Source organism: Dermacentor silvarum, chromosome 7 (assembly GCF_013339745.2).
Source record: "Dermacentor silvarum isolate Dsil-2018 chromosome 7, BIME_Dsil_1.4, whole genome shotgun sequence".
NCBI lineage: Eukaryota > Metazoa > Arthropoda > Arachnida > Ixodida > Ixodidae > Dermacentor > Dermacentor silvarum.
In genome coordinates, this window is record NC_051160.1 from 115,235,015 (window position 1) to 115,379,193 (window position 144,179).

The 144,179-nt window shown below is 46.6% G+C and overlaps 3 protein-coding genes across 4 annotated transcripts; 1 reads left to right on the forward strand and 2 right to left on the reverse strand.

Annotated features, from left to right (window-relative positions):
• Window positions 1–2,315: 2,315 nt before the first annotated feature.
• On the reverse strand, window positions 2,316–46,394 carry LOC119459096 (AB hydrolase superfamily protein YfhM). 2 transcript variants are annotated; one of them, XM_049671136.1, is made up of 7 exons: window positions 45,878–46,394; window positions 27,747–27,999; window positions 23,787–23,914; window positions 21,679–21,791; window positions 12,688–12,856; window positions 5,657–5,796; window positions 2,316–2,838 (listed from the first exon to the last, which is right to left on the reverse strand). In XM_049671136.1, exons 2-7 carry the CDS (start codon window positions 27,987–27,989, stop codon window positions 2,501–2,503), a joined length of 1,131 nt encoding a protein of 376 aa, XP_049527093.1. In that variant the 5' UTR covers window positions 27,990–27,999; window positions 45,878–46,394; the 3' UTR covers window positions 2,316–2,500. The 2 variants fall into 2 exon arrangements, with proteins under 2 accessions (XP_049527093.1, XP_049527092.1); XM_049671135.1 differs by lacking the exon at window positions 45,878–46,394 and having other exon boundaries at window positions 27,747–28,180.
• Window positions 46,395–55,606: 9,212 nt separating this feature from the next.
• On the reverse strand, window positions 55,607–100,861 carry LOC119458369 (DNA-directed RNA polymerase III subunit RPC2). The gene is made up of 7 exons (XM_037720201.2): window positions 100,094–100,861; window positions 86,904–87,635; window positions 85,188–86,429; window positions 80,728–81,072; window positions 79,049–79,372; window positions 68,817–69,019; window positions 55,607–56,514 (listed from the first exon to the last, which is right to left on the reverse strand). The coding sequence occupies exons 1-6, from the start codon at window positions 100,700–100,702 to the stop codon at window positions 68,819–68,821; spliced, it is 3,453 nt and encodes a 1,150-aa protein (XP_037576129.1). The 5' UTR covers window positions 100,703–100,861; the 3' UTR covers window positions 55,607–56,514; window positions 68,817–68,818.
• A 1,517-nt stretch (window positions 100,862–102,378) lies between these two features.
• Window positions 102,379–111,385, forward strand: LOC125946937 (uncharacterized). The gene is made up of 2 exons (XM_049671140.1): window positions 102,379–102,728; window positions 106,751–111,385. The coding sequence occupies exon 2, from the start codon at window positions 109,572–109,574 to the stop codon at window positions 110,487–110,489; it is 918 nt and encodes a 305-aa protein (XP_049527097.1). The 5' UTR covers window positions 102,379–102,728; window positions 106,751–109,571; the 3' UTR covers window positions 110,490–111,385.
• Window positions 111,386–144,179: the final 32,794 nt, after the last annotated feature.

Here is a 144,179-nt window from a genome sequence, read left to right on the forward strand (position 1 = left end):
AAACAGCGAAAAATAACTTCTAAGGGTATAGCAGCAAACGGAAAGGATGCTCATAAAAAAGTTGTGATGCAGCACACAGAGAAAGAACACGAACGGTGCTGTTCCTTTCTCTTGTTCATTTTTCTGTGTCATGGCTCACAAACTTTTGGGTCATCCTAGCCATTTGCTGCCATACGCTTACAAAGTATCATGTACCAACTCGCCCAGCAAGTCAGTGCTGTAAAGAATGATAGCCGCAGTTTCCAGCGAGGATTCGAATTGCGAACACACAGACTGCCAGTTCATCTTGAACTGGCATCACTTCACGTTTCACGTTGCGAGCACGTAATATAGCGTCAGCAGTTATGCATGCTGGATAGTTTCGGTGCGATAGGGCGTGCTTTAGTTGTTACATGTGTTTGTCAAATTTCTAGATGTCCGAACCAATTCTACTGTACCTGTAAGCTTCAGAGTATGGGATTCCCGTTTTACAATGTCGTGGGTGGCTATTGTCCAAGTGTAGATATATTGTAGCCGGTCTGTAGGCATTCTGTAAAGGTTTGTCGACAGTCAGTCGTTTTCCAGCGAAACAGTGGCGTCCACACAGTGAATACTAGTTTTAAAATGTTAGTGGTGAACCTGACCAATGGATGGAGCGCGCTGAACTCCGATATGAAATGAAAGAGCAATTCTTCATCGTGGTTCCACACGAGAAATATGTCATCAAGAAAACTTTTGTAATATGAAGGCTTTAGGACGCACCCTTCAACAAATACCATTTCAAGAGATGTCATGTAAATGCTCGAAAAATTCGGCACCATTTTTGTGCCCATCGTAGTCCGACTGACATGAAACAAGTGCTTGTCATTGAATTCAAAAATGGTTATGATTGAGTACGATAGTCGGTGGTGCGGACAGTACCTCGCCACCTAAATCCGGCGAGAAGACCGATTTGTCATACGCGGATACCGTCGCTATTATTATTGCTTCATAATGGCGGTCAGCGCACTACGCTTAATCAAAGGACAAAATAAAACAAGCATGTTACGAGGAGATAGCACTCTTACAGTCTCGTTTTGGTTTGCTTGTTCTTTTGCTTTTTTTATCAATTGTTTTGGATGTGCGCTGACCACCATTGTGACTGAACTGTTACAATTTGCCCATGTCTCGACTCTGTTAAGCAATTATTCCACCACTGTGAGGAATGTTTGTAAAAAGTGAGCAGAAGTCCATGGGGCACCTGAAAACTATCGTCTGGGATGCTGAGGTTAGAAATTTCGCGGATAAAGTAATTAAAGCAGATAAACTAGGGTACTATATAGAATTATAGATGCTCCGCGTTTAGACTGCCGCGGTAATAAAGTACACAATCACCGAATAGGAGTGCCTGGCTGTTGTATGGTCTGTGCAGAAATTTTGCCCATACCACTAGGTCGGCATTTCAATATTTATTTATTTATTTATTTATTTATTTATTTATTTATTTATTTATTTATTTATTTATTTATTTATTTATTTATTTATTTATTTATTTATTTATTTATTTATTTATTTATTTATATTTACAGTAAGTTCTGGCGACACAATCTCTTCATATATGTCATTAGAAGAAAGAAGAAAGTGAGAGAGTGCAGGAGGCTAAAGAGATTACTCGTTGGTTCCAGGGATATTCAGCGCGCATTCGCGGAGTCACGTCTCTAATCACTGGCACTGTTTTTCGTGTGTTCTTCCGGTTTCGTGTGTGCCGTGAAATATTGTCCTGTGTAGGTTAATTAGCGGCTATATGAAATATACATAATGCTCTTGATTTTTGGCAACAAATTAGTGCCATATTTCAGCACGTTGTAAATTGAACAGTGGTAAAGCTGATGACTTTGAAAGATGGATTATGGACAACACATTTTATAAGTCACTGTTGTGGTTTCTCTATTAAACGGGCCTTAATGCTTATATTTAGTTTCATACTGACGTTATGCCGCGTGGTAATCCAAGCGGAAAAATTTTTTTCAGCACGGTGAACACTATATCAATTTGTCAGCATTAGACGTCAAAATAGGCGTTACATCGGTGTGTGCAGCTTAGGGACAAAGTTGTAAACTTGGTGTTTCAGTGTGTTTTAATCGAGCGGCCGTTACTGTGGTAGGAGAAGCGACAGGGCCGACGCGCCATCAAACTTATGTAGGGTGTAAGCCAGAGTGACTTGAGAAGGTGTCAAGTTGGAAGGGTGGCCCTGTGTGTGTGTGGCGGCCTGTGAAGCATTTACGCTATACGGAAAGCAGTAGATCCAGCCGTATCACAAGACGAGGTCATGGCGAGAAACTTGTTTAAGAGCACGTTTATTTTCACGTAGCATAGATCATGTCCTGCGCGTTGGCCGGACAAACAGCAGAAACACTGTCACATCAGCGAATGCTCGCGGCTCCAGATGTGTTCTGATATTCCAGAACTTACGTCAGAAACGGTCCAAGGCGTTCGATCGAAGACAGAGCCCTCGATTTCAAATGAGGCCAAAAATCTCTATTCAGGCTGTTTGTGTCACAGCGATGACCGGCAGCGTTTGAGTCCAGCTTTTCTGACCAGTGTCGGCCGGGGCGCCGGCGGCCAGGAACGCTAAAAGGGCCTCGTTGACAGCCGGTGCGTTTTCCAGATGAGGCCAGTGCCCACATTCACGCAAGAAGCGCACAACAGCTTCAGGCGAATGACACCTACTCAGTTCGGCCACTTGCGGCGTCAGGTACGGGTCTCGGGAACCCCAGAGTACGAGCGTGGGGATGTCAAGGCGGCGGTACCGCGTCTTCCTCAGCTGCCACTTCTTGCAGAAGGTAGCACGGTAGTAGTTCACTGCCGCCGTCACAGCACCTGCGCGTTCACCAAACATGCGCGACATTTCGTCACTAGTGCATTCGATGTCCATTGTATCCTGCTGATGCCCTGGTAAGCAGATAACAACGGGTGTTTTGTCGTTGGCTCTTGACTGCCCACGCCTTTGATGCTCAAAATTTCATTCGCTAGAACGGAACTCCAGCTTTCCTTTCGCAATTTTTAGCGCAACACCGGAACAATGAAATTTGCCGAGCAAAGCACTGGGTTCTTGAATTTAAGCTCGTGCGCAACATCTCCTCTGTGTCTGAAAACGAGCGCTGACACCGCAGTGCGCCAAAAAGAACCATCGAAATTATGGGACGCCGCGTTATTGCAGCAGCAGAACGCTGCAATCTCGTGATCTTCGCAGCAGGAAACTCGCCAAAAACCCTCGTGTGCATAATTCAAGACATCAAGGCTGTAAACGTCGATACCCTCGTTATGGAATGAGCGAGATAAATCAGGAGTATCGAGGGGCTGCATTTTTTTAATCCGAACCTGAGATACGTACTCTGTGACGTGCCTACGGTTTAAAGGTCATTCCACATTCACTCGACATGGCCATGTGTGGCGCTGAGTAGAACATTCTTAGTGCTTTCTTTTAATAAGCGCGCAGAAATACACAATAAAGTGGAGAAGGCGAAAACCGTGGCCGTAGCTCAATTAGTGGAGCACAACACGCGTCATGCGCAAGCTACGGGTTCGGTTCCTACTGGTGGCAAAGCGTCCTTTCTTCCCGGTCATTTCTGTTTTTGTTTGTTATGAATATGAAGTTTATTGCAAAATTGGACCTTTATCTATAATAAACATTGCGATTAAAAAATAACAGGTAATTTTTCTTACTATTTCCGCAGCTTCACTATCTGTTGTCTTCGTGTGGTTGTTAATAAAAAAAGTTAGCGTAGCTTGCACTGGAGGCGCAATGCTAAAGAGACAGCGGAGCTTATGGGCACCTAGCTAGTCCTGGCTTTTGGGCTAGGTTAAGCACTACCAAGTCATCCCCAGCATTTCCTGGAATTTATCGATTATTGATCGATTATCGATATCCTATTGATTGGCTATTGATAGGCCATCGCAAGGTATTGACCACGTATTTGGGCTAAGCTAAGCACTACCAAGTCATCCCCAGCATTTTCCGGAGCTTATTGATTATTGATCGATTGTCGGTTAGCTATTGATTGGCTATCGATTGGCTATCGATGAATGACTAAGCTTAAGTAGTCCCAACCACGCTTCGCTAGACTTAGCCAGGCTCAGCTTCGCTAGTTCGTATGGATATGTGTCCATTGCGCTTGGACACTTTCTGCACTAACCGCCAGGATCGGCCCACACTTTCGGTTCGCGGTTGATACATTACGCCCGGCTTAAACAGCTCCGCTGTTAAAAACATGCTCCTTGGTCTTCCTGACATTAGGTAGGCGGAATAAGCCGTTACTCACTCCCATGTACTCACACTCGTCGGCACTCACTCGCATTCCTGCTCACACCGCCGACTCGCACTCGTGTTCAATTCCATTCAGAAAACTAGTCACTCGACGTACGCGCACACTCGCTGACAGTCGCTCAAATTCAATCTCACCTACTTTCGTTTGTACACACGTCTACTCACACCTTGTGCCAATCACTAAACCTCCATCGAACAAGTCACGCCTGTGATGTTAGCGTGGATCGACTCAGTGTACTCCCGAGTGCCGACCTGATTCTTCTCGCTCAGTGCAATAAGCTAGGCAATGTCATGTCATGAATATGTAGTTGCCTTCGCGTCAGTTTCAGCCCAGAAAAGATCACTAGCCAAAATTTTTATAAGTTAAAACGTGAGTGACGATTTTCATTTACTTGGCAAAGAATATGTTTTACAGCGCTAAACAGAGAAGAAATACAGGATCAATCTAAAAGGCGGATCTTTTCGTCTGCGCTGTGCGTCGCCACGGCGCTTTCTATGCCTTTGATCGTAATTGTTCGGTGCGAGAGTCATTGCTCGTGAACACGAGTTCTCACGTCGGTGCGGCTCCGGACAGACAGAAAGACAGGCAATGAACTTTGAGGTCCTGAGGGACTAGCCGGCAGAGACCCGTTGGGGCCCCCGGCTCGCCGCTGGCTGTGCCCATGTCGCAATCGGGAGCACCATGCTCCGTTCTTTCGTTATTATGATCAGGTAACAACTCACCTCATCAAGCAACGTGATCTCGACAAAAGTCACTTACAGAGTCGCGCAAAGCTACAGTTCATTTTAAGCACAAGAACATGGCTTGAACCAAGTTCATGTGTTTTCGTCTTGCTCTGCAGCACACTGTTCCTTATACGTGTAATGTGATAACTCGTCGCTCGAGTGAGAAAAACAGACCCCTTTTTATGAAAGGCTCAAGAGTGTCCACATTTTTTTCCTAGCTGCTTCTCCACTTCCGCAAGCACAGCGTACTTTCTTAAGTTTCTGAAAAAAAATATTCTGAGGCATAAGATACGCAAAACAAGTTCTGCGATAACGAAGGAGCTGCAAGGTGGCCTCCCAGGAAGCCTTCCTGTGTGCCTCTTGTCTGCTGCGCTTGCACAGGCAGCATGCAATCTTTAGATAAAGTCGAGTTAAAGTGTATCACGTTTGACTTTTTTTATCCAATATGCCTGGCTTCGAGAGCTTGTGCTGCAGCAGTTCAGGACGAAGGCGATATCAGCATGACTCGCATTATGTGGCAGAAAGCCATGATCATCGCGAGCGTTATATAGGTTCCCACAATATCTGTTCCCACAGTATAGGTTCCCGCAATATAGGTTCCCACAATGCGTGGGATCTGCGTAATTTCTTTACTGCGATGTATACCTGGCTTTGAGAAAGCGTACTGGAGCACGGAGGTTTCTTGTGCGTCGTCACCGCTGTTGCACAGGCTCGTCACTTTGGCGAAGTCGTCCATGGTCAGCCATGCCTCCGGTATGCGGGGACACTGGTAGGCGACCATGTAGCTACAGCGAAAAAAACAGAGCGCAATAACAAATTGTGATTCAGTGTTTTTAAAGCCTCCATAGTTAGATATTGTTTCCGGATATTTTTCCGGATATTCCGGATATAATATGGCATCAATATTTCAGTTACTTCAGGCTAGTCGTTATAATTAAACAATTTAATTGATTATGGAGATTGATATCTTATAGGTCACGCGCTATATTATGGGTAGATCTGAAATATTTGTTTGTACAGGTTAAGACTATGTGGAGGACTTTCTCAGGCTAGAAAGAACGTGAATTAGCAACTGTGGTGCAGCGCAACTCGTAGAACTTCTCATAAGAATAATAAACCCAGTAGTGCACCGTTTCAATTACTTTTATTTTGCATTATTCTTGTTACTAAAGTAGCCTATCACATAGTTTCTGTTAACAGAGTTTCTTGTCGTCGCTAGTTGGAACATGCACAAATAAGTTGCATCTATTTATGCAGACGACGTAGTCAAACGAGCATGACTCGAGTGCAAACTAGAAATACTGCGTCAACGAATTGTTTTACAGATAGAGGTAGATATTCTCCCTGCGCAAGGAGAAGTTGTAAAGAGAATCACAAACAACAAAAAATGTCAAAATACAGCAAGCAGACACATAAACACTCACGTCACAAGTGCAGACTTTATCACAAAACTTCGTAGGCACTGCTACGATTTGTCGTTGGGTCGAGTACTGACCTCTCTGTCGAAATGATGTTGCTTGCAAGCTCTGCACATCGAGATGTACGTTGATTCGGACTTTTCTGACTTTTTATTGCCTTAGACAGACAATGTCACTCAGAGCGTGACCTCGGAACTTTTGACAAGCTATATGCATACCATGAACAGCATACGTCAGCGTACCATAAACAGGTACCGTACATTGTGTGCAACGGTAATGAGTGTACATTAAACGTATAGGGTTGGGGTTATTGTTAAATCACCAATTACCATTCCGGGCGGGGCTGACTATGTGTAAACTGACCGTGTCGTTTCTTGTTTTATCCGCCGTATTAAGGCAGAGCTTCGGCAGTCGTTGTTGAAAACGCTCTCTTCACAGAGGCTGGCGGTAAATGTCAGTGACCATGCAACCAAGGTTCAAGGCAGTGCATATTACGATTAACAAGCAAGACGAGTTAGCTTGCAGTCATGTCAAGGAGTAGCGCAATAGACGTCGGAAAAGCCCGTTTTCCTGTCCTTCCGCTTTCTTTGTGCGTCGCTTGTTTTTATTCTTTTTTACGCTAGTTCTAAAAATTAGTGTGCGGATGGTGGTCCGTAGGTGGCAAAAGGGAGAGACACCCTAAGAACAGAGCACCAAGTATGATCTAGGTGTGTGATATAAGAAAATCCCTAATGAAAAGGTGCCATTCAATACAACCTCAAAGTCAAGTAGCATAAGAAATTGTCAGTTTCGCAACATTGAAAGCGACAGCAAGGCTTAGCGTTGCCCTGAAGGCGTCTAAGAGCACTGACGTGATGAGGCGCGTGCCAGTGGCGTTGCAGGTGTCGCGCCTCGATGGTTCACGAGATCAGACCAAAGGTAAACAGTCGGCGTTGGTCAACGTCCAAAGATAACATTACCTAATCTTATATATATATATATATATATATATATATATATATATATATATATATATATTGAAAGACGGAAGACGACCAGGACAGGCAGCACTGGCAGACCCGTTTATTCCACCGGCACGGCCGAGGCTCAAACACGAAGAAGAAGAGAAACAGGGATGATGATGGCTATGTACCGGTGAAGGAATTTCTCGCAAAGTCCAGGGGTTCGAACCGGCGTCCATAGGAGGACTTGGTCTCCAGGATGGAAGGCGATGTCGCGGCGTTTACTGTCGCAGCGAAGTTTTCTTTCTTCTTGGGTAGCGGCGGTGTTGCGACGAGCAATTTCACGGCAATGCGCGAGTCGAGCTGCAAACTCATCTGGGAGGGAGGTGTTAGGCGAAGCAGGAGAGATAAAGAATTCGGTGTCGAAGACGGAGGAGGCAGATCGTCCATACACCAGGAAGAAAGGGCTGTAACCGGTAGTTCGTTGTGTCGCAGTATTATAAGCGAAAGTAACACAGGGAAGGATGTTGTCCCAGTTTGTGTGGTCAGGACGTAAGTACATAGAAATCATGTCAGAGAGCGTTCGGTGGAAGCGTTCAGTAAGGCCGTTGGTTTGCGGGTGATATGTAGAAGTGGTTTTATGCTTCGTATTAGTCTGCCGCAAGACTTCTTCGAGGACGTGGGACATGAAGGTTTTGCCATTATCGGACAAAAGAACGCGAGGAGCACCATGGCGCAAGACTATGGATTGCAGGAAAAAGTCAGCAACCTCAGAAGCAGCACCAGATCGAAGAGGCGCAGTCTCGGCGTATCTTGTTAAGTGGTCTACCGCTGTGACGATCCAGCGGTGACCGGAGGGCGTCAATGGCAAGGGACCGTATAAGTCAATTCCAACGCACTCGAAAGGTTCGGTCGGACATGGCAGAGGCTGAAGAAAACCGGCAGGCGGGGATGTGGAGCGTTTGCGGTGCTGACACAGCGCACATGAGGCAACGTATTTGGCTACCGTGGTGGACAATCCAGGCCAGAAGCAGCGGGTCTTGATGCGGTCGTAGGTCTTGTGGAAGCCTAAGTGGCCGGCGGCAACGTCATCATGAAATGCTTCTAAAACTCGAAGACGAAGGCAGCGAGGTATGACTGGGACCCACTTGTTACCCGTAGGATGATAAATATAACGATGAAGCGCCCCATCTTGAAGGCGAAATTGCTGAAGCTGGCGTCGCAAGCGGCTGTTGGGTGGTTTAGTTAGGCCGCGAAGGCGATCAATGAGAGTTCGACAGTAGGAGTCTGCGTGCTGAAGGGAAGCTAAATCGGAGCGTGAAGAAAGCTGAGCTTGATCCAGTGACATTAGCGTGAGCTGGTGGGCGGCAGGCGTAGCGCCAGAGTGACGTGGTAGAGACGGGGAGTGCGCACGATCGATAGAAGGCGAAAGCGGGCATCGAGACAGTGCGTCTGCATCATGATGACATTTGCCAGACCGGTACGTTATCGTGAAATCATATTCTTGTAAGCGCAGTATCCAGCGTCCCAGGCGTCCTGACATGTTCTTCATAGATGACAGCCAACACAGAGCATGATGGTCGGTGACGATGGTGAAGTGGCGACCATAGAGATACGGGCGAAACTTCTGAATGGACCAAACAATAGCCAGGCATTCCTGCTCTGTGATCGTGTAGTTCCGTTCAGATGGCGAGAGGGTCCGGCTAGCATACGCCACAACCTGCTCTTTAGACGCGGGACCCCGTTGCAGGAGCACTGCTCCGATGCCTTGCGCACTTGCGTCAGTGTGGAGTATAGTGGGTGCCCTCTCATCAAAATGGCGAAGCACCGGTCCGGAAGTGAGATGTTTCTTAAGGGCTTGAAATGCCGACTCACAGTCTTCGGACCATGTGAAAGAGGCGCCGGTGACCAGGAGCTTATGTAGAGGAGCTGCTAGTTGTAGCAAAATTGCGTATAAAACGGCGAAAGTAAGACGCCAGGCCGAGAAAGCTGCGCAATGTTTTTTGATTTGATGGGCAAGGGAATTGAAGCACAGCAGCAATCTTCTCAGGGTCAGGTTGGACGCCGTCTTTTGAAACGACGTGACCCAGCACTTTGATGCTTCTGCTGGCGAATGTGCACTTTTTAGTATTAATCTGGAGACCAGCATCTGAAAGGCATTGGAGGACTTCGTCTAATCTCTGTAGGTGTTGGCTGAAGCTGGAAGAAAAAACAACGATGTCATCCAGATAACAGAGGCAGGTCTTCCACTTAAGGCCACGAAGAACAGTGTCGATCATACGCTCAAACGTGGCTGGAGCGTTGCACAGGCCAAATGGCATTACATTAAATTCATAAAGTCCGTCCGGCGTGGCGAAAGCGGTTTTCTCTTTGTCAGCCTCGTTCATGGGAATTTGCCAATATCCCGATCGCAGATCGAGGCTGGAAAAATATTCCGCTCCTTGTAGTGTATCTAAGGCGTCGTCAATTCGAGGCATGGGATACACATCCTTGCGTGTAATCTTATTGAGCGCTCGATAATCAACGCAAAAGCGAACGGAACCATCCTTTTTCTTCACCAGAACGACAGGAGACGCCCAGGAACTGGATGAAGGTCGTATAATATTTCGTGCTAGCATGTCATCAACTTGTTCTTCAATGATCTTCCGTTCCGACTGCGAAACACGATATGGGCGACGGCGTATAATTGCAGAACCGTCGGTTTCGATGCGGTGTGCAGCTACGGAAGTCTGGCCCAATGCGGTGGCACAGCTATCAAAGCAGGATTTCTGCTTAGCCAAAAGGGCGAGTAACGCATCCGACTGGGCAGCGGTTAGGTCAGAACCAATTAGGGCTCGGAGAGAAGAAGAATCCAAACCTGAGGTTGGTACTGGTGACGAAGAAGGGGAAAGCGCAGCGACAGAGATCAGTGGCGGGTCAGGTGAAGGTTGCCACGGTCATCCCTTTGGGCAACAATACAGGATCTGGGGTTGTGTTGCAGGCGTACAGGAGAGCTCGGCCACATGAAAACCGCACGAGACAAGGGGCGACTAGAATTCCTCGTGAAGTGCAGCGTGAAGAGGGGGTAACCAGTGCGTCTCCATCGGTTATCTGGCTGGATGTGACAGCTACAACGTGTTCGTGACCAGGGTGAAGGACGTAGTCTGCAGCGACAGCCAAGTCCAACGTGGAGGGTGACGACTCCAAAACAGGTGCATCCGTGGTATCTGTGATGTGGACGACTTTCTCCCTACATGATATAACAGCGGAGGCAGAATGCAGGAAGTCCCAACTGAGAATAAGTTCATGGATGCACGCGGGTAGCACAATCATCTCAATGTGGTGACGAATGCCGTCGATCAAAACACGAGCCGTACATTGTCCGTCGGGGTGAATGGGTACGTTATTAGCGCCGCGTAAAACGGGTCCAAGATAAGGCGGACTGACTTTACGGAGGCGTGAGCACAAATCACTACGCAGAACGGAAACAGCGGCACCAGTATCGACGAGAGCTTGCACAGGAACACCTTCGAGAGTTACAGATAGCATATTGGCCGGGCGACAAGGAGGTATTTCCGAAGTTCGACAGGACGCAGTTTTCCCTCCAAAAACTGCAATCCTTAGTTTTCCGAGTGTTGGTCAGCAAGGCGGGAGATGGGGCGAAGCGGTGATGCAGAGCGGCGGTAGTGAGAAGGAGAACGTCGTCTAGCCGAACGGGAGCCCTGAGGCAGACGTGGAGACGCTGGAGGAGATGGAGAACGACGCTGCGTAAAAGCGGACGGGCCTGGGTAGTAAGCGTCGTGTCGTCGGTTCTCGTCTCGCTCGAAATCGGCATAGCCTCGGCTTACATCCAGCTGGCGGCGACGGCAGTAACCCGATATGTGGCCCCGTATACCGCAGTAAAAGCAGACCGGACGAGGTGGACGTCACGGACTATACGAAGGTGCAGCAGGTGCTCGGGCGCCCATAGAGGCTAAAAGGCCGCAGGTGAGGTCAGGAGGCCCAGAAGGGACAGTAGCAGGTGGCATTGCAGCGACTTCTGCGTATGTGGGCATCGGGAACGCTGCTGGGGCAACAGACGTCGGTGTCGTCATGACTGCCAACTCCTCCTTCACAAGGTTGCGCAAGTCGAACGTTGGCGATGGGGCAGGAACAACAGTGGATCGCCGCTGTTGCTGCTCCTGAAGTTCTTCGCGAATAATAGAGCGGATAAGAGCACGTAAATCAGAATGAGGTGGCATTGGAAGGTCGCTGTCACGGTGAAGACGGAGGGCCTGAAGCTCGTCCAAGCGCTGGCACGTCGATGTAATATCTTGAACCGAGGTAGGATTTTGGACAGCTAAGGCGTTGAATGCGATGGAACCAATGCCTTTAAGAATATGGCGAATGCGTTCGGCTTCAGTCATTCCAACGTTGGCGCGGCGGCATAGAGCCAGGACATCTTCGATGTACGAAGTATATGACTCTTGTGGAAGTTGAACACGCGCAGCGAGCTTCTGTTTGGCGACTTCTGAACGGCCAGATGAAGACGCGAAAATTTGCCGCAAGCTGGTAGTAAACGCTGACCAGTCGGCGAAGTCAGTTTGGTGGTTAAAATACCACGTCTTCGCAACGTGGGTCAGATAGAATGCGACGTTAGTCAACTTCTGTCTATCGGTCCACCCATTGGCCGAACTCACGCGGTTGTAGTTGTCGAGCCAGTCGTCGACGTCTTCCCCGCGGAGACCCGCAAAGACTGGTGGATCACGGTGAGGGGTGGTAACGGTGCACGATGTCAGTGCAGCCGATGTCGTAGGAACAGGAGCGTTAGGGGTAGTGATAGTGCCGGCGGCCGACGCAGGGGTGGTCATAGCTGTGGGGGTGGCCGGGCGCAGGCGGCGACCGGAACGTAGCTCCAGGTAGGGCAGGAACGCAGGAGGACGTCGGGATCTTGACGCGCCTCCACCACTTTGACAGACGGAAGACGACCAGGACAGGCAGCACTGGCAGACCCGTTTATTCCACCGGCACGGCCAAGGCTCAAACACGAAGAAGAAGAAAAACAGGGATGATGATGGCTATATACAAATGAGAACGATGAAGTACGTGAAATGTGCTTACAATATATATATATATGTGGGGGGGGATCGAATAACACCTTTTCAGTTGATAGAAAGCGCCCGTCCTGTTTCATCAGTGGTTTTTGTCTCTTAACCGCTGTCCAAACCATGAATCCACAACTCGCCCAGTTCGCCATTTTGTTGAAAAGAGTCAGCAACAACGATCTCATATTCAAGCAGGACGTAGCTCTCGGGGCAACAGTATAAGTGTGCCCCTTCGATGTAGGACGTGGCCTCACCGCGACTTGAATATCTGCGTGAGGCTGGTCTCCAGCAGTTGCCTCATTGCATCCGGGTGGCCTCCGTTGATGGTAACCAGCCTGTCGACCATCTGCGGGTACCTGTTGGCGAAGCACCACGACACCACGGCACCCCAGTCGTGACCAACCAGGATCACCTTGTTCCTCCCTGCAGAAAAAACGTTAAAGGTGCGTGACGTGGAACCGCAAACTCCGGATTGTGTGTGTGTGTGTGTGTGTGTGTGTGTGTGTGTGTGTGTGTGTGTGTGTGTGTGTGTGTGTGTGTGTGCGTGTGCGTGTGTGTGTGTGTGTGTGTGTGTGTGTGTGTGTGTGTGTGTGTGTGTGTGTCTGTGTGTGTGTGTGTGTGTGTCCTATCGGTGCACTGTATAACGAAATGAACAAAAAATGGTGAGAGGCTGCGAGGCTGAACGCATGACCCACGAAAGAGGGTAGTGCCGAGAGCCTTCAAAAAATTGCGGCAGCACTGATCTCCCGATCACTGTCAACGGCAAGGCGTTATCATTGAATAAATATCGCGAACAACGTATTGCCACTGTCAAAACGAGCTATGCATGAGGCGTCTACTGCAACAGGACTGCTCTTTCGCGCTTCACCAAGTACAGTCAGCGCCATCTAACGCCGCCGCCGCGAAGCCTGCGCGTGGCCTCTGAAATGCATGACGCGCCGGTGCGTGCGAACGCTGAGAAACGCGTCATGCGACAGCCGAGCTCCTCTCTCGTGCTTCTGTCTATACACGCTGCGCCGAGAAGTCCACTTGTGGCCTTTAGAGACAAGAAGTGTGGCGCGCTTGTGTCTGCGAATGCTTATAATTGTTCCCTCCCTTGCCGCACTCTCAGCATCAACTTAGCATCAAAGGCGTTCATTGAAGAGCAGTACGCACCTAATGGCACATACCCGGAGACCCAAGTTGGCATGTAAGAGAGTCATTCAAGATCAGCACAAGCCAAGTGGCACACACGTATATATTTCTCCAAGTCGGAGTGAACACAAAACGAGAACTAGGTGAAAGCAAGGCTCCTGCTTTCACAATGTTCTCCTTTTGCTCCTTATTACCAGAAGAAAATTGTTTGACGCCCGTGATAAAAGGCGAGAACTTGAAATGACTTCAGACTGTCACTTGTCAGAATGCGTAAATGCAATGGCCAGTATTTAATTCTCATGTGCTACGTGGGTAACCCAGGTTAATAATTCACAGTTATACTGATTCAGAAACTGTTATGACAAGTACGTCTTTCAAAGCTGACACAGCTGTTCGGCCAAATATTTTGCGCTGGATATGCCTCTGAGACCTTACGGTTGCAGCTAACAAGAAGTTGAAGCCTCTTCATTGCTTCGGACACATGAAAGTGAAATAACTCACTGAGGTGTTCAAAATCAAAACTCATAGTAAGCTAAGTGAATGATCCTGTTTGTACCAAACCAAGATGGTTTGATACATGGATCTGCCCAAGGTACTTCAGTTTTCCTATTTAGGGCAGCACAAACTCAGCTTTACTGCCTACAGTATAACCAAGGCACTCCCAGTGGCAACTGTCGCTGTAGAGTTTTCAATTCAGCCTTGTAATAAGCGAGTAGGTTACGCGAGTAATAAGTACCTCGGCCTATGGTTTTCATAGATTATGAAAAGGTATTTGATTCAGTAGAGATACCAGCAGTCATGAAGGCATTGCGTAATCAAGGACTACAGGAGGCATACGTGAATATCTTGGAAAATATCTACAAAGATTTCACAGCTACATTGGTTCACCACAAGAAAAGTAGAAAGTTACCTGTCAAGAAAGGAGTCAGGCAAGGAGACAGAATCTCTCCAATGCTATTCACTGCATCCTTAGAAGTATTGAACCTCTTAAACTGTTAAGGCTTAGGAGTGAGGATCAACGACGAATATCTCAGCAACCTCTGGTTTGCATATGATATTGTCCTATTATGCATCACGGGGGCGAATTACAACGAATGATTGAGGACCTTAACCGAGAAAGTGTAAGAGTGGGGTTGAAGATTAATATGCAGAAGACAAAGATAATGTTCAATATTCTGGCAAGGGAACAAGAATTCAGGATCGCCAGTCAGCCTCTAGAGTCTGCAAAGGAGTATCTTCATCTAGGTCAATTACTCACAGGGGACCCTGATCACGAGAAAGAAATTTACAGAAGAATAAAATTGGGTTGGAGTGCATACGGCAGGCATTGCCAAATCCTGACTGGAAGCTTACCACTGTCGTTGAAAAGAAAAGTGTACAATCATTGTATTCTACCGGTGCTAACATAAGGGGCAGAAACTTGGAGGTTAACAAAGAAGCTCGAGAAAAAATTAAGGACCGCACAAAAGCGATGGAACGAAAAAAAAATGTCACAGTTCTTCGGACACCCGAGAGACCGACCGAGAGGTGTACGGTTCGGAGTACTAGGTCTCGCGTATTCCCGTAGCCAAAGCAGACATGTAGGTGGTCCTGAGAAGGACCGTTTTGTGTTGCTTGCCTGACGCAAGGCTGCGCGGTGCAGACAGCGGTCGAACTTAGGCACGCTCGCCACGGATGCGGCGGGCCAGCTGGATGTCCTTGGGCATGATGGTAACGCGCTTTGCATGGATGGCGCACAGGTTGGTGTCCTCGAAGAGACCGACCAGGTAGGCCTCGCTAGCCTCCTGAAGAGCCATCACAGCCGAGCTCTGGAATCGCAGGTCGGTCTTGAAGTCCTGCGCGATTTCCCTCACCAGGCGCTGGAACGGCAGCTTGCGGATCAGCAGCTCGGTTGACTTCTGGTAACGACGGATTTCACGCAGGGCTACGGTCCCCGGCCTATAACGATGCGGCTTCTTGACACCGCCGGTGGCAGGTGCACTCTTGCGAGCAGCCTTGGTGGCAAGCTGCTTACGCGGAGCCTTCCCGCCGGTACTCTTGCGGGCGGTTTGCTTCGTTAGGGCCATGGCGGAAGAAGGAGACGGGAAGTGGCTCCTAAGGGCGAAGCAATGAATGCGATAGCAACACAGCAATGTCATACGAAGTAAGGTGAGCGCCTTTGGTAGCAATATGAATTGTAGTAAACGTGAGCTGATTAAGTAAGCAGGTGTGCTGCGGCGTAAGTAGACCGACATGAAGAGAGACTCGATGACCACGAGAAGGCGCGTGTGAAACGGTGGTGTTGATGAGAAGCTCTTCCCGTGGGCAGCGCGTGCGAACTTGAAATTTTTGTTTTTAATTATTCATAACCAGGTTAAAATAAATTTATCTGAATACTGCATAATTTCACCGGATCAACGCTTCAGACACAGGCACAGCTTATACATACAGCCGCCAGTTACACGAAATGATACATTCAAGTACAGCTTTTTTCCCAGGGTGATTAAGGAATGGAATGAATTACCAAATTCAGTTGTCACATCTGCCTCCGTCAGTGATTTTAGTGCTGGTTTAGAGAATGTCATCTTCTCTGGTATGAATGCGTCTTAGCATGTATTTTTGTTTCTGGTGCGCATAAAACAATGTATTTTGTCATTGTTCACTGCATGTCACTTTTTGTAGATATTGCCATTATACAGCCTTGTATATTTTTGTTTTTGCTCGAGATGGAGCAGAATTTTGTATCTTTTCTTCTATTTTTTTTCCACTCCTGTAAAGGCCCTTAATTGGGTTGACAGTATTAATAAACAACAACAACAACAACAACACCTGTAGCACTGCACTGGCGATCCGGGCAGCATTGCATGTGTAGCGTGCGTTGGAAAATGTGGCCCGACTATTACTAACTGAATGAACAAGCGTGGTGTGAGCGCGCACAAACAAACATGAATAGATCACACTGAACGACTGCAGACAACGACTGTCAAAACGCTGGCAGCAAGCGCATACGCCGCAGCGGGCGAAGGTACGTGCGGTCTATCGCTTCAACGGAAAGTGAGCGGCGAATGCACAGCGCATACAAAGGTCAGAGCCGTGTGGAGATAAGAGACGGTGCGGGCGAGCGACGAGCGCGGTTGTTGGCAGAGTAGAACTGCGCCCCCTCCCCCCGCTCCCTCCGGCGCTGGCTTCCCCCTTCCTTGCTTGCGCGTGGGAGATTGAGTGCGTTCGCTCTCCGTGATAGCGCGCGTCCCCGCACGCTTCCGTCGGGCATACGGCGCGCGACGAAGGTTTTATCTATACGGGAACCTCACGGCGACGGCGACGGCAGAAATCCGGTTGCAGTGTCCATATAATTGCTATCGCAATAAAATCTTAGGACTAACGTTAAGAGACAGGATGACAGCGGTGTGGATCAGAGAACAAACGGGGATAGCCGATATTCTAGTTGACATTAAGCGGAAGAAATGGAGCTGGGCAGGCCATGTAATGCGTAGGATGGATAACCGGTGGACCATTCGGGTTACAGAATGGATACCAAGAGAAGGGAAGCGCAGTCGAGGTCGGCAGAAAACCTGATGGGAGGATGAAGTTAGGAAATTTGCAGGCGCAAGTTGGAATACGCTAGCGCAAGACAGGGGTAATTGGGGATCACAGGGAGAGGCCTTCGTCCTGCAGTGGACATAAAATATAGGCTGATGATGATGACGTCAGAGGTCACAGTAACGCAATGCATAATTCATGAACTCTCGGAGAATTGTGATGGTGTATTTATGGAAACTTCGTCATGAAATACACTGTAAAAGAATATATTAAACTGATCAGCAACATCAAGGACATGAAGTGCAGCCCCAGACTCTTTTACAGGTAACTCATTTGCAGGTGCAGTAGGTATGACCACCTAGAATTTTTTGGATCTATTTTTATAAACTGCGCAATGTTATGGATGAAAAATTTCAATTTGGCAGCCTGAATTATTATTGTACATTGTTTAGAAAAAGGTTAATATTGCGACCAAGCTTGACCAGATTTTGTGCGCGTTGCTATTCGATAGAAATGTTTCTTTCAATTTAAAATATCGCTTAATCTCACGGGTAAACCGTCGCTTGTTTCCTGCATCTCTCCCGAAGCCTTATCAACTCGCCACGAAAAAGAATCTAGTTATCAGACAGCGGATGCGTTTGATACGTTTGTAAGAATGACATAAAATACAAAAAGTTCGCATTGAAGCTTTATGCATCAGCTTTACAATAGTCATAAATATCTTCTTTCTGCCATGGTTGCATAATATATGTGTTTTTAACGTACAATCTATAACACTATTAGCGGTGATATAGTCTAGCACTTCCACAGTAACACGTTTGCGATGTGTTGTTTGAAGCAGATGAAGAATACCATCCGCACGTGTAGGAGTTAGGATAAGTTCAGACAACTGAAATTATTCTAATAAGACAACTGAAGTTATTCTAATAGTCATCGTACATTGTGTATCGCACCGTGTCAACAGCCAGCATAAATTTACAACTGATCCATGCAAAGTATTATGCCGGCATTTTTTGCTTTGCACCTGAATCGACTGGAATCACTTTCCCGTGGATATTGTAGATGTTACTGACAACACCGCTTTTAGTGAGATTTTAGCTATCACTTTTTAATGACAAACTCTTGCATCTTACATTTTCTTTTACTTTTTTGTCTGCTGGGCATTTTAACTATTCCCTATTATAATACGGGTGCGACAATGTGGGTGCGACAAATAGCAAATATTAATAAATAGGTTTAAAACCAAATAAACATAAAAGTTAATGAATTGCATATACATATAAGGTATACGTAACACAAAACCAAACAAGGAAGAATGGTTGAAGAAATGTTCATGAAACACGTCCAGACCTATTCACTTCTATAACGCGCTAAAAGTGGGAGAGAAAAGGGTAAAGGTAAAATTTTTCACTGCGTTCGTCGAATGCCAGGTAACCAATTTAGTATTTGAGGAAGTCACTAGCGAAGGATTTGCTATCCGCCGTTCGTCATGAACCTCGGATGCGTTGGTTTTCCTTACTGTGCGCTGCTTGAAGATTTTACGGTTGGGCAAGATTCACCACTGTGGAAAAAAAATGTTGTTTTTTCATATGGTCAGATTGATATGGATGTATCAGTAACACTTTTGTACAGATGTGATGCGGTCGTGGTGGAAACGAATTTCCATCAAGCCTAATGATTTCCAGTGCATCAAAACTTTCGCGGAAAGCGACGGTGCTATTGTGTGAATGTTGGATATATTACGGACAGCTTTGTTTTGTGGCTCGTACAATTTTACTAGTTTTTAAGTGTAACTCTAGCCTTTACGCATTACTAAATATATAGGGGAGGAATAAATTATTAATTTTAAGAAGTTTATTCTTTATAATTTTTTTAACATAAAACGCATGCTAAACATAGAATCACAAAATCATGATGCAGGTATCACTCACTGGCTCGCTGAAAGCGGCTGCAGAATAGCGGTTTGAACTCTCAGTTTGAAACCTGTGAATGTGCGTTCAGTCCCAGGTACACTTGTTCTGGTACCCTTTTCCATTACGTTACGTTATACAGGGCCGTGGACCCGAGCCATGACGAACGAACTAGCTAACACGATCAACCTATTTTCTCGTTGACATGCGGGTCGCAGTAAATGTTGGAAGTTTTATAAGTACCGACCTAAAAAAAGACCGCTAGATAATACTGTCACAATAAGGGGCCAGATTCACAAAGCTTTTCTTTACTAAGTGATATTTGCCATTGGCCGGCCTCCTTAGATAATTATATGTCTTGCATCCGGATTGGCTGCAATTCTTTCTTACGAACAATTGTAACGTATGAAGTTTTTGTGAATTCGGGGCCAGACCGTAGCGTCTGGCGTTATTTCATGTCAGCAAACGCCAGAACAGGCCGACAAGGGTGGCCGCCACTACTGTGCGTGCGTTTCTCTGCAAGCCTGCAATGTACGATTGGTGATTCACTGGAACATCATGAGGACGATGAAATAGGAAAATGACTAGCCCAAAAACTGGAATGGAGGATTGGCATCGGCAGAAAGAGACATTCGTTGGTCTCATACACACTCACATTGAAGTGCTCATTTAAAGTAGTTTCATCAACAAACTTTTTCTGCCGCTAAGTTAGAGGAAAACTTTTTTCAAAGGTGCGCCTCCAGAGAGCGCTAGCCGGAAAGGATCTCAAACGCGGTTTTTCAATGACTAATCATGCACTCAAAACAAATCGAAATTGTGGCGGGAAGAACATATGCTACTCGCCAAACAACGCATCACGCCCAATGATAAGTTGACGCAATCTCCACCTCACCTCCTTCTATGCCGATCTGGGAATCTCGGATGGCTGCAAACAGCATAAATCTTCCCGCGCAAATTACTATAGCGAACTCTGGCACAGGTATATTGTTCAGTTACCGTGGGAATGAGGGGCAGTACATGGATTTCTCTGTTCTTCGTGGTGATAGCTTTAGACCTTCCCGTAACGCTACTTCTTTAGCTATATCATTCCAAATTTCCAAGAACCCCATATTCTTTCAAACCCCGAAGGCAATAACTTTCTGCACACATGGCTAATTCTGGCAAAGTGTTGGACTTATGACGCGATCTTTTGTTGAAATTGACCCGTTTGCAAATTCACAAACCCGTTTGAACCTAGATGAACCGTGTTTAGGAAAATCCATGTGCTACCAATCATTCCCATGCCGAGTGATCCACCACACTTGGAGCTCCCGTAGACACTGGCGCCATAGTGTCCTCAAGTAAAGTTTATAGAAATTTAATCATATGGTGAACAGCAACAAGTGGACTTGCGCAAGTAAAGGTATGTTCAGACTGCGGTCGTAACGTTAGCAAAGCGCGCATCTGTCATAAATACCGTATCGCGCGTTACAAGCGTTAAGATCGTTAACAATGCTGGTCATTCACATTGTCAGTTGGATACGTTACGCATCTTAAGACCGGTCAATCAAAACGTGAGCAGGCCAGTTGCGTCTCAGTGGATTTCAACATGGCGCCTGTAAACAGACTACGCACACAACTACGCACACTACTCGAACTACGCACACAAGCTACTACGCACACACGCAGCCATGTCCGTTGGGCCGTTGCTCTAACTGGGAATGCCTGTAGTCGCATCACCGGAAATTTCAAAACCGAAATTTCGGCGCTTATTGGCCACGCCGTAACTGTCGTATCTGTATGAAATGTAAAAGTAGCGGGCCTTCCAACAATTACGCTCGCGTGCGTGACGACTGTTGCGCTCTTAACACTTCGTACGATTGTAGTCTGAACAATTTAGTTGCGCTTTTCGCGTTTGCGCTTCCGTTTCTTGCGAAATATCTGCACATTACGTACGTAGTCTGAACGTACCTTAACGTGATGCGTACAGAAAAGATGGCAGGTAGTCTGATCGGGTGGCAAGTGAATTAAAACGCTGGCGAGGGCGACAGAGCGCAAGAGAGTCGAGATTAGAAATTTTGCGGATTGGAAGATTCGCGGCAGTCAACGGGCACAGGAGGGACAATGGTAATCTGGCCCGCGATTTTGTAGCGAGGCATTATCACTTATTCTACTCTATAGTCTTATCATCCACCGCTCACGGCGGGCTGATCCCGTTGATAACGCGAGCAGACCGTCGCTCCAACCACTGACAAAACGCGATAAGCGCGAAAAGGAATTATTACTGGAAAGGCATCGCTACAATATACCGGCCCTGGATTGTTGGGAGAAGCGTTCGTTCCCTCGTGGGCTTAAAATAAAGGCTGATGAATGCACTATGAATATCCATAATGCCAATATACTTCAATAAATATGGGATAAGGTGACGCGAGCCACCATAGCATGATGCAGCGAAATCTACATTTATTTTTATTCATTTTATTTATGAGTACCTTACAGCGCCCTCGTGGGACATTGTGTAAGGGGGGCAATACAGCATGTACAGAATAGAGAAATACACATTGGTGAAATATTGATTATTACAGATGTAAGTGAACACACGAACAGAGAAACGCAACATCTTTGCATACGTCCTTGTTTACCTCTAGTTGTCAGTTTAATAATAATTCTAACTATATCCAGGTCTGCCTTTTTGAGTCTTACCCAAAGACTGTAGGAGGCCCCTGACATCTTCGATCAGGTAAGACATCTGGTACTCCTCAACACTGGAGGGCTTCGTAGACTGCCCATACCCTCGCATGTCTGGTGCGACGACCCTACAGGCAAGAAAGCTATGAATCAATAATATCCTCACCAGTAAACACGTAAAACGTTATGCATTATGAAGCGCTGTGTTATTTAATCAAGTCAATTGTTCTAAGTGGGAAAGAAAGATCTATTAGTAAAACGCAAGCTGTGCATGTTAACTTAATAAATTTATTTATTTATTTATAGTACCCTCAGGACCAGAGGCATTATAGAGGGGAGTGGTACAAAAGCAAATGTGGTACATAGGAAGTAAGCAAAACGTAGTGATTAATATAACAAAACACAATGCTAGAATACAAGAGGTTTCTTTCAATATAGTGTTAGGTGCTGCGTCACAAAAAATTAACTCCTGGTTATACAAAGTTAGCTAAAGTTTCACGAAAAAGGCTGTTATCAGTAATATTTACAATATCAGCGGGAAGGCGGTTCTAATCTATACATGTTCGAGGGAAATAAGACTGGGACAATGCTTTGTGTTACATAGATACCTCCCGACTTTATGACAATGATCAACACGGTGTGATACATAATGGGGTCTTGTAAAGAACCCATTAATTAGTTACATTACAGCTCTTATTAAAATTTACGAATTGTAGCCGGGGAGCTTACAAGACGTATTCACTTGGAATTAAATTTCAGAATCATACCAGTTAGGATATATGCGCCATCAAAGTTATACACTGTTGTTCCACTTACAAAGTGTTTTTTGTGCACTGAACCACAAAAGTAACTGGAATGCCCATGTACTTTGGCCCACAATTTGGGAAATAATATATCGAAACTGGTGTAATTCTAGATAATTCATATCAAGTGAAAGCTCACCCGCTGCAATTTGTAAATTGCAATATGTGCTGTAAAATAGTTAATTAAAAAGTTTCTTACCTAATTTTTGGCAATTAGTTGAATATGTGTTTCGATTTTCCGTGCTAGTAATGTCCGCCTTTTTGAATAATCCAGCTCAAGAACAAGAATTATGCTATATGCCTCAGGCGATCTTTACAGATTCCGTAAACCACAAACATGATCACCCCGTATGTGATGCGAAGCCCTTTCGGCCAAGCGGCTAATTAAATGTTCACCTTTTGCAAACGCTCACCCTCTGCAAAGCGTTCTGTAGCATAGCGATTACGTGCTTGCCCGACAAATCAGCAAGATGCGGAAACCCCCCACCCCACAAACCACGTGATCCACGCGACCACCGGTTACGCTGTCTCCGGGATCAGCCCACTCTACTCGGCAAGAACCAGACCGAGCACACATGCGAAACCATAGAAAAAACGCATAAAGAGCCTGACTGAATTAAAGGAAACGTGCGCTTAAAGGCGTATATTTGGTGCTTTGAGGATGTTTAGTTATCGAATCAATTGTATTATGTAATTCCGTGAAGATAACAGCCGACCCCCGGCACATATGCATGGGTAGTAGAGAAGGGGCCACATATAAGCCGATTCGCTGTATGAGTGCTGCCCTATCTGTGAGCTGTTTCGCAAGACCACAGTAGTCGCGGTCAGCGAAGTCCGGGAGGGTTAACCTAGAAGACTTTGTTTCAAAGCAACGATATCAGTCGCACCGTGCAGTGAGCATGGTGCCACTGCACAGTGCTCGCTTACTCGCCTACAAAAGCACTGCTCCCGCTACGAGTGACGAATCTGCTCTTAAAGAAGCCTAATTAAGCCTAATCTGTCAATCTGATTCGATCTAATATTTTTATTCACTGTAACTTTACCATTCAGAACTACATCCTTTTCTTGCACCGGTTCCATATTAAAAAAAACAGTATTCTAGAATATTGGCGCCATTCTCGCTAAGACCAGTTCAAGTGGGAACCATTGAAACAAGTTTGTTTGTCTCAACGCACATATGAGTTCGCAAGAAGTCTGCAGCATTTTTGCAAGAAGGCTTACGCACCAAGTGCACCGCAGTAAGTTGATCGTGATAAAATACGACATACTGCGAATGCAAAGTAAGGAAATGTTTTACTAGATAGAGAAACGTATAGTTACCAGTAGTTTTTCTTGAGCTCGAGTATCTGCTTGTGCCACGTGTACCAAATGTCAGGGAATCCGTGGAGCAAAAGTACCAAGGGCTTGTCTCGGCGTCCGGCAGAAACGTAGTGCAATGTCATACCGTCCTGTAGAGGCAAAGAGAGAGAGAGAGAGAGACAGGAGGGACGCGCAATCAACACATGTACCCTACTTTACTCATTATGCTCATATCCAAATGAGTTTGTTTCCAGCGTTACTCAATGGGCAGCACTTTTTAATAAGTGCTGCCCATTAAGTAACGCTGGGGCATTGCGGTGAACTTCTACAGATGGCCGCAGGGACAGCGACCAATGTTCCTCAGTGTGTAGTGGCTTCAGCCTTCACACCGTGTTGCAGCCCGCTCGAGGCGTCGCTCTTAACGTCACAGGTCTCGGAGGCCACTCAGGCTCAGACACTCTGAATGCTCCACACCGATTGGCGACTGGCGGAAGGCCACGCCGCATGTATCTAGGCAGCCTACATGCAACGCTGTTACAGCGTTACATGTTCCCTACATGTAACTTTCTATGGGGATGCGCTGATGGGAAAGTTTTGGCATCGGATGGAATAGTAAAAGAGAGTTTTGGATTGTACAAGGTCACTCACGGGAAGTACCACCACATCAGAGCGATAGTGGTCAAGCGACGGCTACTAGTATCACGGGATGGTCGATGACAACGGCCGGAAAGGTCGTTTATCGCGGACTCGTGATTTAACTCTGGGAAGGGGCAAACAACGCTTCCTTTTCTGGCCGATTACTTCTGCCAAGGTAACATTGCGACAGTAAATTTGACTGCTACAGAAGCCATGAAGGGTGAGTGGAGTGCTGTTTACCATTTTTGCTTTAAGAAATAAGGAGAGGGTTAGCAAAGTGATATATATTGTCACGTGGTAGTGACAGTGTGTATCACGTTACGATATAAGAAGCGTACGCATTTTGGGTGGGTTGGTTCATGACTTGAGCAGAAACAGCGCAAAGGAAGAAGATGTATGAAAGGTACAGACACAACGCTGTTGTCAGCCCCTTTCGTACGTCCTGTTCCTTTGCGCTGTTTCTGTTCAAGTCATGGTATATGGCCGTTGACATTATATGAGAATCAGAATCAGAATCGGTTTATTGAAAGTGAGTAAAAAGATTACAGGCTGTTAGTATACAGAAGGACGTCCCGAAGTCAGAGACTGCAATGGGACCTCATTTACAATTTAAACATAATAAAGTACAGATTACAGCAGTTGTGACACATCGTGAACAATTTAAACATAATAAAATTCATACATAATATTTACAATTTAAACATAATAAGTTAGAGATTACAGGAGTTGTAGCACACCGTGAACAAGAACTACTTACAGATTTTAGCATAAATAGGTTAGCTAAAGAATTAAACGTTCATAGATAGGAGGAATATATATAAAAAAGCACTGTAGTATAATTTGTCGAACACTAAGTGTGTAGAGTATAAATGACTGGACGTGCATAATATAATTGTTAAACTTAAATACATGTGCATGACAAGGACATCAAACATGAATCAAATTGCACTACTATGAAAATTAAATAAGGCACACTGAAAGAATGGCTATGAGTATAAACTAATCATCAGTATTGGACAAAATGTATTCTTTGAGTTGTTTCTTGAATTCATGAATTTTAGGTGTTTTTATATCTAATGGTAGTGTGTTCCAGAATGCGACGGATGAAAAATGGACGCTTTGTTTGCCATAATTAGTATGTATTTTGGGCAAAATTAAGTTCCTGTTTATTGCAAACCTGGTTATGTTGGTATTTATTAGAGAAGATTGTGGTATCAGACTATCGCATCGTGAGTAATCGATCTGTTGGAACAAAAAGGTGCCGAGGTTATATTTAACTAATTTTGCGACTGAGAGAATGCGGTTAGTCCGTAAAAGGTATGCGGCGTTATGGTCAAAGGGGCTATATGTAATTATCCTAATAGCCTGATTCTGTAGTATTTGCAATGAGTTTAAATGGCTTGCGTATGTGTTTCCCCAAGAAGTAACACAGTAGTTAATATGTGAATGAATAAATGAGAAGTATAAGGATAGTAATATTTGATAGTTAAATATGTGTCGTGTTTTTAGAAGCACCCTAATCCCGTAGGTAATCTTATATTTTACATTAGATATGTGTTCAATAAACTTTAGATTTCTGTCAACTTCTACACCAAGATAATTACAGGAAAAAGTTGCAGGGATAGTACTGGCACCAAGGAAAATAGGAGGAATGGAATGAAGTGTTCGTTGATGGGAAGTGAATAAACCAAATTTTGTTTTTGACGGGTTTATCTGTAGCTTGTTAGTATGGCACCACTCCAGCAGGCTGTATAAATCGTCATTAAGGTTGGATATTAGAGTTGAAAGACATTTATTTGAGTTGATGATAGTAGTATCGTCTGCATAAAGTATACATTTCGAAGAGGAAAGACAGTTAGGCAGATCATTGACATATAATAAGAATAAGAGTGGACCCAGTGTGGAACCCTAGGGCACACCAGTGTTAGTGAGCATGGTTTTAGAATGAACACCTGAAATAGTTACTACCTGCATTCTGTCTGTTAAATAATTTTGCAGTAATAGTAATGCTGGGCCGGCAATTCCTAATGATTCAGGCTTATGAAATAAGGTATGATGATTTATTTTCTCAAATGCTTTCGTCAAGTCCACAAATACAGAAGCTGCGTAGTTGCCCTCATCGATAGCGAGCTTTAGTGCAGCGGTTAGCGCAACAAGAGCAAGCTCAGTCGAGTAACCCGGGCGAAAGCCGTATTGGAATGGTGAGAGAATGTTGAATTTGTTAACGTAATTAGTTAAGCGTTTTTCGATACGCTTTTCAATTAATTTGCTGAAGAAAGGTAGTACACAGATAGGGCGATAATTGGAGATTAAAGATCTGTCACCTTTCTTAAAAATTGGAGTGATCCTGCCTTGTTTAAGTTCCTGTATACCCTACAAACGCAGGTAGCGCAGCTTGCTAGTAAAAATCGCGTTATGTTGGCTTCTTGTGATGGATAAGCAAAATACACTCATAAATAGATAAATTAACGTACACATGAATCTATTCGCGTATGCATCTTGTGGAACATTTTGGTGAATTGACTATTTTCTATTTGCCGTTGTTATATTCTCATGTGGTTTTACTTATCTATTACAGATGTTTCGAACCTCCAGTATATTTTGTAGTATCTAGGCCGTTCAGTGAGAGACTATTGCTGGGTCCGTGGCCGGACATAATATCAACGAAGCGAGCCATCAAAGCTCTCTCAGAGTTCCTGGTTAGCATAGGCCTAATTTAGGGCTGCGAACGGGCCCTTTGGATACGAACCTGTATTTAACCACATCCCATTGTCCATTTCCATCATCACTCTTCGTATCCGCTTTATGCATCATATTGAGATAAGAGCAGAGCTCTGCTCTGCTGTTTCCCCCGAGCAGAGCAGCTGGCTAGAGGACTATTACTTCAGGCCAACCTCTCAGCTTCCTCAATGAATTCTTCTCTCTTTCTTGTAATTAGTGTACTTGTTTCTGTGTTTGCGCCTACAATATTGCCCATGACGGTGCTATAGCAATTTGTATAAATAAACCAACGATCTTTTTCATTTACGATAACAATGGAAATAACGCCACGAAGGACTACGCGCAACTTCATCCACACGGAAGGGTCGCTTCGCGGCGTTATCCTTGCATCACGCAATAGGTCTACCACGGTTCTTGTCTCCTTGTTTTCGTGCCCGCCACCTCGCCAGCCTGGTGAATCACCGACTTTCCCGCTTCCTGGTGGCATCCTGGCGATTCGATCGGCGCCCTGACGAGAGCAGCTACGGACCTTGCGTACAGCATGTGCCGTATTCACAGGCGCAAGCGGCGAGCGGAAGTAGTATATGTACCCTTTGTGTGGCTCGGTCACTAGAACTCACGTACATCCAAAGTGGCGAACTCGTGAGTTCCCAGGGCCGGATCCCTAAGGCACGCCGGTTCCTCCGTCCTCTCCCTGATCTCGAGCACCGAGCGGCCCTTGAGACAGACGGCTGCTGCAATGCTCAGACACATCCACAGCAGATCGCATGCACCGAAGACCAGGAACAGCGCCGTGCTCACGGCAGGTCGCAGGGCGTAGAACGCGGTCGTCGCCAGGAACCAAGTCCTCAGCAAGCTCCACAGCATGGCTGTACGGCTGCTGTCCAACCTGTATCGACTGTTCATCATATTCATCATCATTACTTTTTTTAGCTTTAAAGGCCCCAATGGCGCATTACACGAGGGCGAAGCAAAAGTTAGAAGCATAAGGCGATAAAGGCAAAAAGATGAAAATATAACGACATAGTTACAGAGCCGAATACAGAAAACGGTATACAGCATGACATATGAATATCCCATATTAACACTTGTCGTAAGTAGTAACTGGCTGGTTAACCTTTTCGGTTTTCCTTTCACTTACAATCTCATGTGCGAGTCTATTCCAGTCGTCAATGGCAGCAGGTAACAGTGACTGACTAAAGGCCGAATAGACGCTGAACACATTGGGGGTTAAACAGGCGGCGCGAGGTACGTGCTGGAGGAAAAAGAATGGTATTGCGCAGGCCGGGGAATTTGTAATTGAAGATATGAAACAGACATACACGGTCGATTTGTCGATGGTGAGCAAGAGGGAGAAGGTCCAGGGAAGATTTATTTGCACTGGCACTTTGGTTACTGTCGTACTGCGAGGCGATGAAGAGCGCTGCACTATTTTGAACGGCTAATATACTGTCGATTAAACTTTTTTTACGGTTTCCAGATCGCCGAAGTGTATTGTGCTTTTGTGAGAATATGCATCACCAGCGACAGCGGCAGCTAGCAGCTTAACGTATTTATTTTAACATAGATCGGTCTTTTTGTGTTCAAATGTCGCCCAAAGTGAGCTGCCGACCTTTACTCGTTACCACAGAATCTCGACTTTTATTCGTGAACAAAGCTAGCGATAGCACCTACCTATATATAATGGAATTCTTTTGTAAAGCCCACCGGAAATTCAGTCTGGAGATTATCTAGACCGGCTTTAAGAAATGCTGCATGTCTAACGCACACAACGGCACTGAAGAAGATGCCTGCGAAGCATCTGACGAGGATTATTTCTCTGACAGTCCCGACGAGGATGCAGCGTGTAGCATCTACTAGCGATATTTTGTAGCCGAGCTTACGGTAAATAAAGGTTTGTCATGATCAGAGTTTTTCGTTTTTCTGAGAAGTTGTGGGCCGACCCAGGTCCGAATTATTTTTTATTTCTCAGCGAGTTGAATAAATTGTCATGTTGTAGTGACGGTGAAAAGCACAGTATGGCAAAAAAAGCCGGCAGATCCCACGCGCTGTGGGAATAAATGTTATGCGAAGCAGTGTGCGGGGAGCCTACCAAGTTAACGAAACGACCATGAGAGCACCAAGACGTAGGCGACTCTTTCATGACCTACATGACACGCATGTCATGAGTCCTCAGGAGTCCCTTTGCCTACACCTAAGAGACCTTAAGGCGAAAGCCTTAGTCATACTCGTGACTATGACTTCTACTACCATCCTTTAATGTTTCCTTCACTTAGTACCCGTGTCCGATTCCGGCCATTTCAGTGTTTTTGAGTGTTAATGTTTTTTCGCTGAGTTTGCTCAGACATGCTCATGACTATGACTTCTACCACCATCCTTTAGTGTTTCCTTCACTTAGTACCGACGTCCGAACCCATTTCAGTCGTTTTTCAGTGTCAATCTTTTTTCGCTGAGTCATTGTCATTTTTGCTCAGTCACGGTCATGACTATGAGTTCGACCAACAACCTTAGCCTTTTCCTTCACCTAGTACCCCATCCGAACCCATTTCAGTGGTCTTTGAGTGATAATATTTTTTCGCTGAGTCATTGTCATTTTTGCTGAGTCATGCTCATGACTGAGTTCTACAATCATCCTTTAGTGTTTCCTTCATTTAGTGCCCACGTCCGAACCAATTCCACTGGTTTTTTAGTGTTAATCTTTTTTCGCTGAGTCACTGTCATTTTACTGAGTCATGCTCATGACTATGACTTCTACCAGCATCCTTTAGTGTTTCCTTCCCTTAGTACCCGCGTCCGAACCCATTTCAGTGGTATTTGAGTGCTATACTTTTTCCCTGATTCATTGTCATTTTTGCTGAGTTTTGCTCATGACTATGACTTCTACCATCATGCTTTAGTGTTTCCTTTACTTAGTACCCACGTCAGAACCCATTCCAATGACTTTTGAGTGTTAATCTTTCTTCGTTGAGTCATTGTCATTTTTGATGAGTCATGCTCATGACTATGATTTCTACCATCATCATTGAGTGTTTCCTTCACTTAGTACCCACGTCCATTGTAGTGGTTTTTGAGTGTTAATCTTTTTCGCTGGGTCATTGTCGTGACCTACATGACACGCAATTCATGACATTTATGTCATGATCTATCACTTATGTTCGTCATACACTCCTGTCATACTATACCAATTTTGGTACCTACCAAGTTAACGAAACGCCCATGAGAGCACCAAGACGTAGGCGGCTGTTTCATGACCTACATGACACGCATGTCATGACATATCATTTACGTTAGTCATATACTCTTGTCATAGTATGCCAATTTCGGTACATACCAAGTTAACGAAACGACCATGAGAGCACAAAGTCGTAGACGGCTAGATAGAGAGATAGGTAGATAGATACTGTCAAAGTAGCAAATGTTCGCCAAGAAATGCTTCGCATTTAAAAACTGTGAGACGCGAATCGAAGTTTTCATTGGGCATACCTGCAGTGCCCAGAAAACAGGTTACACTCAACCCCCTCCAGGCCACCTCAAGCTTCCTCCGTGTGCATTAAATAAAGTTTTTCAGACAGACAGACAGACAGACAAAGCACAACGATAGCGGCGAGCACAGTCGGCGATAGCCGAAAATGTGATCCGCGGGCCAAGCACGCCGGCTTTTGTACACGACCCGTCAAAGGCTCCAGCGTATTCGCTGGTACCTGCGTGCCTTCCAAAAAGTACTACACAATTTGCGTCACGCATTCAGTCAGATTGCACGAAGTTCGGTGACCACAGACAACCGATAGTATTATAGCATTACAGAAACTTCCGATACATGCAGGCGCGTCCTGCGCCGACCGATTCCGTTTAACATTTGTTAGCCGCTGAAAAGCGGTCACCGGAGACACGTACACAAGTACACTTGCCAATATAGGGGTCGGCCTATATTCTAATTGTCTATTTTTTATTTATCGCCCAGTTCAATGTATAGGGGTCGACCTATATTCGAGTAAATACTGTAATAGCAAAGTGCCCTCGCATTAATCTCTAGCTACTCATGTCCAGCGTCAAGCTGAGCTAGTTTCGTCACTCGATATTATTCTCTGCCGCCGTAATTTGCGCTTTTCTTTTTCACTTTGTTGCCTTGTAACCGATTTGGTTGCTCTTGTATACCTCTTACATAATACCTACAACCGTATGCGCGCATCTCGACTTTTAAGTGAGGAGGCGTAGGAAAGAAAAAGTGGAGAAGGAAAGGCAGGGAGATTAACCAGTTCAGCACAACCGGTTTGCTACCCTACACATGGGAGCGGGATGAGGGGGAATGAAAGATGGGGAGGAGAGAGAGAGAGCACACAGCACAGCACACACATCGTCAGTCACAGTCCGTCACTCTTGCGTGGTACCTGACACCACTGTCACAGCCGCTTGTCCAAGCCCGTTGCTTTTAAAAACCGAAGTAGTCCCTTCGTCGCCTTCAGCTGCGATGTCTTCTGTCGACGACATGGGAAAATCACTTCAGCTGACATTGGTCTGTTGTCAAGGTGCGCTAGAACGGACGACAGGGACTGTCTCTGAACATTATATTCAGGACAGTCGCATAGAATGTGTTCCAGTGTCTCCTCGCAAAGACAGGCATCGCAAAGAGCGTTGTCGGCCATTCCAATGAGAAATGAATAAGATTTAGTGAATGCCACCCCTAGCCATAGGCGATAAAGCATAGTGGCCTCTCTTCGGCGGAGTCCAGATGGCATACAGAGATGCATCAAAGAGGGCAGGTGGTAGTGACGATTTATCCGGTTGGTCTGGCCGCTGGGTGTGCACCATAGAGAGAGCGTGATATCCTGGGCAAGCACTCGAAGTCTGCTGGCAGCGTCGGACCGTGAGAGTGGTATGGCCTCTTCCTGTGTGTCGTCAAGAGCTGCCCGAGCGGCATTACCGGCATCTTCGTTCCCTATGACACCGCAGTGACTTGGAAGCCACTGAAATGCCACGTGGTGTCCATTCTCATGTGATGTATGGAGTAGGTGCCTAATATCGAATACGAGCTGTTCGTATGGCCCGCGACGCAGAGCTGATAGCACAGATTGTAGGGCTGCCTTAGAGTCACTGAATATTGACCATTGTCGAGGTGGTTCCCGATTGACGAAACAAAGTGCAGCGCGAAGAGCAGCTAGTTCCGCAGATGTCGATGTCGTTGGGTGGTCAGTCCTGAAGCTGATGGTAGTAGCTCTTGCTGGGACAACCACAGCACCGGACGAACATTGGAGGTTTGTGGAACCATCAGTATAAATATGTACACTGTCCGCATACCTCTCGTGTAGAAGAAGCAGAGACAGTTGTTTCAGCACAGGTGACGATAGCTCAGATTTTTTCTTGATTCCCGGTACACTGAGATGTACTGTGGGGCTAATAAGACACCAAGGGGGCATCGATGGTTTAGATGCAGCGGTGAAGCCCGAGGGAAGTTTGACGTTGTACTTGATGATAGTTTTAGAGAACGATGCTTGGCGCCTGTCTGAAGGTAGTGTTGCAAGGTGGTGATAGGGGGCACGTGCAAAATGTCTGATGTGCGTTCTCAGGGCTTCCACCGTAATGTGAGTTTGCATCGGATGGTCCCCAGCAATCGCAATAGTTGCCTCTGTTGACGTGCATCTGGGCAAACCAAGGCAAACTCTGAGTGCTTGAGCTTGTTCTGCCTGCAGAACACGAATATTTGTCTTGCAAGTGTTGTTCAGTACAGGTAGACTATATCTTAAAAAACCGAGAAAGGGAGCTCTGTAGAATTTCATCATTGCGTCTACTGACATCCCCCACGTCTTTCCTGTCAAGTATTTAAACAACTGGGAAATTGCTGTCAGGCGCCGTTTCATGTAGGCCACGTGCAGGCTCCAACAGAGGTCTCGGTCAATGATTACGCCAAGAAACCTGTGGGTTCTGACATAGGAAATGGTCCGCCTATTGATTGAGATGACATAAGGCGTCATTGGTTTACGAGTAAATGCCACTAGTGCGCATTTTTCTGGTGATATGCTGAGACCTTGTTTACACAAGTAGCTCGCTGTCAAAGTTGCTGCTCTTTGAAGCCGCGCACGTATCTGTGGACGTGTGACTGCCGAAGTCCAGACACAGATGTCGTCTGCGTATATTGAAATCTTGATGGTAGTTGGTAAGTATTCAGCAAGTCCAAGAAGAGCGAGGTTGAATAGCGTCGGGCTGAGAGCACCGCCTTGAAGAACGCCTCTGCTGGTATAGCGTCGCGTAGTCGGGCCATCGTCAGTTAACACAAAGAATGATCTTGCAGATAGGTAACTTGCAATCTACAAAAAGACTCGACCACCTAGGCCAACCATTGCAAGAGCATCGAGAATGGCCTCATGTAGTACGTTATCGTATGCGCCTTTTACATCTAAGAATAAAGCTACAGATAAACGCTTACGGGACCTTTCGTGCTGAACATATGAAACGAGATCAACTACATTGTCGATGGAAGAGCGGTCACGTCGCAAACCAGCCATGGAATTCGGATAAATCTTGTAGTGCTCAAGGTACCATTCCAGGCGGCCAAGGATCATCCGTTCCATTATCTTTCCTACACAGCTGGCCAGCGCTATTGGGCGGTAAGAGGTGAGCTCGAGTTGGGATTTGCCCCGCTTCAAGAGTGGCACCAGGCGGCTTACTTTCCATTCGTCAGGAACGTTTCCCTCCTGCCATGAGGAGTTGTAAAGACTCAACAATTCTTTCCGTGCGGATTCTCCAAGATAGCACAAGGCTCGGTATGATATACCATCTGGACCCGGAGATGAAGAGCGTCTGCAGAGAGCTAGTGCTGCCTCGAGCTCCTCCATTGTAAAAGGAAGGTCCATGCGGCAATCACGGGAATGGGGGACGTCACCTTGGGCTGGAGGATCTGGACGAGTCGCTTGGTCGGCGATCCTCGCACAAAAGTCTTCTGCGACATCGATGTCTTGCCGCCCTTGGAAGAGCGCGAGCGCCTTGAATGGAAAACGCTGCTCCGGAAGGCAACGCAGACCTTGCACCGTTTTCCAAATGTGAGACAGTGGCTTCCGGGGGTCCAGTTTCTGGCAAAACGTTGCCCAACGTTCCGATGCTAATCTATCCATGCGACGCTGAATCTTCTTTTGCATCCTCCTGGCCGCCCTAAGGTCATGGATTGATTTTGTACGCCGATATTGACGTTCCGCCCGGCGACGAAGTGCTCGTAGTCGCTCTAATTCTATGTCGAAGTCGTTTCGCGTGGAAGAGATCGTCATCATGCGAGTGGCGTTTTGCATCGTACTTTTAATTGTTTGCTCTAACCCAGATGGTAGGCCCTCGCGGCAAGCATCTTCCATATCAGATTTGAAGGTGGCCCATTGAATCGTCCGAATGGTCTTCCGTGGACCAGATCTAGACGACAAGCCTTTGATGTTAAGATAAGTGGGAATGTGATCACTCCCATGCGTCTCAATATCCGGAAACCACTTCACACATCTGGCGAGAGAGTTGGAGACGAAAGCAAGATCGAGGCAACTGCCGTATGTCACGCCTCGAAGAAAGGTGGGGCTACCATCGTTCAGGAGAGTAAGGTCATAGTTGTAGGCGATGCTTGCTAATCTTCGTCCTTTTGCATTTGTTCTTGTACTTCCCCATGCCGGATGGTGTGCATAGAAATCTCCTATGATAACCCATGGGGCAGGACACACACTCAAGATATCCGCTAATCTTTTCGTATCAAAATTGCTTGAAGGCGATATATACACGCCTATGAGAGTAAACAAGAGTTTGTTCTTTTTAACTGTGATGCATATATACTGATTGTCGTCGTGGGGTGCAATTGGTTGCAAAACATAGGTAAGTTCACGACGAACAAAAACGATGATTTTGCTGCATGCACCATTTGTTGAAGACATGATAACTTCGTACCCTGACAGTCTGATTGGTTTCGACAAGTTGGGCTCACAAATGACAATAAGTGGAAACACATTGGTGTACACAAACTGACGAAAATCTGAAAGGCGTGATTTTAGCCCTCTGGCGTTCCACTGGATGACGGACGCTGCCTTGACTTCTTTTCGGAAGGATGGGGTATGGGTAGCCATCTTTCTAGTTGAGGGATTCAAGCACTGGGCTTAAGGCGTCCAGCACTTTAAGTGCGCTTCGTGCAGATGTTGTCCCCATGTCCACCAAAAGTGCTCGGATGGCTTCCATGAGGGAACGCAGAACCGAAATGACCTGACGATCTGTTTTAGGTGCATCAGCCACGGCTGGAGAAGGCTCCAGTGGGACGACGACCTTCTGAGGTTCCTTGGCAAGGGAGCGGCTCGGTAGCGTAGGCCATTCCTCTAAAGAAAGAGTCTTATCCGCTTCCTTCGTGGAAGTGGTGGGCCCTTTCGCGGCGCTACTAAGTGGTGCCGCAGTGGAATGGGCACTATCACTTCGAGCATGCGCCTTCTTTGAAGACGTACGATGGTGCCGACGTCGACGCCGACGCCAGACTACTTCGGCTGCCTCCCTGTGGGTCGAATTGTCTCTGGACATTTGCTTGAGAACTGCATGCTTCTTCTTGATGCGGGGACAGTCTTTCGACGAGGCAGCGTGAGGGCCATTACAGTTGGCGCACTTCAGAACCGTGGCACCGCAGGTCTCTTCTGCATGAGGTTCAGCGCAACGGGGACACAGTAGCGAGTTGGGACACACGCCCTTGACGTGTCCTAGCCTGAGACACTGATGGCATTGAAGCGGCTTCTGGATGAATGGTCGAACCGGATGTCGGAAATGTCCGACTTTAACGTGGGATGGTGTACAATCCCCCTTGAAAATTACTTTTACGCAGCGCGTGTTCCCAAGGCGGCGCACTTGCGTAATGATAGTTCCCTCGTTTGCCGGCTTGATGAGGCTAGGTAAGTCATCATTCGGAATGGCAATGTCGATGTCATAAATTACACCTGCTATGGATGTATCGTCAATCGGGATAAAGGGGCGCATTTTGATGCCGCCTAGCAGGGGCGTAGCCAGAAATTTCCTTCGGGGGGGGGGGGGGGGGGGGTTCACCGGCCCGACCGGGGGGGGGGGGGGGGGCAAGCTTCTGCGTTCCTCTACGCCACGTGATCGATAATAAATATCGGTAGTTTAAGCAGACTCTATACATGTGTATCAAAGACATGGGACCGCCCCCCCCCCTCCCCCTGCGTATGCGTGTGCTTGTGAAGAAATTAAGTAAAAAGTAAAGTAAGCTCAGTAAATACAGTAAGCACGACAGGTACAGTGGGCGTTTGGAGCAACGGTCTCTCATCGCGCCGCTGAATGGATCAGTCTTCGAAAACGCATCATTGAGACGACCCGTGCGATCGGAGAAGACATCATAAATTGTTAATTTCCGTTAAGCGTAGATGGCGTCGTCCTCGTCTGGGCGAAGTGCGTTTCACAAGTCATGGACGGCTATACGCGTGAAAATGCACGTGTGACCAGGCTATACCTACTCCCATAGCAATAGCTTGTTCGCTGCGTCTTTGCGCTAGAAAACTTAAATGCGCGCAAAAACCCATAAGGTTTTTTTTTTTTTCGAAGCTTTCGTCGCCCTGCTCCCTCATACGAGAGGGTTGCATTTCCTGCGGCAAGTGCATGGACCGCTGTGTCTTCCGCTGTGTGCGAGCGTGCAGCCGTCATTTGCCTTTACGTCAACAGATTCAGAATTGTACAGAATATTTCACCGCACAGCATAGATATGGCATGTGTACGCATTTTAAGTAGTGCGTGCAACTCATTTCTGCTTCACTTACGCCGGTGCAAACAGGGAGCGGCCTTGTACCTCACAGAATCTCGACTGATTGGTGTACTAGTGATGCAGGAATGAACTCCGGTCTTGTTCAGTGCATAGTGCACATAATCAATTTCTCAGGACGCGTGAACTCCGACGAGAACTGTCAGCGCCTGCAACAAGAGTTTACTTACGCTGTACTGCGCACAGCAGTAATTCATGCTTGTCAGCTGTCTGTTTCGTGCATTCTGTTGCGACTCGGTGGAATTTCACTGCTGTCATCAACCCCTTCGTGTGTACATTGCTGGTTTGGGATTCCACAACAAAACAGCAACTACCAGCCTTCCGTAATTGCTGGTTTGGGATTCAACAACACAACAGTAATTACCAGCCTTCCGTAGGGGCGCAATCGCAAACAAGAAACGTTTCTCGCGCAGACTACGTTCGCACTTGGGAAGCGGCAAGCGGGCGGAAAGGCCAAAGCGGCCGGAAAATTTTTTCCGCGCATGTCCATGTTGTTCACATTTGTTTTGCTACCGCCGCGGCCGCCGCTGCCGTTTTCGTCCAGATCCATCTCGTTGGCGTACGTTTGTCGGCGTCGTGGCGCTCATTATCGCATTATTTCGAGCGGTATGTTCATTCTTTGACGAGTGATCATTTTACGCAACTTTGCGTGTCATCTGCGACCTTCGGTAAATTCCTCGTTGGCGTTCCGTAATTCTCCTCACACGGGCGTGGTAGCGCTGAGTCACAGGTTGGTGCCTAGGCGTGATAATATTTCTTTAATAGCTTTTATTTGCAAGTTGTAATAACATTTCATCATTTCGTATTGTCGGCGCCTCCAGGACACCAAAGGGGCAACGGGAACACCACAGCTAAAACCCGGACTGGCCCTTGTGTTGGGGCTCGCCAAAGCCTGCGCGTCCTACGTGAGACCTACGCTCCCAATCTATCGTCGCGACGAGAAAAGCACCCCGCGACTTCTGCAACATACCGTACACGTGCGAGGAGAATTATGGAGCGCCAACGAGGAATCTGCCTAACTATTGTCTGCCGTGGAAGTGGAAGAAGAAATGGCTTTTATACTTCTACCTACTTGATTTCGAGAAATGGACAATGAATAAACGGAAGACGCGGACACCTCGGAAACGTCGGTGGTGGGTTCGCCTTGCTTTGCAAAAGCGCGAGAAGTTGGGTCACGCCAAGGCTTCGTTGCCGCACCTCCGGTCGCGCGACTTTGAATACTATCGCGAGTATTGCTGACAGTACGTTTTAGTGCCACTCTTGTCGTAGAGCAAGGGCTGGTTCTTGATCGCGTCGAGCAGCATTACAGCCTACACTTTTGGTGCCATGTTCAATTTTACGACCGGTTGTTTACATGCTAGTGTAGCTTCCAGTGAAGCAGAACGACTTTCCGCCGCGTTTCCGCTTCGCCATGGCGAAAAAATCGGCCCGAGACCGATTTGGCTCGCAGCCTGTTTTTCTGCCTGTTTTGCCGCCTAGGCGGGCGGATTTTTGCAAGATTTTGCCGATTCCGACAGCTTCGAGACCAGCAAGTGTGAACGTAGCCTAAGATCCTGCGCGAGCGCGGCCTAACCGGCACCTGAAGGGAAGCGGCGGAAATGTATACCGGAGATTTCGACCACCTGGGGTCTTTAACGTGCACCTAAATCTAAGTAAACGGGCCTCGAGCGTTTTATCCTTCATCTAAAATGCGGCTGCCGCATTTGTTGCTTCATTTGTTGCGCATTTGTTGCTTCAGAATGCGGCAGCCACATTCTCGATCAAAACTTCACAGTGTCAAAGCCTTGACAAACACCTTGACAGTTTTTTTCCATATGCAGACATGATTCGCTGTAAATTACCAACCCAAACGGAAGCGCCCAGGAATGAAATTGTGATAGTAGCACCGGTTTCATGAATTATGTCAGCGCGAAGCGACGAGAACAAAAGGTGGGTAAGTGCGGCGGGGGGGAGGGGGGGTTTGAACCGCCCAACGCCCCCCCCCCCCCCCCCTGGCTACGCCCCTGCGCGCCTAGCTCCGTGATTGCTTGAAGTTTTCCAAGCGCACTCACGTTGTACACGTCTATGGCGAGTATATTCTTCCGCGGGTTTATTCTGATGTCCTTAATTTGATCTGGCACCGCACATTCCAGAAAAATGGATAGGGCTTGCCTGTTCAGCAGTGGTAGGTTGCTTGAGGGTTCTTCCGGCATAAAAACGATGACGTGCGGCCAGCGCGCAGGCCTTGACTTCACAGTCGTTGTACTCGTAGGAGTTGACGGCGATGTGTTGACGGTCTTTCTCTTCGCCCTCTTGCTCCGGACGGGTATGAAGCTGTCGTCGGATGAGTCGTCTTCCGACATACAGTATAGCTCGGTGTCTTCGGTGTGGCTGGGGTAGCCAACTCGCTTCCTTGCGGTTGACGGCCGGGATGACTGCTGGCCAGGCGGGCCTCTGGAATGCTCCGCATCCATGGCCGCAAGACGGGGAGGCGAGGCACCTCGAAAGGCGAAGATTTCACCAAAAATTCAGAGAGCACAGAGACAAGTTGTTGTTGTTGCCTCAAAACATGGCTCGTTGTTCTATCAAGAAGACACTTCGTCGTCGTTCTCCTGAGGAGGCGTAAGAACACATTACGCAAGGGGAGCTGGAGATGGCCTTGAAACGCATGGCAGGAAAACCAGCAGCTAGGCTGGATGGCATATCGCCCTTGCTGCTGAAGAAATGTGGCAAACGTGCGCGGTAGGTAATGCAGGATGTGCTTAATACAGTACTGCTAAGTGTATCTATACCTCAAAGCTGGAGGGTTTCTAGTATCAGGCTAGTGCTGAAGAAGGGCGCTGACATAAGCCTACCTGAGAGTGATAGGCCAATAGAGCTCTGGGCTCTATAGAGGCTATCTGCTCACATACTCGGGGTTCGGATCCAGCGCTGGACTGAGGAGGCTAATGTTCTGGGAGAGTTTCAGAATGGTTTTACAACTTGCCGATGTCTAGAAGGCAACCTCTTTGTTGTTTCTCAGATAATAGATATTGCTAGGGATGAGGGCACGTAGAAAGTAATAGCCTTCCCAGTCATCGCTCAGGCATATGACTTTGCACAGCACGAAGTGCTGTGGACGATCCTGCAGAAACGGGCAATACCGGAGAGCTTGCTCCACGTACTGTCAGCCATCAGCGACTTGAACCAGTTCAGTGATGTGAACATAGCCGCTTGCGTTTTTACAGTGAAGCTGTATATGCCTAGGCTGAAACACTGTGGTCCCACCACAGAAACCGTCCAGCGGAAATAAACCTACGGAAAACCTATCGAGAACTCGCGTCTCGTTCCCTTGGTATATACCGAAATTGGCATGGAAGGGTACGAATCTATGGCTAACTAGGTCATGGCATGAATAACATCACATGCTCGTCAATTACTTCATGATTAACGATAAAAATCTTGGAGTGCGCTTAAGCTTCGCCTTTAAGAGTGGAACGCGATAGCGTTATTGGACGCCGTTGACGCCGACACCCACACCGTATTTTCTGCGACGTGGGGCCCGATCAAAATTTAGAAAAAGCTCGGTTTTCAACATTCCCCTCAATGTTGCCTAGAACCAAAGTACAGCGAAACACCATCAGAATTGGAGGGCGCTTAAGCTTCGCCTTTAAGAGAGGAATGCGATTGCATTCAAAGATTCCTGGCTGCTTATGAGGCTTTTTTCTTGTATAGTATATTCAAATTACAATCCGACGCTATCACGTCGGTAGGCTGTGGTTAAGTCGTACTTTACGATTTTTGACAGATTTTACTTTGAGAAATTGAATGTTTGTTCACTAACGTCTTGCGCCACGCGAAGGGCCCGCCCGGTCGTGGTGGTTCGGCATGATTATTTCCGCCAGACGCCGATGCTTAAACCGACGCCAACGCCGACACCGACGCCGGATATTCTGCGACACGGTGCCCTTAACGGTTAAAAACGGAGTGTCTCAGTGATACGCGTCAGTGTGGTTATATATATATATATATATATATATATATATATATATATATATATATATATATGTGTGTGTGTGTGTGTGTGTGTGCGTGCGTGCGTGCGTGCGTGCGTGCGTGCGTGCGTGCGTGCGTGCGTGCGTGCGTGCGTGCGTGTATGTGTGTGTGTTCCTCGAGCCTGTGGACTCGGTGCAACCGAAGCCTCCCTAAATTCATAGGACTTATCTGAACATTCTTAAATACCATAAGTGCGCATCTTCCGTGAATTGCTAGATAAATGGCAATTTACAAATAGGGAAATATTATAGGTCTCTGACAAGCACTCATAAGGACCGCGATACGAGGTGCTACCCTACAGGGTGTAGTTCTTTTTACACCGAACGCGCGTTAACAATTTGGAGCAACGAAAGGTTGGCGTCATGTAACATTCCAAATATTGCATCGCAGGCCTCTTTACGACGACATCCTGCTGACCTATACACGACGCTTCATGGCGGCATGGATCTTCGTAGTCCATTAGAACCGAGAGGTATAGACCAAACTGACAGGTGTTGTTCGCACGAAAGTTGGTACCGACAGAGAGGATTCGTACGCTTTCCTTTAACACGATTGGCTACAAGAGGCCTCATACGACTGGTTATTCGCTCTGCTCATGATGTGTATTTTATTTTTTATTTCAAGTATCACGCTTGTTCGAGCATTCCACATGATTTTCCAATCAATGGTGGTACGTGATTTTATTCGCCATTTCTTTTTCTTTTATGTCATCGTATTGACGCCCCGCTTCATATCAATGACAGGATTTCCGTCAATCGTACGCATGCGTTCGTTCACACCGTAGGCTACAGGATGAGCAAAACCGGCACAGACGCTACGTCGCTTCGACTTGGTGCTGAATTGAAACTTTCAGCAATAGAAAGTTTTGAACTTCAGCAATAGAAACTTTCAGCAATAGACAGCGAATTGTACAACAGCAACAAGTTTTGATAATTACAAACGTTTAGGCATTTTTCATGGTTTATTCTCGCATGGAGAATTATAGCATCAAAAGCGTCGGTAAATATAATCAGCCGCAGCTCTATGAGCGATCGAAAGCTCAAAATAGAAAAAAAAAAGACAATAGCAGTGCTCAAAGCATATCAATGACAAATGTGACAGTTGTCAGGGACGGACACCGCACTTCTATCTGCTATTATCCAATAGAGTGTCATGGCCAGTATGAAAAGTCAGGCTATCGCGCGCATAGAGAAACACAGCCTATCAGACATTAAGCAGAAGTTTGCAGCATAGCACTACTGTCCCCGTTAATTCTAGCGTAAGAAGTTTTTGTGAATTCGGGCCCTGTTTCTTAGCTTAGCGTATTACTTCTGCAGAATTCTGACTTCATGGAGGTAGGGCTGGCAATATGATGATGATGATTTAGTGGCATCCCCTTTGAAACGGGGCGGTGGCAAATAGTCACCTAGCCTGCTTGATTTATTCAGGTATGCTATACATGCTTTTCATTCTAGCAGTTTACAGCGAAGCTGTTAAGGGCTCACTCTTCGATGGTCGCGTCCGGCAATGGAGAAAAAATCACATCATCTCACCCTACGGGCAACCATGGTGGGATGCGAAAGCATGCATCGCGGGGGGTGCGCATCGAGTTTCCGTTTCGTTTCACTTGGCAACACAACCCAATGAAAGTTAGAGTGAGAGAATGTATTGAGAAGAGAGGAGACGTTTGTACGGGGTTGTTGCGTCTTTATTTAGAGATCGGACGTGATTCCTAGCGTCGGTGCGCGCGGTATCTTGAAGACGATGGCTTTGGTCGGTGAAGTGTAGCGTCAATGGGCCTTGCTGCAGAGGGTCGAGTTTGAAATTTGCGAAGACGAGGTCTATGCACGTTTCCCTGGTGGTGGTGGGTTGCTTGTGATCTTGGGAAATGCATCGTAAAGAGTATGCGAGCCTTCCTCTGCTCCGCGGCGGTGGCGCTGCCGCTGCAACTAGCGCCGACGTTGACGTTCATGGCGTTTCGCAGATCGTTGCACAGAGAGAGAATGGCGGAAGAACAGCGAACGCGCGCTATAGACTTCGCCGCGACACTTGCGCCGCCTACGGGCGTACCCTTAGAGAGAGAGTGAGAGAGTTATATACAATGATTTGCTACGCCGCACCTGTGGCGGAGAGGTGTAGAGGGGAGCAGAGCGCACACCTGCGTAGGAGAGGATAATGAGGGAGAGTTGCGCATGCGCAGTATGGGTGCGGACGCCGTAGAACCGACACTGCGCCGAGCATAAGATGCTCTCGCATCTAAAAACTCTCATTGGCCGTATGCTGTATGTGCGAGTGAAAGCGCGCGAGGGCGAGGGACGCGCGCTTTCACGGGGAGCGAACGCACGGCGGAGAACAAACGCGACATCCCAGTAGAAGGGGAGCGGTGGGTGAGGAGGGCATCGAGGCACCCTAGACTGCGTGCCCGCTCTCCCACTGCGGCGCATGCGCGCAGCCCTGCCGGCCGCTTCCGCCTTAACGCGCACAACTGTTGTCGACGGCGGCGGTGTTTTGCCCTCGTTCGCACCGAACGCGCGCGGCGTTGGTGACGTGTTTATGAAGAACGTGCCAACCTTTGCCGTACACCGAACGTGCCAACCTGTACCATAGCGGCCATAAGGCCATGGTCCCTGTGGTAACTAAATAAATGAAAACCACCGGATCATATATATTTCTCATTCTTTAATAGTTCAAATAACCAATTACAGCATCACATCTTAACAGTCATAATTGGAAATATATAATTCCCACCATAGTACAGCTTCGCTAGTCTTCCATCTCCACCACAGTGGAAGGGCTGACAGTTTTTTGTATACATATCTTTAATATTATTGCGATAGCAATTATATGGACACTCAAAAGCAGATTTCTGCCGTCGGCGTCGCCGTCGCCGTCGCCGTCGCCGTGAGGTTCCGTATGACGTCATTTGGAGATGAAATCGTCGCCGCGCGCCGAACGCTGTATGTGCGAGTGAAAGGGCGCGAGGGGCGCGTCTTTCACGGGGAGTGAACGCACGGCGGAGAACAAACGCGCGTTCGGCGCCGTGCTCGCTTAAGGGCTGCAGAAGTAGGCGTCTCTTTTCTCCTTTACAATCACCATATATGTAGAGCAAACGCGCCTTCTTCGGACGCGCGAGAGGCCGTGGGGGAGGGGGAGGGAAGGGAGGCGACGTTTAGCTGCGGCACCAAGTGCCTATTTATATCAGAGGCTCCAGCAACAGTCACCAACGCCGCACGCATTTTGAGCTAACGCGGGCAAAACGCCGATGGCGTCGACAACAGTTCTGCGTGTTGTTGCTACCAAAGCCGCTCACCTTACTTCGTATGACATTGCTGTGTTGCTATCGCATTCATTGCTTCGCCCTTAGGGCGAAACTGTGACATTTTTTTTTTCTCTTCCTCAAAACTTCTCTATCTACCTTGTACCGCAATCATATGCCTATAACGGATCCGGTCATATCAATCTCTTCCATGCATTTCTTTCCACCAATGCTCTAAACGTCTGTTGCTTATCTCGACTGCTGACCGGTTGATCCTTCCGTCGACTTTAAATCTAAGCGCTCCTGGAAGGTGTACGTTACCTACGGGTCTCACCGGGTGAATCCCTTTGCATTCCACTCGGATGTGCTGAGTGGTCTCCTGATTTTTTGCTGCAGCGTCGACATGCATTATTTTCTTGCTAATATTTGCTCCAGTACGTTTTTGTCCTTAGGCAACCAGCTCGAGCCTCAAATTGCAAAGCACGGCCCTTTGTGATATAGCAACACTGGTCGAGGCACCTAGTGACGCTTTGTCTATCCACAAGGCGTTAAACGCGTTTTGTTGCGATAGCCATTATATGGACACTTCAACCGGATTTCTGCCGCCGTCGTCGCCGTCGCCGTGAGGTTCCGTATAGATAAAATCTTCGCCGCGCGCCGTATGCCCGAGCGGAAGCGTGCGGGGACGCGCGCTATCACGGAGAGCGAACGCACTCAATCTCCCACGCGCAAGCAAGGAAGCGGGAAGTCAGCGCCGGAGGGAGCGAGGGGGGGGGCGCACTTCTACTCTACCAACAACCGCGCTCGTCACTCGCCCGCACCGTCTCTTATCTCCATACGGCTCTGACCTTTGTATGCGCTGTGCATTCGCCGCTCAGTTTCCGTTGACGCGATAGACCGCACGTACTTTCGCCCGCTGCTGCGGCGTATGCGCTTGCTGCCAGCGTTTTGACAGTCGTTGTCTGCAGTCATTCAGTGTGATCTATTCATGTTTGTTTGTGCGCGCTCACACCACGCTTGTTCAATCAGTTAGTAATAGTCGGGCCACATTTTCCAACGCACGCTACACATGCAATGCTGCCCGGGTCGGCAGTGCAGCGCTACAGGTGTGTCCCTTCGCACGCGCTGCCTACGGGAAGCGCTTCTCATCAACACCACCGTTTCACACGCGCCTTCTCGTGGTCATCGAGTCTATATTCATGTCGGTCTACTTACGCCGCAGCACACCTGCTTACCTAATCAGCTCATGTTTACTACAATTCATATTGCTACCAAAGCCGCTCACCTTACTTCGTATGACATTGCTGTGTTGCTATCGCATTCATTGCTTCGCCCTTAGGGCGAAACTGTGACATTTTTTTTGTGTATTTAGCTGTTTCCGTCGTAGAGAAATAAAAAATATGGACTGGACTTGTTAACGAATGTGTCGCAGCTACACAGTGCAGCTGTTAAATATAATATGGTTGAAAGCTGCAATGAAGTTCTAATTTTCTCTGGTTATACTGTGCGTCCCAAGATGGCGCCACCGACTGGACTGTTTACGCCTACGTCCCCGGTAACCCGGTATTCCGTAAACTGGAATACCGTTACGAACAAGCTAATACTACTCTCTACTCAAAGGAATGTTCCGTATTTGACAAATAGTCAAAGCCCATCTTTCCTGCATACTTGCTGTTCTTATACCTCTGCTCAACAGTTTCAGGAAATTGCTCTCTTTTTTTTTCGCACTATTTAACTCACCTTCACGTGCCGATGGCGGAGCCTTTAACTTGAACCTTTAGTCTGCCGTTGTAGGACTTTAACTCCTAACGTGCAGCGTACATCCTTCCAAGGAATGGCGCGTGGTGGTTGGCCCTCTGCAACCCAGTTTAACCGCAGCGTCAGCCCCTAGCGGCTGCACGTCAATAGGTCGTGCAAATTGGTGACTGCTGATCAACTACACTCCTCTTTTTCAAACCAAAATGGGCTGCTACACGTAACACTTCGCACAAAGCCTGTCACAGGGCCCGCTGCCAATGCTTATGCGGGCCCGGCACAGCCGTTTCACTTCAGCTAATGGGGACGTTCCGTTTGTGCAGTGTACGCGCAGATGTTGTCGCATGTGGCACGCGCCGTATGCGGACAAGCCTGCGCGTTGCACGATATCGAACTTCTATACGCGGCTCGAAAGACTGCGGGTTGATAAGTTGCTTGGAACGCACATAGCAGCTGTGGGCCGCCGAGTTCAGAACACGGTGACCCCGCAAGCTATATATATATTTTTTTCTAACTGCTTCCTGCACTTTTTTCCACTCAGAATAATTTGCACTTGATTTTACTACAGCCAACGACCTGTTTTCCTCCGCATATATCGCACAGAGCTCGAAAATTACTGACATCGTCTGTCATCCTTAACGCATATGCGCTAAAGCTTCAGGTTTTGTTTATTGCGTACCTGTAGACTGCCCGTAGACACTATAGGACGTGCTTTCAGAACGACCTGGCCGGCCGAAACCTGCGGGCGCTAATTCTCCGTAATGCGGCACACTAAGTTTAAGCTTAGTCGACTTGAGCATCTTGTACTTAATAGGCCGAGTCCAACTGTACAGTCGCCGTGGGTGACAACACCAACACCTTCCCCCTCCCTTCTCCGCTGTCTTTGCGCCACGGACTCGAGGGTCAGAAGGGAGCGAAGATGGAGAGGGATCGCACATAATTATCGTGAGGAAACCACTTGGTCGGTCGTGTGACTGAAAGAACGGCAACCGTGTCGCTGTACTAATGTACCGTAACCAATCAAGTTTACCTTAACGCTGAAACTGTGACATGTAGTGTAGCCTGTTTTGTTACGAGGTTTGATTGAAGTGTCGTGACTAAATTTCTTCAATGTTCTTGTGCGCACAAGGTGAGTCAGCGTAAATGGGAATCCCCGTAACGTTTGGCAACGTGCTGACGGCTTCGATGACGTCGAGTAGGGATTGTTTTTTCTTTTATTTAGTTCGAGTAAAACCGAATCGCAGGGGATGCTCCATTCCCGTATCTTTTCGGCGTACAAGGGATCTATACCATTCTTCCTCGTGAAATAACCGCTGCATACACCTACAACCTTACAAAGATCAGCCGTAAAGCAGAAAGGAGATCCACCAGCCTGGTTGCCATTGATCTGGGGCAGGAAAAATGTAAATAACTATATTTTCGTATTTATATCTCTATATACAGCCATTGCAAATTTGTAATGAACCGTTTACTATAGCAACAATAGAGACTGATCAACGATGCGTTCATGTTACCTATCTGTCGTCCTGGCATAGAACGTTTCCTGGAGTACTCCTTTGAACGGAACTCTTCACGAGCTGTAGACAGTGGTGACTCATTCGTACAACTGCGGTGTTGCGAAGCTCGAAAGGAGCCTCGAAAACACCGGTCGCTGCGCTTCAACGCAGGTCAGTACTGGAAAATGCATGCGCACGTCCTCTACAGCGTACAGGATGTGCGCGTGTATTTCTCCCAACGCAGTTTGCAGTGACAGCAGTGTGGATGGAGTCTACACTGCTGACACTTCAAACTGCATTCTTGATGTTTTATCTAAAAGGCTTGAGCGATGCATCCGTGGTGGCCCCGCTTCGTCACAAAATGATCCATCCTTACTCCTTTAATGTGTCACAATGAAATGGAAGTCGACATATTTCGTATTAAGGGCATCCACCTTGACAATGTGTCAACCTTGCACTCGCAGCTGTGAACTAAGTTTGAGGGCACGAGAAGAAGAAAAAAAAGAGAGAGAAAAAGAATAGAATAAAGAATGCTGTTTTTGTAGGCGAAGAAAGTGAAAAAAAAAAACGCTTGTTCAATATAATGATGCACATTCACGTAGTGCACACAAGCATACATTGTAATATTCATGCTATACTGTTGAAATAGTATGAATGAGAATTAAGCTTAGTGGATGCGCCGTTGGCGCTGCTGAAATCGAGGTCGTGGGTGCGATTTACTTCCAGGCACGCACCTACGTAAATAGTGAAAGAGCTACGAGCGATATTCGCGTTATAGCGTACTAGACGTACCTACACTAAGCCCGATCCCCAAGGCGCATATGTGTGTATTCGCGGCGGGGTGTGCTTCCCATCCGTGCGGCAGCGCGCTACAGTTGCCGGTTGGAATGGAAAACTTTGCTCACGACTAGGGTGGCTATAGTGAGTCCTATAGCCACCCTATAGTCACGACCTACTGACTTTCATAAATACGCGACCGGGACGATAGAACACACTGTCCCAGCAGATTCCTCCATGCCCCAGCCGCCGTCCATGGGCCACTACGCAGTGAAGCTCCATGCTTTCTGTTTCCAGCAGCGTTGGTTCTGGTTTCTTCATTGTGGCAAAGGCTGGCTTCGATAGCGTCACTGGGGAAATTTCATATTAGCCGTAAGGTAAAGATACAGGTGGCAGCACCGTCGCCGCGTTAGTGTGGACACGCATTGAAATGTACACGGCGGAACTTCACCGTGGGCGATTTTGATTGCAGGGAATTCATAATTTATTGCCCTCAAGTGTCACAGTTATGCACAAAGCACGCAGATTCATTGTGCTGGATGTGAATGAAGCGTAAATTGTCATTCAATGGAGGACTGGCCTTCAGCAACACATGTAAGCTTGTGTTTCGGCTCTTTCTTGTTGTTTCTCATTTGTTTCGGCTTGAGTTCTGCCTACTAAGCAAGCTACATCGCTGTGAGTGGCAATGTGCTAGCATTCTTGCCATGTTACTGCACACGCTATTATTGTAGCGAAAGCTACACTGGCCGCATTTTCGCCGTTTCGCTGTGGCCGGTGGCAGCACTATAGGCCTAGCAGCACCGCGAGCTGAGCGCGCGAAGCTAGCGTCGGAGACTGAGGAACAGCTAGCCGTTCGGCTCGCAAAACGCTTGGACTTGTCGGCTTATATATTTATACCTAGCTTATATCGATGAGTGTATACCTAAGTATAATAATTACAGCTAAATCAAAGGCTAAGTGAAACCAAGACTTAACCAGACAAAACCAAGCTTTCGCTTTGCATATCCAGGTTTAGCTGAGCTACGCCGCATTTCGTTTTTTTTTTTTTTTTTTTCGCAGTAACCGTAACAACGTAGCATTTCGGAACAAAGCTGTCTTTGTACGCTAATGTGCACGACAACCAAAATTACTATGTTGTTTTCTTTATTTATGCAAATAATGACTGCTACCCGGATCCGTCAATCTGATAACCACACTAAATGGCGAATTATAGTAGCTGCCGGCTACTCAGCGCTATGATATCTTGCGTCTAGCGATTGTCATGCTACACATTTTTATCGTGTGATACTATATTTCTACCTTCCTCTTGTTGCACGTAATCAAAGTACCAAAGTGCCTCAATCCACTTGCGAGGCAAAATTATTATGCTGTAGTGGGACCAGAATGATATAATGGAAGGACAGCGCACGCATAGCTAAGGCTGGTTGCGTTGCGCTCCATAAAAAAATAAATGCAGAATAAACTCAAAAGGAAAAAATCAGGCAAGCTTGCACTCGGTCGCGCAAAGCTAAGGCACAGCGAAGCTTACTGGCTGCTACTGCTAGGTATGAACTTGGTTGCCTGCTGCTAGGTAACCAAGTTCATAACTTGGTTTAACTTAACTACGCATGTAGGAAGGTATTCTTGAGCGATCATTTTCGGAGGTACCTTCCCTTTCGCGACATTTCGCGTGACTAGCGCTGGACGCATCAGCGCCTACGAGCCACAGCTCTCCTGGCATGCCACAAACGCAGGCAGGCTAACCAAGGTTGGCACAGTGCCAAGAACGCTGCTGCATGCCGATGCCGAACGCGTTGGAGGCTCGCCGCTCGATATCAATCGGCCAGCTTCGCTGTGTCGTGAGCTTTGCGTGGCCTAGTGCAAGCTTTCGCCCCCCCCCCCCTTTTTTTTTATTGCGATAGCAATTATATGGACACTCCAAAGCAGATTTCTGCCGTCGGCGTCGCCGTCGCCGTGAGGTTCCGTATGACGTCGATGGAGATGAAATCGTCGCCGCGCGCCGAACGCTGTATGTGCGAGTGAAAGGGCGCGAGGGACGCGCGCTTTCACGGGGAGTGAACGCACGGCGAAGAAAAAACGCGCGTTCTGTGCCGTGCTCCTTTAAGGGCTGCAGAAGTAGGCGTCTCTTTCCTCCTTTACAATCACCATATATGTAGAGCAAACACGCCTTCTTCCGACGCGCTAGAGGCCGTGGGGGAGGGGGGGAGGGGGAGGGAAGGGAGGCGACGTTTAGCTGCGGCACCAAGTGCCTATTTATATCAGAGGCTCCGGCAACAGTCACCGACACCGCACGCATTTTGAGCGAACGCGGGCAAAACGCTGACGGCGTCGACAACAGTTCTGCGTGTTGCCAGTGCTGCTGCATGTCCAAGTTTACACAGCTGATAAAGCTAATATTATTACTCCGTATAGCTCGCTACAAATTTGCTATCGCAATTGATGCTTCGCCTTTCAGGTGAAACTGCGACAACTTTTTTTTTTTTTCCTGGCTCAGCGCGGCGCGGAGGAGAGGCAGGGGTCGGGAAGGCAGGGAGCTGGCGCGACCTCCATGGCAACCTCCTCCTGTGGGTTGCCATGGCTACCACGGCTACGCACCACAAATTATGGCTGGCTTAAACAGCTTCGCTCTTAAAACGTTAGCGGCGGTGAGTTTTGAACCTACGACCTCACGCTTGCACAAGGTGAATATATCTGAATCATATGGATGTACCGGCGGTAAAAAACAACAAATGTCAAAGGAGAACAGTTTCTGTGAAGGCTTTGTTGCAAACGATTTGGTGCTGGTGGAATAAAAGCCATCTCTAGGATCCTATGTAGAGCTGACTTTAGAACCTTGTAGACAACAGCAAAATCCGGTTTTGCCAAAATTTAATGCCAAACACGCCACGTCCCTTGATGCGTTTCGGGGTCGCGGGAAGCGCCTTCCGTTGAGGCGTACCTTCACCGACCGAAATGCCACCGATCTCTGAGGGCTCGTGCGCTTCGCGCCTAGCAATACAGACAGATAAGCAGTTAATGAGTTGATTTAAGAATGATAAAGAGTGATTGGTTATATGGGTCTCATCACGGTTGATAATGGTTCGACGCTGATGGATAAGATTCTAAAGAGAGATAAGAGCTTATAATAGACAGAGCAATTCTGATAAGGACCGATAAGGGTTGATAAGGGTTGGATCAAGTCCAAGGTTGATAAGGGTCATATCATGTCAGATAAGGTTGATAATAAATAAGGGTTGATAAGGATCGGATCGATTGCGATAACATTGATAACGAACGATAAGGGTTGATAAGGGTCGGATCGAGTCCGATAAGGTTGATGACGACCAATTAGGGTTGATAAACGTATATACAGGTCGGATAAAGTTTTATAAGATTGATAATGGCACCAGGCTGCGTGGAGTTGAGCAAGTGGCACAATGCTTATGCATACTTATACAACTCCAGAGGAATTTCTGCATAATTTTTTTCTAGTGGTGAGCGATCCTTGTGTCCTGCAGCTAGTTCATTTCGTGGTATCACAAAGATTACGGCATGATCAACAAGCAACCGCAAAGAGCAGCATGCACGTCTCACTGCGATGACGTTGCTTATTTTAAACAACGCCAAATACTATTTGTGATGTGCTTGAACCAGAAAGCGACAGCAAAACCGAATTGTGGCGAACGGAAGGTACGACTATCACTCAGGTCTAATCACTGAACGACAGGTCTAATCACTGATCTTATTGCAGCATACAGCCTACCCAGGACGAGGCTAGACGCCTTCTCAATACTGACAAAAAATTCACCGACGATTATGATATTCCCTAATGCGAAATTTGAGCACAGCTCTATATGTGTTTTCATTTCGCGATGTATTGGCTGACGTGGGCAATCTCTCTCGTACAGCACGTTGCAAACGGAGTGAAGTGTGGCGCGACTTCCTCGTTAATCGGGAGATCGTGAAAGGCAGCGCGTCAGTGACGCGTGGGCGCGATTAACAGCAGCCGCCGTAGACGGACCTCCGCTCATGCAGCGCTTTTCTACATTTGGTATGGGTAGCGCCATCGGTGAACAGACAAGCGCTACTGTGGCGCCATCTCGCAGCCATCTTTAATTAATTATGGGGTTTTACGTGCCAAAACCATGATCTGATTATGAGGAACGTCGTAGCGAGGGACTCCGCAAAAATTTGGACCACCCGGGGTTCTTTAACGTGCACCTAAATCGGGTGTTTTCGCATTTCGCCCCCATCGAAATGCAGCCGCCGTGGCCAGGATTCGATCCCGCGACCTCGTGCTAAGCTGCTAAGCCCCACACCATAGCCGCTAAGCAACAACGGTGGGTTCATAGATATCGTCGTTGAGAGCCCGTCTTGTGCGGCTCTAAGCTTTTCTTCTCACGCTTTCGCCATACCCTCCTCCTCCGCTTTTCTCCTCGCGCTCTCTTCGCTATCGCTGTCTTTCATCTCCCGCTGCGCTCCGCGTTCGCTCTAACATCCTTCGCTGCGCTCGTTCGCTCGGTTAGGCCAAGGACGCCGACGCTCGCCTAGGAACGGGCACTTAAGAGCTGCGCTCTAAAAATTCATAACGGCTGTGCTACAACCATGAAATAAACGATGTTTGGGGCATGTGCACACCGTGTGCGCACATGTAAACACATGGAGGCTAGCAGACGGCAGAAAGAGAAATCCACACTATGCGTGGTCCAGCCAATGTCCGCCAGGCGGCGGCACTGCTCAATCTCGTCAACTGCATTTGTTTTCCATGTATAGTTAATACGAGCAAATCCAGAGGAAATGCTCCCATAGCGTTAGTATACTAACTTTAGAGGCAAAGCTAGGCAGAAAATGTGGCAGCCATAAAGGCGCCGCCATGTTGCAACGTCTCCTTTTTGTAATGCTTTTTAGTGGCTGTCGTCTGCTCATTCCGGCCTGTCATGATCACTGCACATGGCAGCCGCACCGAGGTTTCTTCCATTTCTTTTTCCGAACATTTCCCGTCATAGCAGTACACAGTGTGCATCCACTCGAGATTCTCTGAATCCAGCAACAAAAATCGCAGACAGCATGAAAAGTGCAGGCAGAACATGCGATTTCACTATATAACCTAATAAGGTAATCCGATGACTAGAAATTAGTTTAAATAAAGGGCCTTTGCAGTTCCTGCTTGTGTAGAACCTGTGCTCTTATTTCAAAGGTTTTTAAGAGTTAAGTGCTGTTTGGAAGTAATTGTATAGCCAAGCTTTCTTTGCGAACCCTTCCGGACGTTCACAACTATTGGCTGTTGGCCGGGTGCTGCTACAATCTTTCCAGGTAGCTTACACACAGGAGAGTCCAACCATCTTTACTACCCTTATAGGTGCTCAGGCTGCTAGCCTTGTTTTCTACGGAATTAATCAGTGATAACACAAATGATACCTAAATACACTCATTACAACCAATATACGTCACCAAAGAACAATTCCTTTAATAAAGCAAACCTCTCTAACCTTTCTATGCCTACTCTCCCAAGCTTTCGATCAATTCATCTCACAAAATGACAACTACAACGAAAGCATAACGCAAATCAGAAACAATTTATCAATGCATTCTTTGAACACTCATCGTGATGTAGCACTTTTATCACTGTTTCAAAAGTACGTTCATGGACCAAGGCCATCACCAATAACTCTGCAAGTCTCTCCATATGGCGAAAACTCCAAACAAACACGTATCCACATTTGAGTCTTTACCACGCCATACACCCTGTGCTGTATTCCTATAAATGTCCACACTGCGATCAATGCGCAACTGCTATACCACATGGTATGGGCTTGCGCAAACACACCACAGCTCACACCCATAACACACCCCACCACACGGCAATGTGAGGCAACGCTGTCCAGCTCCGACTCGACGGACCAGCTAAACCTGGTCAACCGAGCGAGAAGGGCAGCTAAGGCCGCTGTACTCCTGGACTGAGGGGACCACCCACTGCAGAGCGGAGGAGCTACCTACGCTCGCATGCTCTTTTGATTAAAGTTTACTCTCTCTCTCTCTCCATTCCACTCCAGAAGATTACATAATCATATTTCTTTCACGCGCATCTATGGTAAACCAGCCGCTTTTAACTCGTCTGCACTTCCACGCGCCATCCGCTCGTGGGACGACCTTCCCGATATCCTGGTAGCTGAAGCTACAAGAAAATTCCGTCACGACATAAACATGCATTTCTTACTTTAAATAACTTCTTGTCTGCTTTGCTTCTAGTATGCATTTTTTTTCTTTTTTGCTCTGAGGATTTTAGACAGTGTAAACTTGATTCTTCATTGTAGTATTATTATTAACAAAGTGTTATGTTTTGTATATAATCGTATGCTGCTTATACTATGTAAAATTTTGAAGCTCCCCTTACCCAATGCCCATTCTTCAGGCCTGTAAGATATTTTGAAATAAATAAATTAGGCCACAATTTCAACTATACTTCATCGTGCCAACACCCACTACCTCTGAGATGATCGCCATGGGTTGATCATGATCTCCATACTATGGTACACTTCCACAATGACGGATTGGCCAAGATGCAGGCAGAAATTAAGAAATACAAGGCAAGGCAACATAAGAGTTGTCACATTGCGTAGCACAGGTGTACGAGAGCACATACGAGTGTGCCAGTTTCCATTACGTCAAGATGCATCAACGAAATGGGCACATTTATAGCCTTTCATTAACCGCTTCATGAAAGCTTCGCTTGACCTGAATTTCAAAATGTGCGTTGGATCTGCATAATTTTTTTTGTTAGAGCTTGCAGGGTCTGGTGTGAGAGCCAAGATTTATAGCCACTTTGTTTTTCTATTTAGCACCTGGAACATTCCCTCGGAAAGCTTTCTCCACATAGTTATCACACTCCCAACATCGCACCAACTTTCTGTGAAAAGAAGCGCGAGCATTATGCAAAAAGATACAGTACTTTGATGTCATGACGCATCCACCCCCCTATGTACCGAAACAAACTCATTCACCAGAACAAGTATTACATACTCGAGGACAACTTTCTGTGGCGGTGAAAGGAAAGCTACAGGTGCGGAGCTTCTGCCCGTGCGCCAAGTATTCTGGCAGTGTTTGACAGCCCTTTGTTTCTTGGAACAGATACTGAATCAGCATAGCTTGCACATGCGCCAGTTTCACATTTGCCCAAATGTGTAGGTAAGAGAAAAGTGGGCAAATAACTTAATTTAACACTCCGTGGTGTACACTGTCATGCGGGAGCATTTTCAGGCACACTCATACCTGCACATATTTTGCCTCCGGAGCTGCTCCTTTCTTGCATAAGAAAATTTTCAGCGAATATAGGAACAAATACACAGAAGTGCAAGACTTTACAAGATATAAGTAATCATTTATTCACACCATCATCACATTTTTTGCAACTGAAGGCACAAAACGCCCGCCAAAACCCCCAAATAATTTAGAAATCTAGAAATAGCCTTGCCTCCGTTTCTTATTGGTGTAGAAACTGCTCAAAGCTGTTCTGATGAAATTGGACAAAAGTGACAATAGAAAAATAAATGGCACTGCATTATAGCATCTCCGCTTAGTGTGCACTAATCTACATCATCTCAAACAGCTAGTTGAAAACTAATCCGAATACATCTTTCAGAAGCAAACCAAAGGCCTTTCTGGAAATAAAGAAATATATTCCAATCTGCGTATACATTATCTGAATATGCAAACAATCTGTCAGACAATTGCGTCAGGTTATACAATTGAAACAGCTGCGAGCTGCATGCACATTTGCATACTTGTGCATTACAAAACAAGAAAAACCATATTTGCAGAACAACGTTGTGGCATTACAATAGAAGCTTTAACCACCTTCAACATCAATGACAAGTTCTCATCTCGAATGTCATAGACACTAAAGTGCTTTCGCATGAACGGCTTCTCCATTAGCATCAGTAGAAACACAATTTACTCATGGACAGCTGAAGCAAAGGATTCGCCACGGTGCAAATGTAAATCACAGAGGGCACATTTTCTTGTTATTAGGTATCTCCTCATTCGTCAAACTTAAACTCCGAACCAGGTTTGCACACCACTCCTGTCCAGTCAAAAATCCACACAACAGCTCTCACAGCTGAGACGTGTTGCAATGAGCCAGGCATCTCTCGCATATTCAAGTCTCGCCAGCTCGGATCACAACAAACTTTTTGCAAGTTCCAATGTTGTTTGAAGAGCCGGCATCTTGGGTTGAAGACACAAGAGTCAGTGGAGCTCATTGAATCTGGCAGTGAACGTCCAGTGGTGGTGACAGATTCAAGCTGTTGGTGACACAACAGACCGCCAATTCCTGATGGAACATTGAACAGATGACGGCAGCACACAAGGGTCCTGCAAAAAGTTACAGGCAGTGTACAAACACTCTTTTGGTGTCATGCACCAAAGATCATTTGGTGTGCATGCAAAGTGATTGTCTAGTATTAGAATACAGAAAATCACTGCTTACAACATAATGAATTGGGATGCTTTCGCTATTGTAATGATGTAGTGATGGTGATGAAACAGACGAACCACAAGGATTAGTCAATAATAAATCTAACACCTTATTGCGCAGATTTGTGCCCACAAAGCAAGGCAATGCCGAAGTGTTCATTGTGGCGAGCATGACTGGCAGTCGTCCATTCTAATCACACAGCTCAAGTTGCCCCAGCGTTTGTACACATTCCAGAGCAATTGCTGGTGCTCACATAGATAACGTGTGACACTATTACAACACAGGCAACAGTAGTTAGACTGTTTTGCTGTCATTTTGGGAACAACGTTGACGAAGTTCCAGATACAATGAGCATGTATTGCACAGTATCTCTGGGTAGTATATGTATATATACACAGTTTATATGTGCGCCGAATGCTAGTACGAGCAAAAAGGCGTAATGGGGTGTTTTATTTTATCATTTACAGAATTTTATTAATCACCCATGACAAGTAGCTGAGTTATACTTCCTGAGGTAGATTACTCTCAGAGGCAGAGATTACTTGGACAGAAAATTAAAGTGAATATTTGACTAATTAACAAATTTTTGCTCATTAACTTTAAACGAATTTCTTTCTGCCACATAGTGAAATTTACGAATTCTAGCCAGTGACATTTAAAGTCGTATCCACTTTGAATAAATTCTGTGGATGACACCAGTTTCAAGACATGCATTCCCAATGTTTGCGATGAAATGCATTGGTGTTCCAGTAACTTCCGAGCTGCAATGCATAAAAAACTAGGCATTTTGTTAAAAAAAGTAAGTGGAACAACACTGCATTTTAATGGCAAGTTTGACTGTGCCTATACAAAACTGGTGCTAGCTTCAAAATTTGTTCCAAGTGTATGCGCCTATTGAAATCACTGCCTTCAATATGTGCACTGCAATATGTGCACTAAGTAATTAGTTGAAAAGTTAATTAGTGAAAAATTTTATCAGTCAATTATGTGCATTGATTTCCAGTGTATGTAATCTGTACTTTTTCAGATATTCCAGCGCATTATGTAGGTTTGCGCTAAATGCCACAGGCTATTTTAAAAAATCTGTTAACATTAAAATAAAACACCCAGTACTACTAAAGTCCCTATATAAGAAAAGTACCGCCATCCTTTGATCAACGCCGCTTCTCTCTTCCTGTATCTCCGATTGGACGATGATAGCATCTGCTTTCACTTGTTTATATTTTCTTATTTTCCGCCCCAGAGCCATGTTGAAAGTCACACTGCGCAGGGCGGCGGCGCACACCCGGCCTGAACGCTTCAACGTGGACTTTCTAGGTGCGCCAACGCAGACTTGCTTGTGCAAGCAAAAAGTAAAGAAGAGCTTTAGGAGAGGAGACGGCAGAAGGAAAGAGTGCAACATGTAAAAGTACATGTTGTATGGTACTTTGACTATTAGGGACTTTAAGTACTACAACCCTTGTATGCTGACCGACAAAGTAGTTGGAGTGAATGTACCTTTGTTCTGCATAATAAAAACATTAATTCCTTCATATGCATATATTGTCGGCTTATAGGCATCTGAAAAGCACACCGACCTCAATGAAATCGCACATGACATTCAAAGAGATTCCTTCATTTTAGTTGATTTTCCCATTTGGTACGTGCCACTGCGTGTGCGCCTATTCTTGGTGCAATCCTCCTCCAGAATGTGTATGTGCCACTGTTGCAAAGGAGTACGGCTGTGCAGATAGTGATTTGATAGTGATAGTGACCGAATCGAATATTAAACAGTTTTCTAATAAGGAACAGCCATTATAACAAATAATATAAAATGATGTTCACATCCTAGCATTCTTAAAGTTAGCAAGTTTCTGTAATTGCATAGCACGTTATGAAGCATTGTTTATTAAAAGCACAAATGGAGCATTAGGAGCAAAGTAGTTTCTTCGCATGCACAGGACTCTTCAGAGAGCGTGGATGATCACTGTATAGCCTGTAAAGTATGGTTACTTAAGCGCCGTAGCCTTCTCCACTACGCAAGCTCTCATGTTTTATGCCTCTACTATTCCTGCGGGAGGGGGGGGGGGTGAAAATTTACCATACTTTTGCTCCAATTGTATGTTTAATTGGGTGCAGTTGATGTCTCGAAGTATTCGGAAAGTATTAGAAAAATATTCGCATTCTTTAATAGTGACCATTCGATTCAAAGACCACATCGAATAGGACACCATTCTAACTTTCGAATGACGAATCGAATAGGACACTATTCAATTCATCATTCAAAAGTTTCGAATATTCGCACACCCCTACACAGGAGCAACATAAACCTCAACGGGCACGACATCACACCAGACAAGATACCTTCATGCTGCTTGATGTTTCAGGCCGCTATCACCTGGACTATCTGGTCATGGCTCATCGATCCAGACCACCATCCGTCAATGTGCTTGCCGCTGACTATGCCAAATTCGACACATCATGCGCCAGTTCTGGATGGAGCCTGCCCGTCCATCTGGCAACCCGGATCAACGACAGCTGCGTTCGAGGCGGCCGGCGCGCAATATAAAAAGCACCCAACAAGCCTGCACTTCGGGCACGACATCGCACCAGACAAGATGCCTTTATGCTGCTTGATGTTTCAGGCCGCTATCACCTGGACTATCTGGTCATGGCTCATCGATCCAGACCACCTTCCGTCAACGTGCTTGCCGCTGTCTACACCGAATTCGACACATCATGCGCCAGTTCTGGATGGAGCCTGCCCGTCCGTCTGGCAACCTGGATCAACGACAGCTGCGTTCGAGGCGGCCGGCGCGCAGTATAAAAAGCACCCAACAAGCCTACGCTTCGGGCATGACATCGCACCAGACAAGATGCCTTCATGCTGCTTGATGTTTCAAGTTAGTTACCTAAACAACGCGGCTTGTGTTAAGAGTAGCAACTGCTGTCTTCTCGCGGTGTCGTGCCCACATGCTCTTGAAGACATACTGAAGCGAACGCATGTTTTCTCAGCTGGCTTTTGTTCTTGCTTGTGTGACCTTTTGCCCTTGCTTGCTGGTGATGTCGAGTCAAACCCAGGTCCCATGTCAAAAAGCGAGGCTGACGTTTTTGCCGTAGTGCTAGAAACCATCTGAAAGCTTGAGGAAGCAAAAGGTTCTTTACTAAAAGAGCTAAAAAGCATAAAAAAAAGCAGGAAACCTATGAAAACACTGTTCGAATACTTAATGCTAAAGTGGCGACCTTGGAAGCAGCTGTTGCTTCTCGTAGCACAGCAGAGGATGACAAAAATGATGAAACTATGTGCGTCTCGGATCAACTGATGGCTATTGCGTCAAGATGTGAGGATGTAGAAAATAGGATGCGGCGTTCGAATCTTCTATTTTTTGGCATAGAAGATGAGTCAGGTAAAGACTGGGCAATGTCCGAACAAAAAATAGGTAAATTCTGCTCGGAAGAATTGCAGATGACCGCTAATAGCGTTCAATTTCAGCGCGTTCACCGTTTAGGACAATATAACCCAGAAAAGTGAAGGCCAATAATTGCCAAGTTGACCTATTTTAAGGACAAAGCACTCATACTGTCATCGGGGCCTAAACTTAAGGGAACAAATTTTGCGATACTCATAGATTTCTCACCTGCAACTCGCAAAGCCAGGGCAAAACTGATAAATTTCGCAAAATCGCAGAAAAAGAAGTATAAGTTGTCAGTTGACAAACTGTGCATGGACTCAAAAACCTATATTTACAATGAGACGACTGATACTGTCATGCAGTTTAATCAATAGCTCATGCACAGTGAACGTGCGCACATCTTGAAACAGCCGCAACCAGTCATCATGTCTTCCCCCTTGTCAATATCATTCACTAATATTCGAAGTATATTATCTAAGTGTGCTGAAGCCTCGTCTTTCCTCAAAGACAGTGATTCCGACATCATCGCTTCCACTGAAACGTGGCTACACCCAGACATTCGTGATTGCAAAGTTCTTTCAGTCTCCAGCTCATTTAACATATACAGGCGCGATCGCATTCATAGGCGAGGGGGAGGCGTTCTGCTTGGCATTAAGAAATCGCTAACATCATTTGCTATTAATACAGATTCTAATCTGGAAATCATATGGACGACCTGCATTACATCTTCCACCAAACTATTGATAGGCAACTGTTACCGAGCACCGAACTCCGATCACTCCTTCTCAGACAAGCTGCGTGAAAGCATTGCGAGAGCACTTGAGCTCTTCCACGCAGATGTCACTTATCTGTTCGGTGACTTCGATTTTCCGCAGATTGACTGGACACTGCTATCATCCCCATGTACTGTTTCATCAGGCCTCATTGATCTGACTTTAGATTTTAACCTACTTCAAGTAGTTACCCAACCAACCCGCGGTCCCAATATACTAGACCTCATCTTTACAACAGCTCCTGATACAGTCAGTAGCATAACTTACTTAGATGGACTGAGCGACCATAAATTACTTCAAATCACTATTAACATTCCGCTTCCTTTCACTGGTGTAACGAGAAAACAGATTCGCGACTATAATCGAGCTAATTACGATTGCATTAATGCCGAACTGCAAGTCTTCTATGATAACATCTTGATGCCCCATTTTCATAACAGGTCTGTTGAAAGTAACTGGGTTCTTTTTAGAGACAAGCTCACAGAATTAGTATCCAAGCACGTTCCACTTATCACAATATCTAACGATAAAACTAACCCTTGGTTTACAAGAAAACATCAGCATATGAGAAAAAAAGAAAAGGGGACTGTACGATGCCGCGAAGTGCGAGTGTATGCCAGATGCATGGGTTAATTATAAAAACTACCTGAAATCATACTGTTCTGCCCTTAGTGAAGCCAAAGATAAGTATTTTTCAGAAGACCTTCCCGCACTACTAAAAAATAATCCTAGTAAATTCTGGAAAACGATAAGTCAACATAGCTTGGGAAACGATATCTCGATACATAATGCTTACAACACCCCATATTCGGATGCTGACATTCCCATTACATTAAACACGTTTTTTACATCTGTTTTTACCAAAGAAGATAATTCTAGCATCCCTTACGTCAATGATTTTGATTACCACTACATGGCACCTGTCAACATTACACTTAATGGCATTGTGCACCTGATCAATAACCTTAAGTGTCTTCGTCCTCCGGTGTCAACGAAATAAATTCAAAAATACTAAAAAATACCACTTCAGTTTCCAGCGTCATCTTACTTCACATCCACAAACAGTCATTATCAACAAGCGAACTGCCCACTGATTGGAAAATAGGAAAGGTAGTACCCGTTTTCAAAAGTGGTAATAAACATTCGCACGAAAATTATCGCCCCATCTCACTAACATGCATTTGCTGCAAGATACTCGAACACATTATCGCATCGCATATCTACGATCACCTAGACTCAAATCATTTCTTCCCAAATCAGCATGGATTTCAGAAAGACTTCTCCTGTGAGTTACAGTTATTTGAATTCACTACTGACCTTCATTACAACATGAACGATAACTTACAAATAGATTGCATCTTCCTAGACTTTTCTAAAGCATTTGATCGCTTAGCACATTGCAGAGTAATATCAAAACTTTCTGCGCTTAAATTAGATTCGCTAACCTTGTCATGGGTCTGTAACTTTCTTTCTAACCGCCAGCAGTTCACCGTTGTCAATAATTACTTCTCTCCTCCTTCCGATGTTACATCTGGGGTGCCGCAAGGTAGCGTCCTTGGTCCTTTACTATTCTTAATCTACATTAATGACCTGCCAAATAACATATCATCTTGTATATGTATATTTGCTGACGACTGCATTGTTTACCGTTCCATAAAAAGTGCTGATGATCACCAATCCCTCCAAAGTGACCTGGATCGCATCAATTTGGGATCCATCTACAGCACAGCTAACATACTTACTTGAAGCCATTCAGAACTGCCCTGCACGTTTCATTGTATGCAATTATTCGCGCAGTGCCAGTGTATCTGCCATCAAAACTAGCCTTCATCTGCCAGACCTATCATCAAGAAGGAAACTCGCCCGGTTATCACTCTTTCATAAAATGTACTATACTAACCCAGAAATAAAAAATGACCTTTTTATATCACCCCCTTATATTTCATCGCGAATCGACCACAACGTCAAGGTACAAGTACCAACTTGCCGCACAAACCTTTTCTTCAATTCATTCCTGCCCAAGACAGCATCCGAATGGAACCACCTCCCCGCCTCGGTCACCAGCAATCCGGTTCATTCATCCTTTCAAACTGCTGTATCTAACATTATATAATGATTCACCACTCCTCTCTGTAACGCCATCAGGCATTGAGAGTATGTTAAGTAAATAAATAAGAACTGGTGTAAAACATGGCTAATGACTTAACATTTCAAAATGTAAAATTATCTCATTTACTCGTAAATCAGCTCGTTCGCTCTTTCCTTACAACATCAATAACAACACATTGGCTAGAACTACATCGTATAAATATCCAGGCGTTCACCTCACACAAAATCTTTCCTGGGTCGACCATATAACTACTATTTCTGCTAACGCTTCTAGATCATTGGGGTATCTTCGTCGCAACCTACAATCCACAACTCCTCACGTACGTAAACAGGCCTACCAAACATTTGTCCGACCCCAGTTAGAGTACGCATCATCCATTTGGTCACCTCATCAAAAATATTTAACACAGGAGTTAGAAGCTATTCAGAACAGGGCTTGTCGTTTTATCGCGCGGAATTATAACAACTTGTCCAGTGTAACCCAGCTAAAGCTCGAACTTTCACTCCATCCATTAACATTACGTCGTGACATTGCACTTTTGTCTCTCTTTCATAAATATGTCACTGCCACTCGATCACTGCTAGCACAATTACAATGTTCCTCTCAGTTATCGCACAGATTACACAATGACTTCAGCTACGCCCGTGTCTACGGCACCACTAATGCTTTTAACTACTCGTCACTCCCGCGTGCCATACGACTGTGGAATGATCTTCCAAACAGTATCACCCTTCAGCGTAATCACGATAAATTTCGCAAGCATTTCATCAACCATTTCACTGATAATGCTTAGCTGGTCCATTTGCTCCCATGATTCATGCATCCCCCCCCTTTTTTTTTCAAAGTGATGCAGTTGCATTAGGTTCTGTTTGTTATCCCAACTAGTACCAGTAAACTGCGTAGTCTGTTTCACTACGCTTCATTCAATCTGTCCAACACGCTGTTGAAATTCTTTTATGTGTTTCAAACTTGCCTATTCATGTGACATACATATGCATGACTAGTCTTGTACTTGGTCATTTTTTTTGCTGTTGTTCATTTTGTTCTGCATTGTTCTTACTGGCTTTGATGTTAACCGAATTTGTTCTTACTTTGTTCTTACTTTGTATCGCCCCCCCTTACACAATGCCTCTGCGAGGCCTGTAAGGTACTTGTAAATAAATAAATAAATAAATAAATGTAGCAAGATGTGTGTTGTACTCCTCTGTGCACGCACCTGCCATTGCCATTTTTCCCTCAATAAGAATCACACATCGCCTTTGCCCTCGTGGCATCGCTGTGCATCCGCCTTATTTGGCGTTTCACTTTCGGCGTAGCTTGCGAGCAGTGTAGAGCACGGACATGAAAATTGCATGAGATTACAGTTATGACATTTGCGGCAGATAAACAAACATTGCTTGAGGTTGCAGATACCCCCCCGCCCTCCCCTGCATAGGATCAAAATGAACACAATTTTAGTTCTCATAAGATTTAATACACACCGCTTGACTGAAGCATTGCTTCCCATGGATTGCAACAAGCACACTAAATCTGCAAAATTTTTTTTTTTTTTACACTTCGCCTTAACCTTTGTTTTGGGTTTTGGGTTTGGGTTTTGTGGAATATACATCGCTTCCATACAAGCATTTATACATCCATACAAGCATTGCTTCCCATGGATTGCAACAGGCGCACTAAATCTGCAAAAATTTTTTTACACTTTGCCCCAAGCACACAACTTTTGTGGAATAAACAGGGTGTCCCAACTATCATGCAGCAAGATTTAAAAATATGCAAACACCACATAGCTGGACAGAACCAAGGTAATGCTGTTTGCTGTCGCTTGGTGATACTCAGTTTTTTTGCATTCTGCCTAATTAGTCGTAATTAATTAATCAACTTCTCAAATGTTATAATTAGATGAAAAGGGTCAATGAGAAAACTGTAGAGCAACATGATGAACTACCGATACAGCTTTCTGCAGCTCAATACGTGCTACATAAAAGTGTTTTTCCGAGTGTGAAAGAAGCCTGCAAATACACGCAAAGCCAACGTTTATAGATATACTTCAGTTTAGAAACTCCGCCGCCGGATCCGGGCACACCTTGCTCCTAGGGAGTGTGAGGGCACTGCAGTTGATGCTTGCGCGGTGCTTGCGCGGTGCCGACAGCACGAGTGAGCGTCCTTGGAGCATCTCTGTGTTGGCAGTGGCCACATTTTTCTTGGTCCCGCGTGGTTTTGCTTTGTTTTCTTCACCTTTTGTGTTGGTGAACTGTGTCTGCGCTTCGTGACTTCTTTTATGAGTCGATATTCCCTTCAGTAAGTGACTGCTAATATATTTGTACGCTACAACGAACAGGCAACGAATTCGTCGGCTTTCACGGCCGACTGCGACGGCCAGCTGCTCTACGCCACGAAGTGCTTCAGCTTGCATTCCTCAGCGTGTTTTGGGTTTCACAAGCAAAATGCGTTGATATTCAGCCAATATGCCGACGTGTTTCGTGCCTAGCTGTAGGAGCGGGTACAGAAGTAACCTAGACAAGCAACACTTTTTTGCACCGCCATCGGACCCCAAGCTTTTTGAAAGGTGGGCAAGAGCTATTCCCAGTGCCCACAAGTTGCTCGGCAAGACAGGCAAAGTGTGTGACATTCACTTCCATTCGTCAGACATAATCAAAACATATAAGCACGTTGTCAGTGGCGAGGTTGTAGAGATTGAATGGGGTGCATGGACGCTAAGAGGTGGTGCCATTCCGACGCAATTCCCAAACTTGCCCAGTTATCTGTCTTCTATATCTAAAAGGCGGTGATCACGTGCATATAGTCTTGCAGAGTCTGTGGCTTGCCAGTCACCCCACGAAGAGCCACAAGAGCTATCGAGTGATTGCGAGGGCACTGACCTTGGGAACATAATCGAGAATGGTGCTTCACTGCAGCTGCCTTGAAACTGGCTATTGTCAGTTGTGCAAGAGGAGCCAGAGGACAGTCGGCAAGCAGTTTTCTACGAAGCAGGGATGAACGCAGGTATTTTCTATATTCTGATGAGCGTTGAACTCGAATGCATTTCTTTTCACGAAAGTGTCAGGAGAATAACTGTGCAGTGAAAGCACAAAGAGAGAGAAAGCAAAACTTATTTAAAGTTGCACAACATAGTTGCTTCCTGAAATATGTAAATAAAGTTCATTACATTTTGAAATTGAATACCCGATTGTCTCGTGCCATTTATCTGTTTCGTGCATGCATTATACACAGTCCAGTCACATTAATGTGACCACCTGTCAAAAGCCAGAATAACCACCTTTCGCAGAGCAGACTGCAGCGAGACGTGCAGAAAGAGTCAATTAGGTTCCTGGAGGTGTTCACTGGGATCTTGAGCCATGCCGACTCCAGTGCCGTGGCCAGCTATGCTAGATTATGCAGTTGAGGATCCATGGAGCGAACAACCCGATGGAAGGGTCCAGTCTGGGCCGGCCTTCCGGCAATGGTTGCAGGGTGTTTGCTTTTAGAGGTTTCACGCCGTATACACCAATGTCCATCCGTCCGATGTACACCAATTTCCATCCGTCCGATGGAGCATAAAACGTGATTGATCAGAAAATGCCACCTGTCACCACTCAGTGGACGTTCAGTTGCAGTACTGGCATGCAAATGCCAGCCTTCGTCGCCCATGAACATCAGTCAGCATAGGTGCATGAACCAGGCATCTGCTGCGGAGGCCCAGACGCAGCAACGTTCACTAACGGTAGTTTGGGAGACACTGTTGGTAGCCCCTTGATTCATCTGGGCAGTGAGTTGCTCAACAGTAGCACGTCTATTCACCTGAACGCATCTCTGCAGCCGTCGTTGACCTCTATCATCTATGGCCCGTGGTGCACCGCATTTGCCACGTCACTGATTTTGGACACTCCCATTTTGCCATGCACAGTATACTTTTACCACAACAGCACGCAAACAGTTCACAAACTTGGCCGTTTCGGAAATGCTTCTGCCTTTGGCCCCAAAGCCAATGATCATGCCCTTTTGGAGGTCGGATAAATCGCTCCGTTTCTGCATTACGCCGATTCCAATGTTTTCCGAAGCCCTCACACACCCTTCATATACGCTCAACTGCACTGTGCTGCCACCTGACTTCTGTGATTGGTTATTTAACGTCGACGTCGAAAGTACGTGGTGGTCACATTAATGTGACTGGACTGTGTATTAGTGTTGTCTAATGTGGAAAACTCCCAGTAATAATACCAGCAATGAATATATACAAAGCATGAGAATAAATGCTAGTGAGGACCGTGAAACAGATGTGGGTTTCGTCCAGAACATCTATCTGATCATCATGGCGAAAACATTCCACTTCTTCCTTTCAAGGTCACGCACGCACTTGCTGTCAACCCAAACGAGGACCATGTATGCAGGGTGCACAATGTTAGCATCAGATTATTGGCGCGAATTTTCAAGATAAGTATATCACAATACAACGGTGCATTGCGACATTTATTTTGAGCATCAGCCACAAGCAAAGAGCGGAACACTGAAGACATAAAAGCTGCAACGGGCGGAAGTATAACACAATACAGCGGTACGTTGCAACATGTATTTTGAGCATCAGTCACAAGCAAAGAGCGGAACACTGAAGACACAAAAGCTGCAACAGGCGGGGTCAAGTCCGCCGGTTTACTAAGCATCACGCGCATTAAGACCTCAGGAGAGGACAATGCGCATCGTAGCACACAAATATATAAACGTGCACCAGTAATAAACACTGCCTTGGCAAACGCACCGAAACCAACTTTATACTTTGACAGTGGTACGCGTGAACGTACTAACTTCTCCTAACGAGCTCAACAACAATGTTCAAACTTTAACTTGTGTGATAAACTCGCAGCAAATTTTGAAAAACGTATAGTAGCTGCTGAAGAACAGGTATTTTAGGAGCTCGCTACACAAGCGCAACATTGGAGCTAGCAGATGACGCTTGCATCGACAGCTCAACCCTCGACTGCAGCGCTGCGGTGGCAGGAACCGCAGCGGGCCGGCAGAGTTTCGAAACTGAAGTGTATCTATAAACAATGTGCAAGACTCCCGCGCGACTGACTACTCGAGGCAGTTTGCGTGTATTCACGGACATCTTTCACACTCGAAAAAACACTTTTATGTAGCACATATTGAGCATCAGAAAGTTGTATCGGTAGTTTTTCATGTCACTCTACGATTTTCTCATTGACACTTTTCATCTAGTCATAATATTTAATAAGTTGATTAATTATTTACAACTAATTATTTAATGAGGCACAATGCAAAAATACTCTGAGTATCTCCAAACAACGGCAAACAGTATTACCTTGGTTCTGTCCAGCTACGTGGCATTCGCATATTTTTAAGCCTTGCTGCATGATAGTTGAGACACCCTGTATACGCACTTCATAAACTATGATTTACCTTTAGAAGCAGCCCACAAGCAGCAGCAAACTTGGAACAGCATTAACTGACAAGCAACACATTTCATAATCACGACGACAGCTACAGTGACGCTGCTGTTGCCTATTTCCCCTGCTTCAAGAACTTCTCTGAATAACCTTGTTCGAAACGGGTACCCGTACGGTGCCCCTTCACAATCAGAAGACTTCCAAGGACGTGGTTGGAAACCGATGGGCAAAACCTTTTTACACACACAGTTCACTTTTTGGTAAAATTTGACAATACCTTTATAAAATTGTCGAATGACCCAGAATTCATAAACTTTAAGTAAAATTTGGGATAATTAGCAGTTACGGAACTGTTTGTTCAGAACTATTCCAGCAGTGCTACGACAGTCAGCTGTACAAAGATCCAAGCGCTTAACTTCAATATCTGGAGAAACAAAAGGGTGCGAGTAGGGCATTGAGGGACACCTTCTATATTTGGAAACTCCTTAAGGTTTCGCGTGTTGACCTGGGCATACGATCACTTACCATCAATGCTTGGTGGAGGCGAAGCTGCGGTTACTGCAATGGCTCGTGAGCTCCAGCCTCGGGATGATGTTCATGGAGAGCAGCTCCTGAAAGAGTAGCTTGCAGGCATACGGGATGCGCAGGGTAGCGATGGCACTCGACGAGCGGCAGAAGTGGCACCAGTGCGAGTAGCCCAGCAGGCCACACGTTCGGCAGACATCCACCTGCATGATACAAGGGAGGTCAAACGAAACAGTTTGGTCTGTGCTATCGGCAAGAATTTAAATACGAACAGAGGAGCATGTACCCGAAGCATAGCTGAAGGCACAGTGTGCGCCATCAACCAGTCGTCACCAGAGACAGACGTGGACAGACCGCTTTGCCCGCCAGATGCTATTCAGATACACGGCTGAACCCAAATATAATGAACCCAGGGAAGGTGAATTATTTTCTATATCGAACACACAAAAGTTACCGATACTCATGTAAAACGACTCCCTTGTGATTAACTAGACACTGGATATATCAGACTCAAGCTTGCAATGATTCTACAGTTAAACCTGCTTATAACGAACCTCCATATAACAAATTCCTGGATATAACGAAGTTTTTCTATTCCCCGCCGTTACTCCATAGAAGCACATGTATTTGAGACCTCTACGTAACGAAGTGGCAGCGGGAGACCCCCTCGATATAACGAATTTTCCCCGCCGACAACTTAGAGATTTCGCCCCAAATTTTGTCATTTTTGCGCAAGCAGCATCCGGAAGCACCTTCTCCGCCGCGATAGAACGCGAAGCGAGCGCACGTGTGTGTGCGTGCGAGCGTGTGCGAGGCGGGCCTGCATCCGTCGACCCGGCGATCTTGCCGCCGTGGGCGTGACCTTTCTCCCTCCCTTCATTCAAACCTGATCCTGCCGCTTGCTGCAGCTGGCCTAGCCCACCACGCCGGTACTCTCCTTTTCCAGTTGATGTTGCCGACGTGCTGGCAGACGCTGTGACACATCACACTCGGTGAGCGCGCACACGCGCTGTCAAACGCTGGCGGTGTGTGGAAGTGCCACTGCAGAAGCGAGCGAAGTGACCTTCGTGTTGTTGTCTATCCCTTTAACGCAAACTGAGTGCCGAGAACACACAGCACGCACAAAGCTACGAGCCGCCGGCGCACCTACACTGCCTAGACTCTGCCCCAACGCAGATCGCTTTTCAAGATACGGCCCTGCGCGACCGCACTCCGCCGCGCAGTATGCATTTGATGCCGGAGTACAGTACCACGGCCGCTTTTTTTTTTATCCAGCGGCCGTGACAGTACAACGCTGCCTGCAACCCCCCCCCCCCCTCGCTCCCTCGGAAGAAGGCGCACTTTCTCCCTGCTTTTCTTTCGTGCACGCGCGAGATTTCTGGCGTTTTTCACTGGTCGACCTGGAGCAGGATTTTTTGCTCCACGGCTGCGAATCCGAATTTCACTGGTCGAGCTGGAGCAGGGTTCGCGCTTTCCACTGGTCGTTTCGGATCAACTTGCTCCGCGCCGGATCACTCTCACTTGCTCCGCTGCCGAGGCGCGGATTCGGGCAGAAATAGGACAAGAAGCATACGTCACTTCCGCTCGCTGGGGGATGGCGATCTTGGTGGCCATGGAAACATGCAGAGCGGAAGTCAATTTTTGTGACGCCTGTGCACAGACTTCCGGTACGATCCAGCGCTAATTCTAGCCCCTGTACCAGCGCGGAGCATTTTCGCTCTCCGCTGGCAGATTAGGGTTGGTGATTTGCGAGCACTCGCTCCAGGATTTCGGCGGCCGCTCCAGATCGACCAGTGAAAAACGCCATTAGACGAGGTCGTCGGCTCCCCTCGCACGTCACTCGCACATACAGCATACGGCGCGTGGCAGCTGCGTTATCGCCCTTGGACTTTATACGGAACATCGATGAGCCAAAACCAATTTTAGAGCCACAACGCGTCATAGACACCATCTTTAGATAGCAAATACGGATCTCAAGGGCCATACTTTTGCTGGCAGAAACCGAAAATACGTCATAGTTGTCGCCCCCGGCACTTTGGGCGGCCAATGCCATCGTCAAGCCACCAAGCCAAGCGACATGAAAAGTCAAAATGGCCGCTCGGGCCGGCGCAGGATTGAAGTTCGCAACGTACGATGTGGGAATGGTCCCACAGTTGCGACGCAACAGCGGGGCTACCAATGCATTGGGTTCTATAGGAGCTGTGCCGGGACCGGCCGAAAACGACGTAACAGGTGGGAAAATGCAGCACCCGGGAACGAAACAGCGGGGTTCTACTGTAACACTATACGACGCCATCGTGACGCTCGCTCTTGGTTTCCGATGCCTCACGCTTGAGCGAAACGACATGCGTCCACGCATCCAGTACCTGGTGTGACATTCCAAGGATGAGTGCTTCGACGAAAACGGAAAACGGGTGCGTGTTACAATCGAGTCCGCGTTAGAATTGAGTAAATACGGTAGGCGTTTCTTTTTCGAATTTTCGTGCCGAACCTGCATATAACGAAATCCTCTTTATAACAAAGTTTTTCGGGAATTTGTCAATTTCGTTATATCCAGGTTTAACTGTATAAAGAGAAGTGGGCTCACGCAATGCTACACAATCTCTTGGATCGAAAATGCCCTTCTTAGTGGCACCTAGTTAACGGTACTAGCAAAGGTTATTGCCTACTACACGTAGTTCTCTTTTGAATAAACGGATTCCTTGCTCACTTCTTTTCTCCGGTGGAGACAACCAATCCGGTAAAATATCATTCATACATTCTCGGAAAAAATGCGAGAAAGAATGTACTGACTGGGAAAACATGTTGAGAAGTCAATAAGAATTTTGGCAGACTCAATTCTAGTTGACATCTACGTAACGCCAAGCATTGCGCGAATCATTGCAGCACAAGATGCCAACACGCGCTAAGCTGGTAGGGCTCGAGCAGCTCGAGGCACGCATTGTTGTTTTTCGAGCTTCAGCAAACTTAGGTTTATGCTCCTTGAGTTCGGCCTGGATCAGCAGCTTCTTCAGGCGATGCATTTTCGTGGGTAGTTTTTTGTGCTCGCTCGGCGAGAATCATTGCAGCACGAGACACCGACGCAAGCTGAGCTGGTGGTGCCCAAGCGGTCTAAGATGTGGTTTCTCGTTTTCCTTTTGCGCAGTGTTTTAAGACCGCAACGGGAAACTGAAACGAAATCGAGCAGGCGGGCAATGGGGAAATACAGTGTCGCCAGAACAAAACATGATGCTCACTTCGCACAGCCTGCAGCAGGAAACGGTGGCACATTTGGGTTATTTCCCATTAAAATGCATGCGGTATGCTTCCAACAGCCCTACACCTCACGAGCTGTGAAACCGATAGATGTAGATAGATGCTCATCGCAATAGGGTTGGCAGCGATAACTGTGAATGCAACAACCCGGGAGGAGATTTGCTGGTACTGGAAGAGGAAAGTGAGCGCGTGCCACCATTTTCAGGTGACAAGGGCAGGTGAGTGCTGTGGGGAAGCTGCCATGGCAGGCACTTACTGCTTTCGATCGTGCATGCCTTGAGGCTTTTTTTGTTAACATGAGATCTACTGGCCAGAAAGATTAAATTAAATTATGTGGTTTTATGTACCGAAACCACAATCTGATTATGAGGCACTCCGTAGTGGGGGACGCCGGAATAATTTGGATCACCTGGGGTTCTTTAACGTGCACCTATACCTAAGGAAGCGCAGTCGAGGATGGCAGAAAACAAGGTGGGGTGATGAAGTTAGGAAATTTGCAGGCACAAGTTGGAATCAGCTAGCGCAAGACAAGGGTAATTGGAGATCGCAGGGAGAGACCTTCGTCCTGTAGTAGACATCGATATAGGCTGATGATGATGATACCTAAGTACACTGGTGTTTTCGCATTTCGCCCTAATCGAAATGCGGCTGCCGCAGCCAGGATTCGATCCCGTGGCCTCGTGCAGCCCAACACCATAGCCACTGAGCAACCACAGCGGGTAGTGGCCGGTAAGCTTATACAATCGCAGTTTGGCGATGTACTGAATGTTGGTGCTGAAAGATTGTGTTTCCCGGGAATATTAACCGATAAAAATGAAGCGTAACTGTATTGAGTCATTTTTTGTGCTCTTAATCATGAATGTTGGCACTTGGGAAATTGTATAAAACAGGATAATATGAAAGGGGTTCTAGGGTACTTAGTGTGAATGACACACGATGTTGCACACATGCAACACTGAGCATTATTATGCAAAAATATGCAGATTCCATGCACTGTGGGAATCAATATTATGCGAAGCATTATTAAGGCACCATCTGGGATTTTGCGAAAACCAAATGGACCAACATTTCTTGAGTACATCAACAACCGTGTGTGTGACGGGAGTGTATGCGTCATGACAGCAGCAAGAGGACAATGATGGCAACGTTAGTGTGAGGGTGATGGCATGACTACTGATTTTTTGTAATTTGGCATTATAACACTATTTCATTTCCACTTGATTCGATCCCAAAGACCAGTGCAGTCTAACATTGCATCTAAAAGCGCTAGCAGCCACAAGCGAAGAATGGGATTATAACTGTCACACTTGCTTTTTATAAGCAACTAGCTTATATGCGACGGAAAATGAGCACAGGAGACTGTTACTTGCACACTGGCTGCTATGTTCGGGCTAAGCTTGTGGTGACAAGAAGCCCCCAAGAAGCAGAAAAATGAAGTTCACAGAGAAAAATAACAGCACAAAGAAAACATAGCATATGGAGAAAGAAAATATGCTTTCCATGGTAAAGCTATTGTCTTTTAATCTACCTGTTCCAGATATGCAACAAACGGCAATACAGTTGAACCTTGTTATAGCAAAGTCACATTTGATGTAAAAAAGTTGTCGCAGTTTCACCTGAAAGGCGAAGCATCAATTGCGATAGCAAATTTGTAGAGAGCTATACGGAGTAATGATATTAGCTTTATCAGCTGTATAAACTTGGACATGCAGCAGCACCGGCAACATGCAGAACTGTTGTCGACGCCGTCGGCGTTTTGCCCGCGTTCGCTCAAAATGCGTGCGGCGTTGGTGACTGTTGCTGGAGCCTCTGATACAAATAGGCACTTGGTGCCGCAGCTAAACGTCGCCTCCCTTCCCTCCCCCTCCCCCACGGCCTCTAGCACGTCGGGAGAAGGCGCGTTTGCTCTACATATATGGTGATTGTATATAAGGAAAGAGACGCCTACTTCTGCAGCCCTTAAGGGAGCACGGCGCAGAACGCACGTTTGTTCTCCGCCGTGCGTTCACTCCCCGTGAAAGCGCGCATCCCTCGCATCCTTTCACTCGCACATACAGCGTTCGGCGCGCGGCGACGATTTCATCTCCATTGACGTCATACGGAACCTCACGGCGACGGCGACGCCGACGGCAGAAATCTGCTTTTGAGTGTCCGTATAATTGCTATCGCAATAAAATACATCCGTTACATAGTAGAAAAAATCAGAGACAACGAAATTCTCATTACACTGAAGCAATTTTGTATCTCTTGCGAATGACCATAGGATTCAATGCATTTTGTATCTCTCAACAACAACACACCACTAAACTGTAATCGTGCATTAACAAAATTTGCTAGAATGTTCATTGTCATTCCAATGCCACTTCATCAGCATCATAGAAACTTGGCAAGCGAGCGCCATAGCAAAGTGGGACGATATTGGAGTATGTGGCATATAGCCGAAGCAACAACGAAAGTGTCAGAATTACCACTACACACATTAGATAAACGTCATTTCAGGAATAGGGTGTGTTGTCATTACACTGCCGTATACTATTCACATTACTATCGACAGTTATCGTGAAATGAGTTCTGCTGCAATTTTTTTTACAAGTGTGTATAATCCTTGGGGTTTGCGGCACAAGGCAATCTACAAGAGCTTTAAGGGGGGACATGGCATCTGAAGGTTTCTTAATTTATTTATTGAGCAAACTCAACCTAAATGCAATTACTTTCTTTGTAGCTCAAGTAATTAATGAGATAATTAAATGTTAATTATTATTATTTAGTGAAACAAGATAAAAATATACTGGCCAGAAAGTTATGTTTATTGCACGAGTGGAAAGCAGAATGTATAAGGATTGCAGTGCTGCAAGCAGTTTTCCAATCCAACAACAAATAGCAATTTAGCAGCTCATCAAAGTTCAGTGTTTACAGCACAGCTACTAATAAAAAAAAAGCAAATAAAAAATTACAGACGTAGAAAAATAAGAATGTGCTTGCAGCACTTCAAGCTTATTATTTAGCTGCGTATAGCAAAAAAAATTACAGCTGCAGCTGTCCTACAGCTTGAGATATCGTTGCTCTGAACGGGCAGGGTGAGTAAAAAGCTACCGTAAAAACCCACGTATAATACGGACCCGCATATAATACGAGGTGTTATTTGGGGATAGCAACAACAAAAAAAAAAAGTTTTCACCCGCATATAATGTGAGTGAGGAAAACCCACATAGCATTTACAATCTAATCTCGTTAATTCGAACACGCCTAATTCGAACTGACGCTGTGGTCCCGTCAAAGTTATGTGTATTGCTATGGGCGAAAATTTCCGGTAATTCGAACGCGAAAGCATTTGCAACGGTTAATTCGAACATACGGTGCACCGACAATGCCCTCAGCAGCGCCTCAAATCACGTGACGGCGCCTCCAACCGGCATTGCTCCGACACCGCCATAGAGCAAAAGCTTAGGACAGACCCCTCAACGCCACGCGGAAAAAACTCTCAAATAGCAAGGTCCCCGTTTCACCGTCACGCCGGAACACGCTTGTACGAGCCGACGTCTCGGCCAACTTCCTGACAACGGCAGAAAACGAAACTTCAGGGAAAGGGCTAAGTTGGCGCCACGCCGACGGGCGCGGCGGCGGGCACGCGCGGAGCCAGTCAAAGGTGGGAGGAGCTACGAGGGAGTTGAGAGGGATGGCGAGGGGAGCCACTGCCACCGAAGCGACGGCGTTGCTAAGGCCAAATGCGCTTATCTGCCGACGTTGCAACTTTCCAACTGGGATGTCATCCGAGCCGTGACCACTGCCCTCGGTGACGCCAAAGTGCCGCCCTACGGCGCAATTCCCGATGGCCTCGGCAGCTAAAATAACTTTCCTTTTAAAGGCAGCTGGGGTACTACTTTCGCGGTCCCGACATCGTGCGAGATAGACTAGCGAACGTGCCGATTCTTAGCGTGGTCAAAATGGCGCCCGTTGAAAGCAGCAGCAGCAGTACCGACGCCACCGCAAGATGACGCATACTCCGCTACGAGTCTTGATGATGATAGCAGTGAGCAAAAACGAACACGAAACTGCAAATTTTACGCTGAAAACTTTGGGATCCGCTTATAATACGAGGCAGAAATTTTACATGGTAAAATTTAGAAAAGAACCTCGTATTATACGCGGGTTTTTACAGTAGTTCTGAGAAAATCAAGAAAAACCGAAAACAGCTCGATTTATTCAGCAATATGGCAAAATGATTACAAGTTACCAGCTGTAACTGGCTAGTATCCCCCTGGCACATAGTCATTTTGGGAATTGTTGCCTGTGTGACGTTTTTTGAGGGCCTGATGCATGTTTTCAGCTGATGCACGCTTTCGAGCTGAAGCTTTCAATCGCCACCGATCTTTTTCAGCCATGCGATCACTGCAAAATGAGCTGGTGTTGAGGCTTAGCTCTTGCATTATAGATGCAGACGCTTTGACATTCCCTGCATTAAACTTCAGCACTGCTTCTGCCACAGCAGCTGCCTGTACGGTGAACAGGGAGGCATGGCGATCCTTTGGTGCAAGAGACCAGATAACCGAGTGGAGGCTCTCGTTGCTGTTTTGGGTCTTTCCCCTCTGGCACCTCTCGAGCAACTTCTTGTCACTCAAACGCTCGTAAATGGGCAGCAAGCCCTGGCAAACATGAGGAGGCAGGTTTCGGGGATGTTTTGGGGCCGGCTCGCCCCTAGCCTTTGCGGCATTATGACGGCACCACGAATTGGGGCCTGTTGGGCAAAATGTGTGGTTCGAGTCAAAGTCATTGGAGGTGGCGTGATAGTAAGTTGCCATCACTGCCTTGTGCATGGCATCTACGTCTCCCTTGTGCGTTTTTAGCGCCCATCCGTAATATGAGCTTAGTCTCGTAATAAGGTCTGCTGTGAGCCAACCCTTTCCACCGAGGCTCTGAAGGCCAGAAGCTTTGTTTTTTGAAACAAGATTGCACAACGCCGTACCCATCCGTTTCTGGACGTGGTTTACGCAATCCTCCTTGTCTATTGGCAAATAACCGTAAACTTTTTCCTCTTGCAGTGCAAGATAGGTACGGCTATCCCCATCACTCAATATAGTGGTGTAACGGAGGTTGTGCCGTTCGAGGGACCTTTTGAACAGAATGAGGGCGGCCTCCACTTCCATTTCTCCCGATTTTTTCTCGGTGTTTTTCTGGCACTGGTGATTCTTCTTCCAGTTTCCGAAAGAACGATCACTTTCATTTGGGCCCGTCTCACATCCCGCGCAAAAATTACCCAAGACAACGTAATCTAAACAAAGACCTGTAAACAGTTCAATCACGGCGCCGATGCCGATGTGAGAGATGTGTCCGCGAGTCATCCACGACCCATCGTACGACACCGTGATGTTCCTGGGGTTGTTGAGGCACAATTCGCCGTAAAGTTCTCGAACCGAGCACGCGCACTCGCTTGTCACGTTTCAGGCAGCACGATCGGCGGCGGGAGTCAGCTTTTCCTTCACGTAGCGTTGCCACGTCTTCGTGTGAAGTCCGCGACCGCTAATGTTCATCGTGGAAAACACATCATTGAGGGCTGTTTGCCGGTTTCCCGTTGCTTGCATTGCTCGAGCGGCGAGAACATTCACAACGAACGGGTTCGATTTCTGTTCACCGCGGATGTGCGGTGAGCTCCACGTCGACGTAACATCACCACAGTTCCCGCACATAAGAATTAACTTGACAGAGAGTCCGTATTCGTGCTCACCTCTGATGATTTTCATATCCCCGCCACTGCATTCGTTGCAATTCATTCGCGCAAGCAGAATGTTCACTGCATCTAAACTTACTATAGTAAACATGCTCCCATCAAGCGGCTCAACGGGTTCAGCTGCGGCATCGGTGTTATCAGTCAGGAGATAACGCTTCCTTTCCGTCGCGGGAGTGGACGACGGCTACTGAAGCTTTTCTTGGGTTCTTTTTTCGCCCTCTTCCAATTCTGCGGGCGTCAGAAATTTCGTATCGTGACAAACGCGACCTTCGACACCTTCGCACGGCGACGGGCTTGTTAGGCCTAGGCCTACATCGGCGGTGTCAGCAGAGGCGGGTTCGGAGGGGGACGCGACGACTTCGACGTCCGGATGTGTCGTGCTACACTTCTTGAAGTTGTTGATAAGTGCACGTCACACCTTCTTTGCACCGAACATATTCTTCGTATGGAATTTCTTACGGGCCATCGCGTAGCACGGTGTCAATTCACTTGTCAATGACTCGACGATCGGACAAGATGGCGCACACCCGACCGCGTGGATGAGCGCAATGCAGACGACGAGAAAGGAATCCCGCCAATCGTATGCCGAGCACAGGTCACGTGCGCTAAACAGCCAATAAGGGGCCGCGCTGGGACTTTTTTTCGGTGCGGTAATTTCAGAAAGCCAATGGTAGCATGGTGCCGAAGTTGGCGCGAATTTTATGACGAATGATCACCCTTTCAAATGACACCAAGACGTCCGCGCTACGATGCGTGAAATGGCAACTGCGCTTCGCGAAAAAAGTACCGTTTTTGAGATAACTTCGGTTGTAATTCTGCAAGTATCGACAAAATAAAGTGATGTTGTGGCTAAGATATTGATTCAAGGGTGAAGAAACTTAGTGTAGTTGCGGGAAAATACTTGCAGATTTCAAAAATTTCATTTTCCAAAAGTCGACTTTCTTGCGATTTTTTCGTCCCAAAGAGCAGTGTCCCCCCTTAAATAAAATGCCCTGACAAGAATTTTTAACCCAGGTTTTGCTTCTGCCCGCTTTTAGCTGTACCATGTGCTTCGTCGAAAAAAGTTTTTCGCAATGTTTAATTATCACTGCATGCAGTTGCATTGTAATGTCTTAGAATACACCACCTAAGCAATGACAGTTTTGATGCACGTTTAGACAAGTTTCTCCGGCAGGCCTAGGCTGGGCTTACTGCTACAGTCGTGGGCCCGAGCCAAGAACTTTTGCCCCTGCAGTGCTCTACTGATGCCTACCTCACAGGCATCGCTGGATAGCATGAGCCGCTCAAGAAGCAGCATGCTGGCGCCGTGTCCGATGAGGCAGTCGCGCTCCATCTCACCCAGCCGCAGTCCGCCCTCACGTGACCGACCCTCGGTGGGCTGCCGCGTGAGCACAGCCCGAGGACCCCGCGCTCGGGCGTGCACCTTGTCCATGACCATGTGCTTCAGCTTCTGGTAGTAGATGGGGCCCATGTAGATGTACGCCGACAGAGGCTCCCCCGTGATGCCCGAGGTCAGGCAGTCCTTGCCCTGGTAGTGGAAGCCACGCCGGATCAGCTCTTCACCCACGTCTTGCACCTGGATGGATAAACAGATGGATGGACGATGTTGACACATGTACATTGTTTATCTATTAGTGCGAAGCATTCTTTCCCTCATTTTCAGCACTTTGCGGTATACAGGTTCCTGTCTTGCCTCGCTTTAAGAAAAATCAAATGATGTGTGACCAATGTCTAAATACAACCTGTGCCGTCGAGCACAGCAGCCGAGTGCTAACTATTAGGCCACGATCGCACGCATGCTTCACTCGTTCCAAAGCCAGCCAAAGTTTGTAAATACTCAGCGTGTGCCCCCATTTCACTTTCTCTTCTTTCCTTGTGACAGCTCGCACTTTGAGGAGCAGTGTTTAGCACTATCTCCGGGGCCGGCCCACTTCGCACAGTACTTTCCTCATAGCAACTTATGCTACGTAGAAACTGTCCAACATTGCTCAGACTTTGTGATCACCCAAGTTAACCAAGTTTTCTTCACGAAAGCATAAATGCCATTCGTTGTTTTAACATACACCATATGAAAAAGCCATATCTACGTAAAATTGTACGGGGTGATAATTTTCAAGTTTTGCGGGATTTAAAAAAATTGTAGATGGCAAATAGCATAATTTTTGTCATTGAACTGGATTATTTGAAGCGGACATTACTAGCATGAGAAATCAAAACACATATTCAACTAATTAACAAAATTGACTAATTACCTTCTTTATTAATCATTTTACGGCCATATTGCAATTTACTAATTGTAGCCGTTGAGTTAGCAAGACTTATTCACTTGAAATGAATTTCCAGGATGATCCCAGTTTTGAGATAATTCCCAACGCGTGAGACGAAATACATGGGCATTCCAGTTACTTTTATGATTCAAAGCATAAAAAACAGTCTTGCAAAAAAAGGAAGTGTAACAGTGAATTTTTATGGCGAGAATGATAGCACATAACTCCAAACTGGTGCCATTCTGGAATTTCATTCCAATTCGATACGCCTCGTAAGCTCAATGGCTACAATTCGTAAATTCCAATATGTGCCCTAAAGTAACTAATCAGGAAGTTAATTAGTGATTCTTTGTTAATTAGTTGAACATAATTAGTAAATTCCAATATGTGCCATAAAGTAACTAAACAATAAGTTAATTAGTTATTTTTGTTGAATATATGTTGAGTTGAATATATGTTACTATTGTGCAAGTAATATCCGCCTCTTGACGAGTGCCATTTAGACCACTGATGAGGTACGAAAAACAAACAAATTGGAGTACAATAATTACACTCTTCCAGCCATTGTTATGCTTTCTCTTCATGTAGTGCGTTCCAGTCAACCGTGCCTAAAGCTAATCTACTGCTGCAAAAAGTGAGCGAGCCAACGGAGCCAGCTACCAACCTTGGATCCGCCGAAGGCCGTACCATAGTGGAACTTCCCGTTGAGAACGCCTGCCTTGCCCGCGAGCAGCTCGATGAGCTTGCCGACCGTCATACGGGAGGGGAACCCGTGCGGGTTCATGATCAGGTCGGGGCAGATGCCCTGGTCGTTGAAAGGCATGTCCTCCTGCTGCGCGATGAGGCCCACCACGCCCTTCTGGCCGTGGCGGCTGCTGAACTTGTCGCCGATCTCGGGACGGCGCGTCTGCCGAAGCAGCAGCTTCATCAAAAACGACTCCTCCGTGTTGGAGGTGATGAGCACCTTCTCCACATACACTGGTTCCAGTCCCTTGTAACTCACAGGAACCTGCGTTGATGCAAACAATTTAACTCCAAAGTTAAATTGTTCAGAACCACACAAATTTTTCCTTTTTTTTTTGCTTTACTGTGTACTTTACTAAATGATAGAGGAGGCGAAGACACCGCGCTACTAACAACTGATTGTTCGCTGCACGTGGTCACTGCACGTATACCATCGTACAACAGGAAGAACACAGGAGAACAAGAACCACTGCCGCAACACAGATTACTTTTCAGCATAACCATCCATCACAGGCTGCTACCATGATAGGAATAGGATTTGTTTTTCGGCAATGAAACAGATGGGCAGCTCACACAATTATTGCTTCTATTCGGACACTCTTAAAGTCCACATGTCGGGACTTTTCTTCCTGTAGTGACCACGTGCAATAAACAATCAGTTGTGAGTAGCGATGTGTCTTCATCTCCCCTGTCATCCTGCGTGCCCTCTTGCGCTATACCTGAAGTTATTCTGTACCAACTAGCCATTAGTCTGTTCTTTACGCTGACACTTTTTCTCACAATACAGTAACACATATGCTGTTGTAGCTTCCATTTAAGCCCCACAAAGAAACATGGGCTAGAAGGGAACAACACAAGTGCTTACCAATTGGCTGCCTTTATTGCAACAGCACGATAAGTTTCAAAGTAGAAATGGTCACACTAGAAAATACCGAAAAGGTACAAAAGTGAAAAGGTTGCAAGAAGTCTCAGTATGCATGCTTCCACCAACCTGTTCATTAAGTTTGCAGATAGGCGCTTTTCTTTTTATGACAGCCACCAAAGCAGTGCTGCCATAGGATGATCCTCTCACAGACTGGTAGTGCGCCAGTTACATTTCCTTAACTCGACCATGTAAGTGCCGTCGATGCCGACAAAATTATATTTTTTTATTGTATCTCAAGCAATGCGGGAACAAAAGTACTCCCTTCCGCCATAAAGGAATATCGCTGAACTCCCTTCACCAAAAGCTCCATTAAACTTCCTTAGTGGAACAGCCATCGTGTGACACAGACCACCGTATAAGTGAAACCTATATAGGCCACCCTATATGGGTGAACTTATTTCATTTTCTTATCTCTTCCCCAGTTGCTTAAAATGCTTTTTCCTTCCCTTCGTATTCATTCACAGTTTTAAACAAAAAAGTCGCAGTTTCGCCCGCAAGGTGCAGCATCCATTGCGATGGCAAATTAGTATAGAGCTATACGGAGTAAGGATAGTAGTTTCATCAGCTGCATAAACTCGGACATATCCGCTTATTAACTGAATTAACAAGCATGTTGTCAGCGCACACAAGCAAACATGTATAGATCACGCTCTATGACCGTAGACAACCACTGTCAAAATGCTGGTGTGAGCAAGCGCAGCAGCAGCAGCGAGCGAAGGTTTGTGTGGTTTAGTGCTTCAACGGAAACTGAGCGGCGAAAGCACAGCACATACAAAGGTAAGAGCCGAGTGGAGATCGCTTTCAAGATACGGTACGCGCGACAGCCCGCAGCTGCACAAGTACAAGTACGCAGTTGCTGGCCGAGTAGAAGCCGCACCCGCTTCATCCCGCGCTGCCTTCCCGCTTTCCTCCTTGCGCGTGGGTGATTGAGTCACCGGTTCCGCTTGCACCCGGTCGCAAGATACGCATTTGGTGCCGCAGCTAAACGTCGCCTCCCCTTCCTCCCATCCCCCCACGGCCTTGCGCACGTCGGAGGACGTCGCTTTTGCTCTCCGTGCATTTGCTCTCTGTGAAAGTGCGCATCCCTTGCACGTTTTCACGACAGCATACAGCGCACGGCGACGATTTTATTGTCCTTGGACTTTATACAGAACCTCACAGCGACGGCGGAAATCTGCTTGGAGTGTACATATAAATGCTATCGCAATACAATGTACAATTGCATTTTTACTCATGTTGTGTCGTCCTTTGTCTCTAAGCCGTTTCATAGGCACTGTAAGTAAAGATGCAATTGTACCGACTCGCCAACTAGCTACAAATGTACAACTCATTCTAATTCAAAAGAAATGAAAAACCACTTTGCAGCCTATGCTTTGTCCTCTTATGTGTCATTACTATGCAATGCATGTTGCTGTTATTTCATCACATAATGGTCATAGGAATTATATCATCGTCATCACCAGCATTACTTGTGCTGTAGACTGCAAATGTCTTACTTTCTGCATAAACAGTGGAATCCCGTTCATACGTTCCTTGCTGTTGTGTTTTACCGGCTGCTATGTCATGTTTTCACGGTCCCGACTTAAAGCCCACTGATTTTTATGTATAGACCTTTTCGCTGTTTACAAACATGCGCCCTCGATGGCTTCCGGTTTGGCTCAATGACGTAGTCCACTAAATATAGCGAGCAAGAAAGGCAATGGTGGTGATATAGATTAGCAGGGCCGCAATTTTGTAGCGATGCCTTCCACTCGATTATATGCCACTCTTATCATCCACCGTTCACTGTCGGCTGATCACTTTGATAACGCGGGCGGGACATCGATCTGACCACTGACAAAGCGCGAAAAGTTAGAAAAGGAATATCATCGGAGAAGGAATCGCTACAATATCGCAGCCCAGGAGTGCGCTTTGTGATCCGGCACAGTAGACTAATAAGGCCCATGACCGGAAGTTTCTTGGGAGTGCACTATCGCAGCTGTTATCGCACGAGTGAAATCGTCTATAATACGTTCCCCTTTGATACGTTGCCATTCCGTAATGTTCCCGCATGTTATGTTTTGTTTAAATGCGGCGGTCACATATATTTAGCTGTGTAGAGGCATATTCAAAAGTACGAAATGCTGGAGGTAAGCGATGGTCAATCCCAACAAGCGTGTCACCGCACAATTCTAGTTTTTGACGGCTCCCTAAAGTCAGGCTTCGCCACAGTACGATCGTGTTATGCGGTAAAGCATATCAGGAGTGGAAAGGGGCACTGTCACAGAACTTAGTATGTGTCCCTTACTATGTTTCAGAGCAGTTTCAGACGTTGCTGTGGCAATTCCTCACTGTTAAGTTCATTTTTTCCCAGTGATCCCTTAAAAAACGTATTAACAGGGTTCTACTGTAATAGCTTTCCCAGATGTGTTGCATGTATGCAATGCTTTCTCTGAGTGATAGAATGCTTCACACTAATAAACATTTTTGCTTAATGTTTTTGTGAGTGTCAATATCATCATTTATTACAAATTTTACAATTATTACGAGGTTTAAACATCTTTGTAAACGTTATGATTCCCTTGCAAACTGTCATACTATCCCTGCCCTAGAAATAGTGCTTGTGTTAACAAATATTAGTATGAAACTTCCTTGCAAGGTTGATGAGACCGGACAAGTCATTCATTCAATTTTCTGCCAAAACTTCTTTCCAGGCAGCTTTCTAGACATAAACATGATTGAACAGCACAAAGCACACCTACGATCTCGTAAGCTGAAATGCAATTGCCATACAGAAATAAAAAATTGTAGTTATTTCAAGCAAATCTAAAAATTCCACTTGGCCAGCTGTGCTTTCCAGGCACCTTGTAAACACCTAATTCAAACAATGCTTAATGCAACTTAGCCAGATTCGGTTAGCTTAGGAAAATTCGGCCAAACCAAGTGAAGAAGGGGAATGCATACAAATTGTTAAAGGACAGTTGCATGAAATTCTGAGATTGCGATGTTCATGTCTGACATTCATCTTTTTTCCTTGCTGTTTTGCCACTGTTATGAGTAAACAAGCTACAAAAAGAATTGTGGAGAAACCATCGACGATGATTGTCAGTGTAAGCGAATAGCCAAATGCTTCTAGAAAGCTATTCGCTTTATCAAAAGGAATGATGTGCTCGAAGGCGTGTATTTGCTGCAGTGAGAATATTTAGACAGCGTTTGATGTTTCATTGCATAATTCCACAGTGAACAGAGCCATTAAGAGCTAGTTGGCATACGGTGACGAACACGCCCCCCAACTCTGTGTCACTCGATTATGTGAGTACACTCCTTTCGCATTGACACCTCTGTATCAGCAATAAATATTCAACCACTGACCACCAACCCTGAAAACAGGCGAAAGAGGCAAAGAAAGTAATTCGCTTTAAAAAAATAGAATACTTCACGAAAATGGTTGAAAATAGACACCGGAAATGACAAACCTCCTTGTGCTCCGCTTGTGCTGGCTGCCCAGGCTGGGCAGGTGTGACAGTGGCTGCAGGAACCCATTTGTTGATGAGAACCTGCCGATTCTCTACTCGGGAGCCGGGGCGTGCAATGCCATCAGCGTCAAGGGCTTCGTGCTTCCACACTGGCATCATGTTGGTGCTGTCCACGAGTGGTCCCATCACCTTGTCACTGGTCTGGTTTGCGTACTTCTTGATGACGCACTTCTGGTTTCTGTACACCTGGCACCGGCCAAAGCCACGATCAATGGATGACCGGTTCATGACGATGGCGTCCTCTATATCGTATCCGCTGTAGCTCACAACAGCCACGGTCGCGTTCTGGCCAGCTGGCAGATCTTCAAAGTTAATGAGCTCGATGGTCTTGGTCTTGACCATTGGCCGATGTGGGTAGACGAGGAGGTACATAAGCGAGTCTATCCTGCTGCGCTGGTTGAGACCAATGGTGCCCATTGCCTGCTTGCCCATGGCACACTGGTACGTGTTCCGTGGTGACTGGTTGTGGTGCGGGTATGGAATGATTCCCGCACACACTCCGAGCAGGCTGTAGGCCTCGATCTCGAGGTGCGTCGTCTGCAAGGTGATGTCCCTCTCACGAAGCGCGATGTGGCTGTCGTTCTCCTCGTTGACGTCGAGGAACTCGACGATGCCCCTGCGAACGAGGTCATTGAAGAACAGGAGCCCCCTTGTGAGGTCTTCAAGGTGCGCAGTGGTCAGCTTGGGGCGTCCCTTATCGACGATGATGTACGGCCGGCACATTCGACCACCGTCAGCCGAGACGTAGACACAACGCTGCAAGTTGCTAGTGTGCAGGGAGACGAACTCAGACAAGTAGCCCGACCGACGAAGAAGGCGGAGTGTCTTCAAAAGACGAACGTGGTCTTGGATGACACCCAGTATGTTGCCGTTGAGAAAGACTAGGTACACCGACGGATCGGAGAGCTCTTCACCGCTGAGGAGTTGGAGGTCTTCCACACCAAGGTTCCGTAGTAGACGCATTATGAACGCCTCGTCTATGTCAGTGGTGATGTGGGTCATGAGGGCCAGATTCTTGACCAGACCGCAAGCCTCACCTTCGGGAGTGTCACTGGGGCAGAGCATGCCAAACTGGGACGGCTGAAGTGACCGGGGACCGGACACCTTCCGGGTCTTCTCAAACTGGCTGTTGACCCTTGTCATCATGCCAAGGGCAGAGATGTAGGAGAGCCTTGTCAGCACCTTGGTAACAGCACATGTAAAAATGCCATTGACACTCGCTTTAGCAAATGCACCTTACAATCATACTATAATTGTGTAGTGCTAACTTTCGTTGTACTCACACGGACAAGCGTTACAATACTTGTGCAAAGTGGCTCGATCAATCAGCATAAAAAAGTAATGTTATAGTACCACTTCAACATGATTTAAAATTTATTAGAGCAAATGCTTAACAAATTCTAGCAAGCTCTGAACTTCTATCAGCAAGAGCAAGTTAGAGATAGTTTTAGGCTAACTGCTGAACATGTCTATGGACACAGAATCTGAGGAAGAGATGTAACCTCAGTAAGAATGGTAGCCACAGGTAGCAACCAAGATGACACAAGAGCCTCAAATGTAGGAGACCAATGAGCATGCATATAATCAACTGGTCGTTAGTGATTAGGGCACAGGGCTAAATTAGCACTATCGTGTTATCAGAATTACCGCCCACACCTGTGTGACACCAATGCGTTCCATCTTGAACCGCTTGACAGTCCAGTTTCCCGTCGAAATGGCCATGCACAGTCCATGGGTGATCAGGTCTTGCCGGATATACTTGATCACATCAAATTGGGTTGCCCGGACCTTTGGGATTGTCTTGTCGGCAACAAGCTTGAGCTCCGCATTGAAACGCTTGAAAAGGTCTTCAAACAGGAGCGACAGCAGCGAGCCGGCGAGCTCGAGCCTCTTGTTGCCATAGTAGTCGCGGTCATCGAGCAACTCCTTGTTGGACTGGGCATCGATGACTCTTCGCACCATGATGGCAAGGTAGAAGCACTTGATACGGAAGTTGAAATCCTCAACCGGAACATGAGCCAGCACGGTGGTAGCGAGAATGTCCCTCGCATCGTCGATGACGGACTTGCGCTGACTGCCACCGCCGCCAGCTCCTCCCCCAAAGAACATACGTCGGTGCTTGAGCCTGCCGCCAAGGTACTGTAGAGCTTGGGTCTGCGTGAACACCTTGGCGCGGTGGCACTCCTCCAGGGATGGAGCGATGGCTGCCTGGACGGCTTCGGAGGTGCCGATCATCTGCACAATGCCCTGGTCGCACTCCAGGCCCATGGCCTTGAACACAATGCCCACCGGGATGTCCTCCGTGAAACAGTTGTGCTTGAGGATGTAGCGGCCGTGCTTGACACCAACCACGGTGCGGCTTTTCCGCTCATGCGTGGAACTGGTGACCTGAAACAAATAAAGACAAACCACTTAATGAAGCTTTTTTTATTATTCTGACAGAGTGACCTTATCTTGCTCTTTTATAGGTCATATTTTTCAACTTCCCTTTCTCCAAAACACTTCTAAAACATTTCAAACTAATTTACTTCATATTTTATGCATTCAAACCTAAGCAATATAGATATATTTGTCATTGCCACAAAATGATGCGGTCAGAAACCAGGAAAATGCTTTCTACTATAGTCCTTCAAGATCGCGAAATAAAGTTCAGCACGAAAAATTTTTTTCACCTATTCTTCCTCTGCTAAGAAAGTTCACGAAGTGTGCTAAATTTCATGAAGCACGAAACGGAGCACAGAGCTTTGCCACACAGCTTGCACCATGACACACAAGCGAACTGTCAGTGAGAGATGCTATCTTTGAAAAGCTCCTGCCAAAAGGTGCCCAAAAAGTGTGATTTTAATAGCACCGTCTTAGAGTACTGACAAAGTGCTTCCATCTACGTAGAACAAAAAAATCTCAGTGAATGCACTCCATTCGTACAAATCACCTTGAAAATGGGAATACTGCCGTGGACGAGCAGAGCGTCTAAAGTGAAGTTTACTAGTTTCGCATTGATGAGCTAGGTCGTTTCAAAACGCTTAAGAGGTTAGGTAAAGCCATGGAGGAAGAATAATAGGGGGTAAAACTATTGGCCGGCGCCAGTTCGAGCACTTGTCGCGATAATGTCACGGTGGGAGAGGAGGAGACGCGCTTGGTGGTGAACGTTGGCGCAGCGCTCCTTGGGGCAACGGAAGGAACTACTTCCCTCGCGGTTGGAGAGGCACGCGCGTGGCCGCGGTCACGGAAGAAAAAAAAAATTTCCTCTCTGATGGCGCCCGGCGTCGTCTGCTAATGGCCGCTTGCGCTGTGTTGTCGGATGCTGCAAAAAGGTTTGCGCCAGCGCAGTTTGCACTCAAGGAACAAAAGACCTGTAGACTGTCCTGGTATAAATATTTTTTTCAAGATTTAAATTTACGATCACATGCTTTTTATGCGGCAATAGAGCAAGAAACTAGAGCACTTGAAGGACTAGACGATCTGCGATCATAGCCAGGCGCGTATAGAAACAGCAAACGATTTGCAACCATCCCCATGCACGTATAGAAAACTGCACTTGGTGCTTTTTCAATTTTTTTGGCGTAACAAAAAACGAGAATTTGTTTATCTTTATTATCATGCACCATAAAAAATGCTGATCAGAGTATGCGACACATTGCTACCATGCGGGGAAACAAAATTTAATTATATTTCTGCGGCACGTTTGGGGAGACGTGGACAGACGGAACAGCAGAGTAGAGCAGAGTCTGCCGCTCGCTTCGCGCAGTCAGAATCATCTCTTTTAAGTTCTGCAGTTCCTTCACTGCTTCTCTACGATGTAAGCGTTCACTGTGTATTCATTCACTGATTATCGAAAATGGGGCGCCGATGCTTCATCCCAAACTGTAACAGCGGATATAAGTACTGCGCTGGAAAATGCTCGAACTTTCAAAGCTCCAAATGACACTGAACACCTGCAAGAATGGGCGAGAGCTATAGAAAGCGAGGATAAAAAACTGACGAGAAACGACATTGTCTGCTAAAAACATTTCCCCAGCGGAACGCTCAGCAGGCGTAAATACTACACTGACCTTGGAGGCGCAGTATTCCCTGACCAGCCGAAAAAGTCATTGTTGCTCCTTGAGGCAGTACTGGTCGGTCCCTGTCTCATGGTGCTCCGGCCAGCTTAGCGAGAACATGTTGTAATAGCTGCCGTCTCGTTTAGCGACAGGCATCGTGTTCAGCTAGCGTACTCGAGCGGTAGCTACCTAACGCAAGCGCGGCGCACTGGCATCAAGCTTCTGCGCACGAGCAGACGACAAGACCGAGCGACGGAGCCCCGCACTCCCTGCATCCGCTGCATCGCTTTGACAAACCGGCACGTGACCATACGTCAGGCGTTCCGCGTTTAGTAGGGGGCGCTGTCACGATGTCCGCCGCCGCGCTCCTGCGTCGCATGAGGACGCGGGAAGGAGCCGCGTTGCGCCTCCTGAATTGTTCTTTCTCTGTGGGTAAAGCCTAGCTATAAGTTGCATCAGACATGGAAATATTTTTTTTTATATGCAATATTCGTAACAAGCATACACACTGATATAGGAGACAAAAAATTTTGTATTTTAGATTTACTTCATTGCATCCATGTTCACAATATCAGGGTTCAACTGTGTCATCTATACAAACAACAATTAGGCATGCCATTAAATCTACCCTCTACGAGCCAATCGGCAAAAGAAAAAAAAGTTGTCGCAGTTTCACCTGAAAGGCGAAGCATCAATTGCGATAGCAAACTTGTAGAGAGCTATACGGAGTAATGATATTAGCTTTATCAGCTGTATAAACTTGGACATGCAGCAGCATCGGCAACACGCAGAACTGTTGTCGACGCCATCGGCGTTTTGCCCGCGTTCGCTCAAAATGCGTGCGGCGTTGGTGACTGTTGCCGGAGCCTCTGATATAAATAGGCACTTAGTGCCGCAGCTAAACGTCGCCTCCCCCACGGCCTCTCGCTCGTCGGAAGAAGGCGCGTTTGCTCTACATACATGGTGATTGTGAAGGAGAACAGAGACGCCTACTTCTGCAGCCCTTAAGCGAGCACGGTGCAGAACGCGCGTTTGTTCTCCGCCGTGAGTTCACTCCCCGTGAAAGATGCGCCCCTCGCGCCCTTTCACTCGCACATACAGCGTTCGGCGCGCGGCGACGATTTCTTCTCCAAATGACGTCATACGGAACCTCACGGCGACGGCGACGCCGACGGCAGAAATCTGCTTTCGAGTGTCCATATAATTGCTATCGCAATAAAATGAAATAATCTGGATGGTGCACTGAGGAAGCTGCCAGCCAGCGAGAGTGCTAAACAATTTTTTTATCTAATCAATCTTATTGCTCTGCCTACCCCACAAGAAGAGCAACTCTTGCAAATTAAGCTTCAGAAGAACACTCTCTCGAGTTTAAACTTCCAAATCCGGTAAACTTTGTTCTAGCGTAGGCAAACAATAAGGTTGGTCTTACGGCATTCCTTAAAATTATACAGAAGCCATTGATACACTGTTTAGCTCAATCTGAAGAACTAATACTTTGCAAATCTTTGCAGAAAATTAAAGTGAGCTGGCATAACATTAAAACCAAGGGTGATATACTAAAATGGACCTCATATTCGAAATGAGCACATAACATTATGCATGTGTACAAATTTTCCGCACCATACCTGAAAGAATAACGATTAAACATTTTTTATCTAAGACAACTCTCCCCTTACTAGCTACTTGGTGGTTTTCTGAATACGCAATTTTAGACTATGTGTTCAAGAAATAGAGCAAACATTTTGTATTTGTGCAAAACACATATGTGCCCATTGTTTCAATCGCCGTCTTTTACGCCATCCTGTGATGTTGAGATCTTCTTGTTACCACTGTGGCTAAGATGATGTGTGATGACATCATCTTGTACTACTTATACTCAAGATTACACTCACACAAACTTTCATGAAACGCTTTGTTTTGTCTTCAGCATGTCCACCTCAATTGTCATCTGTCCAATGTTTTACATTGTTCAATCAAACAGGCAAATTCATTGTCAGTTTCAGTGAGTGCACTTTGACACATTGTGTGTGTGTTTTTGCATCAACTAACTACGTCAATAAAATCCTCATCAATGTCATTTAGGTTCCTCTTCTGGCTGAGCCCTTCATGCCGATGGAGAAGAGCATTATAGTTTAGCCTTGCCTGTCCCATTGTCAACCTCACATGTTTTTTTTTTTCATGCAACAGAGGCAGGAGAATAATCTCTTTGATGTGGCATAGTTATTTGCAACCATGTAAAACAGACACTCAATAAAGTTGGGGAAAGCATAAAAAGATTAACTTTTTATTCTTTATTTGAAATGTAGAAATAATAAAGATGGAAATGAAGGCGGCCACTTCAAAAAGGAGCACTCTCAAATGCTAGCTGTCATCGCCCCTGAATATCTCCACGTCGTCCTAAAAATGTCTTATGGGAGATGCATTGCACTGCCTAGCAGTGTCAATGGAGACACCATGGTGCAGCCGTAAGGTGCCCAGCTTGAGAGTCTGACCCATAAAAAACTTTGCTAGCCTAGACCCTATGCTCTGGCGTTGCCCCTCGTTGCGAGGCACGGAACAAATCAATGAGGACAAGTGGCTCTCCGCTATCAAGAGCCCCGATGCCAGGGCGCAACTATGGGCTGTCCAGAGGGCCCACGATGCGGCGGTCGGGCATGGCCTGACTGTCCCAACATGGGAGCGGCCCACTGCACGCTGAGTTGTGTGAGGACTTTCATTAAAGTTTTACATCCATCCATCCATATGTCTGCACTGTTGTCATTCTCCGCAACAAATTATTAGAAAATTTGCGACACGCCACCACCTCTCAGTAGGACATCTGTCATCTAGGGAGGAAAATACTGTTTTGACTACGTTGTAGTACCGCTCACGGTATGTATTCTTAGCCGACTATGACGTGCAGCCTGCAGATCCATCATCGTATCGGTGAAGAGTCCTTCTTGAAGCTGGGACGGGGGGCTCCTGAATGTCAAGTTCACTGGCTCTGCCAAAACATTGTCACAGCTCCCTCACGCTCTTTCTCAAAGCTTTAACCATTTTCTTTGCTCGTTTAAACCTTACTTCCTTATCGTAATGCGGAGCTCAAGTTTTACTAATGCGAGAAAACGAGCATCAGTAGCTTCAGCATAAAGTATGCCTAAAACATCAGAAGCACTTTCACGAGCCTGAAAGCTGTTGTGCCCAGTCATTACATTCTGACACTGCAGCTTTGAAGAATGAGGCCACCTGCATGTAGGTAACAAGAACAAAAACAGAGGGAAGAGGCCCTTAGTGTCCATCTTGTGGTGTTAAAAGTTCAACAAGTTACACTCTCATCTTTCTGAAGAAATTTTAACAAATGATTTTGCGTATGTAAAAGGGGTTTGGGTACCCAGGAACCTTCGAGTATGCAAAGCACCACACCCAGCTTGTGTTTTTTTGTGCTCCTTTGGCATTGTATACCTCATTGTGTCCTTTTGCAAGCCCAGAAGTTTGCATCCTCTAACTTTGTGTACACAAAATCTAAAGCTCCCTAATATGTCAAGTGCCTGCACCATGTGATTGAACGTAAGGTTTAGAACATGCACTAGGCTATGCACCTAAAGGGCTGTCCAAGCTTACATGAAGCAAGTTTGAAAAAAAAAGTGACGTCTTCTGGGCGGATGAAACTACCTGTATGTGCCTAGGAACCTCCTGAGCAATGTCCAATATTTTTGCATTTTAATTAAGTAATTAAGGTTAAATAGCTCATTTTCACAATATTAGCTTTATCACGACTGCTATAATTGGGTTAGTTGGAATGTTGGATTCGTGGTTGCAAAAATTCAGCGCTAACACAAGGAACAATGAAGGAAATACACGACACAAGCGCTGTATCATGCATTTACTTCTTTGTCCCTTGTGTGTGCGCTGAATTTTCGTAACCATGGATATGCTTTATGGCAACAATAAAATATGAGGATTGTAGAGCACATCATTTTCAGTTGTGTGCGACATGTTTGCAAACCACTCTTCCCCCCCCCCCCCATGCTTCATATAAAGTCCCAGAAGCCCTTGAAAAGCTGCTGTGGTCCACCACTTGCAATGCCATGGCTGCCATCATTTAAATCTGCAAGAAAGTTCAGCAAACATAGCGTGCTGCAAACAACCTGCTTTTTTTCATTGGAGATGACGCCCTCTCATGACGCATTTGAATCACTGAGCATTGTATGTCAGATGCCACAAAATACAACAGAGTGGTGGGTCAGAATGGCATTGTGTGCATTACAATGCAGAAGTTGTTGCTGAGAAGATTGCAATGTCACGTGCGAGAGCCTGCTGCTGCTGTCGTAGTAAATAAGTTCTGCGCCAGATGAATCATTGAACTTCGTAATTTTTTTTTTCAGCTTATTTTGATCTTTCACTATTTTGCCTGCTATACCTTTGCATTCTGTTAACCATGTTCTTCTGTTATCTTCGTTTTCTGTTGCTTTCACATTAACACTGATCATGACGAGCCCTGCCTAGTTTAGAACAACTTGTAGCTAGGCTAGTTGGTAATCCATCTTACAAAGTGTATGAGTGCTTGTGTGAAAAGGGGGTCCTTCCTTAGGTGTTTGTGTGTGTGTGTCTTTTCTTGCACATTAAGGTTGTTACCAAAGTTGCCTGGTCAACCTACCTGAGGGTCACCGAGCTCCATAAAAAAACAATTGCCATTGCACAGCCATTTATGTCCAATCTAGCTGCTCCTTTCGGTTTAGCACTGAAATGGCTGCAGTCTCCAGGGGAGACAGGATCCATTTTAGTGCATCCTTGTTAAGAAACACACGAAAGTGCCTTTCCTATACGAGTCTCCAAATCTTGCCGTTGCAGATACAACCGTTCCCCGTGTTTAAATGCTCGCTTTGAGTTTCTCTGGCCCCGTAGAAACTAAAACTACAATTTTAACTTGAGGTCAGTCATTTGAAGGATGCCTTCTGCTCTGGCTGAATGCTCTGCTGCATCCTCCCTACTCACCAAGTTGTGAAAGGGACACTGAAGAGAAAATTAATTTCAGCTCTATAAGTAAATTATCTTCTACAATACCACGCGAGCCACTCTCACCGTGAGAAGGGGTATGGTAAGCCAGAAAAGGTGCGGAAAACGAAAGACAGGTGGCAGCGCTGTCTTGAAGTTCCCGCACCAGCTCGCCATAACATCATCGATTTTGACAGCATATGTTCCGAGCCTAGTTACATTTTTTATCAGTAAGTATGGAATTATAGTGTGCTCTAGAGGAGCCAAAGACTGAACTTCGCGAGTTTTTAGAATACTTACTCAGCCACAACGGCCCAAATACAGGAAAATACTTAAAAATCTGTAACATCACATTGAAGCTTGAATGTGTTCACAGCACTCTTTCACTCTGCCTGTATTTGTTTTTGTGTTTTAAGTAAGTATATGCTGTGAACACATTCAAGATGCAACGTTACCAACTCGCCAAATCTTCAACTCTATCACACTGAAGTACTGGCGATGACATATCAAAGGCAAATTTAAGAAATAGAACTTTTGACCTTCGTGTTCTCGAAGCACGAAGCATAAAATCAATGAAACCAGAGCTTAGAAAGAATAATTTAACACACTAAATCAATTTGGTGTTTCTCCTTTGTGTGTTTTCAAATCCTGCAATGAACACTGAAGACAACTCCTGCAGCAATCCTAACTGCCTGCCCAGGAGATGACTCGACCTCGACTCGTTCTCTTCCGCCTTTCCCAGTTTTATGTTTTCACCCCTTTTCATACTACAGAGCCACCTACAGCTGCCAAGCTTTGCTTTCTTGCCCAACAATTTATTTTATTGCGACAGCCATTATACGAACACTGAAGGCCCATTCACACCACCACCATAGCCGTTGTGTTCTCGCCTGCTATTGACGGCATGTGCCCAGAGGGTAAGGTTGAAGGGCCTCCAAGGAAGGGGAGTGAATTTGGCAGCAAAAACGACAAAGCAAGGTGGACACCGTCAACACTACACTAAATCACATTGGTGGCGAAGCAAGGGCAGCATGTTGCCTTCCACTGCTGGCATGAGCGGTAGGCGCACCCACACTATAACCTGCTGAGGTACTGTGTGTACGCACTGGTCTGAACGGAACAGACCGTAAGTGTCAAGCTGACGTTATCTAATATTTCGCTGGGCACTGACTAATACTCCAACAGTCTCATCTCGTGCACCATTGAGGTGCAACACAAAATACAGCAAGGCAGCTAAAACCTGCCAAGAAATGCGAGAGATAGTTGAAGCTGCAAGAAGTCAGGGTGCACAAGATCATTGCATCAGTGCGGCATCCGTCCACCTTCTGCGAAAAAAAGCTAGCATTCCTGAATCTCAACCTTGCACGTGACGTGCCGTAGTGTGGCAGGCCTGCTGTATTAGTTCCCCCTTTCTTTTTTTTGCATATTGTTTTTTTTTTCCTCATGTATATAAGTGTGCCTTTTAAGATAAAGTTTAGTTGGTAGTTAGGGCTTGTATGTGCCTCTCCTTTTGCCCCTTTTTTTTTACAGTGAAGCTGTTAGGGCTCATTCACACTGGCGACTCACAGAGGTCGCGGAACTGGTCACAAATAGTTGTGAGTGGTCACTTTGGTTGAAAAGCAGTTGTTTAGGATTCGTCGTAAAACTTCTGAACCAATCGGATGAACAGGAACAGGACTTCTGTATATGCTCACGCTTATTTTACGTGTGATAGTGGTACGAGCAGAAGTGAACGACATGAACTGCAAGACATTTCAGTCTAGCGACGGGCAGGTCAGGCTTGCTGGTGTGAACGTCAGTCACCTCTGTCAACCGCCGGTGTGAACGAGCCTTTAAGGAGAGTTTGGCAACGGTTTTCATACTGCGGCGTAGTTGATACCAAATGTAAATGCAGCACAATGCATGTCAAAGCCCCAAATTTGCTATGAAACAAATTGATCAATTATTATAAAAGCTACCTCATTCAAATATACAACTTATATGCATGTTTATTTGTTTTTTTTTTAACCAGTAATCCATAACATTTGTTTCCCCTGTCGTGCAATACCAGCTCCACGTTGGAGGTCACCCAGGAGTTTGTACAGCTGCGGCTGTGAAAGCAGACCATAGAGTCATAGAGCTGCAATGCCACTTACATGAGAAGCATCACTAAGGGCAGCAACTGCTGCTGCATTCAAGCAAGGCTTTGAGCGAGCAAATAGACCCCTAAACTTGCTTATACTGCTTCGCTGTCTTTGATGTAGCAGTTGTCAGATAGGTGTACATCTGTGGAGAATGTTTACTGTTGCGCTTCAAGTTTACTAATAATTCACACAACTTACATTTCATTTTAAAACAAGCTAACATTATGTCGGTGTTACTGATGGGAGATTGACTAACACCTTGATGTGCCATTGTAAAAACAGACAATAAAAAAAATTGTTATGATGTTATGAAGATAATATTAGCTATGACATTGTGCACTAAAAGGCACTCTCCTAAAGAATGGCATCAGTGATGCAGAACACAGAGCATTTTCTCCCATCGTTACATATGGCTGAGAAGCTACTTGCCTTTGGTAACACTGTTTGAAGCATATAAGGGGGGTCCAAGAAGTAATAAGAATTTTTTTTTTTTTACTGAGACGAAAGTGCACTTAAAAGTGACATGTGTCATTAGGCGCATGTTGTCCGCATCAGTTGACGTAAAGTTTTGTCTGCTCACCGCATTGCTTTCCTTAGAGCCTCTGTCACTGAGTGCATTGGTTTTGCAATGTCAGACATCACAGAAGAATGTGTATGTATCAAGTTCTGATCTCTCTTGAGAAATCTTCTGATATCAAAAAGCTTGTTTATTTTAAATTTGCACCGCAACGTCACACATGCAATCAGCAATTTTACGTTGAAGTGGACCAAGAGGTTGCATAATTCAGTTAGAAGAAAACACCCCAATCTGTATAGCTCAGGTTGAATGGCTTGTGCACCATGACAATGCTCCTGCCAACAAAGCACCCAGTGTGCAGCACATGCTGACAAATGGAATGACAACGCTACCTTACCTCATCATTTCTACTATAGACGAGGCAACCTAAAGTTTGCCCGCGCGGCACTAGCGCCGACCACTCCCCTGGCGGAAGAATGGAAGTGTCGAAGGTCGCCGCCGGGCCAGCGCGCGCCCGTGTTCTCTACGGCGCGAGCGACCGCGTGCGTTGTCTTCGTGACGGCGAGCGCGACCTCATCAACCAGGAAAGGTGGCACGCCATACTGCTGTGTTGTTGATTGCCACAAGAGCCTCGAAAAGTCGAAAGCCGCCCGTGAAGTTCTACAGAATTCCAGAGAGGTGGTACGAGAAGGACAGACGACAAGCGTGGATAACTGCAGTAAGTCACGTACTTTCGCAATCTCATGCAATATCACGGCCGCTCGATAAAAACGCAATAGTAATGTGCCTGCATTTAGCGCATGGCCGTTTGTTAAGACGTGTCGCGTAGTTGAATCGTACAGTGACATCCGCCGTGTTAGCTTAGCGGTAAATGCATACGTGTAGCGGCGCTAAGCTCGACGACGCGAGCTCGATTCCCGGCCACGGCGGCCGCATTTCGATGGAGGCGAAATGCAAGAATACAGTTCTTGCCATGTACTTTGATTTTTGTGCACGTTAAAGAACCCCCGGTGGTCAAATTTATTCCTGAGACCCTCGATTACAGCGTGCCTCATAATGATATTGTGCTTTTGGCACGTAAAACCTACGAATTTAATTGATTGTACTGTTAGTTCACTCGCGATAGGCAAAGACTGGCTCAAGATATTTATATCCTTTTTCCAAACACTGCAACTTAAATTTCTAGTTGTACAGGCAACAAATAGGGCCGCACGTTACTTGTCTTTTGTGTGGTGGCAATCCGTATTTAATGCAAGCTACGGTCATCGCATGCGTCGGTAAGCGGCAGATCGCAAAGCAGCTGCCCGAGACGCGCGCGTTATGTATGTTGCTTGGCCATGCTTTCTGGGTTCACAATATCCAAGCATGTTTTAAAGTAATTGCCACCTTGCACATTCTTCCTGCTTCACTCTTCCCGCCAAGAATCGTTTCGTGTAGTAGCCGGCCATCGGTGTGAGCTTAGTTTTGCTGCGGCGGGGCATTCGCCCGACGAGAAACTAGATTTGCTTTGGTGAGGCATGTATCGCTAATTCTTACGCTCGTGCTGCTGGTCCCAAGGTAATCGCTGGTTACTGTGACCTGGGTTCATTTCGCGGAGCAGTTTGTACGAGTGATTTCTCATGACCAATGAAAAGATACCTTGCTCAATAATGCAATGAGTTGCCATGACTCTAGCATTGAATAAGGCATGATATACATTAAATATTTATACAGCATGATATAAGGCATTATGCACATATGTAGTACTTACATCATTAATTAATTTTATTGGCTTATTGGTGCCTAATGCATGTGTTCTTTCTGTTCCGACAGTGCTGATGCCACTCCCTGGGAGCCAAATTGAGAGCAGCCGTGCTGTGCGCGCCCAGCGACCAACGAAACGAACCGCAATCGTCACCGTCTCTGCACATCTCTGCAAGCATGCATGACCGCTTTGTGACTGCACCATAGAGAAATAAAAGTGACTAAATGACTGAACTCGGTGTGTACCTCTAACTCGATGTCGTATACAATCTTGTTGGACACCTCCGACACACACTTGGCTTTCACTGTAACATCACCGCCCACAATTTTTCAACACCACACACGTGTGGAAGCAGACGCTCCCCTTTCTTGAGGTTGCCGCCACGAAAAAAACTGTTGACGTCGGCAACCGTCTTGAAATCGCACTGCAGTCTTTGCATCGCTGTTCAGCAAGCAGGCGATCTGCCGCCTTCGAAAACGGAGCGCCGTGAGCACAAGCAGCGAAGGAAAGCGCGGGCGAAACAATGTAAACAAAGCGGAGACTGCACCGCGGAGCGACCGCGCTGCTTGAAATTTCGACATTGGGGGCGCTGTCAGGAGGCGCAGCAGCACCTTCAGGCGATCGTTTTCTCGTCTATTGGTAGCTTGCCCATTGTGACTTCTTATTTCCAAGATTGAAACGATTTCTTAAATGAGCATTTTTAAGATAAGGAGGGAATAAACATGACGACAAAAGCACTGAGGGTAATCAATTTGCAAAGGTTCCAGAACAGTGTCGAATAATGAATAAAGCAGCTTATTAATGATTCAACACTGGTCACAATAATTTGAAAGTGAATAATATTTTGTTACATTCGAATAAAATAAACAAACTTTTAAAAATTTGCCGTTTCTTGTGGGTCCCGCCCCGTATGCATTTTGTCATGATTCAAAGCTCTAGGCATATCAACAAAATGTGGCCAATTGTCGGAGGTTTTTGGCAATTTTGACATGCAGATTGTTATCTCGGACAACCTAAGGATAGGAAAGAACATTTGCGCACAAGACGAGGACAGAAAAGAGGCTCAGACACACGAGCGCAGGTGTGTCTTAGTCACGTCTTGTGCGCATAAAATTCTTCCATGTCGTACCAATATGCCCAAACAGTCACCTTACTAAGGATAGGACACACCTGATGAACGACTTTCTACTAAACAAATGTTAAAGAGCGAACACCTACACGCACACAGAGATACAAACCAACAATAAAGAACTGCGGAACACGCCACCACAGGTTCTCGGCCTGAGTTTGCTTCCGAGACAGTTAAAAATTGGCAAAAAAATTTCTCGAACCACCCAACATTACACGATTAAACTTTACCATTTGCGATAAAAACACTCGCGCATAAAGTCGCTCGCTTGAGGAACATGCAGCGCTGGATACGCGGCCGCATATGACTGTCCCCTCACCTGACACATGACTCCGTTCTTGCGGTCCTCCTCGACAATCATGCGGTTCTTGGAGAGCTGCTCCTGCATCAGTATGACGCGCTCGACGCCGTTCACCACGAAATAGCCGCCGGGATCGTAAGGGCACTCCTGCAGCTTGGCCATCTCAAAGTGGGTCTTGTTGGCCAGCACGCAGTTTGCGCTGCGCAGCATGATGGGCATGCGGCCGATCGGGAAGTCCGACCGCTGCACGCGCTCCTGTCCGCGGGTGTACTCGATGTCCACCACGATCGGCGCCGAGTAGGTCATGTCCCGCAGTCGGCATTCATGCGGCGTCGTCGACTGGCCGACCGTGAAGTCCTCCTCAACGTTGGGCTTACCCACGCGGATGTCCAAGTACTTGAGGTAGAAACTCGGGTCCGCGTCGCTCGTGATGCGCTCGTTGGCGCGCATGATCTCCTTGATCTCGACGTTGATGAAGTGGTTGAAGGAGTCGATGTGGTGCCGCACCAGGCCGTGCATTTTGAGGAAAGCCGGCAGCAGCTTCCATTTCTCCGAGAGCTCCTTGACCGGCTCGGCGAGGTTGTCATGCGCCAGCCCTTTGCCTTCGTTCGCGAAGAGCCACGCCATCTTTTTTCACCTCGCGACCAGGCGTTTTGTCGCGAAGAGTGGACGGCTTACTCGAAGCTCGGCTCGCTATGCTAACGCTCCATGCCTGTGCCGCAGTCTTGTCTAAAGGCTGCTGGTTTGAGCAGCCGGCACGAGCAGCAAGAGCGGCACGCGATTCAATGAGGCGGATTTGGATTGGCTTTGACTTCGCTGTTTTTGGCCGGCAGCGACTGTGAAAGATTGCAATGGTTTCGGTTATGTTTTCATGAGACCGTGGCGGCCGATCTCCTTGAGACCCGCGGCGGGCCATTCAGGCGAAGAAGAAGCATCTACGATAGGAAAGTTCACATAACGATATTGAAGACATTGACTTGCTTAGGCTTGATAAGTGTTCGACATGCAGTGCATCGGGTGCGCTCCGGAGAGAGTTTGCATGCTGAAGACGTAACACGCAACACTGCTTGTATAAGACTAATAAGTCTAACACGCACGGCCTATTGATCTTATAGGTAAATCAGTACGACTAATAGAAATTTATATTGGTCTAATACGTACAGAACTTAATACAAACGTATTAGACTAATTATTACAAACTTCTATTGGAATGTTTGCTAGGATTGCTAAAACTGCCAAACTTAATTGCTCAGTATAAGTAGGACTAGCTGCTGCTGTCTTAGCAAGCACTGTATGTTACTTGATTTCATTTAAACTTCTGGTCACCATTCCATTTGGATTCAAACTGGAACCAGTTGCTACCAGTACAACTGGCCATTGTTTAACCAGTTGCTACTGATACAACAGGTCAAAGTTCCAGTTGGAATCCAACTGGAACTTTGATTCCAGTACAACTGGTGAAAGTTCCAGTTGCCTCTCTACTGGGACCAGTTGATTCCAGTACAACTGGTGAATGTTCCAGTTGGATCCCAACTGGGTCCAGTCACTCCCAGTATAACTGGAAATTGTTCCAGTTGGATCCCAACTGGAACCAGTTGCTACCCAGTTGCTTTCCAACTGGGACCAGTTGGTGTGTAACTGGGACCAGTTGGTTTCCAGCTGGAACCAGTTCATCCCAGCTGATCCCAGTTGGATCCCAGTTGGAAATTTTCACCTGGGTCCCCTTTGTCCCCCGCTTTTGCAGAGGCGCACCCATCGGGGGGGGGGTTGTAACCCCACCTGAGGCCAAGTTGCAATTGCATATTATGCAAAGTGCTTGGATGAGGCGGAACCCTTTAAATCGGGCGGTGGCACACGTCACCTAGCCGTGAGTATTAACATAATTTGTACTTTGTGGAGGGTGAAATTTCAACCCTGCCCTAATTTTAGCCACCAATCAGATAACCCCCATTTGGTTATTTCTACCCGCTTAAAGTCTATTTTGCCTCCACTGTCCCTAAACCCCAATGATTTGAAATAATGCTTTGAAGTTTTTGTCATAGGGTAGCGCCATCTAGATTTCGAGTACGTATCTCAAAGCATGGCTTTTGAGATTTGCGCGCGCCGGCTGTTCCGGCCATAGCATATAGTTTTATTCATTAAGCATATGTATACGCCAACCCGCAGAACAACTTGCGCAACAGAAAAAAATAGGAGAACTAATTCATAAATTTACATTTGCACCTAAATGCTTTCACTGTTAAGAAAAAAAGTTGAGTTTTTCACTGCGGGACCATTAAGAATATGTAACAGAACATAAACAAAAAAGTCCCTCTGCAGGACTCCAGGAACGCCAGCGCGGGCGGCGCGAATGATGTTGAACTTTTCTTGGTTTTCGTTGAAGCTCGAGGTGTACCAGTTAAAGTAATCCATGGACAAAGTTTCTCAACTGCTTTGCTTCTGTACTTCTGTGCTAGCAACGATGACCGCCCTGCCGCAGTCTTATTGTTATGATCGACGTGGTCATCCCTCAAAACGCTTGAAAGCACGTGTTAAACAAACGCAGGCAGATAAAATTCGTCAACTTAACTCTAGCGCACGCTTCTGCCGTGTTCAACAAACTCGGGGTGTCTGCTACAGATTTCCCTGCCTCTATCGGAAGCCAGGAGACGAGGTATGCATCGCAGTCCCGCTGTCACATCCGCGCGGCTTCTCTATAGTTTTTGCTTGCTCATCCGCGGCTGTTATGGAACGCCAGCGATTGCCAGGTTCCGTTCTGGTTTCTATATTCTCTCTAAACAAGGGCAGCCTGCAGCTGTAAAAACTTTGTGTGCGGGCAACTTCTGCGCTATGCCTGTAGTTACTGCGAGCGTTCCGCGTCTTGTGTCGCACGGCGTTTTTCGAAGTCCGTGCTGCTACACGGGAGATAAAGAGAAATTGACTTTATTATGCAAACATCTCACTGTCAGAGCCGTGGAACACAGGGAGGTTCAGCGGCTACCGAGGCACACTGGCGTTGCTGCTGCGGCTTTGTCAAGCTGTCAAGAACAGCTTTTGACGCGAGTGTTAAGGGCCCTGTGTCGCAGAAAATCTGGTGTCGGCGTCGTTGTCCGTGAGGGAATATTTCCGTATATATTTAGGTATATGTATATGCTGCACCTACTGAATCAAATGCTTTTTCATAATCTATGAAAGCCATATAGAGAGTTTGATTGTACTCCGCAGATTTCTCGACTACCTGATCGATGACGTGAATATGATCCATCGTAGAATATCCCTTCCTGAAGCTTGGAGGTTAACAAAAAAGCTCGAGAACAAGTTAAGGACCGCACAAAGAGCGATGGAACGAAAAATCTTAGGACTGACGTTAAGAGACAGGAAGAGAGTGGTGTGGATCAGAGAACAAACGGGGATAGCCGATATTCTAGTTGACATTAAGTGGAAGAAATGGAGCTGGGCAGGCCATGTAATGTGTAGGATGGATAACCGGTGGACCATTAGGGTTACAGAATGGATACCAAGAGAAGGGAAGCGCAGTCGAGGTCGGCAGAAAACCAGATGGGGTGATGAAGTTAGGAAATTTGCAGGCGCAAGTTGGAATACGCTAGCGCAAGACAGGGGTAATTGGAGATCGTAGGGAGAGGCCTTCATCCTGCAGTGGACATAAAAAATATAGGCTGATGTTGACGATGATATGCTACGCCTTGCTATATGGCATACGGTGGGTGCGGGTTATATTGCCACACCAATGTCACTAAAGTTGCTCATACCTTGTTTTACCTTCTTGACCAAGTTATTCCTCAGAATTTTGAGAATGACAGCCCACAAACGTCATGAAACAAAACACCAACAGCGCATGCCTAATATGTTAGATCTTATCAGGCTGAAATATTAAAAGTGCGAAACAACAGAAGCTTGAAAATTTCATTTGAGTCGGGTTCCTCGTATATGGCCAGCTTGTGTTGTGTATTTTCATGCCCTTGGAGCTGGTGCTACTACTTCCCTGTTTCACCAATTTTCGTTGGTATATATATCCAGTGTAGCATATACCTCCAGTGTAGTGCAACAAACAGGACACTTGTCTAGTTGGCTTCCCTACCTTTCCTCTCCTAACTTTCTCAATCCCTGCTTCACCAACCCTTGTGCCTTCCATTTCCTCTGCCCTTTGTAGTCTGCAGGTGAGCTTGAAGTTTCGCTATGGCAGCTTGTATCTGTGCTTCAAAATCCATGTGCTGCATTATATAAGCTGTTTCTGCCTCCTCTGTGTATCAGCAATTTTCTCAGTAGCCCAGTGTGGCAGAGTGTTGGAAGCTGTTCTGGGGATGGAAGAACCTGATTTGCACCTGGAGGGATTTGAATACTTTCCTGACCTGTAGTGTCAATGACCATTTCACCTAACTGGGGGAAGAGGGCTGGGGAGACAAGGCAAGTCAATGCATGTGGTTTTGTCTCTAACCTCCGAGGGGATCTTGCCAGTACATTGAAGGGTCTAGCAGCGGTGATCGTGACAGTTATACCACACGAGAGATACGGCACCTCAATTTCATCTGCGAGTTTGTCGTGGACATACGATACATTGAAGGCCCAGTCAACGCAGCTGCAGATGCCTTCTCCCTTATCGACGCAATATCCATGGCCACACTCGACTTCGAAGAAATTGCCACAGCGCAGCGTTGAGACGTCGAGGTTCGGGACCTCCAGTTCTCTGCTACGTCGTTAGCGCTGTCCCGACGTTCTTCAGGCACTGTCACTTGCAACGCGTCAAGGGGTCGAACATGCCCATTCTTTTCATTCCAACTCTGCCATCAAGTATTTGAAAAGCTACACAGTGCAAGTCATCCCGAAGTTCGTGCCACCTAGTGTCTAATTACTTCCCGCTATGTGTGGCCGAGTGTTAACTCCGACGTGTGCTGCTGGGCTCGCGAATGCCTTCACTATCAATGCTCCAAGACGACATGACACACGAAGTCGCCAATTCACTCCTTTCGTCCACCTGATGCCCAATTTGATCACATCAACATCGTTGACCCGCTGCCACCATCCTGAGGTGCTCGCTACATACTTGTGTACACCGTTCGACCCGGTGGCCTGAAGCATTTGCTGTCACTGACATAATGACTCTTACAATGGTTTCCGCGTTTGTCAGTGGCTGGATCTCACGCTTCGGATGCCCCAGCGCTGTTACGACCAATCGCGGCTGACTATTCGAATGTGATCTCTCCCATGAACTCGCGTGCCCGCTTATCGTCCGCCATATTCATGCTACCGCATATCACCCGTCGCCAAATGAAGGCAAGCTTAAGCCAGCAGTTCACTAAGTCGCTGCCAGACCTCTCATACTAGATAATACAATGAAAACTTTTTATCATTTATTGTTTATAGAAAAACACATTTGAGTCTGGTAACACTAACAGCGAGACCATGGATGCCTATTTTTTGCTCCAAGTAGCCAAGCCAGTGAACACTCGGCGTCATGCTGCTGTGCGAAGTTCACCGTGAAAGTTGGCTCCATGTAGCTCTGCCTTAACTGTAGAATAATGTCATTCCTTGCTAATGCCATTCAATTTTAACATTGAAGTGTCCAGTGTGACAGGGGTATTAGTCATGAGCAGCAGTGGCAATCGTTGGTGTCCAAGCTAGCTTTAAGAAATTTGCACTTAAGGGTTTGGCTTAAGGATTGTGCAGAAAATGCCTTTGGCTTGGTTAAATAATTTTTGGCATTGTATGAAATCGCAAAAATAGTACATGTTTTCACTCATGAGGTGTGCAGTTTAGCTGGTTGGAAAAGTGGTTGTAATTGTTCAGTATGAAATTCAATTAGTGTTGTGCTTTCAAGCCAAGGGGAAAATTTGTGCTACTAGGAAGTACTACAATGAAATATGTATAAGTGCACTTTTTGCACTTTCCATGGGTTTGATGGAAAATTAATATCTTGAGAAGGGGGTGGTAGGGACCTCGAAGCTATGGCATGACTTGACTGTGATGTTTAATCAACTATCTACCAGGTGTCGTTGCTCTGAAAAAAAAATCTTCGTTCTTTTGTTTTATTTGCAGCTTGCGCGCACATCCAATCACTTGGCCTTCGGTGAGAGTGTGTAACTGAAAATAATCTGATGTCACTGCGATAGTGGGCTTTGTTACAGGACAGTAACAAAAAATTACGTTGGGCAATTTCGCCAGAATGGGAAAGCGTTTGAAGCGATAGCGATGTTTAGCATTGCGCGTTGCTCCTGAGATGCTGTGCTAAGAATACATGGGGTTGACGTGCTGGCATCTGCTCTTCAGCGAAAACTGCGCCCTGGCAGCAAGTGGGCATGCTCCAGCACTGGTGTGGTAAGCACTGATGTTACACTTCAATGGTGTGCAAGGTGTGATAGAAGAAAGAGCGCTAGCGTTTGCAGCTGGAAATGTTCTGTCCGTTCCACTGCAGACACCACGGTGTGGTATGCACATAGATGCACCGCAGGAACGCTAGTGCTTTGTGTACAACACTCAATACTCCGGTGGCTGAGGGCAGTGTACGTTAGCAGTGTACCAGTGTATGTTTAGTTGCACGTTAGCGCTTGCGTTGTTTCGCCTTGCTCTATGTCTCATATATTGCGCTGTTTTACTTTTCATAATGCTACACGAGCTGGCCTGCACTTCTACACTTCCAAAGGTTTATAAGCTTATTTTATGTTGTTTGTTTGCTTACAGTCTGTGCTACTTAGGACGTGTGCAGCATGCGAGCCACATCGGTGGGATCAAGTGAATGTAAGTTCTTTGTGGTCGCCCAATTGAGGTGAGTGCTTTCACCAACAAAGGCTGGAAGCGGGGACTCCTAAGCTTGTCAAGCACTATTTCTGTTGTAAGCACAGCATTTGCAACAAGTTCACACGGAAACTTCAGCCCGCCCCTCGTCACACTCATAACTAGGACATTTTTACCAATGTCTACCCCTGCATCATCCATCACAAGGTTTTCTTTGCACGACTGACACAGCTTCTTTAGTGCTGCATGAGCACAGTAACCTGAAACATGGGTTACAGTTGGAAGCCTTGCCACTTTTTTTTTTTTTTCAATATCGGTAACTGCGACATCAAACTGGCACTAATGGCAGGGACACTGCACAGCACGTCAATAATCTGGCAACTCGAGCATTTTCTACAACCGAAGCTTTGTCTCTTGACTCGTAAATCTGTCTTATTGACATATGATAGTTGCAGGGTTCGTACAGGTTGAAAAGAAGGAAATTCCAGGGTTTTTAAGGAATTTCAAGCTCCCCATGGAGAATTTTTCAATGCCCTCTTTTAGGGTCCTTAAGCCCATACTATATGTAAAAGTTCTTAAAAAATGTTTGCTTATTTTGAAAACATACATACAATTCATAAAGACGAAAAGAAGGGAAGAAGGCGATAGGTAGAAGAGAAGGAAGCTAAGGACGACAGATCACAGACTTAAGTATAACAAAAACAAAAAATAGAGTACAGTGGGATGACAAGAAAAAATTTTTGTTGTTAGTGCAGGTTGCACTAACTACAAAAGAATACCATAAGAAAGCGAGATTTTTCGCTCGCAATGAAAAAGTACGCTACAAATGGGAAATCGAATTCGGACAGCGCGATGAGTCGGATCACTTCAAAAAACAATGCTGCAAGAAAGTCGGACATTTTTATTGCACAAAGCGAACAAGCAAAATTACGTTTATCACACGCATAAAACAAGAAATAGTAGTCTTATAAAATTGTTCATATTGCACTAAAGGTTTGGCACACAAAACAGTATATATTGGTCGATCTTGAGAGCAATAAGCTAATAATGTTCGTGTAGCCATTACTCAACCAGTACATTCTTTTAACATCAACGGCCTAGCTAGAACACATCGGTTTCGAGCTGCCACCGAAACATACGATGGAGAGATGCAGCGAACACTGGCTAGCTGTGGCGCCTGTACTAATTTCAGAAAAAGGAGATATCGCTGCATATGCACGAGAGATGTGAAAAGGGCTACCACCAGAGAAAGACGAACCGAAAAGGCACTGCAATGTGTGGGAATGAGCGTCTACAGCTTGCGCGGAACACAATGCAGAGATAGCATGCACGCATGAGAGCGCGGTGCGCTGTTCACGACGGGCCAGAAGCCTTCAGGGGACACACACAAAATTTTCAGATGGTCTGGCGCTGCTCGTATTGCACCACCTCGCAAGGTGGAACGGTGCTTTATAACCTTAGAAGATAACGCTAGAAGTAATGGTGATCGGTGGACCGTAGCCAGTTGGCTGAGGGAGAGCTCTGTTCGATTCGTCTACACCACTTAAACCCAGTTCACGGTGGTGCACGGCGACTTCCGCACTTTTGCAGCGCCAGTTCAGTGGTGCAGCTGCAGCGCGACACTAGCACCACGGAAAAAAGAATGCCAAGGTGCAGGTGTTGTGCAGTCCTTCTGTGTCGTGTCGCCCATTGTTTATGCGCCGGTGAATTTGCAGGTAACTTGTGTTAATTGCGTTGCACTGTTTGTGGTTGTCATAGAAAAAATTGTTCATATCTGTTTTGTGTGTGTGTGAGCATCGCTGCTGCACTGAACGACGACGATGAACTGTGCCACACTGTCAACTCTCGTTCAAGTAGCCATGGACCTTGTGGACTCGAACAGTGAAGAGGAGTTCAATGACTTGTACCCTAGTTACACGGGCGTGCTAATCGGAGTTAAGACGCACCTCAGTTAACCGGACTGAACTATGGTTACCGTCAACTACAGTTGACATATGTTACACGGGAAAACCTGTCCTCAGATAGAGCTGTTAAGCAGGTCACGTGATACTCAGTACTGTGAATGAAAAAATAATTCTTTAGCTGTTCTTTCTAATTATTTTGACAAAAAAAGTATCTTCTTTAAAATATACCCGTCGTGTTAGCATCTGCGCTGTCTGAGCATACTGATTCAATTGCTTTTGCGGTGTTTGGCAGCAGCCAGAGCCAGTCAGCCAATGCCTGGCCAAGTCTAGTTTGCGGTTGGTACGAAAGCCAAGACAATCCATTGCTCGATTGGGATTTTTGCAGAGTGCGCTGGTGGATTAGCTGTGATCCCTGTTATTGGTTCGTTGCTTTTCTGTTTTTGGCGAGACTGTATGGTATTGCTTCGTTTTTTTTTATTTGTCGTTTCTGCCAGCTTTGATCTGGTGACGCGAAGTGCGAACTGTGCGATGTCCATGAGCAAGCGTTAATCGTGTGACGGGGACGAAGACCTCGACGACTTTTTCATTATGTTTGCCGCTCAACGAACAGTGCTGCACGCCAAGCAGATGGAAGTGCTCCGTGTAATACAATACATTGAGGTACTTGAACAGGAAAGAGAGAACGCTGAAATGCAGTGTCGTCAACTCGTCGCCACGGCTGTTTGGTTTTGTTCCCGTGAGCGGCATGTGGTGGTCTGATTCACGTGGTATGAAGAAACGCTCCCGCACTTTCCCGAGAGTGTATTCAGGGAAAACTTTCGACTCAATAGGTGCACGTTCCGATATATTGTGAGTGTGTGCAAATGAGCATGCGCCGAGCCATCCCTTTGGAGAAGCGCGTGACGATTGGGTTGTATCGGCTGGCTATATCCGCCGAAGACAGAACTGTGGCCAATCTCTTTGGCATCAGCCGTTTGTCGGTTAACATAATATTCCGTGAGTTCCGCAGTGTTGTTGTGCGACGCCTAGAACCGTGGTACGTGCGTTTCCCTTCAGCACAAGGGCTGGCAGAGCACCTGCGTCAGTTCACCGCTGTTGCAGGGTTTGCTCAAGGAATTGGCGCCCTGGATGGCTGTCATATTGAAGTCTGCCCTCCGAAAGAACACGCTGCCGACTACTTCAACTATAAGGGGTGGTACAGTACCATTCCTCTCGCTGTTGTTGATCACCACTACAGATTTATGTACACGAACGTTGGGTCACCGGGTCGAATACATGATGCAGCAGTGTTCGAGCGGTCACGTTTGCCAAGTGTACTGAGCAGCAATTTGTTCAGATTGAATGGCAAATTAGTTGAAGGGATATCGGTTGGGCCTGTTCTTTTGGCTGACCAGGCCTTCCCTCTGCAGCCTCATTTGATGAAACCTTTCCCAAGGCCAGGTCCCACTGGCTCAGTATCGCATGTTTTCAATTACAATCTGTCATGTGCTAGACGTATTGTGGAAAATGGCTTCGGGCGACTGAAAGCGCGGTTTCGAATCATGCATAAGGGCCTGGAATGTGATATTGACAACGTAAACTGCATCATCCGTGCTTGCTGTGTTCTGAACAACACTTGTGAGCAGCTGACCAATCACTGTGATGCAAGCTGGATTGAAGTTGCGCGTAGTGAAGATGCAAGGCGGGCTCAGCCAGTATGTACAAGCAGTCGTAATGAGCCACTAGGAGTGGAAGTGAGAGAGGCACTTGCAAAGCACATTGCAGCACGCAGGACCACCTAAGTGTTTTAACTCCGCACAATGCCTCATGCACCAGCATTGGGCATTGACAAGCACTCCACGTATATGCTATGTGCTGCACAAATTGTATTTTCACAGTTTGTGAGAATTGTGCAAGACGTTGCATGTCTACTACAAGAAAGGTCTCGCTTTCAGTGCAGTGCTCGATGAGGAAAGTTTTCTCTCATACATGACAACCATGGACATTACTCCTTGCTTTCCAGTGTGTTATGAACATTATTTAGCATGCAGTGTAAATGTATTGTCTCCTTTGGTTTTCTTACACTCGCTTGTGTATGTTTTAGTGCTGTGTACAAAAGTGACAACAAGCAGTGCAGGGTGCCTTGTGGCAGTTGCACGTGCACTTATGACTGCACTCTTGATATTTTTTTGTGTTGCGTATGACTGGTAGGCCACAGAAGGCTGGAGTGCATGACTGCTTTTTTATATTCAAAGTCAAAGGCACCGGCAGATGGAAGCATTCTGGGGATAAAATTTGTATAAACAGGGATAAAGTGCCTCATAAAGGCTGACTGGCGTTTCGATAGGTGGACCTATCTTGTTCAAAGGCTGATTTGCACATGGTGTGCTTTTTATATTGAAAGCCAGGCTTTCTTACGGAAATAAATACCTTCAACAGTGAAACTTTGCCTCACCTATTAAAAGAAAATAGCAATAGGTCTGGTTTAGAAATTTCGTGCAAACAAGTACAAGTGGATGTATGGGACATCCAAAATGAGTACTTTTATGAACGAGTTTGAGGATAGCATAACAGAAATAATGTTGATTCAGGCTTTATTTTGCCTTGAAGCAAAATAGCTTTTCATCATTTCTGCCATATTCTTATTGATGTTATTTGCCTCTTTCTGGAGCTCCAGAAGCTCCTTGCGCAGCTTAAGAGATTCTCTAGCATTTTCTGCTGCTCGCTCTTCTGTGCGGTTGTGCAGCGCCACCAAGTCCTGCAGCACAGATGACGGCCGCTTTCACTTCCTGCTGCTTGGTGGGCAGCTGGCAGAGTGACATGCAACATTCTGTGCTGCTTCACAGTTCTCATTTGTGGGAGCAGGGCTCGCTTCCATGCATCCTGCAGTTAAGGGGAGACACTGGTTTGAAAATTTTTTTTTTTAATTTTCAGTATTTCCAGCTGAAATTTTTACACTATGTATTTTTCACAGCTAAAAACAAATATGCAATTAGATTTGGGCTATCACTCCCAGATTTTGAAATATTGACTGTTCCATAAACTTACATTCTGCCCAGCCTTTTGACAACTTTCTCATGAAAAGATTGCTACTAATTTGGTATGACAGCACTCTATATAGAGCAGGGAGTGCAGGAAAACCATAATTTTATTTTTAGCTTCATTGGTTCAATAGTTATGGCCTTATCAAGTATACTCATCAGAAATCTGAAACTGTTGCTTAATTTAATTGTTAATTAAATCAGTGTTCTAAATAAAAATATCAATTTTTTTGGTTTACTTTCAAATGCTTTTCAAATGCTGCAAGAATTATCAAAATCCGACACCTACATCAAAAGATACTGCAGGCAATGGCCTAGGATGTGATGAAAAATGTTGTTTTGAGAAAACGAAAAATGAAGTTTAGGAACATGGCGAGCATTTTTATTCAACAGGAGAAGGTGGGAATCGGTGTACTAATGATGCTAGAAGCCACCAGGAACGTAGTCATGATCATTTTCCTTGGTGCGCTTTCTTTTGATTGCACGCCTGAAGTTTTCAGCATGTGCATGCTTCTTCTCGGATGCCACTAGTCGGCGACTGTCCTTTTCTGAACATCTTTCAGATGCTACGGCATTCTGCTGCAGGTGCAGTTCGTTCAGTATTGCTGCATCTGCTCTCCCTTTGCCTGCATTAAACCTTGTGACTGCTTCGGCCACAGCAGCTTCCACGGTGAAAAGGGAGGCATGTTTGTTTTTAGACACGAGCGACCAAATAACAGAGTGCAGGCTCTCGTTCGGGTTTTGTGTTTTGCCTCTGACAACGTTTCAGCAATTTTTTGTCAGAGAGGCGCGTGTACACAGGCAGCAAGGCATCAACAACATGCTGCGGTAGGTTGTAGCGATGCTTTGGAGGAGTCTCCTGCTTGGCAACAGCCCTGTTGTACTTGCACCAGGATTCTTCACCACTTGGGCAATGCGAGTGCTTTGGGCTTGCATCAGTAGATGCTACATGATAAAAAGTTGCCCAAACAGCATTGTGCATGGCTTCGATGTTTCCTTGATGAGTTTTCAAAGCCCATCCATAATATGTAGTAAGCTTCGTGATCAGCTCGCCCGTGAGTTTGCCCTTACCGCCAAGGCTTGGCTTTCCTTCAGCTCTTTGTTTCTGCAGGAGGTTTCGAAGAGCTGTGCCCATGCTCTTATGCACATGGTTGACACAGTCCTCTTTTTCTATTGGCACAAAGCCATATACCTGTGTCTCCTGCAGGCTATTGAAGGCCCGGCTGTCTCCATCACACAACATGGTTGTGTAGCGGAGCCTATGCCTTTCTAATGAGCGGCCAAATAAAATTTCTGCCGCTTCCACCTCCATTTGGCCTGGCTTACTAGAGGTGTTCTTTTGGCAACTGTGGCCAGCTAGCCACTCGGCATACCTTGGGTCGTCCTCCTTTGGTCCTAGCTGGCAACCCAAACAGAAGTTCGATAGGACGACGAAGTCAAGCACATATCCCGTAAATAGCTCGATCACTGTCCCAACACAAATATGGGATGAGTGGCCCCTGGTCAACCAAGTCCCATCAAAGGAAACAGCGATGTTTCCAGGATTTCCATAGTTAAGATCAGCATACAGCGTTTTCACGGTGCTCGCGCAGTCGTCAATAACGAGCGCGGCAGCCTTCTGCGAGGCAGGGTTCATCTTCAATTTGACATAATCTTGGTAGGTCTTCGTGTGCATGCCTCTCCGCGAAATATTCAAGGTGGAAAAGATATCATTTAGCGCAGTTTGTCCGTTCCCTGTGCTCATTGCCGCGCGAACTGCGAGCACGTTGATTTCGAAAGGGCCGCGTGCCGCGTCCCCCCCTGCTCTCGGCGAGCTCCATACAGCCTTCAGTTCCCCGCACTCATCACAAGTCAGCACAAGTTTCGCGGCGATGCCATACTCCCGGTCTTCCTTGGAGATGCTGCCAGGCCCGCCACACACACAGCACTTCATGCACTGAAGCAGTTCATTCACCAACGCCAAGCTTACGACGGTGAATGGCGTTCCAGTCGTCGCGGCGCCAGTCGTCGCGGCTCCTTCCGAGTCTCGAAAAAAAGACCGCTTGCGTCGTGTGGCTGACGTCGATGAAAGGTCTTGCTGTTTATCACTCGCACGACACTCGATGGCCACTTTTTCAGCGTCGGAAACCAGGGGAGTGTCGACGCGCACAGCTCGCGTGTGATCTTTGGTCGCGGTTATCGCGTCTGCGATCGCGGGTGCCGCGTTCGTGATAGCGCCGGCACAGCCCGCTTCTTCCGTGTTCTCGGCGGCAGAAGGTCTTGCTGGTGATACGCTGCGTGGTCTCGAACGCCGTTTTCGCCTCTTCCCGAACGCATGAACAGTCCGGAACTTCCGATGACCGCCTGCCATCGCACCGATCGCACAGCTGTCGCTTAGGCCTCTTTTCAAAATGGCGGATTGCGCATCGCTGTCTAGCAGACGAATCCACTGGCATCCAATAGGGAATCGGGAACTGCCCCACGTGATAGAAGCGCACCAATAATGTGCGAGTATTTAGTTTTTTTTTATGCGCGATAGCTGTGCTGTTGCCAGACGGAAAGCGCTCTTCCGCTAGGAACAGACAATAGAAGAATGCGTCTTTCAAATCATACCAAAATGGCCGCGCTACTTGGCGTGGCTCTCGGGCGCTGCGGCGTTGAATATGATGGTTTTTGAGGTGGTTTCGCGAGCGAAAATGGTCATGAAACTGACTTTGAGACCGAATAACTCGACAAATGCGCATTAGATCGCTATAGTATTTTCGGAACAGCTTCTTTAGACCTTATTGATTATGAAAAAAAAATACTTCAAAAAATCGATTTTTCAGAAATTTTTCGGCCATTCAGACCCCATGTCTCCCCTTAAGGATTCTTCCTGGTCAGCAGTGGTTGCATACCACGATGCAACCACTTCAGCGTCATCAGGTGCCTCATAAACTTCTGGCACCTGCGTATGATAGAAAAAGACAATGGCGTATACATGTAAAGTCAAAGTGCACCACTGCAAACTAGTTGCTGGATCAGCGGCATATCTACTTGAAAACCAGCAGAGCAACCAACTGTGCTCCGATATGTTGCATGCACCATGATACACATCAGAAGAGAGAGTTCTCTCCAGTTATGGCAACTACTGCTTCTAGCACTCACATTTGAAAACAAATGAAAGTTTTCAATGCAAAGTACGTTCTGGCAAATCAGTTATGCGGAAGCCTGCAAGGTGGAGAACATTTCATGAATGGGAAAATTCTCATCCACTCGGTCTAGCTTCGCGCTAGAGTGAGGTGGATGGTAGTTTTTCGCTTTCGCTTCCTGTGCCTGATGGCAGTTTTTCACTTTATGTGCCGCTTAAAATACTGCTATATCACAGCCATATAGAATCTCGACTGTAACATCGTTTGAGAAAAACATTTCTGCTCTTCAGATGTGCTACAAATGTGCTATCTACTGTTCACACTTACGAGGACATTCTATGCCATATCTCATTTTGTTGATGATACTTCCTTTCAACATTTAATACAGCGTAAGATTTTCGTGTTCGTTTTCACTCAAATTCATACGCTCTGATGCATTTGTGCAGAAATGTATAATGAAGTATGTACAACTTTAGGGACATGTAGTTCACTCCGCACAGTCGAGGTGCATGTCTCATGGAAGTGAATGTGCTTTACGTAGCTATTTTATTGTTTCTCCTTGGAATATATGTTGTGTCTAATGATGTGAAATGAGTCTATTTAAATGTCTAATTGAGTCATAAGTTACAAAAGTGCACGTGTTACCGTATTCTTGCATTATAATAATAAATTATAATTTATGCTGGCATTGTTTGTCACTATGCTAACTCTGAGGCAGCTTGCTCGCATTGCTGTGTGCCTAGCCAAGCAAAGCTGCATGCCTTTAGTCCAGAAGCCCTTGGTAATTTTTTTGTAAATCTGCAATTAAAGTAAAATTTTATATGCACTAATGCATGCAGAAACGGTACATTTTTGCAGGCTGCGCACTCACTCACATTCCTACTCACGCCCAGTCATGCTCACCAACACTGATTCACGCTTATAGTCAATTCCCATTTACTAGCACACATTCACTCATACTTGCGTCCGCTCGCACTCACTAACATACGTGTATCCACTCAGACTCGCCAAGAATCGCCCCCGTTAGTACTTCGATCCACTCAAAATCAATCAAACTCAACGGCACTCACTCCTGTGAAATGAATGGGGAGCAAGTACGAGTCAGAGTACTTGTGAGTACACCAACCTATGTATAGCACTGTAATTATAAATAGTTGAAATTACCTCCACGCTCTCTTCCACAAGGTCACTGTCGTTGACTGGAAGTGTGCCCAGAAATGAGTGTAGCTGCCAATAAAATGGCCACTCAACACCTTTGGATCCGGTTGATGTGCCACAGCGCCTGAGTTTCCTAAAAGAAAGTTTCCTTTAGTGTACAAAACTCTTCACAGCACACAAATGAAATGTGCTTGTAATATAATTACCAGCCTTATTGGGGAGGAAAAAGAATTGTATGCATGCTATTTATTACACAAATTTAAAAAAATGCACGAAGACTGGCATTGCTTTCGAAATTTACACATCGCCCGCCTCTTTGAGACTCCACAGAGAAGTTGCAGGAAAGAGAGCACTGCGAAGCTCTTGAACATTCGGCGGACTGAGAATGTGCACAATGTCAATTAGGTCAAGTGCAAGTTGATGGGTTCTGCTAAACATCGTTTTGGGTTTTGGGTGGCATAAAGAGACGTATGAAGGAAGAATGCACACAGAGCTCATTGTTGGTGCTTTTTGTGTATGTCCTTCCTTCGTATGTCTATTTTTGGGCCCATAAACAATGTTTACAATGCCAAATGTTTAGTGTGAACTCGGAAGGAACGCAGACTGTGTGAGGTCTTGCTTGCCTGATCTTTTGAAGCAGTCAAACAGTTGTAAGGAAGAGGTCGATGAACACGCGGAGACACCGAGGATAACATTGACACGCGTTTCCGCAGCGTCAGTCGCTTGACTGTTTGCTTGCCAGCTTCCTTTTTAAAACAATAGAATTGCCGTGGCGTGAATGTGCGAGAACATGCATTATCACTTTTCTACTAAGGTTGAATCCAAGACGCCTTGTGTGTGTTTCGACCCACTCAAGTTGCATGTTGGATCAATATGTTCACTGAATACCGGTGTTCGCAATCGAGCCCGATCCGGACTGAAATTCCCGACCGCGATTGACGCTCTCGCATAGCTTTCGCAAAGGAGCCAATCGCAACCGAGAAGTTCGATCCCGACCGGTCTCGACTGCGACGAAAGTGCGCGTGTGACACACACATAATACGGGGGTCACACGGCGCACTTTTGATATCGAAATTCTTGATTGCGATTGGCTCCCTCGCGCAGCAGACGCAAATGTGTCAACCACGACCGAGAAATTCGATCCGGATGGGGCTTGGTTCCGATCAAAAGTGCGCCGTGTGACACCCGTATAAGATTAGGCCCAGCTGCACCAGCAGACGCCGTGCGCAAGCGCTTATTTTGCACGCTATTGAGTTTACGCATTGGATTTAGCCTACACATACACACAAACGCAGTCGCTACGCACTGTCAACGTGATTAGTGAAGAGTTCGTACTCACCGGTATTGCTTGTTTAAGTTCTGAAGCTTCTGGCGGAGCTGCTTCGCTGTGAACGGCACTTCACCGGCAGGCAGGTGTGCATTGAGCCTTCGCGTCATTTCATTGTATAAAACTCCGCTGCCGTAAAGTTACGTGGCGAAGCCGGATTACAGGAGATGGGAGCCATGCGGGGAAAACAATATCAGGGTACGCGTGAGAGTCGCGCATCCCCACATCCCCCCAACCTTAAATCACTGCATACTCCGGAGAACTCCGGAGAAACATGTCAACACTGTCTAACATCAACGCGTGCTTTGCGAACAAGTGGTAGTGCATGGTAGTACAAGAGGTAGTAAATGTCCACGCGCTTTTCATAACATGCGAGCCGACATTGACTCTCGGGTTCACAGCTGGCTTCCGTTGGTCACAGCACCAGCTCTGCAGATTCGACGGCACGACTCCAGCCCAGGACTCCGGAAACAGCGACGCAGAAGTCGGCACGAGCAAGCGCCGCTCACGCCGACGCGCCCTGCTGACGAGAGCCGCAGTAGTCGTTGGTGACTCTTTTTGGCTCTTTTCCCAGCCGCCGAGGGTTGCGAGCCGGACATAGGCGGTGGCCGAAGTCGCTGCGACGAACTGGCCACAGGCATATCCAGGTGATGGAGATGCCTGTGGCCAGTTCGAGCAATGCTCGATTGTAGTCCGGGGCAGCAGCGCAGATGATGTGCAGGTGACAGCAAACCAGGGGCCGCTCACGCTGCGTACACTCAACGCACTAGTAGTAGTGCAAGGGAGAGGAATTCTGCATGCGCTTCGCTCACGTGGTACGATGTTCAATTCGACTAGCAAAATTTCAGGCGTCTATTCAGATGCTAAGTTCACGTGAACAAAGCTCCTTTTCTTGAGTCGAACGAGTAATTTCAATTCGTACGAGGCGAACTAATGAGGGAAACAATGTGCGACAGGCGGCTTTGTAAAGCCTTAGGCCTAATGCATCGCTACCCTGACAACAACCGGCATCCAAAAACAAAAAACAACCCCCAAAATGGGCACAAGAACAGGCAGCTGGAGGAGACGTTAGCTCTGTGAGGGGGTCCTACCCCGCTCGATGCACACATCATTTGAGTTGACGGTGCCCACCGTCCCAGATGGTGTCGGAGCGCCCGGTGCCAGGCCGCAATACCAGTCAGCCCGTAGCGGCACCCGTGGCCCGCGGCCACACGACTCCCTGAGCCGCGACTTCCGAAGTCAAAGAGATAGAAGAAGCTATTTACATAAGTAATTCAGACCACCCATGAGGCTTCCGTACTCACTCGCTTCAGGCTTGCCAACGCTTCGCGGGCGCTAGGCCTCGCTTTCCCAGGATGCAGACCACGTGGCTCTCGTACCGACGAGTGTACTTCAAAACACTCGAGAAAAGGCTTAGCATGTTGAAAAGTTCAAACGCTACAGCAACCGTCGCCTCGCTCAAGAAAGCACGCCGCCGACGCTAGCGATCAAAATCCACGCTAGGAATACGCTTCGGCTCGAACAAAGGTTTCGAACCGAGCAAAACTGTCAAAATTATCGCCCGATGTCCCAAGAGGCCCCACGTTGGGCGCCAGATGTGGGGTCTCGCACGTGCTCTTAGGACAAAGGAATGACAACACAGTAGTGCAAACAATCAAAAGGGCATTTATTGCACCTTTCATACACTAATGCACACTAGCCGAATTACTACGCATAGAACATTCGCATAGGCGCGCGACAAATCAAGGAAGTCCGACTCACCGTGACCGGATAGCGAGAGAATATGTTCGCCCCATGCTGACACCATCGCCTAGTCGTTCACGTGTACGGTCACGCGAACGGTGGTGCGTTCGAACGATCCATGTTCGTTCATACCGGTGCCCTGCTCCTAGCCACGCGAGACGGTCTCGCGAAGCGTGGAGCCATGCAGGGAAAACAACATCAGGGATCGCGTGAGAGTCGCACATCCCCACGTTTGGGCCGAGAAGTGCATAACTGAACTGCTATTTGGCTTAAGGACATCCACGTTGAAATCAGTGGTTATGAATACGTGCACTTCTCAGTCTTTTGAGTCGTGGCATGTGGGATGACAACATCAGGGGTGAACTAAACAAATGGCAGTGCCAGGAATGGAGTGCCAGGAGTGTCAGAAAAATAGCGTGGTTCGAGGGACGCATTCACTATATTTCATTTATGCCAAATGTGCTACAGAAAGTATACAGCCCAATGGCTACAGCTGCTTTTTTATTCCCTTTTACTGCGCTCAGCAGGTATCGGCAGAATAGCACTAGGTGCTGTAAAACCGTGTAATTTTGTGGCCTTTCATATTGCTTCTCCGAGGGAGGCAATAAAAAATGAATGGGGACGCCGTCATCGTGGCAGAGGCTCGTAGCAAATGGTCCTTGTGTCGCCTCCACGTAAAGGGTTCGTTGGGTGTCTGCACCTTGACCTTGTACGACACTGGCCCCATCCGCTGCAAGATCGTTGCGTTGAGCCATGTTTGTCCGCTCCTGAAATGCACACCAAAACTTGCTCGTCACTTGAAACACAATATGATCGGTACTTCGCCGCATTATTTGCTGGAACTGACTTGTGCTGACAGTATGCGATAAAGCAGGCTTCAGTGCATTAAAACGAGTGCGCAGCTGACGACCAAGGAAAAGATAAGACGGTGTCTCAAGTGTCGTCGTATGCTGTGTGTTCCGTTACGCCATCAAGAATTTGGACAATGTTTCTTCAAGACTTTCTGTTGCAGGGCCTTTGCGTAGGGCGTTCTTTACCGTCTGCACGAACCTTTCAGCCAGTCCATTGCTGGTCGGCTGATTAGTAGAAGGGAAAACTTGCCGAGCGGCGTGCTCTTTCATGAACACCTTGAGCTCGGACGATGTGAACTGTGTGCCGTTATCACTTACAACTGTCTCCGGCGTGCCTTATAAAGCGAACAGATTGCGTAATTTTGATATGGTTGCTTGCGTGGACGCACATGTCATGACGTACACCTCTGGCCATTTGAATGCATGTCTACAACAACTAGCAGCATACGATTAGGGAATGGGCGTGCAAAGTCAATATGTACACGTGACCATGGTCGCGTAAGCCACCACCACGGATGCAATGGCACCTTTTGCGGCATGTTGCGCTGCTGCAGGCATGACATGCAGTGCCTCACTTGATTGTACAGACCCCGAGTTAACGCGATGTGTGTGCATGGAGACAGATGTGCTGCTGACACTTGTTTGGTGGTGACGTCTATTTTCCATTGTTTCATTTCTGATCTCTTTCCTAATAATTGAGCTACTGGCAATGTGTCATTTTCAGTGGTGGATGTGGAATTCCTTGAAGCAATTTCTTGCATTTGTGAGACAGGTGAACATTGCACTTCTCACATTTGATTCTTGGCTTACCCTTGCAGCCTTCAAGCATGCAGTGCTGCTGCCCTTCTTTTGCAATAGGCCAGTGACCAAGTTGGTCGTACCTGACATCTTCAACTGGCCTTCGGTTGCCATACTGCAACTTTTTCATTGGCTTCCTTGAGGAAGAAGATGGCCTTCCACGCTTTTGTGGCATCTCAGTCACACCAGCTTTTGCTAACGCCTCCACAACACATAGCGTGATATGCAGAAGGTCCATCTGATCATCCATGCGTATTCCTTCTAGCTCAGTCTCCCCCCCCCCCCCCCCCCCCCCCGGTCGCGAGTTTACGAATTTGACAGTCTTGAGGTTGGCAGGTATGATGTTGACGGCCTGCTTATCCAACCACCGTGCTATGCCAATTTTTCCATCACTGCTTACTATGCTGTCGTGGGGGCCTCTTCTTTCTTTCTCCCAATTTCTTTTCTGACTACAGAAGACACTTTTGGGTTCTGTTTATGCGTAATGTGCTGGCAGTGTAAATCTTCTTGTCAAGCTCTCGAATCACAGGCAAAGATGCGAAGAAATTGTCGAAGGACATCCTGTACCCAAGTCCATTAGGCATTCTCGATGTAAAGTGCAGAACCAGAGCGCCTGCTATGCCAAATTCCTTCTTTTCCTCTGGATTCAGGTGTGTAGTGGACCCTTGATAAATGAGGAAATTGTATATGATGCCACGAAACTCCACACAGCATATATACCTTGACAGCCGCACAGTTTAAGCTTGCCTTTTATATATTGCTTTATGTCCAGTTTACCTTTGAAGGGGATGGTCTGCTCATCAGTGCATAACCGTTCCTTCAGCAGAATATCGTGGCATTTTTTTTTTTGGAAGGAACTGACCAGTGGTCTCAATTTCCACAGGCGGTCACTTTCGTCGTTCTCGTGATTGAAATCAATGTGGAGGCAGTTGCAGTGTTTCTCGAAACAGTTCCAGGACATTTCCACATTTGCGAACATTTCTGTTCTGAGAACGGGCTTCCAGTATAAGTGCGGATGGAGGTATTTAACGACTCCCATTAGCAAGTGTACAGAAATAAGGCTCCTTATTTCTTCATTTGTTTGGGCCGATTTTCCTTCTTTGAACAGAGAATACATGTTTGTTTTGTTAGCCAGCTCAACAAACACACTCTGGGGCATGTAGCGTGAGAAATATTCGTATGGAGTTAGAAACTCATCAAGACAAGGCTCATGTTCGGCACAAACTGCACTAAAATCAGCATATGCCCTACTGAAAATTCCTATATTTATATAGGACCCGTGCATACAATGTTACTGGATATGGGGTATGTGTCATACGGGTGATATTTTTTATTTTATTTTTTTATTTATTTAGTACATACTGCGGACACGGAAGTCCATGCAGGGTGGATAAAATACAATATTAAGTCACAAGAAGTAAAACAATGTCAATAAAACAAAATGCTGCAACAATGCGGCAATAATGCTAATACGAAAAGCAAACAATCATAATACAAGTTTTATAGAGGCAAGTCATTCCAGTCATTAATGATGCGTGGGAAGAAGGAGTATTTAAAGAGGTTGGTTCGGGCAAAATAAGGGGTTAGAGAATTTTGGTGATGTTGGCGAGTAGGTCTTGTTACTAGCGGACTTACATACAATGCCGGGTCGAGTGCCAATTTGTTATTAACTAACTGGGAAAGAAAGTCAAGCCGTAATTTTTTACGACGCGATTCAAGCGTAGGAATATTATTAGACCTCATAAGTTCAGTTGGCGAGTCGAATGTGGAAAATTTGTTGTAAACAAACCGGATAGCCTGTCTTTGGATTCGTTCAAGTTTCTTTATGTTACGTTGAGTGTAGGGATCCCAGATAATACAGGCGTACTCGAGCTTCGGTCTAATTAAGTAGTAATAAGCGAGCAGTTTAACAGAGGATGGGGCGTGTTTAAGCTTGTATTTGAGGAAGCACAGTTTACAGAAACCAGAGAAAGATATATTTTGCACGTGAAGGTTCCAGGACAGGTTGCTGCAAACGGTGACACCTAAATATTTATAGTTAGTAACTTGTTTAAGAGCGGAGGAGCCTGGCGTATAACTATAAGAAAGAGATGTTTTCTTGTGGGAAAGGGGAAGAAAAACACTTTTTTCAACATTCAAAGTCATCCCCCATTCAGTGCACCAATAGAAAATTTTACTGAGGCTATCATTCAGATCATCTTGGTCACTAGTGTGGGTAATTTCTTTAAACAAGACACAATCATCTGCAAATAGTCTTACTTGAACATTCGGCTTTACAACATCGACAATGTCATTCACGTACAGGAGGAACAACAAAGGACCCAATACACTTCCCTGTGGCACCCCAGATGTCACTGGAAGACAGGCCGAGTGATGCCCACCTACATCCACGAACTGTTCGCGATTGCTTAAGTATTGAGCGACCCAAGAAACAAGTAGTTCTGGTATGCCATAGTCTTTTAGCTTAATTATTAGTTTGGAATGAGGTACTTTATCGAAGGCCTTACTAAAATCCAGAAAAATTAAATCAATTTGGTTGTTATTTTCAATGGAAGAAACAAAAGTGTGAATGACCGTGACTAGTTGTGTTACTGTAGAATATCCCTTTCTGAAACCATGTTGAGAGTTGGTTAGAATTTGGTTCTCCTCAAGAAACTCGTGGAGAGCTTTTGCAATAATATGTTCAATTAGTTTACAGCAACTTGACGTTAGTGAGATCGGGCGATAGTTTTCTAAAAGTAGTCGGTCACCTTTTTTGAAAATAGGCACCACGCGGGCTGTCCTCCAGTCCTTCGGCAAACTAGAACACGACAAGGAAGCATGAAATATGATGACAAGGTACTTTGCGAGAGGTTCGGCATATCGGCGAAGAAAAACATTTGGTATGTTATCGGGTCCAGAAGAAGTCTTAGTTTTCAAGTTAAGTAGCATTGAGAGCACTCCAGGGTAACTAATAATATTTGAAAAATGTGTAATTGCAGTATCTGTGGCAGCGGAAAGCCCATCAGTTGCAGCAGAAAATACACTGTTGAAGTATATATTGAATTGTTCAGCAATGCCTCTTTGCTCGTTAATAATAACGCCGTTAGCAGAAATCTGTGAAACTGGTTCCTTTTCCCACTTAAGTAGTTCCAAAATTTAGTTGGGTCGCTTTTAATAAAGCTTGGCAGCGTTGTACTGAAATAATGTTCCTTTGACCGATGTCACGGGTCAATGTCAATGCACTTGCAAGGCTTCCGTTGGCTTGTGCTATGACGTTAGGTGGGTGCGCGGTTCTTTTTTAATCTTTTCACTTTGCGTTTTAAATGGATGATGTCTCGCGTCATCCACGGCGTTTCCTTGTGTACTTTCTTTCGTTTGTTCGGGACAAACTTATCGCAGCAATACCGGCACAGGCTCTTAAAACGTTCCCATAAAACACCAACATCACTGCTATCAAAATCGGTAAGACATGCCTCCAAGTGATCAATAATTGAAGCATCATCCGCACGTGAGTAATCTTTGTAGGAATGTACAGCTGTTTCCTTTTGCACTTTATGACAAGAAATCGGCATAGAAGCAATGACTAGTTTGTGATCAGATAGCCCATGTTCTATATTTACAGTGTAATCAACAATACAGTGCGGAAGGAACACTAAATCTAAAACAGAACTGCAAGAGCCATGCACTCGAGTCGGCTGGTTTACGACTTGGACAATATCGTGCTCTAACATTATGTCGAAGATAACGAAGATATGGGGGCATGCGTGTGATATGGGGGCATATGGATGTTATGTTGGCATATGGGTAGTATAGGTGATATGGGGGCGTTCGAACAATATAGGAATGCAAGTTTTTTTGCGGGGGGTATGGGCAATGTGTGTTTTAAACATGTGTTTCATGAGTACAAAAGGCTGTGTAGATGTGCGCGAAAAGCATTGTGCACCATATGGAAAAAAAAGATGTCTAAATTGTTTCCGCCTGTACACTATTTATTCAAATCGTTGAGCATTTCTGAAATGAATCTATTCATCTTTCGCAGTCGGTCTGCTGTTGGTATCTCAGAGGCCTTGTTCCCGACGTAGGCTGCAAAACCATCTGTTGAGAAACAGGAACAAACACGAAGCAAGTTTAGTTTTAAATATCTGTCAGTTGCTCATCTATGACATAAAGTCTAATATTCCAAAATACATTAGGTTTGATATACTCACTCGCAACAGCCTGCAGCTTCTCAGGCGTCAGTGCCTTCCTTGGTGGCGCCAGCTTGTCTTGCTTGAGGAAGCGCCGACAGGGTGCTCCTCTAAGGCTCATATTCCTCAAGTCAGGGATACCCCACAGGAGCTTCCTTGCGAAACAAGGAGTCCTTTGGGCGGGACAATAGCCATGCCCACTGCTCCTCTTTCACAAAAACACCTTTGCCAAGGTGCACCTGCATGGAAGAGTAATGTTCAGACTCTTGTATTAATTTATTATTAATAAAATCCTTGTTCTAAAAATGATCCTATTAAATGTTGCCTAAAAAGTAATATAAAAGTGCTTTACATGAATGGCACCAAGTTTGTGTTGATAGTCTAAGCTGGGAATCGTGGCCCCGGAGTCCGGCGTCAGCAGAGGGTCGCTCTCTAGCTTACGCCACCGGTGCATCTCATAACGGGTAGCTGGTCTACGCTACCGGGGTGCCACACGGAGGCTAAGTGGGCCCACGCCGTCGTCCGAGCAGAGTTGACGAGGAGGGTTGCTTCTTTCGTGATGAGTACGACGTCGGGCATATCCAAAGGGGTAGCTGGCCCATGCCGTCGTCTGCCTCATCCACGCTGAAGATGTTGGAGGAACAGGTTCTCATCGAGAACAAAGACTATTGGGTTTAATAACAATATTTACATGAGAAGTATAGAATGTTACGTCTCATCAGTCTAGCATGACTGGATCGAAGCACACCAGAGAGCCACAAAAGTCCGCTTAAAAGCCCTCTGGCCCCCCTAGGTCTCCAGGCCAGGGAAAGCTGCTGTCTCACCTTCCTCTAGTCGGGGCGTCGAGAGTCATCGAAGGGTCCTCCTTGAGGGCGAGGGTGCGCATAATCCCCCGGCGCCTCTGTTCCCTGAACACATTCGGAGAAGTGCCCTCGGGCACAGGCTGCTCACTCCCCCATAGAAAGGAGGGGATGCTTGTAGACGGGCGGCTTCGCGCTTGACTCAATCTGGCGCGCCTGGGTTCCTGGGATGGGCCAGCCATCGACGGGTTTGTCTGGAGAACGGCTTTGGCGGCCAGCGGGTCTGTCGAGTGGCCGTGAGAAAGTGTCGTAGAAGCGGCCCTTTTCCCAGAGTTTCTTGCTCCTAGCGTCGTGGTCGGCGTCCGGGTGACATCTAGTAACCACTTATTCTTTGAAACATGTCTAGGCATGGTGTTGCCGCTGATCTTTCCCGTGGGACGTCATTCAGCTTCCCATTTGTCACAGGCAAGCAGGAGATACTCCAAGTTTGCTGGCCCCGCTGGCCGATCGTAACAATAAGCTAGTGAGCTTCCCTTTTTTTATTAAGTTAATAAAGTGCATATGTATATGTTGTGGAGGACATTGACAAATAATTGCTAACAGCCTTTAAAGCAACGTAGAGCTTACATAGTCTTTTCCTGAAAAAGAAAGCAGGCAAAATTTTTAAATTACCTCGTGAGAATTAATGCATTCCCACGGCAGTGATATCAGTGGTCTCATTTGTCAACCTAGTCATGTATGCTGTGTATTTTGCGTGTGTGCAAACCACGAAAACATTTATAGTTCATTGTATGGCACAAAATTTCTATTTCCCTGCAGCCAAGCTACAATGCACAACACGCTTCAAAAATGTCAAAGATGAAACAGGTTGCTTAGGCTTGCATTCCAGGGCTAAATAATAATACAGCTATGTCGGTGTGGCTGCTACTGAACACCCACATACCGCTAAATTTAGCAACTTCATTTGAAATTTGTTTTAGTGCAAGATTGCACAATTGGCGCAGCACTTTCACTATCTGTGCTATTAATGAACTAATTTTTGAAATTCTTGCAGTAGAACACTCCTTAAAGGGCACATAACTCCCAGAGTATAAACAAAATTTGGTATGCAGCCTCATGAGGGGATGTTTAAGGTAACCTCATCTTTAAATGTCACCATTTTATCACAATTCACAAAAATGCAATCAGGTAAATAATGTAAGTGTGCACACGAAAAAATACAGCCGTGGTGTCAAGTGCATCAGTGTAGTTTCGATGTTCAGCCTATATGATGATGGTAGTCAGGAAAACTGACTGTCACCTTCAGCAACAAGTAGTAATGCATCAGGGGTGCAAAACAATTCTCTGAAAATTAAGTCTCCCTACATCACTATTTGCAAGAGCCAACAGTGGAGGCAGCTTGGCCATGGCGTCTGCAGCCTAAAAGACAAAAATATAGTGAGTTAATAAGTAGCACAGTAAATTGATCCCACACATGCACACCAGGGCATGTCAGTTTCCTCTTTCTTGCCAATGCACCTACCATGAGAGACAAGCATCTTTATAGATATGCCTAAATGCACACTGCACCATCTGACAAAAATGCAAATGCACTTTTGCTTTACAACACATTAGTGCTACTTGTACTTCATATCAACTTTGTTCAGAGCTCTCAAAGCCGCAGGTCATTTTAACCCCGAGGAACATGAACCAGAATAATGGCTTGTCGATTGTCTATCCTCCCGTGAACATCAGTTCAATAAAGAAACTAAATAGATATTACCATTGCATAATGGAAGATGTTCTTCCTGTGACATTCATGCATTTCATTATTGGTTGGCTTTTGGAAAGTGCACCATTAATTATGAATGTTGATTCAATATTGCAGTATGAGTGGAAAAAAATGCCCAGAATACATATTCGCAACTTAGTAAATTCCCTTGTTGGAACTCTACAAGAGTTGCATCTCGATGTTGGGGTCCGACAGAAGGAGTGCCGTTCCTTCGTTAAACTAACGAGTTACTGTTACAGTCCCACCGATCCTTAATGGAACGGTGGTGTTCAAAAGGAACTAGTTCCAAGAATGCTGTTCCGTACAACACAGCTAACATCAGTACGGAGTACCAGCTCACCCAGCATTTAATATCTGTAAGCTATGCAAGGTGGCATTTTAGCACTCACTCATGCATCCTAATCCAGTTTACAGAGCACCTCATTCCTTGAGCTTGACAAATTTGAATGGTGATGTAGGAGGTGGCCCTTTATTTTAGGTAACAGGTTGACAAACAATAACTCTACATTCTCTCCTCATTATTTATGGACACAGCCGAATGAATCTTCTCTGTCGCTGTTTATTGGAATAATCACCGAGTGCTGCCATTGGAATCGGGCAGCCACAAGTAGTACAATAGCCAATAGCAAACCGTGCATGTTTGATAATCATGCACGATGTTGCAGAATGACAGCATGTATTGCCTTCTTCAATAGACTAGGTCAGTGAATGGTAGCAGCTTTTGTCACCTTTGGTGAATGCTGGCATGTTCAATTTGATTCCCTGGGCTTCCAAGTAGGGGTCCAGAGTGAAGCCCCTGTCAGCCATTATATATCCCCAGGAACAAGGTATTCCTGGATGCCACTATGTTTGACAATAAATTTATCTGAGAAATGACAAAAATGTATGAGAATTGACAAAAATGCACGATAAATGTAAATAATAAGGCCATTTGGAGCAATTACCACAAGAAACTTGACAGTATTGTGAGCTTTGTATGAACTGTAGGTGTGGGCTCTTGGCTTTTGTTTGGTTGGCCTTTCAGGTGCACCTCAGTGCAATCGAATATGCATGTGGCGTTTTCAAAACCCTTTTCTATTAGTGAACTTGGCATGGTGTTCTGAATATGGGATCTCGGGAGCCAGGTTACAATGTATTTCATGATCTCTTTAGGCGATTTGAAAATATTGCACACAGAGTATGGTGCAGTACAAGATATCTAGGCTAGGTCCCCATAAAGAATGCCAAGCCTCAGGCGCATTAGTGTTAGAAGCAGCTGGTCTTCTGTGTGAAGTTGGGAGGGCCGCAAAGGTCCACGCGCTGGTGCCTGAGTTTTCCATTTCATCAGCTGGTGGTTACACCTTGAACTCGACGCTTCAGGTCGCCTGTTCTCCTAGAACCTGACAATATGTCTGGTGATAGCCCAGTGTAGAATTGCAGGTCAGTGTCACGGCTGTCACCCGTTCGTCATCGACGCAAGTCAATCGACGGGGTATACAAGCCGGTTGGTTGTTCCGTACTCGAGCGAACAAAGTGAAAGAGTCAGAGTCGGGAGTTAACAAAAAAACAAGATATATATCGGCTGATAAATATACACAAATTAATAAAATAAAATAATTAAAAAAGACACAAGAGAGACTAACACACCTGAACCTAATATAACACAGTGAAGAAGACAAATAAATATGACGAGCAATTAACAGTGGATATAAACATGAAGCAGGCATGGATCAAATATACAAGAATACACTTAAAAGTAATTGACTAAAACCAAGTTCAAAAGAAAACAAATGATGTCAAGTGCGTAGCCGGGCAGCAGCAGCAAGTTCATAAACCGTGAAGTCGGCGCGCAGAGCTTTCCCGAAGAATGCTGGTGGGCCGATCTTGTTGAGGTGGATGTGATTGCTGGGCTGGGGTTTCCCGGGAGTCTAGATCTAACGACTTCCCTCAAGCAGGTTGAGCTAACTTGAGGCGAGCTACCGTGAGCTTCATTGCAGACGCTGGTTTGACGTCTCGAACGTCAACTAGTTACTTGGAGTTCCGACGCGGTTAGGCGGCCCAGGCGAAACTGGACAGCACTAGCCCCCCGACAGCTTCTCAGCGGCTCATAGGTTCAGCTTCTAGACTCATTAGCAGGGCCCAAAACCTGCGCTTAAATAGCCTCTCCTTTCCCTAGTTCCCTATGTAGGGGAACTGCCCGTATGCAGAGTTCACCTAATTATTTCATGACTCCTCCCAAAAGTCTTGGCCGCGCCCCTTTCACCAGGAGGGAAGGACGCTAGACTCCCCTCTCTCCAAGGTCGAGCCCCAGCACTGCACCACACGGACACACACGCACACACCTGTGTCCTCTCTCCAAGGTCCAGCCCCGTGGGGCCACGACGTTTTTGACGCCCGTTAATCGGCGTGCTGCCTTCTCGAGACTATATGCCGCACAGTGTGACCACAATGTTTTTTTGATGCCCGTTAATTGGCGTGTCGCTTTCTCGAAACCATGCCACTCCGTGACACAGCCCCCCGCTTTCAGAATATTATAACATAATATTCACTTGCATGAGTGGCATTTTCGAGAAAAAAAAACAAGCTAAAGAACACCGTTCCATCTATAGATAACATTATACATCCAATAACAACGTGTACTATGCAAAAAAAAAATTGAACACAACACTACATGTCTATGTATACAACCCCAAAATCCTCCAGCTCAACTACAGAATGATCCCAAATAAATGGTACTTGAAATATCATATGTAGCACAAACGTCCTGAACAGTCTGCTCACTCTACATCCGTGATTAAACACGTACTAGTGAAACTGCAAAAAAGAAATCTTGCGTCAAATACGCGCTCAAGACTACCAGAACATTCGCGCATATTGCAAAGTACTTCCATGCACTAAATGAAACTAAAAAAAATTGCTGCCGTGTTCTAAATACATGCGCGAGACACGCGCCAGTGCTTTACTTCCCTTTGTCCGCGCAAGACACGCTTTGAAAGAACGGTACTCACAATTTCCGACAGGTACAGTTACACAACGGCTCCATCAAATAAAGTGCTTACTCTCAAAGAAAAAAAAATATCGCGATGACTTCCATAAAGTGAACCGATACTCCAGCATGCCACACTTGATTCAAACAAATAACCTGGACTTGACGTTGCCAGGGTATCTCACTCAAGAAGTCTACCTGCTACAGAAACGACATATATAGAAATCAAAGTTCAAAAACCTATGCGCGTGCAAACCAGCTCTTTTAGAATATCAGAGAGCCTTTAAAACAATAACAAAGCCCTATAAACTCGCTTAATGAAACAATCTCTAGTGTCGGAGATCTCGAAAAGTTTAACCGAACACAAAAAATAAAGAAACAAACGGTTTCTACAAAACCTGTGTTGCTCCTTTTCATTCCGAATAGTCTATGGGCGCCATATCCTTAAGTCGTACTCGAGGCGGGTGCGGTTTGACAGCTCGTCTCGTCAACGAGGGAATAGAAAGGGTACGGAGGTCATTCTCCTCGCTGCCCAACGCGACACTTCACAAACAGGTAACATGCCTCTCAGGCATCGCACTGCGACTTCACTAATGCGTATGACTACTTCGCGGCGCCGTACCGGCTCTTTCTCCTGTGCCATGCCTTGCACACCTTGCTAAGAACTGAACGAGGGGGAACATAATGGCCTCCTTGCTTTTGTCTGCCCCAGCACCGAACGGCCTTTTTCTCTCTTCCTCACCCGGCGGTTCGAACACGCTCTTACTGGAAACATTGCAAGCGACCCACGTGCCTTTCGAAATCCCTGACTGCGCTCCCCACAGGGTTTAGCGCCGTTTGTTTTACTCGGCTGCGTTGCCTTTTCTGCCGCATTACGGACTCTGCGACACCGCTTCTTTCTCTCCTTTCTCCCAGCACACTTTCTGGTGCTAATTTCCGAGCCTTCCACTCGCATCTCGTGATGACCGGCACGCATATCGTCGGTCACGGTTGCCACCTCAACCGCACGTTCTGGAAGATTAGGGGGTGAATCACTCCTCTCAATGCCACCTTCACTGGCGGAGAGCCCCAAACAACTCGGGGACAATGCTGGTATTTTCTCCTGCGCAACACAGCTCGCATACCCGGGAGCTGTCCACAACTGCATTGTCAGGCCCGCATTGTGCTTTAGAGCACTTTTCTGACCGATTGAGCTCTACACTGGTGCTCTTGCCTAACGAGTTTGTGTCACTTCGGACTACTTCTGCAAGAACTACCTTCGCGACATACTCCCAGGATAACTGTGCCGAATCGTCCACAGCTGGCCTAGCTGCTTCTCTAGTGTTCCTTTGGCACAGTATCTTGTCGCGCTCAATCCGGTCCCCATCAACGGGTTCCTCAACAACAACGCCACGGTCTACGGATCTCGCATCAACTGTGGCTGTACCTTTAGGCTCACAAAGATTAGCCTCTCTTTCTACCATCGGTAGAACCGTGCATGCGACTTCTTCGCACTTTCCGTACGCAACTTCTACGGGCGCCTGATATTTCCGCTGCTCCGCCTGTACTTCTAGGTGCTCGTTGCTAGCCCTGCTCACGTTGCTACTTTGATTAAGCTGAATCATTAATTGTAACAGCTGTATTTCACACTCCCCAGCTTCCTTCGCAGCCACTCGCGCTTTCTCCCTTTCGTCTCGCTCTTTCTGCTTTTCCTTTCGCTCCCTCTCATTCTGCTCTCTTTTTTCCTCTCGGGCGAACTCCAGCTCTTCTCGGACTACTGCCTGCCTTTGCTGTTCCGTAATCCATGTCCCCCAAATCAGCGCCCTTTAGGCCTAACTGTTTGCCTAGTTCTATCCACTTTTCGAACTCCATTCCCTCCAAAATGCCGCTACACCACCAAAAACCGTGCGCTCACAATTCGCATGCACGTGCGTTCGAAACTCCACAATAACATAAATACTATAGGCTGATGATGATGTTACTGGACGATATTGTATCGTTGAAAAGTGAATAAACTGTTCATCAGTGCTTCTATACACTCTGAATTTCTTGAGTACTAATAATTAAAAGGCTTACTGTCAGCAAGGTGCCAGACGCTGGTCCTCGTGCACATGTCTCATGGCCCCTTCCTTTGTAATGCCTGGTTGCAGCCACTGCCAGGAAACCTCCCCAGCACTGCTGCAGAAATACGCAGTTGAACCGCTTCCGGACATCTGCAGCACTGCCATTGTAGTTGCATGCATGTGTTGCTTCTAGGGCGAAGTAACGAGGTTCAGCGTTGTTGCTTTGTGCCGTGTCAATGCGGTGTCGCCACTGGCCTGCAATGATGTTTCCAAACTTGTCCTCCTTGTCTGCATGCACTCGCGTTTGGTTGTTGAGCACAGTGAGGAAATTCTGCAATATGCATGCTGCTTTGACAATGTAGTCGACATTCTTAGGGTGCAGGTTGATGGTTCTCAGCAGAATGCACCACCTCGCTGCTGTTATGCCAAAGGCATTTTCTGCACACCTTCTGTAATAAAAAATTACGAGACTAAGTATTGCTGCATAACGAGAGTTCTCGAAAGAATAGAAGCACGAAAGTGTACCACTTTACGTGCCCGGCTGAGCCTGTAATTGAACACTCTTCGATCATCCCTCAGCTGTTTCGCTGGGAAAGGACGCATAAAGTCTTCTCTAAGCTGAAACGCTTCATCACCCATGAAGGCATACGGTGCCACGATTCCAGTTCCCGGGAGTTCGCCAGCTGACGGCAGGCCTAGATTTCTGTTCTTGAGGGCTTTTCCAAACTCGGAATTCTTCAAAACGCCTCCATCACTTGTGTGGCCCTCTGCAGCCGACGTCGATGAGGGTGTATTTGTATTCGCTGTCCACGGCTGCCATCAGGACAATGGAAAATGTGCGCTAGACAGAAGAAATATATCAGTGATAGTACATATATTGTAGCAGCATTGTTACTAGTAAGCCACAATAGCATGTTCCACGCTCTTTGGGCCTTAATAGTGAATTTATTTTAGGAGTGCATGGGAGCTTAAGTCACCTTGTAGTTGTAATAGAGGTTTCCAGATTTGGGAGGCTGTGTGATAGCAATGTTCTTCCCGTCTACAGCCCCCAGGCAGTTTGGGAACTGCCAGGTCTTTGCAAAGTTATCTGCAGTATGCATCCACCCGGCTTCAGGTGGGCACCTACATGATTACGGCAAATGTAATATTTTGGTACGCTGAAAATGCCATTATTTGTAATGTTATATATTGTTGAAATCTTTGCTAGTATGGGGCAACTACACATTTGGGTACAAATCTTCTGCGTTAATGAAAGTGAAACGGGAGAAATGATCACAGGAACATGAACACTTGAAAAGACCAACAGTAGTCGAACAGGGAATGCCGCTCGAGCTAACAGTTCGATAACAGAGTTCTCACAAAGACAAGTCCACTTGTAGAAACGTTGGCTCCAGGGACATTATTGTTCAACAATTCTTAATAAAGATGGTTATTAGAGCTGCCAAACTATAAGTCGGAAGAAGACACACATAGGAATTCTCTCTATCTGTATTCTCATCCTTGGCGATTCAGAGCAGTTCCATGTCTATCCAACAATAATGAAAAAACCAATATGAACTGTCCTAATTGCACTACTACAGCATGAAAGCACGTGAGTTCAACTCACAAACATTGTGCTTATAGGTACCATACCTTCATGAAGTCATCTTTCAGTCGAACCCAAATGGCACGACATGACACATGGATGCTCAGGCGAGCTGTTTCGATGCCTACCCTGTAGGCCATGGCGACGTCTTTAATATCTTGACGTGAGGCCAGATAGCTGCAATACAGAAAACATTGAAATGTATATAATTGCTTGTTCCATTCTGATCTGCACTGCTCTTGGACTGTGCAAATGATGGATAATAGAGTGCGAATGCTGAGTACTATGAAGGTTGGGGAATGCCAGGAATGGAGTGCGGTACAGGCGGCGTTGTTGCTCGCGGTCACCGGTATTTTTGCATGGCAGACCATCTATTCATTACGTCTGGCTCTACAGCAGGGGCCGTGGGGTTAGCACACAAGACTATTTTGCGTATTCACACAAGACTATTTTGCGTATTCACATTAATTGGAAAAACAAAAATAACATTTACAGCCCTTCTCCTATTAGCGAGGACTGCCATTATGCAAAGTAGCAGGAAGTTGGCGAATGCATTGCGAAATAAATGGGGGCTCACCTCAAGGCTATTGCCAAGCGTTCTGCAGGGGCTATTGATGACAAGCCTGCTGGGTTAAGTCTTCCGTGACATGCGACAGCAGTAGATCAAACATTCCAGGCTTCATTCGGTAATATTAGAAAAAGAACTTGTGGTCACCGTCGCGCATGCGCTGCATCTGTACGGATGCAAAATATTCACTTAAAGTATTTGAGACAGTCCATGCGTACTAGTATAATGGAAGGGCGCTAGCTTTAAATTTCGCATCAAGAGATGCGTTTGCTTTGCACTGATGGTGCTTTGACAGCTTTTCGCAGAACGCCTTCCAGTTCAAAGCAGTGAGAAATAAAGAACTCGTCCTTACCGCTGTATGGTGGCGGCCTTCGGTTTTTCGGTGTAGGAAGACAGGCCTCACTCACCAACGGCGTTTCCGCCTCTCTTCTCGCTGTTTTAACTTCAGCAATAGAAGCTTCTTCTTCAAGCGAAGCAATTCCTCCACTTCTCTGACCATGGAGAAATCAAGGGAACGTCGCGTGCCAGTACTCGCAGACAGGGAGATGCAACGAATGCCGGAGTACACACGTATCAATAAAGGAGGTGTTGCACATACACACAATCGAGCACGGCTGCTGCTGGTGATGCTATGTCACTGGTGCTATGTGTTTCAGTACATACAAGCAAAAAACTTTATATGTTTGTGCTAAAGCTAAACACAATTTTTTATGAACTTTTAAATCCACAAGAAGTGTTTATGAAGTAAAAATAAGTGTTCTGTTAGCACAACCTTCTGAAAAATGGCCAACTGAACTTGGAGGGGGGGGGGGGGGGAAGGATCTGGCCACGTTGCGCCATGCTTGAAATACGTCGATGCCGAGAGTCTCTTGTGGTTGAGAGCCATCGTTGAGTGTTGCCGTAGCGTGCCGCCGGCCGGCGCCGACACCGAAAATCCGTCAGAAATCCGTTCCTTGTGGTTGGGCCTTAATGGTCTTGGGTGTGCGGGTCAGAGACCAGCGCGAACGAGAAATCGCCCGCAACCATGTGCTGCACTAACAGCTTGGTGGCATCGCGCGTGTTGACGAGGTTTGCCTGTAAAAATTTAAGGGACGAGGCATCAGCCATGGTCGAAAGCCAAGGCAGTGGCGAATGGTGATCGACACTGGCGGTAGTGTGCCAGCGTGCACGCCGAAACAGAACAGCCCACCCTGCGACGGAACCGTGCGCCACCCCAACAAGACGCGCTCTCCGCCCTAGTATCCCCCCCGATACCGTGCAGCCCATGACAAGGTAAACAAGAAACCTGCGCCGCAACCAACCGCACCCCCGTGACACGCCCCAGCCAAGCAAAAAGAATGGGAAAGGTGGAAGGAAAAAGGCAGAAAGAGGTGGGACAACACACAGATACAAGGAGGGGAAGGAAAGAAGGAGGAGCAACGAAAAAGAGACGGGGGAGAAGGCGCGGCGATCGCCGGCACTCCCACGGCGCCAAGAAGAGACTTTCGCAAGGCCGCATGCGCGGCCCAGCTCCCCCACCGGCAGCCACGAGAGCGAGGAGACCTGCCACGCTGCAACACAGAGGCTGCAGCCCCTGCCCATCAGGAGAGGGCAGGTCCTGTCCCCCGTTGGATGGGAACTGGGGTGTCCCGCACAGCGACATTCGCTGCAACACACTGCGGCATCTCCCATGCGCACCGTGCACTGCTCACCGAGGTGCGGGCCTGCGCAACGTGTGCACATGCCCGCAAACGGGGCACGTCAGAGAGGCTGTCTGTAGAGAGGCTGTCTGTGGGCAGCCAGGCGATCCTGCATCAGCTGGCCCCTTAGCTCGTCCGCCCTGCCGCACTGACACGCTGCGACCGCTCGCATGTCAGCACATTCCTGTACCAGTATTCTCAGAAGGCCCAAGATCTGAGATTGGTGACTGTTGGTCACTTTGCAGTTTGATTCAAACAATATGTCAACGATTTGTTTTTGGTAATCGACCGCCTGATGAAAAGACTCGGTGAGTGAGACATCGACATCGCCGCGCTCCAAAGAAGGCTCCGGAGGGTGACTAACCTCGCTTGATTGAGCCGGTATACATGCATCGGCCACCGCCGCGGCCTCTCCCTCGCGTGATCCGACAGGGATCTGAGCTATGACGTGATCGCCCTGGGCGGAAAAGACCGAGTGCAGAGAACTACTCGCTGAAGAGGGGCATCGCTCCTGCGGAGGCAAATCCGCCGGAGGTATGGTGGCTCTGCCATACTCGATTAGTGGGTATGTACCATATCAGGCCTAATCGGCCTGGCCAAGCTGAGGCGAAAGGTCAAAATAATGAAAATAACCCTATTTAAGCCCATTCACTGCATCGAGCGGTGGCACAAGATGTTTAAAAACAACCCCAGAATAAATTTTGGTGCCGAGAATCGAAAAATGACTGACCTTACGCTGAAAATCGAGAGCGGGAACCGAAGGGGCATCCAACCATAGCACAAGTGCTCTTGCTATGCTCGCAGCCATGTGGGCATGATGCACTAGCCACTCCATCTTCACGTAGCCACCCTCGTCTGGAGTGAGGTGGTGAGCCGCTGTCAGGATGTCGCTGTACTGCTGGAGGAAGGCCTGCTCGACGGGGGCGGGCTGATCTGTTTTCATGATCTCTCGTCTCAGTTCAGCACGTCTCATGTGCCGCACGACGCCCGCCAGCTCCAGAACGTCGTCCAGGGCCAGCTTCGTCATGAGGCCGCGCTCGGCCAGTCTCCGGGCCTCGCCTGAGGTTATGGGCACGCCCATGTCGTAGCGCTTGGCTTCCTGCTTTGATCAGAAGTCCGTCGTGTTCATCCCGTCAACGGGAATGGGTGGCGAGGTGGACCAGCTGCGCACGTGCCATTTGCCATCCCATGGGAGCAGGCCTAGTCCCCCCAGGTTCACTGGAATCTTGGCCAGGCTGCGGTCCACTCCCATCTTCGACAGCATGTGCTCGACGATGAACAGGACGAACTCGTTCAGCAGGGAGGGGTCCACAAGTTATCGGGCCAACACGCTGGCCACTTTCGTGATCCGAGTCAGGGATGCGTCTCCGGTGGGTGGGCGGGTGCTCCAGAGTCTGCGCTGGTTCAGGAGCAGGATGGTTCTACACGGGTAGGCACGGGCCCTGTAGCTCGTTTCGATGCACAAGAACTCGATGTGGCTTAGCCTAAGCGTGAATTTACTTTCATTTGCTTGGGCCCCGAGTACGTCGTAGCCCAACTTGACTGACAGAACGTCCAGGTATGAGTCGGACACCACTTGGGTATCGTCACCTCGGACGATCTGCCAGGGTCAAGCTTACGGTTAGGAGTAAGGAACCGGTTTGCCAGGTCTCTCGCCATCTCATCCAGCACGGCATTCCATCCGCTCCCCACTGCTGAGGTGGAACGGAACCTGGACATGAGACCGTCTTTCACTCGGAACGTCTTCTGTTCGCCTAAGCCGGAAGTGGAAGTCGCAATCACCGAGCGGAAGCCCTGTTCGAGTAAGGACTCGAATAGCAACACATCCTGGCTCTGCCACCAGGCTGCGGCCTGCAGAGCGCGGTCAAATATGACTTCTTGGTACGATTTCGTCGGTTGTTGGCTGGTGGTCAAACCAGCTGAAATCGTAGGTCAGGGCACACGCGCCGGCCTTCATGCGCTGGTATGTGCGCTCATTCCTGGTCATCTCGACACGCATGCTCTCTTCTAACGTATTGCCGGGCCAGGACAGGTATGTGTTGCAGGATACGGCAAACAGGTAAGCCTGCTGCAGGTACACTTCCAGCGGGTCTGAAACAGCGAGGCGGACTTCACCAAATTCGCTTTTTATGACTGCTTTGTTCTCTTGTGTGGCGTGGGAACGGACCCTGCTCACTAACTCCTCGACAGGCACTAAGTTCTAAGCACGAAGTTCTTTCTGGCCTTAAGACCCATGGCGCACTTCGCCGTTCACTGAGAAGTGGTACTTGACATGGCCGAGGGACGCGCACCGGAACGTTCCCACTCACAGTCTTCGATCCACATCTCAAAAGTCCGGCTTTCGGGATCGGTTACGGGAGGAAACTTGACTAGATCGCGGATCCTGCGGATCATGTCAGCAGGCCACATGCATTTGCTGGCCATCAGTCCGTGGGGCACTTGTCCGCCTTCAGCAAGGTCACGTGTCTCTTCGATGGGGTCCCACCCTGGCGCAGGCGGGCACATGCCCCTGTACAACGAAGCGCATTCATAGAGGGAGACGCGTTCATCAGTAGTGAGCACATTCTTGGTCTTCTTGACAGTATCGGATAACTCCTTGCAGGCTAGCCTGAAGTGTGCCGTGTCTGCCAGGAACACGCCGCTGCTGATCGTGACATTGCACCACAGATCTTGTTCGAAGCAGATTGCTGCCAGGAGGCAGCTGCCGGTGAGAATGTAGTCAAACCCTCTGCATAGCTTGAGTACGTGGACGACGTGCTCGTGCATGCCCTTAGATCTGAGGAACAGTAGCATGTCGTCCAGTCTGAGGTTGCGAAGGCTGAGGTCTTCTTTTGTGCCGGGCAGGAACAGTTCCAGGGTCAGTTCGTCTTCGTCGGGGGTTGCCAGCAGCTGATCAATCTGCTGATTAGTTGGGGTGCTGGACTTCTCGAAGCCGGGAGGGGGGGGGCACTTGCACACCACATGCTCACAGATGTGGACAGACAGTGGCCGAAGCCACTTCTCCGGGAGTAGAGTAGTGTTGGCGTGAAAGAGGTCCTCTAGTTCGTAGGGGGGGGGGGGGTCGTTCTTCCAGACATTGGCTCCGCCGTAGACGCACGTGAGGAAAGCAGGGTCGTAGCCAAGGCCGCGTACGAGCGAAGTGATGGTCACAGCCTCCAGGTCGGCCAGCTTTCCCCAGTCCACACTTGCTGGCAGGCCAGGTACACTGCCTTGGCTGCTTTCTCATCAAGCAGCACGTCGGTCAGGGCCTGAGGCCCTAAGTCACACCAATCTTGAGAACTTCGGGTCCACCGCCCGCACCGAGATTCTGGGGGAGGGTCTGACTCTGTGGCACCTGGCGCACCCCGTCTCCACCAGTCTGCGACTGTGGATTGGAGTCGTTCGCTGACTTCTCTTGATGCTGTGTACTATGCCCCCCCCCCCCCCCTTCCCGTTTCCCCCCAGTGCCAGGAGTTTCTTCAGGTTACGGCCACATGTCCGCGGAAATATCAGCGTGACTCCTCAGGAGGGACGGAGCGCTGCAACAGGTGGCGCCACAACTTACCTTCATCTCAGCGTCTCCCATCGTGGCCCACCGCAGCTGCGTGTAATCGTTGGCGACCTTTCAAGTTGGGTAAACACCCGGGGCTTTTTAGTACACAGCATAAGGACGCTATGTGTGTATACTTAAAACATGTTAGGCTGTTAGCGGTAATATTTTTTTTAGAGCAGCAGTTTTTGCATTTGTCAGTACTGGTAGGAGCGGCTGTGGTGTAGCTGCCTTTTTTTTCGGCTCTTCCCGCACAGCTGCGAAACGTACCTAGCAGCATCGTAGGGTGAAGAAGCGCCACTGTTAAAGTAAAAATAGCGGTTTGCACGCTTCATAGTTTGCTATGTTTAGAAGTATTCACGTGATCGTTAAATCACTTGAAACGAAGCATTCTTCAAGGAAAATAATTAAAAAATATGACCATACAAGAAACGTTTGTTTGCTCGAAATGATTTATTCCAAGCCTGCAGGAATCTTTCATATTAAACTTTCAGGATCTCCCGCGATTTTGGCGTGGCGGTAATTATCTTTCGCTTGGCTCCTCTGCCAAATCGGAAGTGAAATTTGCCTAAAATGGCCTCATGAACTTCTGGATAAACAGCCTTAGCAGGGCTAATCTGTGAGGCTCAGTGGTGTCCTTTGGGTGGTTGATGAACCCCATGAACTCCAAAGTAGGATATGACAGCCCGCTGCGGTCCATGCCTGCAATGATGGCAGAGGTGTAGACTGAGAGGCTGGTGCCCACAAATCAATGAGGCAGCCCTCGCATGCAGTGCAGTCCTGCACGGCTCTGACCAAGAAGCCAGCAATCATTGCCAGCGTGCTGGATCAAAGGCTTCACTGAGGGGCACCTGCAAGAAAAAACGCAAGTTTGAGCTTAAGGAAGCTTATTCTTGAAAATGCTAAATGGTAGTATTTCAGTTCCAAAATCAGTCTTGAAAGCACTGCCACCATTAATGGCAACATGCTTTTACTTTATGGAATATCTAAATTTGCAGCGAATTCAGGACAATGGCTCAGATGACAGTGCCCTTCAGAAGTGACTGTTCAGCAATACTAGGTGCAGAATGAATGCTGTCCCATCCTCTTGTTCAAAGCCTCTGCTGGTAATCCCCTCATTCACTGACCCTAATCATGTTGTGTCACCACCTGAACTTCTTGTTCTAGATAAAAATTTCTACTTTCTTTGAGGTTCACGGCTATTGCAGTAGCTTTACTTGACGATGTTACCGTTTGGTGCCAGGCGTTATAGCTTTTTTGTGCTCAAGTTGGAAACTGCATATACAATTCTAGCATACAGAGCCTAAACTATTATGGTTTGTCCGAACACTTTGCATACTTGGATAGTGCTCCATCGCAGTGAGATGAGGGAGCAGAAGCTTCTTGACATTGTTGTCAGAAGTGGCCTTAGCAGGAATGGGAAACAGCTTTGTAGCCTTCCCCAGCGAGCTCATCCCGCTTCCTACATTGGTACTGTACGAAGCGTGGATGATTTCAGTGACCACGATCTTCTGCAGTGATGAGAGGGCTGCGTAGGCGTCGGTTTGGTCATTCGACTCGTTGAGCAGCCTGATTGTGGAAAAGAGCAACTTGAGAACTTTGATGTAGGCACAAAACGAAATCCCGTCTTCGAGAGGAATCTCGTGCACAGCACTGTGGACATGCTGGTTACTCTCGGTGCCTCATAAGTTTCTTCGGACAGGAACTTCATCTTATGCGTTGTGGCTTCCTTCCATTCGCTGAAATACTTCAGAAAGTCATTTTCTAGCCTTCAAAGCCTGAAAAAGACAGGTTCATAGAGTAGTGAAATAGAGCGTGCCACAAGAAAAACTCCACAATCCTCTTCAGTAGCTGTTAATAAAGAAAAAGTGGTTTCCTTATGCCAGATGCTAGAGTGTATTTAACTTTACCAATCCACGCATTCTACAGCAAAATAGGGTCGGCATAAACACTGCCAAAACTATGACACACCTCTCATCATCTGCTCTGTAAAATGGAATCCTCATGGCATCTCTGCTGGTCCAGTGAAGAGTGGTGCTTTTAATATTGTGCAGCAGAAACCATTTGTGCACCAATCCCATAAATTCCACCGTTGGCAGGCAATTCTGGAAGCCAGAAGCTCCAAGGCTCTGTCCATGCTGTTGCAAAAATCGCAGGACTGTGCTGACCTAAACAAGAACAGCAATCACTGGTGTTCATTCTTATAATATATGTCATCCGTTCAGCAACCATTCTTTTGTATTTAGAGCATGTATCCTTCACACAGACAACAAAAAATATGGCTGCATACTTCAGCCATGATGAAAAAACTTGGATAGCCCTGTTGACATTCATTTTTTCGAAATTTAACTGCAGAAGATGCTCCTTGGTTAGCCACCCCATAAATTTGAAGGTGCCCTGCTTCTCCTGGATATTGTACAGCAGTCTGCGATGGGGCGAAATGTTAGTGGGGTAAAATTTGAATGGCTAAAGTAGAAAGGATTGTTTTGTACCTTAAGAAGTCTGGCAGGATGAGCTGTCCCTTTCTCTTGATTATATAATCTCTTCACTTCGAGAAACTGCGACCTAATGTTTTTCAATATGTGACAATAGTCAAATGAAAGGAAAAGCTCACAACCTGAATCCAGAGGATGTCTGGAAAAAAGTTATATTCACAAGCATTCATCTAGCTTAACAAAGCAACACCAATAAATTATAAAGCACACTTATGGCAAGAAACATGTTGCTTTGGTGAAAGTTCTAAAGGACATGTTTAAAATGAAGGCGTATATAGGTTTGAAAAGCCATTACTTATTCAACAACAGGTTGTATGGGGTCGCCCAACAGATTGGAGAAAAATTTCGAGTTGGATCTGTGGTTATCTCCAATGAGGCGTATAACTTTGAACCCCGCTTCTTCCACGCACTGCATTACCATCAAGGCAAGAAGCTGAAGCTGCTTTCCTGCCAAGGCCTTTGTGAAGTAGTACTCCACAGGAAGCCTAAAAATCAAAATTTGCATTTATATATGACTAAATATGCATAGTTGTTAGGGCGCGAGACTCCATCGCATGAGACTACTTGTCTCATGCCAATGGAAGCTAGCTCGTTTTGATGTCTGACGCAAGGAGCATGTCACAGACAGCGAGCCTGTGTGAACGTGCCAGCTTCCATAATTATTCCATACATTGCTTGATTAGTTACAATTTCATTGCATTACAATATTTACAGGACATATTTGCATTATCCCTTACATCATACACAAGAAGCTACCAGTTTGCATTTCCTGCTCAAATGTACATTGCTTGAATCAAGTACTCCTCCTTCGCCTCCAGTTCTCGACACAGTGCGGCTTCACTCGACATAAGGGGGCCGCAGTTCTGGCTGTCGTCATCTGGTGGTGCTTGCCAGTCCCATGCTGAGCTTGCATCGTCACTATATGGTGGCACATCGACATCCCAGCAACTAATGCACAGGTAGCAATGAGGTAGCAACAACTAAAACACAAGAAGCAATGATAAACTTGTTCATTTTGTCAAAAAAAAAAAAAGTCTAGGTGCAGCAGCTGAAGGAACCTGCCCTTGAAGTCCCCAAAGGCATTCTCAATTTTCACTCTTGTTGCCGAAAATTTTATAATAAAGGCACATTGTCTTGCATTGTCGCATAGTCCATTCTGGGACTATGGCCATCTAGGCCATTGTCCCAAAATGGTGTAATGAGGTAATCGCGAAGGGGATAAGCCACATCCCCAAGAATGCGGAACTTCTCCGAGTAGCAAAGGCCAGGCAGCCACTCGGCAAACCTCGACTTTCTGAAAATCCTGGAGTCATGAACTTTGCTCGGATTGCCAGTTGTGACATCCAGAAACTTCTTGTAGTCACACACAGCTTTTTGAGTCAAAGATGGGTAGCTGTGCCTGTTTACGTATGTAAAGCGCACCTTGTTAGCAGGGCACTGGACACTTATGTACGAGCCATCAATACATCCAATTGTATTGGGCACTCCCGACACCTGCAATAGTTTCGCACGTCGCCGGGGTGCAGGAAGGGGCATTTAGTGACCAGGACAGTGCCCCTGAAGAGAAATTAAGAAACACTTGCGACAGAAATTTAAAATTTTGGCAGCTTAACTGAACGAATGTGCTTTCCTTGAATGAGTAGCCATTTAGCCTTAATGGGGAGTGAGGTTAATAAGGGTGGGTTTACATGTAAGTATATGTGCCCAAATCATGTCACAATTCCTAAAGGGAAAGCAGCATGTTTCAGACTATTGTTGCTAGATAGAGTACATGGCATGAAACAGTGAAACATCAATAATATTCTTCCTCAAAGTCTGCCGACAGCGGATCAAGGTCTGCTGGGAATACTAAGGTGTTATT

Coding starts and splice junctions, on each gene's coding strand:
- LOC119458369 (XM_037720201.2), bottom strand. CDS start 100,702: ATGGCGTGGCTCTTCGCGAACGAAGGCAAAGGGCTGGCGCATGACAAC. Junction 87,636..100,093: donor AGAACGGAGTCATGTGTCAG/GTGAGGGGACAG, acceptor TATTTGTTTCAG/GTCACCAGTTCCACGCATGA. Junction 81,073..85,187: donor CACAAGCGGAGCACAAGGAG/GTTTGTCATTTC, acceptor GCATCAACGCAG/GTTCCTGTGAGTTACAAGGG.
- LOC125946937 (XM_049671140.1), top strand. CDS start 109,572: ATGAGCATGCGCCGAGCCATCCCTTTGGAGAAGCGCGTGACGATTGGG.
- LOC119459096 (XM_049671135.1), bottom strand. CDS start 28,109: ATGCTTCTAACTTTTGCTTCGCCCTCGTGTAATGCGCCATTGGGGCCT. Junction 23,915..27,746: donor ACGAGTTCGCCACTTTGGAT/GTACGTGAGTTC, acceptor TTGCCTCTACAG/GACGGTATGACATTGCACTA. Junction 5,797..12,687: donor ACGCAGATATTCAAGTCGCG/GTGAGGCCACGT, acceptor TTTTCGCTGTAG/CTACATGGTCGCCTACCAGT.